Source organism: Aplidium turbinatum, chromosome 6, assembly GCF_918807975.1.
Source record: "Aplidium turbinatum chromosome 6, kaAplTurb1.1, whole genome shotgun sequence".
In the NCBI taxonomy this organism is placed as follows: domain Eukaryota; kingdom Metazoa; phylum Chordata; class Ascidiacea; order Aplousobranchia; family Polyclinidae; genus Aplidium; species Aplidium turbinatum.
The window spans coordinates 18256338-18371559 of record NC_137477.1 but is presented as its reverse complement, the minus strand read 5'-3'; the positions used below and the strand labels follow the sequence as shown (position 1 = coordinate 18371559).

The 115222-nt window shown below is 38.5% G+C and overlaps 6 protein-coding genes across 6 annotated transcripts; 3 read left to right on the top strand and 3 right to left on the bottom strand.

Moving 5' to 3' along the window:
* The first annotated feature begins 1934 nt into the window (after positions 1 to 1934).
* Positions 1935 to 14157, top strand: LOC145772467 (uncharacterized). The gene is made up of 11 exons (XM_082584345.1): positions 1935 to 2095; positions 2555 to 2741; positions 2903 to 3034; positions 6143 to 6291; positions 6443 to 6607; positions 7053 to 7518; positions 8402 to 8991; positions 9709 to 9844; positions 10250 to 10447; positions 11093 to 11182; positions 11465 to 14157. The coding sequence occupies exons 1-11, from the start codon at positions 1935 to 1937 to the stop codon at positions 11900 to 11902; spliced, it is 2712 nt and encodes a 903-aa protein (XP_082440471.1). The 3' UTR covers positions 11903 to 14157.
* Positions 14158 to 14988: 831 nt separating this feature from the next.
* Positions 14989 to 25462, bottom strand: LOC145772022 (ciliary microtubule associated protein 1A-like). Its single transcript, XM_082583832.1, has 4 exons — positions 25324 to 25462; positions 21083 to 21193; positions 19993 to 20106; positions 14989 to 16283 (listed from the first exon to the last, which is right to left on the bottom strand). Exons 1-4 carry the CDS (start codon positions 25370 to 25372, stop codon positions 15802 to 15804), a joined length of 756 nt encoding a protein of 251 aa, XP_082439958.1. The 5' UTR covers positions 25373 to 25462; the 3' UTR covers positions 14989 to 15801.
* Positions 25463 to 53196: 27734 nt separating this feature from the next.
* LOC145771568 (5'-deoxynucleotidase HDDC2-like) lies at positions 53197 to 57578 on the top strand. The gene has a single exon (XM_082583273.1). It carries the CDS (start codon positions 53218 to 53220, stop codon positions 53767 to 53769), a length of 552 nt encoding a protein of 183 aa, XP_082439399.1. The 5' UTR covers positions 53197 to 53217; the 3' UTR covers positions 53770 to 57578.
* On the top strand, positions 57516 to 59610 carry LOC145771567 (ribosome maturation protein SBDS-like). Its single transcript, XM_082583272.1, has one exon. The coding sequence runs from the start codon at positions 57631 to 57633 to the stop codon at positions 58381 to 58383; it is 753 nt and encodes a 250-aa protein (XP_082439398.1). The 5' UTR covers positions 57516 to 57630; the 3' UTR covers positions 58384 to 59610.
* A 7830-nt stretch (positions 59611 to 67440) lies between these two features.
* LOC145772005 (uncharacterized) lies at positions 67441 to 80315 on the bottom strand. The gene is made up of 5 exons (XM_082583808.1): positions 79808 to 80315; positions 70156 to 70679; positions 69482 to 69863; positions 69188 to 69360; positions 67441 to 69013 (listed from the first exon to the last, which is right to left on the bottom strand). The coding sequence occupies exons 1-5, from the start codon at positions 80168 to 80170 to the stop codon at positions 68656 to 68658; spliced, it is 1800 nt and encodes a 599-aa protein (XP_082439934.1). The 5' UTR covers positions 80171 to 80315; the 3' UTR covers positions 67441 to 68655.
* A 5856-nt stretch (positions 80316 to 86171) lies between these two features.
* On the bottom strand, positions 86172 to 88474 carry LOC145772717 (uncharacterized). Its single transcript, XM_082584591.1, has one exon. It carries the CDS (start codon positions 88378 to 88380, stop codon positions 86968 to 86970), a length of 1413 nt encoding a protein of 470 aa, XP_082440717.1. The 5' UTR covers positions 88381 to 88474; the 3' UTR covers positions 86172 to 86967.
* Positions 88475 to 115222: the final 26748 nt, after the last annotated feature.

Below are 115222 nucleotides of genomic sequence, written 5' to 3'. Positions count from 1 at the left end.
TTATCACAGCTTGTTTAACCTAGAGAAGGCTGAGACAGTTGAGCTAGTAAAAAACGGTGTTGCTTTCAAGCAGCTCAGGCTAGCCTCTTCAAACTACATCTTACCCACACGGGTTTAATAAACGACTAGGTTACGCCGCAAAGGCTGAATCTACTGTAGGCCTACTTCAGAAAGAATCAGTACTTAGAAAAGACTTTTTCTGCATAATATTGCATATTTAGACTACTATTAGATAACTAAGTACCGGTAGTCTTACACACATAAAATAACTTAAAAACTTAATTTTCAATCATTGCAGGTTACTAAGTGCAAAGCGATGAAGAAGTAGCCTACGGTCTTTAAAACGCAGAGCTTGGATTACGCGTAAACATGTTAGAGAGAAATAAAAGGCTGTTCAAACCATTGTTAGAGTAGGAAGAGAATGCATGCATCACCTTCAAAAGTTAACGTAGAAGACATTATAGTTTATACAGACTACTTTCGATTGAGAAATGATTAAATAATCCTTGAAATAGGATTTAAGATCAATGAACAGGGCATTCCTGTCCGAAATACGAATACGTCTTGTTTACATTGATCCAACGTCTGCAGACTTTGATAACTTTTGCTAGCTGCAGGTTCCCGTACGGCAAAATCTGTCATTTTTACATTGATTTAACGTCTGCAGAGGTTAAATTAATGTAAAAATAAAGGATTTTGCTGTTTTGAACGTTTCAGTTAAGCTATGTCAGTTTTTCGTTCCAGGCCAAGCTGGTTTTTACTCAACATTTTGAAGTGCTTGAAATCGAACTTTATGTTTAATGTTGAATGTTTTACGTCATTTCCACAGAAAGTAACCGCTCACACATCTTTTGGAAAACCTAATAATGTATGTTTCACTTTTTTTCTTTTACTTTTAATTGCACTGTTGTTGACTAGGGCCTAGGCTAGGCCTATATAACTGTGTAAGTAAGTTATTTATTTGCTTTAATTTTGTAGTGTGAAGCCCACGACCACAGATTAATAAAATCGCTAATCAATACAATTAGAGGCAGTGCTGTATTCGTAAAAAAAATCAGAGAGTATACTGTCAGATTTGCCAAAATGATAAGTAATACATAACTTTCAAAATAGATTCTATTTGAATAAGAACCTTCTGATGATCCGTGTAAGTGAAACAGGCTGTTAAGGATTCAGATAGTAATAACTATATTTGATTTAATTCGCTCTGCTTTGCTTGTTTTCTTAGCATTGAGTACTTTTTGAAGTATTAATAGTTTTCATTGTTTTAACTTTCAAAATACTAATCTTGATTTTACCATAACATGAATTATCAACATCAATATTGGACAAGAGTTAGAAAATTGTTTTTGTACCTCGGTACGGAATTAAGTTTATGGTACACCCGTGCACCATTGGTCCTCAAATGGTTAAGTAGGTAGTTAGTAATTGTCAAGAATCAGTAACGATAGCACAGGCACTCTCTTTGGAAAACCAGAGGGTATACTAAAGTTGCTCGAAAAAAGCAGAGAGTATACTGCGTATACCGCCGTATACTTTCGAATACAGCACTGATTAGAGGCAATTAAGCGATTATTTTTATTTCACTATTCTCTTTTTTCACATATAGTTTGTCTTGACTGATAAATAGTCATTAGAAGATCTCTACGTGAAGTAAATAAAATCAAATCTTTGAAAAAGCAAGCAGATATTCACACTATGAGCACCACCTTGGCATATTGGAAATGTTAATTCTTGCAACGACTTCATTACTTGCAGGCTTTTTCTCATAGGTTTACTCTATACTTTGATTTTTCTATTGAGAAAGAATGTGAAACGTATAGGTTATTAGACGGCATTGTGGTTAGACCGCAAGATACTGCAATGTGATGTTTATTTTGTCAAAAATGTAAAAAGCAATGAAATATTCCAAGCAACAGGTTGTTTTTGGCCCTATGGTTTCTACTCATCTGCCCCCAAGTAAAGACAGAGCACTGGCTAACACCCTCTTGAGGGTAAGCGAACGAGCGGAAACACAAGAAGACAAGAATGAAAACGTTCCCTCCGGTGGAGAAGAATCTTTTTATGGGTGGACTAACGCTATTCCTAATCGTAGGTAAGAAAGCAAAGATTGGAATTGAACGTTGTTGTATCACAGTCGTGAGGTGGCGATGGATTCAAATCTATAGTTATTGCTGTCGTTTAGTTTACGTTTGTTTACAAAACTGTGCCGCCTAAGCAAGTAAAATTTTCTCACAAATGAATGGATCAAATTTTTTGACATGCGACATTATTCATGAACTTGTTTTTCTTGTAAGTAAAAGCATTTTCATTATCTGACTTCTAATTTTGTGGTAAGTGACTCTTCTGTCGCAAGGGGAGATGTTTCCAACAATGTGGCCTATATTTCGTGTACTTAACAACTACTTCCATCCGTATGGTGAATAAAATAGCGTTTGATCACCATAAAAACTGAATTTGCGTCTCCAGCAAAGACGACGAGTTCGGCTCCAATATTCTGTATTTTTCCGGTGTTTTATTGTTAGTACCGTAGTAGAAACCATTTTTTTTTTAGTTACACCGAGAATACAAGGCCTAAACAAATGAAAGTAAAAAGAAACCATTTGTCGAAGAAGGTAAATAGCGACCTCGAAACAATCGAACACACTGACTTTGTGAGAAGGCTAAGCGGAGTGACATCAGAAGAGGCAGAGCATTATCGAACTTATTCTACTCTCAGCGACATGTATCACAACTACAAGGTAAGGAAAGTTTTCAACTTTATTATAACATAAAAAGATGAATTAAGTATTTGAACCACTTCTTTTTCCATAAGCTACGATCAATGTTAAGCTGCTGGAGTAAAATTTGTGTAGAGATATTCCTGTTTTTGAAAAGTCTTATTTTTGATGCATTTCCGAAGAAAAGTGTGAAGTCTCAAAATACAGACAAAAGACCGGAAATCATTGATCCGGATACTTTCAAATACGTTCCTTGGGACCAACGAAAAACGGAAGAAACAGATAACGAAACAGTTCACCTTCCAACACTTAAGGTAGCCTACCGGTAAAATTCTAATTTTAGGCTTGTAGTTTGTTTTAGCCGCCATGTTTCACATCTCAGCAACTAGGATCTGTGTGTTATCCAACTTATAACATTGAACAGTTTGTATTGATCATGAGCCAAACATAGGCAATGTGTTAATTGTAACTTTGGCATTGCAAGTTATAGAATGTTTTCTGACTTCCGCTTCCTGTAGCCATACACAGTAGCGCTGAGAGGGTTGCCAATTCTTAAGGACGTCACTTGATTATAGATAAATATGCTCAGTGGTGTCGGCTATGCAGAAAAGGAGCATTGGGCCATGGCCTCCCAACCTTTAAAAAAGGTTGATTTTTTTTAGCGTTGTTGTGATTAGGTAGTACAAACATGTTATTGTTCAAGGGTGGTCTTGAGTAGCAGGGGCGTATTAATCGCTCGCATAATCATACCCTCCGGGGGGGCATGGTTGTTTAGGGGCCCACTAATTTCAATTTGTTTAATTTTTTTGGCTATTTGAAATGAAAAAATGTTGTAAATATTAGCTCGATATTATAGCTTAAATTACGCAAGGCCTGATTTACCGCTTCCAAAATCCCAATTAGTGGCATCACATCTCTGTTTAGAGGCCCACCCTTTTTCATATTTAGTTGCTGCAGCATTTTTCGACATTTTAATATAAACAATGTTACTATATACTTGCTTTAAAAACTCGACATTGCATAGCTTAGTTTGTATCCATCGGTATTCTATTGTTGATCAATATTTGGAATTACTATTTTAAATCAGCGAAACCAGTAAATCCATGGTATTTTGTGAATTTTATAGAAAAAAAATACTAGCCTGCTACGCTCTCACTTTCTTGGAAAATGTGTTTCAACCATAGACTCCTTAAGAAGTCTATGGTTTCAACGGTTGATGGCATAAGACTTGTCTAAAATTAAAAGCTCATGAAACGACGAAGATATTCAATAATAGCATCCACAAGCGTTAACAGGGATGATTATTTTTTTAATTCAAAAACATTTAAAAAAAGGGGGCAGGGGTACATACGGAAGGAAACTTCATTCGCTAATTTTTTGTAAGTAGCCTACTTTGTTTAAGTAGGCTGTTCTGCATTCAACCCAGCGTCTTATCTTCTTTTAAGACAAACACTGTGTCATTTTTTCTCTGGTTTTTAGTTTTTTGTATTTTAAGAGTGATATGCAATTACATGTTTTAGAGACGGCCCTTTTCATTGTCAAATTATTCTCTAAAAAGGTAGTTGTTTTACACAACATGCAGGGTTCATATTATGTATACACAGTAGAGCACAGTTCCGCTAACCGCTAATTAACGAAGCTAACGCTTTGGTTAGCGGATTAGGATTATCGCTAATATTTAGAAATTTTAGCGGACTCGTCAGCGAAAGTAAATTTATTGGAAATCCGCTGGTTTCTTTGTTGAAAGCTAACTTTTACATTAGCTGCGCCCACCACTGTGTATAGCCTACATAGGTCTACTACTCTACGGGGATAGTGTGGACATGGCCTTTTTTCCATAATTACGCAAAGCGCTTCTTTTGAGCCTTGTTCTGCGCAAATTGTAGGTATTGGGTCATAGTCCAGGGATCTGACAATCTTGTTTTCGATGGTAATTGCAAGAGCAGAAAGCCTGTCATCTGTCATGGTTGAGCGCAGGATATTCTTGATCAGTTTCATTCTGCTGAAAGTCCTTTCAACACTGGCGACAGTAATTGGTGTGGTCCATCAGAAGAATTCTGGTGCAAATGCAAAGATTCGGATATATCTCCTGAACGCTGTCCTTGCACGGTAGCCTACGTTAAAAAAATGCTTGCCGTGACACTGACAAGTCCTCTCTCTTTCTCGATGACATAAATAAAACGATTCAATTCCATTATTAGTTCGTTGGCATCAATGCCTCCCATTTTTCTTTTAAATTTTTTGCAGTGATTGTCCAGTTCCATTGTCCGCCCTGTTAGCTCAGTGGTTAGGCTACGTGCCCGCTCAAGACCACGCGGCGCAAGTTTGACTCTCGGGGTGTGCGCTTGAGCAACGCATTTTAGGACTACTCTCCATTCAGCGGCACCTACTGAATGGAATAATTTCCTGGCAACAACACTTCAATAATCGGAAAACTTCACTCTGCTAATCTCGGTAACCGCCGTGCCTCAAGAGCCTCTGCAAGTATGCGTAACTACCAGGAATAACCAATCAAGGCTTGCCAGTCCTAGGATAAAGATTCAAAACCAACCAACTCAACCATTTTCTCTGAGACACTTTTTCAGGCTGGTAGCGTTGTATAGAAATGCGCGAAGAAACAGAAGACATGGCCTGATCAGTGAGAACAAGAAAAAATTGCGATTTGAATTTTTCTTCAGCAGAAAGACGACTCGAATCATCCGCACATTCGTAACCAAACATTCTCTTCCTACGTCGTAGCCTACCGTGTGTTTTTGAAAACACCTGTTCAATACCAATAAGCTCTGCTATTTCGAGTGCATGTGTGACCACGTGGTTATATCTTGTATTTCGATAGTCTTCCAAAAACTTCGGGCCCTGGATCCTTCCTTGCGGGGCCCCTTCCGATCGGAGGGTTCGGAGAGCGGTTGCTACGCCTCTGGTTATATCAAACGCTTTATTCCCCTAGAAACAAAAAATCCTGCCTACGCCAATGAACGTACTCTCAATACGCGTGGTTCATTGGGTTGAGTAAGCTACGTAAAAGATTATATGAGACGTCAAGAGTGTTATATCACATTAGTTTGTTTTTAATACAAAGTCTATCCAATTGACTAAACTAGTTGCTGCAAACTAAACAAATATCGTCAATGCCAGCAGAGTATGGTAGGCTAATCTTACAAAATATGAGTTGGGCTACTGGTTATTATTGGCAAATGGGTGTTTTTCAATTTGTTTTCGTTTCGAAAAAAGTTTCTAATGCCCCCCTCCCCCCTTGAGAAGGGTACGCCACTGAATACGCTAGTAAAAAATGTGAGATAATTTATAGGTCACAAAGAAAAGCAACCGTAAACAATAACAACTTTCAGTAATATTTAGGCTACTCGTCTAGCCAAGGGTTGGGATTACTCAACTCACCACTGAAATATTGCTTATACCTTCAGATGGCACGTACCACCAAGCCCAGCAAGCTGATGCAAATGTTGGAAAAGTATGTTACAGAGAACAAAGGTCCCGTCAAGTATCAAAACACTGATTGTGATGACCCAGTTGTGTCACTAATCGCAACAGACATGCTGGATTATTACGATAAGTAAGCGATTCTGCTGTGTTAACGACACAGCAATAATAATGAAAGATTAAACAAATTTTGACCGCAGAAAATCGTTAGTAAAAATGAAATAAGAGTGCGCTTTAATGTGATACTTCAAGCAACAATGATACTTCAAGCTCTTTATGTTTAGAAACTACAGGTGGAGTTTTGGGAAAGGCAATGAAAAACAAAATTCATCTTTACAAAGCAAGTTGTCAAATAAAAAACGAAACATTCACATTCATTTGCCTTCTTTGACATCACAAAGGGATACAAATGGTAACCTTGAACCCAGCATCAAAGAAAAATTAGTCAGGTTGGTTTAATGAAGCTATTTCAGAATAAGGGAGGCAATAACTTAGTTGACGAATTGAGTTTGAAGCGATTTGCTGTGATAGTGCCCATAACTAAATGGAGTCAATAACCAATACAATGGTTAAGACCAGCAACGCCTTTCTCTTTTCTTGCATAAGGATAACAATTAACATAGGTAAAACGCGCTGCTTGTACTCTACGTCTATATTGTTTTTCTACTTAACTAAATTTTCGAACAATCTATGGTTATGAAATGTTACCAATATGTTTTTGTATTGCGCTGTATTTACCACAGATGTGTGTTCTTTCAATTTTTCTCAAAGGAGAGAGTCTCAGCGCATTTAGATGGAGGCCCAGCCGAGTATATTGTTGCTTTTAGTTCATACGTTCCATATTAAGTGCTACATTGATTGTCCCCCCCGCTACATTCACTGCATTCTTTTTAGATATATGAACGGTGTTGTTCAAAACAAGAAAAAAAGCCAGGAATTGCTTGCTGGCGACATGCAAACTTTATACGGTAAAATACAAGAGAGCCAATCAACTGCAGAGCCTGGAACAATAAGACTTGAAAAAAAGCATGAAAAGCGTAACAAAAACGGAAATTCTGCCAGCCAATGGGTTGCTCGAGTCATCATCAGAGAACCAGAAAAAAACGTCAAGAACCGACTAAAACAACAAGACGAATCATTGTCAAACTCGTCAGTGATTATTGTCCCTGACACAAGATGGAAAAGAAATGTTGGAATCACGGATGCCGAACGAGAGAGAATTCAGAAAGAAACTGATAAGAATCATTACCAGGAACAACAACTATTGAAGTTGAATCAACTCCGAAAGAGATTGCTTCAAAACTCGTACGAGGTTGACGACAAAGCTTCGTACCGGATAAAGCGAAAACCTGTCACTAAAGTAAGCATTCCGATAGTAACATAGGAATTTATCGTTTTTGATAGAAAGCAGGGATAAGCTTACGCAAGAGTGGGGTTTTGAGGGTCAAAACCTTATCCATTGAGCTTGCTTTTCATGTATTTTTATTTTTCCGCAGATTGCCTATTTTTGGTCACCGCAATCTCTTTTTTATATCTTTAATTAATGCTAGGAAAATGCATTTTTTCAATGATTATTCCATAATATTGTGACCGGAACAAAAAAAGTGAAAAGTAAATCTAGCCTGGTTGGCATCAGAGTTTCCAAATTTAACAGGAGTGTGCTACAGTTAACAAAACCACCCTAAACTGTCTTAGTCTACTCTTGCCGCTGTTAAATCTTGCTTCGGGCCTTTAGACAACACAAAAGAGTCTACAACCGTATAGAGCTAATTATACGTGCGGTACTATCTATATTTATGATAGTCTCATTGCGTCCGATTGCTTTCTTTTATTTTTTTTCAATAAAACTACACAAATTGTATAAAACTTTGCTTTTTTAAAAACTTAGAAGACAATTAATTCGGTGGACTGAGGAAATGAAATGTTCATTGCTGGATGAAAAAATTGCTATCAATCTTAAAGCTTCCAAGCTACTGCAAAAGTCTCAAATTTGCAATTTTTTACAGATCCACTCTCCCAAGTTCACAATTAGACTTTTGATTTGTACTCGCGATTGAAGCTTATACTAGCATACCATTTTATCTGAAAAGCTCGCTGATTTGGCGGTTTAGGCCTATCATGCCGAGGCTACAACTCCTGTTGCTATGTTGGATGCTATATATCTTGCTTTGTAATAAATTGATTAAGCTTTTAATATCAAGTAGAACTTTTTTGGCTGATGTGTATGTTTCTTTCTAACGTAGGTGCAATCACATACAGAACACGGCAATCCTCCTGTGACTTCACCCATTGAAACAGCCAAGGTTTCGATGAAGTACAACGTAAATACTACAAAAAAGAAGGGAGTTGTGAGGGAAATAGGCAACGAAGAAATATCGATTTCATATCTTTCACGGCTGGGAATTCCCCTTTTGAAGCCGAACGTGGAAAAGAGAACGCTGGAAAACGATTCACAACAAAATATCGCAATCGGTGAAAATCATGTGACCAAAATTTTACACCATGAGAGCAAAGGTTTCTCTTCGAAAGCAAAAAGCAAAGAACCTGAACAAAATAAGAGTGGTCGATTGTTTTTACGCCGAGGAGCGGCCAAGAAAGAAGGAAAACACAAAGCTTCTCCAACTAATAACAAAATAAAACTTCCGGTTCTACCTAAACAAGCAAAACTGGAAAGACCAAAGCTGGGAAAATCAGATAAAAAGTCTCCAAGTGGCTTAAAAAAAGAAAACAGTCAAGATGACGCAAAAATTTCTTTCGATGACGTCAGCAGCCAAGAAGTGACGTCATTACCAGAAGTTCATGGTGCAAGTGCAACGTTCCATGGCCCGTTCAAGTGAGTAACGTAATTAGAGACATAGGGATGGCAACTCGAATTCATTAAAAAGAAGTCATATTTGTTATAACTTATTATGAATTGAGCTTCTGCATTTTTTACTACATTATTTTTATTCATAGTTGTTACAGACGGTTGTTCGCCTGGTCAAACGTCATGTAGAAACCGTTCGGGTCTACTGAATATTACGTCATGGAAATTCCTAAAACATGAGCCAAAATTGCACCATCGTCCGTAAGACTCGTGTCAGACCGGTTTAAACCTGTTTCAGTTTGAGACCTGTTTGGACATGAAATGCTGCGTCACGAACTGCTGGCGTGCCTTTGAGTTATCACAAATTTTTCTGATTCATTCTTGAAGTCGTGTGTTGGAAGTCGGTCGCACATTTAACTGGTTTATTTGGTGCTTGCTAGCTGGACAAACTCTCCGTCTTTTATCCAAGTAATCTGTATCGTAGTGACAGTTTTAGAGGTGTAGGCATTGCACCCCTCGATTTCGATAGCCGCGGGCTAATTTTACTGGAATACACCTTTGAATAGACGTTTCGAAAGTGTGTTTATTTTTCGGTCATTACGTACAGACGAACGGATCCGGGAATCTTATGTTACAATTTTCCCACGAAGAGATTATGGTTTACCGCTGTGACCAATAGTCTTGTTTTTGTTAAATTGGAATACGCATATACGACAAACAACCTGCTATTTTTTCCTTTTACAGTAACGAGATTTCAGATCGTACTCACACTCCCTCTTCATCCACTTTTAACACAGAAAGAATGATGCAACAAGTCATGGATACGGCTGAGTTTATTGGAAGAACTCCTCACAAAAATGCAGAGTTTATTCGTTATAAGGTAAAGCTGTCAACTTTCATTGTCCGCCCTGTTAGCTCAGTGGCTCACGATCACCCGGCAGGCTCAAGATCACGCGGCGCTGGTTTGGCTCTCCGGATGTGCGCTTGAGCAATGCATTTCAGAACTGCTCACCATTCAGCGGCACCTAATGATGGAATAATTCGCTGGAAACAACAATTCACTCTGCCAATCTCGTTAACCGGCCCTGAGTCAATAGCCTCTACAGTCTACAAGTATGCGAAACTACCAGGAAATAACCTATTAAGGCTTTCTCGGTCCGAGGATAAAGATTTAAAACCAACCAACCATTTATGTGGACTTCCGGAAACTGTGGAAGGCAAATTTTTAAACAACCTACATATGTAATATGTGACGTTACAAAATTAGACAATCCATCTTTTTTAGGTCATGCAGCATCCGGGAAACAAAAGAATTTCAGAAAATGAAACTTCCGACAGAAAACCATTTCACCCACCTCACACTCAAAATAGGGGTCAAGAAAAAATCCAGGATTTTGTAGGTCAAGAGAAAGGAATCATGACGTCAGTTATGAATAATCTCAGCAGCAATTGGATGACAGGAAATAAAAATTATCCTGTACCGGTAAAGTTAAACTTGTTGATTAAAATTCAGTAATATCAATGACAAAAAAGAGTTAGGCAAAACTGAACCTTGGGCTAATAAGTGAACATGTCCAATTAGGGAAGACCCCAAACTTCCAAAGAATACCTTCTTGTAGAATTACTGAATTAATTATATCTTATTGATATTATTTGTTTGTTACGCTTGAACACTTTTGATTGTTCACACAAAAACAGTCTACAAATAGTGTCCGTATACGCCCTTCTGCCCTATACCAGAAAAGACCTGAGAGTAAGAGAAAATGAAAGGCTAATTTTAAGTTTCTTCAAACTCTAAGTACTAAAACTGCATCAATACTCAACAAATCCGTTGCAACAAACTTAGGACAAAGTAGGCCTTTGCAAGTTCTTGCTAATTCGACTGGCTTAGAACTTGCAAATAAAAATAGAATACCTCATTGCTTTTTACATAATACAAGCTGCATTTGGAATAGGGCCGTATTCGCTAGTACTTCATAGATTTCCATGAGAAGCAGCGCATTAGATCCAACCATTACCTCCTCCAAAGGAGATTTATGTCATAGCCAGGCTTCAGTAAAACCTCGGACAAACTTGTTCGAGGCCTCTTTTAAATCAACCGTAAGCTATATTTGTAATGACATTGCAGGATGAATTAGGCCACCCGGACACGTTTAAAGCGGCGTTGTCAACAGCGATCGCTCATGCGAAGTCGTTCGAAGCACACAAACAGCCTCAAGTAAGTTGAATCAATAGGCCTAACGTGTGCGGCATAAATTTGGTCAAATTAATTATGATACGCGGTTTAGTTGTTTAATGACCACATTCTTGTTTCCAAAACATGTCAGAGTAAAAACTGGAGAAACTTAAGAGCCTAAGCCATCTCTTTACCTCATTCTTTGAGAAATGAGAACAGAAAGTATAAGCAGATTAAAACATCAAAATACTGAAAGCCAGCCAATAGTAAATGAAACAATGAAAATGAAGCCTTTCAAAAATTTATTGCCAAGTTGAATTTTAGATCCCAGCCAATCTGACAAATGGGAAGCGACAAAATCACGTAATCATGAAGCGTAGAGTAGTTCCTCCAATTCTGGCCACCTCGGTCCCATCTGCCCCACCAAACTCCAGCCAGACCGACGCCCAACTTACGTTGAACAATAACGATGACGTCACAGCCCAAGATAACGTCACTGATACGTCGAACAGAAAAGAATCAAAAGTGAAGCGGAAGCGAGTCATCGCAAGAAAACGAAATCAAGAACTGAATGCAACTAACAAAACACTCAATGACGCGGACAAGACCTTTGATGACGTGATACTGAGTGGTGATGTCATAGTGAAGCAACGGCCGACTCCGAAATTGCTAGAACATTCTTTTGCAGCTTCAATCACAGCTGTCAAGCCTTCTCGTCGCATCGTCAATATCATTCCGCCAAGGATCGTGCAAAAAGGCTGAAAGCTTCCTGTTAGTCTACTTAATCCAAACATGTCAAGAAGATAATTTTGGTAAAACTTATTTCAAACTTGCTGAAAGATTGCAATTACTTAATCTAAATTGGTTGCCGCCATGTTTTCTTTGAAAAACAAACATTATTTTAGATTGAAATCAATTTTGACATAACAAGATATTCTGAAGTTTCATTAGGTTTATCATGAAACTAAATTTTGTCGTTGACAAATCTGACTGCTGTTGATGAAAATGGATTACCCTTCGTTTTATTTAATATATTCATAGCCGTAGGAGATGGGGGCAGGGGGAGGGGGCAGTCACTCCCCGCTGAAAAAAAAAAACATTGCAAATTTGGGTACAAATTTCCAGTTATTTGGGAAAGTCAATCTTATTATGATGTTTCGAGATTTCACCAGTTTACAAACTTTAGCCTATACATAATTGTTATAATTTATGAGATACATTGATATTTTCCAATGAATATAAAATGTAGGCTATTATCATCGATTTTAGAAACTATGGCATGTGGTATTGCAATTTGGGTGGAATGATAGGTTTCGATTCAACATTTGCTAAAAGTAAATGTAAAAAAGCACATTTGGAAAGCTGGGGTAAGCTTATTCACTAGCATGTAGGCTACATTTCTTCACGGGTAGGATTCAAAATCCTACTAATGCAGTTATTAATAAAATTATTTGGGAAAAATGTCTAGTTGTTTAGACAAATCAATTTTTATCATGACTTTTCAACATTTTACCAGTTTAGCAACTTTGTAATAGTGTTGTATTTTGAAGCACCCTGCATTAACATTTTTCTTAGGATGTAAAACGTAACGTCATCAACTTTTCAAGCTTTTGTATTTGGTATTGCAATTTGGCTGAATGTTAAGCTTAGATTCAGTATATGCAGAAATTATATGTAAAAGTATGCAATAATATTGGTGTAAGTTCTTTTAGATAATTATTCATTAAAATACTAGCCTACATTTCTTCATCGGAACAATTTGAAAAGCCTGCTGGATACTGGTAACCTTATGAGGTTTCTGTTTTAGCATCGGAAACCTGTTTAGGTTTTTCATTTTTTATCCATATCCTACTAATGCAGTTATTTGTAAAAGTATTTCGGCAAAAATGTCCAGTTATTAACATAACGATGGTACAGAAAGAACATTGAGTATGATTTATCGTAATTGTACATCAAACACTAAAAATAGTTTTGTTCAAAGGTGCAAGTTTGATGCAAGAAAGATTCAATTTGATGATTTATTTGCAGTAATTGAGACACAGACAGGTTTATAAATGTAGGTTAAAGTTAAGTCAGCCTTGTTTATATAATTTGATTTTTTGTTGCCTGTGCTTTCGCATACTACCTGATAAAACTGTGAAATTATTAGACCAGGGGTCGAGAACCTATGGCTCGCGAGCCATATATGGCTCTTCATGACGGCACCTGGCTTACAGAAAGTTTTATTTTAACTTTTTATTACAATTTAAAGCTGAAATTACGCTCAGAATTAAATTAAATGCATTAAATTAAAAGCTGAAAATACGCTCTGCATTAAATTAAATGTGTTTTTTAATTTTCTGGAAGACCTCGTTGTTTTTTTCATCTTCAGTAAATACGTGGCCCCACTTTTACAACTCATTACCTGCCACTGCAATGTTAGGTGTATTAAGTATTAAGGCACTATATGGTTCTTACGGAAATACATTTCTAAAACTGTAGCTTCCATGGCTCTTTCACTTAAAAAGGTTCCCGAGTCCTGACCCCCACCTCAAAAATTGTGAGTAATGTTGCGTTTTTGAAAGTATATTTGCAAAGACCAAATTTGGACAAATTTTGTTTGCTTCCCAAAATGTTTTGCTTTCTTACGGCTATAAATATATCTATGCATCGGACATAATAACTGGCAGCCTATTACCACAGTTTTACATTGATGTAGACAAAGTAGAATATAAGTTTTTTGCATTCAAATTGCGTTGTTTTTCTAGTGTGCATGCACTTATTGTTCGGATTCTTTGTTTGGCCACACGCCTTTTGCTTTCCAGACGAGAGCTGGAGGCTTTGACGTTGCGCTTTTTCAGTTGTTTAGTGGCTGTTTCTAAATCATTTTTGTTTTGTCTGTTGCAAGACAATCGTGTCACTTTCGTTTTTGAGTTAGTTGCTGGTCGGTCGTATTTTCTTTGTTACCAGTTCTGGCCGTATCCTTCACTTTATTTAGAAATAAAATTTTCACCGTCGATGATTGGATGAACTCATTTTTAAGCGAATGAAGGTCTGTCCTGATCACTCTTGCCACTACAGCCCAAAGGTGTAGTCGTCTTACCGAACAGCTCTGATATAAGCGGATAGCTTAGTCTTTATAACATTACAATAAATTAAGTAACAAGTGATATGGGCATGCTTTGAGAAAGAATGAAGATGATGTTTTAAGAAAAGCGCTAGAGATGCGAGTAAAGGGTCGTAGAAAACAAGAAGACCCAAGAAAACGTGGAAAAAACAAGTTGAGGAGGAAAGCAACAAGGTGGGTTTGACAAGAGAGGACGCGTTAGACATCGATGTGGAGGCAGGGTGTGAAGCGATTGCAGCACTTGGAGGTGAATCTGGCCACTCTCGGTAACGGGGACATCACCAGATTGAAACTAGACTACAACTACTACCAGTAAATTGGATGAGGATACGTTGTTTTTTCTCATATATTAATTTGCTTTTTATTTGTTTGGTCATAACATCCATTTATGGGACGCACAAAAAAATGACAATAAAAGTAGTTCCCGAACTGAAAAAGGTTGAAAAGTACTGGACAAGAGCAAGCAACAAGCAGATATTGTGAGAGTTATTTTCGATTTACAGCAGGGTACTGAATGGTTTATAGATCCAAATACAACCGTCAAATTAACGGCTCAATAAAGCAATAAGGGAGATTATAGAGGGTAGAGCATCAAGCTACATCATTCTTCCTAGTACGCTTCGTCAAGCCTTGTTTTTGTTTAACCCAGAATCGTAGGCCGTTATCTCTTTTATTAAAAGTTAGACCTGCATGTGCATAGGCTACTGCAGAGAACATGAAAACCTGCCAATGTTGAGAGATGCCGACGTTAGACTGTTTATTGATTATCAGGTTCCTTGCATCTCTCAAGCACTTAAAATAATTCGACTAAACGCTGCTTCAATGCTTACACGCCAGTCCCAGACAGCAAATCTGCCTTTTTCCATTGATTCAGACGTTGAATCAATGGAAAAAACGACTGGTTTGCTGTCTGAGAAGTTTAGTGTATGCAGGTAGCCTACCAGGTACAGTATGATATTGGTTACAGCTGAAACAAAAAGCCATCTTTTGCACTTGTTAACGCATGTTGCATATGGCTTTATGAGTACCGGTATAAGTATGAAAAATAAATGATTATTTGAGAATCTTACTTTCACATAAAGTGCAATTATAGTGTCATGTAATTCGAATGATAATAATTCACGTTCAATATGGCTCTGTCAAAAGAAAGCAAATGCATTGTAAACGACATTTTTTTACAAATTAAAACTATTTTTAAAAGTCTTTAAGCTTGTACAATGTACATAAAAATTCCTTTGCCAAAAGCACAAACTACACTTTAAATAGAAATATGCTGTAAACTTAGTGGAGAGTTGCTAAACGGTTTTATGCATTAAAACTGTACAAACAAAACAAGGAAGCACAATTGATATTGTGTCTTATAATAATAAAAAATAAACAAAATGGAATAATTATGAGCTCTGTGTTACCAAGTCGTTAAATCGTGAAAACAGAAAAAATGAAAACAGATTCAAAACGAAAGAGGTTGTTGCATCGTTTAAAAATCTTGCGACGTTGAAGCGATGTTACAATGCATTCTGATTAGCTGAACAAAAACATGAAAAGAATATTTCATTTAATCGGTAACGTCAATAATAAGTGGTGTTATAAACTCAGAATGACGTATTCCCATTGATACAACTGGTTGCTTTGGTTTGTTGATATAAACTTTTTCAGGGGAGTGTGCTCCGGGACCAGGTTTTCTTGTGTTGTCGCCTGGCATCATGTTTCGGCCTAACATGGAATAGAGGGGCTGCTTGTTGCGATATAGATTGGGTGTGGTGACACTGTATTTAGCAGGGCCCGGGGTCTTAGCCAAGTCCTCATCAAAGCCGTTAATTTTTGATCTCCCCGTCATAGAATACGCCGCGTGTGCTTTTTTGTTAATAATTTTTGGGCCCACTAATTGAGGGAGGCTATAAGCGTTGGGTGCTGGGTTGGAGTCCCTCTTTCGAAACCTCGTTCTAGCCGCCATGGAGTACTTTGGGGAGTGCCTCTCTCCTTGAGGGTGAACTCTATGATTGTCATAGGTTCCTGGACCCGGGGGTCGAAATATATCTGGAGACGTTAATTAAAAGTAACAAAACATAAAACGTTCAGCCGCAAAATAATGTTCGTTACAAACAAAACATTATGAGATAGTTTACAATGTAATAAAATCAAAATTGTTGGTTTGGCCAAACGTAAGTATGATGAAGAATGCAGCAGAGAGGTCGGTTTCCAAGTTGTTATGATGATGAAAGCATGCAAAAAAATAAACAAAGTTTAGTGTACGTACTATATAAATTATTTCAAAAAATATGCTATACGTTATGTAATATAGATGCAATATTGAATATGTCCAGTGGCGTACGCAGGGGGGAGGGGGCATTGGGCTATTGCCCCCCTTTTAAAATTGTTGATTTTTTTGGCGTTGTGATTGTTTATTGCAAACATGTTATTATTCAAGAGTGGTCTTGGGTAGAAAGGGCGTATTAACCGCCCCTCGTACGCCCGAGCGGGGGGAGGGGGTAGTCACGGCTGTTTAGGGGCTTATTCATTTCAGCTTTTTAATGTTTTTTTTTTGGCTATTTAAAATGAAAAAAATGTTGTAAATATTGCTACAGAAACTCGATATTATAGCTTAAATTACGCAAGGCCCTATTTACGCTTCCAAAATTCCGGTCAGTGAGCTCACATCTCTGTTTAGAGGCCCACCCTTTTTCATATTTAGTTGGTGCAGCGTTTTTCGACATTTTAATATAAACAATGTTACTACATACTGCATTAAAACTCAATATTTTATAGGTTAGATTGCATCCATCGATATTGTATTGCTGATCATCATTTGGAATGACTATTTCAAATTAGCGAAACCAGTCAAAGATGGAGTTCCAACAAATTGTAGAGTCAGTCTGATGTTTTTGATTCGAATTCACCAGTTATGGTTTGAAAAATATATTAGGCACTTTTACTAAAAAGTAGAGGCCCATTAGTGAATTTTGGAGGGAGTGGGGACGAAATGGTGCTGTAACAACCCTGTAGGGTAGGCCTCTTTTTTTGGTATATATGTTCAGAGTGCGATAATTTTTGTAGTGCGGTACCATAATAAATTGTATTCAATATTTAAAATTTCACACAGATGTTCGATGTAGGCCTACAGTAGGCTATATGCTTTAATCTTAGGACATTGCCTAAATCGAACTATTACAATTTTTACTTTCCTGCGTACGCCACTAAATATTTTAAACAACTTTATATTTCAATGGAAATACATAGCCTAAGCTGTTTATTAAAGCTTATACATAAAAAACAAAAATTCCAAAATTTCGGCTACAAAATTGTTGATTTAAGGTTAAAAATACAGTTTTAAATCGAAGTGATTGGAAAAAGAGCAGTCAGTGAGAAAGTAAGTTATACTGTTCAACAAATAACCTCATCACAAGATTTGCTACTTAAGCCATCCTGCTCATAATTGCAATGGTACGTTTTTATTGCTATTGTTAAAAATACATTGAGGTTAGATAGCTTTAGAAGTCATAAGTGCATTGTGCTAAAAAATCACGTTTAATTTGATAAATTATAGGCTACGTTGCGTAGGCCTAGCCTATCTAGAGCTGCTATACTCTCAACCCTGTCATTTCCAAAGGAGGTTAAACAAAAAGTTAAAGCCAAAACTTTTCCAATGAAACAGTTTTTCGAAGGAAGGTAATCATTACGACCCAACCTCACTCCAACCAAACATCTTTTATTGACATGTGGGAGTTGTTTAGCTCAGGGGCGCCGGAAGCGGGGGGGCAGGGGGGGCGAATGCCCCCCTGCCCTCAAATGTTCTGCAGATGGAGGGGCAGGGGGGGCAATGGTGCCCTTTTAAAGTCAAGTCATGTAAGCTACTGCACATTTTGCAATATAACAATTTTTGCTATTCGCTTTTAGCCTAATTATAATCTTTCATTTTTGCCTCAAAATAATATTTACGGCACAAAATTTTGCAACACAGTACAGGCCTTAAAACTCGTTTTTTTTTCGACAGCCATCGTGGCCTAACGGGAGCTCCTTCTCGGCGACCAAATCTGCGTGCTTGGGGGCCAAAATACAAAATAAAAATAACGATAGCACAAGTAAATAGAATTAAACTTGCAACAATGCTAAAATGATCACTTAGCGTTGTTGAAGTCTGGGCCTGGGCGACGTCCTACAATAAAATCGCTGCACCACGCAATAACTGCTTTATCGGGATTGTAATCCAGTAGGCTACTATTCAAACGACACTCGCACGAGTGTCTCCAATGTGGCTGATTTTATAAAAGTTCGCTACTCCCCTAAAATTCTTTTTAGCAACGAAAAACAACGTTCGACATGTGTTGACGATGACGGCAAGGTAATAAAATAAGTATTTCAATGATTAAAACATTACTTGTAGGCTTTAACTGCCCTTTATCAGAACTGACGATGCACTAGCAAGTGCGAAATATTTTTTCTGTTACATCTACTGACATCTGATCCTGTTGCCTTAGCAATTGAGGTTTTAGCTATTTCAATGATGTACATTACTAAAAGACATTACTAAAAGAAGCATAATTTTTGCAAAATATGATCAAAAAATGTTTTCCCATTGATGTCAACTAACTTTGTTTTCCTTTTTAACAACGGTTCAATGTCCGACAACATCGAATCGACATAAAAACGACAATATTGCCAGCCGATGTAAATTAGCAATTCGGATTAAGACTTTGTTAAAATAAACGTCGGGAATTACAAACAAGACTTACAGCGCTGGCGATCGCAGATGGATATTCCATCAATAACAAATATTCCCCACACAATGCAACAGTGGCGATTATGACGCGCTGATCTAACTTTGCGTCACTCTTTGATACTGCATGTTTTCGACAATTAATCCACGATCATTGTATTGCGAAATTAAATAATTGGCTAGGAGAGACCGGCGGCCAAACTTGGCCGATTGAGGAGGTAGCACCGGCGGTTCATTCAAGCACTACTTAGCGGCCATGGCCGCAGGCTGCTTTAAGGCTTGACAGTAGGTTACATCATTATAAAATAACATGATGCCCTTCTTTGTATACCGGACACTTGTAGGCTATCATTACTCAATACATAGTGAGCTGATAGATTAGCATTATTGCTATGTCTTATCTTAAAACTTGAAAAAAAATTGGCCTTTTAGTAAACAAAAGTGCCCTTTTTTCGTAATCTTGGCCCCCCAGTCAAAAATCGTTCCGGCGCCCCTGGTTTAGCTGTTAGGACGTTCAGAAAATAGATTTATTGACGACAATGTGCAGTTTATCTGCAATACCCGTATATCACATTGTCGATTCCCGGACAGAAACCAGTCGTTTTTTACATTGATTCAACGTAGAAACTGACCAATTCGCTGTCGGGGTTTTAATTGTAGAGACTAGTAATGCAACTCTGTCGTGTATTGCATAGGCTATATAGGCCATACAGCTACACTGTGAGGCCAAGTTACGAGACTACCGTTTCAACAATCGAAAAGACGTTAGTCTGACACTCATCAAAACAACACGGTTGTGTCTTGTCAAGAGGTTTAATTGACATTGAAACCTTAGCCGCAAGTTTTTGCCCCCTTTTCTTTACACCCACCTCCTCAAACAAATAATATTCAATCACCAGATATAAGTCTACTAGATACGCACAGAAACAAAACTACGGTCGCTGTGGTTTATAGGCTACATTATTAAAACTTAGTATTGGCGAGTAGTCTACAAACAAGAGAATAAGCGGTGCTTTAGAAGACTAAACTTACTCGGTTCTGGTTGCCTTGCCAACATAGAGTACTTGGGCTCTCCCTCAGGTCCAACGCGGGTAAACCTCGACGAGATGGCGTACTTTGGCCCAGGACTGATATCTTTCGAAAACACTGAACGGCAAAAAAAACAATTTGATCTCAAAATGTGTTTTTGAGTGGACGTAAATGTTAGCGTAACCTACTCTTCAACAAGTGTAACAAGCGCGACATTCCAAAGTAAGTTTTTCAGAAAGTAGAAAAAATGTATAAACTGATGTTGAGACACAAAAATAATTGCGTCCAACAACACATGTTTTAACGAAAAATAATTGAAAAACAACTACAATTCCTCTGAATGCTCACACCGTCGTTGAAGAAGCACTTCCGCTGGAGTATTACAACAGACAAAATGTAAACATCCATTTTTGATTAAACGTTTGTTCCACATATTATTGCAATTTTTAATATATTGCTTCAGGGTAAAACATTGTTTTAACTTTTTTATCAAAAATCGTTTATCCTTATGAGAAATCGTTTCGGTGCCAACGATAGAAACATTGTTACTACCACACAACAATAAAAGTCAGCATAGTGATGCAAATATAATCATTTCATGTAAAATGGGAATAAATCGCTTAGCTTAATCATTTTTTTTTTTTTTTGGGAAATCTAACGTCGGAAATTTTGGTAAGTTAATTCAAAATTGGAAACTTGAGTTTAGTAGTAACTTTGGAAAAATAGTAGTAGCCTAACATCGTCAAGAGATGGTTTTTTAGAGAAAAGCTAGAGTTGTCCCGTAAATAAGCAAAATAGTTTGGATCCAATGTACCATTAAAAAAAATGCATAAGTTTCTTTAAGTTCAGTTCCTACTGTAAAATTTCTGAATCACTACAACCATCCTCGGTGCGAAACCAAAAGTACTACTTTGGCCTCCCGTCAACGCTATTACCCAAATCCCTTCCCACATTGCACGGGCAACAACAATAAAAATGTATCTACACTTATTATTATTATTATTTATTTGCATCAGACACAAAGTCCATAGAATTAAAATTTTTAACGATATAAAATAACATCATTTATCAACAGTTCAATAACGCTGCTTACTTGAATTGTCCAGCCTGTGCCCAAACGAATAAGCAGGCTTCATGTGTTTGGTGCAGTCATGAGTCTTGAATCCGACAGTAGTTGGCAGGCCATATCGACCGGCACCAGGGCCTAGGAACAAATATCTCATTAACAATTTTAATACCGTACTGAAAGTTTTATTGTTTGTTATGAAAAACTGCTATTTTGTTTCTAACCAGTTATAGCCTAAAACACTAAAATGTGTAGCTTTTTAACTAAAACTAAACCAAGATAAAGTATTGAAATGAATTTTGCAAAAGGCAACAGAACGCAAAATTCCTAAAAAAGCTAAACTTGTATTTATAAATAAGGTGACTTGCGTTCTTCTGGTGACAATGGGCTATTAGGTTATATACCTCCTGATCATAGGTGGGCAAAGTTACTTTCAAAAGTAACTGAGTTACAGTTACAGTTACTTGGCCAAAATAGTAACTGAGTTACCGTTACAGTTACCGATTTTAAAAAGTAACTAGTTACCGTTACTAGTTACAGTTACTAGTTACTTTCAGTTGCTCACAAATCTGAACATAAAATTCTGCACCTGGCCAGCTCTGCATGCAAGTGCAGGTTAACCGCAATATTTGATATATAGTGTTAGAGCCAACCATGCTAACATAACAGCACAAGTACAAAACCAACAAGGTTTTATTTAAAAAAAATACTCAGTGGCTGATATGTTTATTTCCTTTGAGAAATACGAGCATTTCAAAGTGCTCGTCACTCAGGCCTGCCCTTTTGGGCTTTAAAATGTCCCTGCCCATTCGTCGTCGTCGTGTGAGCCTCTGGGGCCGAGAGTCCATCCTTTTACCGCCCCAGATTCACGATGTTTCCGGACTATACTGGAAGGCTACTAGAGAGCAGCCAGTCTTTGGTTTCATCATTCATGACACACAGACCTTCCACTCCGTTAGGTGGCTTGAAGATGTTAGGCTACAGTCATTGATGATGTCCGCCCCGATAGTTCAATTGGTTAGCGCGTCACTTCTGGAACAAAGAAGCTTCAAGATCAAGCGGCACTGGTTCGACTCTCAGGGCATGCGCTTGAGCAACGCACGTTAAGGACTGCTCTTCATTTAGCGACATCTAATAGATGGAATAATTTCCCGGCAACAAGACTTCAACAATCAGAAACTTCACTCTGTCAATCTCGGTGACCGAGCCTGCGTCAGTGATTTAAAGCCTTTAGTTTACAAGTATGCGAAACTGCCAGGATTAAGTTCTGCAAGAAGCTTTCCCTGTCCGAGGATAAAGATTTATTCAATCAATCAATCAATGATGTGGTCTGCGGTCTGTTCCTCGGCACCACATTCATAGGAGGAGGAAGAGGCCATTTCCCATTGGTGCATGGTTGAACGGAAAAGCCCGACGCCCGTACGGAGACGGTTGAGGCGCACCCATGCCTGTATTGGTAGTGTCAGGTCGATGAAGCGTGTGTCGGCGTCGGGGATGAACGAATAAAGTCTGGTGATGAACAAGTGCTTGCAATGAAAACAATATTTTTACTGCAGCACTTGACGGAATGGGAGTGTTATGTTTTTAAAACAGTTTTTTCATTGGTCCGATTGTGAATCTGGATCCGCTTAACTTGTCCTCAGGGTCCGCTTCCAAATACTCCTGTAACAGATTCAACGCGCATTGCTTTCTTTTCTTGGTTTTTGCGTAAAGTGGTGCAAAAAGTCCTCCGTGGCTCTATCTACCACCATCCACTTCAGTGTCGCTGCTATACTCCCCTCTTCAGCAGAGCAGTTTGCTTCTTCAATTGCTTGAAGCATGTTCTGTTTTATTTTGGTCTTCAATTCAGCAGTGTCGCTTAATGATCAGGCATTAGAGTTTATTGATTTTAAAAGTTTTTCCTATTTTTAATCACCCGGAATAAAGTTTATATTTGAATAAAACCACAGGACTTCACTTAAGGATCGCAGCAGCACATGATTTTTTTTTTCTTTCATTAATATTACTGAACATCAGCCTATCTTGTTTCAACGTAATTTGCCGATGCTTGACATTTGTCACATTAAGAACTGGGAAGCAGCTGACTCGATGACTGATATAGTCTTTCGCTGCTTCCTGTCTGTTGTGGTATTTAGATAGCTATGGTACTATTTTATTCGTATTGTTTATAATTGTACCGTACTATTGTCGCAACAGACGAAATAAAAGGTTTCTCTCTCTCTCTCTCTCTCTCTCTCATTAAACTCAGATAAGTCTAAATTGTGGGTAGAATGCAGTCGTAAGCTGAAAGTCGCTGTCCTCAAACCAATGACCAAATCTTGTTTGCATTGCTTCCACAAGAACGTCCACCAACGACAAGCAATCAGCAATGCAGTTGCTGGTTTTAATGTCAGACAATCTTTTTAGAGGCATTGCAAGCGTTACACTAAATGCAATAAATTTCAACTTCTTGAAGGTAACTAAGTAACTGACTATAAGCATCAACAAATTGCTTTTAATCGCTGCGTGTTTCTTGATGATGATGAGGGCTTAAGTTAAACCGAAAACGTTTGACTGTTAAACTCATTTGTAAATATGTAAAATATATTATTATAATGCTCAACCCTGTTGTATTGTTGTGTCTTGCCTGTCTTTGGTACATATTGATTAATCGTCAAGAACAATTAATTTAGCCAAATCAGTTATCAAAAATCGCCAAAAAAGAGCCAAATCATAGCCTAAATATGAAGCTAAACGTCTTAAAAATCGCCAGATTTCTGGACTTTAGCGATAAATTCGCCAATATGGCAACCCTTCTCCACCAGACTACAAAACAAAAGTAGAACCGCGCATGCGCAGTGCTGCGCCGATACATCTGCGAGAAAAATGCATTATTGCGCAAAACGCAGCAAACACGCACTAAGCAAGACACAAACACATGTAGAGAAATAAACGGCAATTAAAAACTAAAATTTCAATACAAAAGTAACTTGTAACTGTAACTATTGAAAAAGTGCTAAAATAGGAACTAGTTACCGCGTTTCGTTACTTTTGGAAAATAGTAACGAAGTTACCGTTACAGTTACTCAAAAAGTAACTAGTTACAGTAACTAGTTACTTTTGTAACTAGTTACTGCCCACCTCTGCTCCTGATATTAAGGATGATACTTAGTTTTTATTGCCGACGTTTCGTCACTCAGCACAACTGACTTTATCTTTGTCGGTAGGCTGCCTATGTTTATGTGTTGTGCCATTTGCTACTGAACAGGTTGTGTTAACCTGTTTCAGCCCCCCTTAATAAAACAAAATCAAAATCACAAGAGCTTCGCGTTTGTCTTCTACAATTTCTGCCAAATATCAAGTTTGTGAACATCCAAACAGGCTCAAGCCCAGATATCGCACTGACAAAAACCAAAAGTGAATGAATTGTTGTTGTATTGTTTATTTTATTGCACCATTATAAAATTTCGTTTGGTGTTCCGCAAGATTATTTTAATGCATAAAGTGTTCCGTGACTCCAAAATGGTTGAAAAACCCTGATATATGCCAAACATAGAAGAAATCTAGAAAAATGGTAAAAAGAGAATTAGTAAGAACAATGTAATGGAGTATCAGAGAAACATTGCAAGCAAAAACGCAAAACAAAAGAAAAAACACACAATAGCAGCGAGTTGAACTTGGAGAGCAAAAATCTTGCAACGACTTTCAAAAAGCGCTGAAAAAACGAAATATACCAACGTTACTATTGCGAAATTGCGATAACAGCACAAACGTGAATAAGCAATGTGATTGTGATGTAGCCTACCAATACAACTTTCTCGCTGCATTAACATGGCATGACAGTAGCGTGTGAAGTTTGATATGCATTTTCAATTTTTTTTAGCAATTATAGAGAAAATTCTAGCTTTTGAAAATTCAATACATAAAACATGTGGCACTTACAGTTAGGCTACTGTAATTATTAATTATTTGAATTCATCGAGGGCCACACCAAAACGTTGTCACCGGCCGCGTGTTTGAGACCCTTGGTGTAGATTAGCATTTATTCTCAACAATTTCAGAGAACGTTAGAGAAAAATTAAACTATCTAACACAGCAACACGGAATTAAGGCTTTTTAGTTGGAAATCTGAGGGCTCAGATTTCCTGCAGTTAAATCATGGTAACGATAAAACTGATTAGTTTGAAACCTATTATGCCACTTCAATAGAAAGTAACACCCTATAACACAAAAAAAAATAAATAAACGATAAAAAACAATCACATAATTATGCAGCTTACGGTACGTACCTCGTTCCCTAGCGGCTATCATAACATTCTTTCTTTCTGTGTCTTCCATTATAACCAAGTTCGTTGAAAATATTAAACAATCAGTGTCGATAACTATTGAAAGCAATACAGCCTAATGTGCTTTGCTTCGATCTCTGCGTCTTTGACTGTGGAAAAGACTAGCCCTTCTTCGCGCGTTTGCGTTACTATGGACGCGGTTACTTAGCAGCGCGTCTTTTTACCCCCTCTAGTAGCAGTTGCTGTACTGAAATCAAGATTCTTGTGTTACATTGCTCTTTTGTCGTAAAACGAACTCCCAAAGAGAGAGCTGAGGTTTGGCAGACAATAGCCTCGCACAGAAAACAATGAAAGAACCAGACCGCGAGATGTAACTCGGAAAGCGTAAACAGTACAAAGAACAGCCAGGCTATGCGGTTCAGAAACTACAGCAATAGTTTGCAGACCGCACTTCTAACAAACACCTTGGGAAAACCGAAAGTTTTGCAAAGATGTTCTTAAAGTGATGCCACGTCCAAGAATTCGTAGAAGCATCGTAGGTTGGCACTGTAACAGAACGGTTGCTCCATGGGGTAAACGAATCATAAGTGTAGTGTAAGAACCATTAGTCAAGATGAACTGTTGGGAAACTCACAAAATAAACTGGTCAGAAACAAATTTAAAAAAAGAAACAAATTACCATCAACGTACGCCAGCAGAAAGTTGCTACACCATCATTACGTGATTACGTCAAAACAATAGGCTACAATGTAGGCTACTCAACCAAAATCAAAATCTGCTGCCAAATATGAATATAGCCTTATAGGAATAGCCTACTATGAATTTTTGTTTTCTTGATAGGAAGGTTTTGTGCCTATTTTTGCACTGTTTAAAAAGTAGACTCGTTACTTAATTTTGTCTCAAATATTTCGTTTCTCTCAGTTACTTTGGCCATTACTAGCCTACTAAAATGTTTTCCAACGTATAAAGTAACCGCTGTCGCATCAGTTGTTCACTATTTGAAATAATGTGTTTTTCACTTTTCTTCTTGGCTTTAACCACACTGCCGTAACTTATATAATTACGAAATATTTAATTATTTTGTACATCATTCCGTTTGAAACCAGCTCAGTTGCCGAATGGTTATCGCCTTCCGGTGTGTGCTGGCAGATCTTAGATAGATTCCAGGTCGGGTCAAACCGAAGACTTTAAAAACGGTAGCCTACTGATTGAATTCTTACATGTATAATTGGGTAGCCCTACCGGTTACTTTTTTAAATGTCGTTATGTAATTATTTATGTTTATAGTGAGGTAAGTCTGGTAATAATGCCTTGACATCCTGTCGCTAAAAGGCCAGCAATTGTAGAGCAACAACCAATATAATCCATAAGGTTATTATTATTCGCTCTGAACATGCGCATTGTCATGCAGTATGACATGCACTCATGCTGTGCTAAACGTCAATAAAGCAATAAAACAACTCGTATCACTTGTTTCTGCTTTTATTTTTTGCATTTATGAGATGAATGTTGCAACTATTACTAAAAAAGGTCAAAATTTCATGTTCAAACGGTAGAGTAGAACTGGGTTCAGAGGCCTACCAATATTTGGGTTTCGGCGCAAAAACTTTTTGTCTTGATCTTGTTTCGAGCTGGTTTTTAAGCTCGTTTTGTACACACTTGCAATTTCCAAGAAGACTTTGTGCGCTTGAACCTCGGCCATGTGAGTATCTCCACGGTACTGACGTCACGCTCCAAAAAGTTTGCGCGACGGCAAGAAGTAGACCAAACAACTGTTGCTTAAATCAAGGCTTTCCAAACTGGAGATTGCGACCCAGCAAGGGGTCGCAGAGAGCATACCAATTTTACACAAAGTAGCCTACCGCATATTGTACTGTTGTGCTTTTGAAACATTTAATTCGAAACGCAGTTGTTAAAACTGGTGCAATTGTGTAAAACATTATTTTTAACTGAGCTATAGATTCTACATAAATAAGCTTAGCCTCAGTGGCGGGACTTCGATCGTTGACTACTAACGGATAAACACGTGTCTTATCGTTCCCTGCATGTGGGGAGAGACCAGAGGCGTAGCAACCGCCCTCCGAACCCTCCGATCGGAGGGAGCCCGCAATGAATGAGGGCCCCTCCGCCGAAGTTTTTGGAAGACTATCGAAATACAGGATATAGACTAACCACGTGGTTACAAACGCACGCGAAATTGCAGAGCTTGTTGGTATGTATTGAGCAGGTGTTTTCAAAAACACACGGTACCGTACGACGGAGGAAGAGAATGTTTGGTTACGAATGTGTTGATGATTCGAGTCGTCTTTCTGCTGAAGAAAAATTCAAATCACAAGTTTTTCTTGTTCTCACTGATCAGGCCATGTCTTCTGTTTCTTTGCGCTTTGACCAACTCGTGGAGTGGTACAAGTTGTTTGAATTTCTGTACAACGCTAGCAGCCTGAAGAAGTGTCTCAGAGAAAATGGTTGCGTTGGTTGGTTTTGAATCTTTATCCTCGGACTGACAAAGCCTTGATTGGTTATTCCTGGTAGTTTCGCATACTTGTAGAGGCCAGGCCAGTAGCCAACCGGGGGCCAGGGGGGCCTCCCTCCTGAAAAAAATGTAGGCCCCCTGGCAAAATCCAAACATTCTCGAGCAACAGCTACAATTATAATGATTTAATTTTTTCGGGACCCCTAAAAAAAAGTTGGCCCCCCTTGCTCTGCGGTCTGGCTACGGCCCTGGTAGAGGCTCTTGACGCTGGGCCGGTTACCGAGATTGGCAGGGTAAAGTTTTGCGATTATTGAAGTGTTGTTGCCAGGAAATTATTCCATTCACTAGGTGTCGCTGAATGGAGAACAGTCCTGAAATGCAGTGTTCAAGCGCACACCTCGAGAGTCGAACTTGCGCCGCGTGGTCTTGAGCGGGAATGTAACCACTGAGCTAATGGGGCGGACAATGCAACTGGACAATCACTGCAAAAAAAAAAATGGGAGACATTAATGCCAACAAACTAATAATGGAATTGAATCGTTTCATTTATGTCATCGAGAAAAAGAGAGGACTTGTCACGGCAAGCATTTTTTTAACGTACAAGAACAGCCTTCAGGAGATATATCCGAATCTTTGCATTTGCACCAGAATTCTTCTGACCGACCACACCAGTTACTGTCGCCAGTGCTGAAAGGACCATTAGAAGAATGAAACTGATCAAGAATATCCTGCGCTTAACCGTGGCAGATGACAGGCTTTCTGCTCTTGCAATTACCTTCGAAGACAAGATTGCCAAATCCCTGGACTATGACCCATTACAATTTGCGCAGAACAAGGCTCGAAAGAAACGCTTTGTGTAATTATGGAATATATGTCCACACTGTCACTGTAGACCTATACACAGTGGTGGGCGCAGCTAATGTAAAAATTAGCTTTCAACAAAGAAATCAGCGGATTTCCAATAAATTTACTTTCGCTAACGAGTTCGCTAAAATTTCTAAATAATAGCGAAAATGCTAATTCGCTATAACCAAAGCGTTAGCTTCGCTAATTAGCGGAATTGTGCCCTCTTCTGTGTATACACAGAGATGGGCGTGAATCCGTGATCTTGATCTTGAAGATCACAAGTGATCTTGATCTTCAAGATCACTTTTTTTTGGTGATCTTAATCTTGATCTAAGATCACTTTTTTGTGTGATCTTGATCTTGAAGAACAATAAGATCAAGATCACTTTAAAATTGAATTTTACTTCCTAGATAGAGGCCTTTTTTTAGAACCCGTACTGTACAAAGTAGTTAGTGGCAACTAATAACATTAAGCCACTGTTAATATGATATGTGCCCAACAAAAGACGATTTAATGTCTCCATCTAATCTGGTCAGTGTTGCCATTTCAAAATTAAAAAAGTTTTCTGTGTTGGTCATGAAGTCAACTTCCGTGTACTTTATGTTGACGTATAATAAAAAATGATTTAACTTTGTTCACAATTTCCATGTGTGAATTTTAAAGAAATGTTTGCTTTCTTTGACCCAATTTTAGATGTTTCAAAAGTCTAGAATGACAGTGTTAAAAAATCTGGATTCTAGCCGACTTTGGTCATGTAAAGTGGTTTATTGCAACAAATCAACCAGACCAAGACTTGTTTAGGGTCTGAGTATGAAGCGGTTTGTCTGACCGCAAACCTCTGAACATTTTAGATAGCAGACAACAGCATCAAGGTTGCCAGATGGGTAAATGGTGCAATAAACATTGACATAATACAGTGAAAGTTAAAACTACTTAGTAACAAGAATAAAAACTCCCACATGAACCAGACAAAAATTTGGTAAAAAATGATGCAATTCAAAGTTTATTTTTATTTATTTATTATAAATCAAAAGTATAAAACTAATTGCAAATTTTGCGACTTTTTCACTACTACTGTAATTAACCTCGGCCTTGGGTGTGACGTTGCGATTCTACGCAAACTACGTCAACAATTGATAGGCCTAATAGCAACAGTCACTAACTTATTACAATTTTTAGGCGAGCGATCGAGTAGTTAAAAGTACAAGTTAGCAATAGGCTACCAACTATATACCTTTACCCAGATTGCTCATGGTAATTATTTTTTGCAACATCATTGATCAAAAACTTCATTTTTTTTCAAGTACACAAAAAGTGATCTTGAAAGTGATCTTGATCTTCAAGATCACATAGTTTGGTGATCTTGATCTTGATCTTCAAGATCACCTATTCTTGGTGATCTTGATCTTGATCTTCAAGATCACCAATACTGGTGATCTTGCCTATCTCTGCGTATACATAATATGAACCCTGCATGTTGTGTAAAATAAATACCACATTCCAGTTTCTGCGCTGGAAGGGGCCCCGGACTTATGTTCGGAGAGGGCCACGTTCTTTGTTGCTACGGCCCTGGGAGCGACAAGCCACTTGGTAGATGTGTAGGCAGTGATAAAGCCAGAAAAAAATTTTGGGGGTAGGGCAAATATTTCATGAATTGAAGAGAACGACAAAGTGTTTGATTTAAGACATCGTCACCTGATGTGCAGTGGCGTAACCTGGTGGGTTGAGCAAGGAAAGCAATAAAACTGGTGGGGGTTAGAGCGTGCCGAAGGCACGTGTATTCTAGGGGGTCCCGGGGCATGCTCCCTGGGACAATTTTTGCAAAATTACACTCAAATATTGGATTGTAGCGCTTTCTGGAAACACTTTTAGGGTAATATTTGTATGAAATTTGTTAGCAGATAAACAGCTATTAACTTATTAAAGGTAGCTGTTACACACAAACGGGCAAAACTGTGGCTAATATAAGAGAACACAAAAACTCAGCTACTCAAAAACCCAACAGAGTAAGCGATTCTGAAATTGCTTCCACAGATTAGTTAAAAGAAACGTGAATCGAGTAAACTTTGCGCGATTTACAATTTGCAAAATTTATTGGTGTCTTTCTGTGTGTCTAAAAGTAATCCTGGGAGGTGTTAATAACCAGATGTCTTAAAAACGACATAAATTACTACAAAATTTATTATATTTTTAACAAAGGGCTCAACTTCGGAATCCAAACTTTGAAAACTTGGGAGGCATGGCCCCTTTCGTCCAGTGGCGTAGGAGCATATGCTGCCGCCCCTGGCTTTCGTTGAAAATGCCGCCCTAAGTAGATTGCAGCAAATTTTAAAATTATTTAAACTAGTTTCATGTTCAATGGGTACAATGTCCCCCCCCCCCCCTCTCATAGGGCCAAACGTGAGAGATTTGCTAAAACTTGTTTTCGTGCTAGCGTCGAAAGCCAATAAGAGCCTTTGGCCGCCAAACAGGAAGATTCTTTCCCAACGACACACCGGTAGTCTACATCAAATCCTAAATAAACTCCTAGCTAATTATGATGCTGGCACAGAAAACCTATCCTGCCCTAACTAAACTGAATCTGTAGTGCCAGCCAACTCTCAACACAATGTCTGCCTTCCCCATCCAACTACGCTAAACCAATAAAATAGCCTACACCAGTATCTCAGCTTTACTGCACACGAGGTCTGACTACAGAAACTACTGCTGAGAATGACGTAATAAATGTTACTAAGAATTGAACAACAGACGGAGTACAGTACAGGCTACAGCTATCCAACATCACGCAAGAAGCAACTCGAGCTTTTTAGCTGTTGTTCTATCCTTAAATTTTTTAAGGTGTGCTAGCTGTCTGTTTGTATATAAATCATTTTCTTGTTTTACTTTTCATTTATCTTTGCATTACTTCATTTCTCGTGGTGTGTGCACTGTGCAGCCTCATTTTGCCGCCCCCTTGCAGCCTGCCGCCCCTGGCGCAGAGCCAGAATCGCCAAGTGGCTGCTACGCCACTGCTTTCGCCCCCTCCCCCCCCTTCCAGCTACGCCAATGTTGTAGGCTATGTTTTCACGCGTAAATTAAGCAACTGCTGAAATGATGGCCTGTGTTGCAAAGTAGGCTACACCAAAAGGCATTGCAAAACCGCTTTTTAGGGGAAAATATTGAGGAACGTAGAAGATATATGCATCAAAAAAATAAAATAGCTCGCAGTGGTTTTGACCTTCTCCTAACTGGTTTTTTGTAGCCAGCAGTTTAATTCGTGGCTTATTTGAAGACAATGCACATCGCATGAAAGGTTCACAGTTAAGTTTGTTCGAAGCTTGTGTATAGCCTATAAATGTTCGGAGCTTAGTGTCAATGTACGGCAACAGAAAAATACACAAAAAATACAATGTTTCCGCGCCTTAAAACAGGCTAGGGCGAGGCCTACACACCAAAAGGAAAAACATTTATTATAGATAAATTTTACACAAAATTACAAAAAATAAGCAGAGATTAGATTTCCATAACATACAGTTTAGGCCTACGATTCTCCATAGCTTTGTAAAATTAGGGCTTCTATCTCTTTTTTAAAACAATGAAATGATAAGTTTTTTAAGCTGCTTGGAAGCTCTGACCAGATCATTAGTCCCAGTACATGCATGGTTTTTTCCCAAATTCTGTATTTGATCTACTTATAAAATAGTTACAGCTGGTCTGATATCTGGATTCTAGAGAACTGTTGCTGATGTGAACTGCGGTCTGTTCCCTCAGCACCACATTCGCAGTAAGAAGAGAATATTCTCCATTGATGCATGGTTGAGCGGAAAAGTCAGACGCCCGAAGACGGTTGAGGCGTAGGCCTACCACTCCTGTTTTCGTAGTATCTAGTAGCCTATCATGCGTCGGGGGTGTACGAGAAATTCTAAGCTTAATCATTTGATTGTGGATGCTAACGTTGGGGAATTTTGCTAAACCAGAGATTCATTTATTCATTTTATTTTTCGTCACAACGCGTCCGGGACGACAAAGATAGCCTACTAGCCTACTCACTACAATAGTCGATATAGGCCTACCAGCACGTTAATGAACGGAAAAAGGTGGCAAAACCTTGAAAGGTTTAAAACGTGCCTGAATAGTAAATCATGTAGTAGCCTAAGCTATAGGCTATGTCTGTAGTTAGCACGGTCACAAAACCCAAAAAACGAACAGCGCAAAATAAAGCAAAACAAAGAAAAGCACACATGCAGTAATAAATGACAGCCGAATAAAAAGTGTTGTGGATTGCATTTGCCAGTTCTAATGTTGATGTGAATGTAAGCAGTCATTATAATAATAAAGCCTGTTTCGATGAGGACCAGTTCAGTTGTTTTTACTAGAAGAGCAAAGTGTTGAGCTCTTGATTCTTGAATTAAAAATCAAACAGCATAAAGTTTTTAAAGTTTGGTTGAGCACTGTACGTTGTACTATTCATTTTTATAAATATCTTTTCATAAAAATAATAGACCTTTTCCGCAGCTCTGTGCAATGAAGCGTGACGTTGAAAACAATCACGCTGGCTGCTTCATTGGCAAGCACCAGCGTGATCAAATTGCTTGTGAATAGTTGATAACTTGTTGAGTAGTTAGCAGTTAGTAGAATCTTCGTAAAAACATGGAATCAACGTTAAAAAACAAGGATCTGACTGTTAAATTTTACTCAAGTTATTTTTATATGAAAAACAAGCCAAGTGATGCAATGATAAGCCACTTATTTAATGGGCTCTAGTAGGCTAACTGCGCATAAGCTACGGCGCTTGAAGGAACTGCTGGTAATGTGTTAATGCAGTGGTTCCCAACCGGGGAGGAATTCCTCCCTAGGGAGGAATTTCATGAGTTCAGGGGAGGAATTTCAGTTATTGCCCGTTCGTGTGCAAGAGCTACCTTTAATAAGTTACTAGCTGTTTATTTGCTAATAAATTTCATACAAATATTACCCTAAAAGTGTTTCCAGAAAGCGCTATAATCCATTATTTTAGTGTAATTTTGCAAAAATTTTCCGGGGGAGCATGCCCCCGGTCCCCCCTAGAATACGCGTGCCTTTGGCACGCTCTAACCCCCCCACCACTTTTATTGCTTCCCTTGCTCAACCCACCAGGATACGCCACTGCACATGAGGTAGCGATGTCTTTAATCAAACACTTTGTCATTCTCTTCAATCCATCAAATATTTGGCCCCCCCCAAAAAAACATTTCTAGCTACGCCACTGGCCAACATGCCACTGGCCAACACCCCACTAAAAAACCTTCACATACCTTGGGTTCCGCTCGCGCAGAATGAGGATGATCGACACGATGGTTTTGAGAAGCCAAGCCAAAAACTGGCTTATCTGGTAATTTTTATAGATCGCCGGCTATGCGGTCCCTGATCCCGTTTTTACTTCCGATCGGAATGAGGAAAGAGTCTTAGAACCCTAACATAATGGTGTCTATTACACTCTGGGGAAATTGTAGAGAAACCATTTTAATTAAAATTCTAGGGTATCTAAAATTTAGGACTCCCTTTTTTGTTTTTAGTAATATGGGGAGGAATGAATAGTTCCAAAATAGGCAAAGGGAGGAACGCAACAAAAAAGGTTGGGAACCACTGTGTTAATGTCTAAGCCAGGGATCGGCAACCTACGGCCCGCGGGCCAGGTCCGGCCCGTCAGGCGCTTCGTTCCGGCCCGCGAGCAGTTCCAAGCAATAGCACGCAATTCGGCCCGCGACGATAAATAAGTTGTTTTTCGCATGCTAAAATCATAGTGCAACAAAACCACGGATACTACCTCGTGCTTCCCGGTTCCAGGACATGCAAAGGCACAAACACGAATTCACGCTACTGGCAACACCTTTTGATGTGGATCCAGCCGATGCGGACAATAGCGTGCAGATGGAACTGATTGAACTTCAGAATAATACAACGTTAAAGTCGAAGTTTCACGTTACTTCTCCGGAAGTGTTTCACAAAGAACATGTATCTGCAACCCTATTTCCGAAATTACGAGATAATGCGAAAAAAATTGCATCCGTGTTTGGGAACACTTATCTTTGTGAACAATTATTTTCCAAGATGAACTTTGCAAAAAATAAACTTCGATCACGTTTATCTGATGAACATTGAACATGTTCTTCTTCTTCTCTTCTCTCGTATTGTCGCTATATGTCAGGGCATCCGTTGGTTAGCCACTGCCTGGTGTCGTCATCGATTGAAATTAGGCCTTCCATACCATGGGGTGGTCTATATAGCCGGCAATCCTTGATAATGTGGGCTGCCGTCTGCATTTCGCCACACTCACAAGCAGCACTCTCTACCAAGCCCCAGCGCAACATGTCTGCACCATAGAGTCCAACACCAGTGAGCAAACGGTTACGCCTTGATGAGGCAAGTCTAGAGAGGCCATGTCCCAGCTGGTTTTCGGACGGGGATCTGAATACTTGGCGAAGTGGGGACGTGCTGCTTGACCATTGTTCACACCACGCCGCGTGGCACCACTATTTGCTAAGGCTTCCACCAGAGGCGGCCAGAAGGTCTTGTGCAGCGCGTACAAATGGCTTTCTTGATTTTAGCCGCTGCTTTGGTGGATATCTCAGCGTGGTTGTGTGTAGCGGATGGCCAGGGTTTAGGGCTTTACGGCTCAGGGAAAGAACAGCACGTTGGCGCCGTAGTGCAGCTGGCTGAATGTTTGCAAGGACAGGCAAACAGTCAGTTGGAGTTGGGCGGAGGCAACCTGTGACAGTTCGCAGGCAGTTGTTGATTGGTACATCGACAAGGTCAGTATGGGCACTTCTGCACCAAGTAGCAGCACAGTATTCAGCAGGGGCGTAGACTAAGGCTAAACCACTTGTTCTCAGCACTGAGGGGCTAGCACCCCACCTTGTACCAGCAAGACGTTTCATGAGAGCAGTACGAGCTGTCACTTTTCCGCGTAAGTGTTCTAGGTGTGTGCGGTATGTAAGGGACCGATCAAGTCGAACTCCAAGGTATGTGGGTGTGGCTTCGAAAGGAAGTGTTCGGCCGTTATTTTGGATGGTAATTTTCCTGTTTGAGTCTCTATTACATAGGTGGAAGACAGAAGTCACCGTCTTCGCTTCACTCAACTTGAGGCGCCATTGGTGCAGATAGGAAGATAGAATGTCCATATCCTTAGTCAAGGTGTTCTGCACTGTTTCCCATTTGCGGTGAGAATAAAGAATAGAGAATAGGCTATGGCTATTCTTTATTGAACATGTTAATAATGTTTTACGAATTTCTTGTTCCAATATCAAAAATGACTTTGGCAATTTTGCAAAAAAATGCAAACAACATCAACATTCACATTAAATTGTTACACACATTTGTTCTTTTAGTAATCGGTTTCAAAGTAATAAATTCCTTTTATCATATCAATGAACATATTATATAAGCATGAATAGAAGTGTAAAACGCCGTGGAATTTAAGGGTAAGATATTCGCGTTTCAGAAAAGCTGTCCCGGCAGTTACGGCCCGCCAGTATATTTTATTTTATTAAATTGGCCGCAGCTCAAAAAGGTTGCCGACCCCTGGCAAGGCCTATGAGAGCGGGTACGGAGGGTACGGCGTACCCTTGAGGGCCCATGCCTGTGTTTGTTGGGAGGCCCGAAATTGTGATTTTATAGTTTACGCACAAAAATGTTTGGTTAAAACCATCCTAAACGACTAAACTCAAGCATAAAAGTTGTTATTTTTTGTCCTGGGGGGCCCGTAATGTAGCAAAAGGGCCCAGAAAGGTAATTGAGAGCATTGCAAGCAAATTAGGAGCCCAAAATGGCGATTTAATGCTTTACGTGCAAAAATGTTCTGTTAAAAACAACTTAAATTAAATCATACAAGTTGGTTGTTCTCCTGTACAGAGGGCAGCATAGTGTAGCAAAAGCAGGTTTGAGAAAAACCCGGGTAAAAAGCCCGTGTGTTTTTTTTTGTGTTTTTAAAAACTATTTGAAAAAGGTAGTTTCACGCATATTTCACTTGAAAGTGAATATCGGAGTTGGAGCAGGAGCCGGAGCCAATACTTTCGGAGCAGGAGCGGAGTCAAAAAAAGTGACTCCGTTCATCTCTGCTAGGCATGTGGTGAATGCAAAAGTTAATGAAGAAAGGTTATTGATCAGATGATTAATTTAATTATGTTTTAACAAGATGTTATGTTTGAGCCTTGGTAGAGAGCTTGACTTGTACCGTACCAAATACATGTAACACTCAGTTAACGGATTTAACATTTCTTATTAAAACACAAGAAAAAACAAGAAAAAAAACTACGTCCTAAATCCAACGTTTTTCGACACCACATAGTGTCCTCATCTGGAATAATTATAGGCTACATTTAAGAGAAATAAATGAGTGAATTTGAAAATTTTACTCTAGGCTAAAGCTGAACAAACGACACCTCTCAACAGCACCATCAACAACTGACACACGAATTCAATGCAGGATACACAAATTGTCGAGGGACAGATCACATGATATGCACAACGCAAAACACTAAATAATAGTTCTATTGCTGCCTGATAGCCCACTATTATTTCGCACAGATGTCCGATTTTGCAGTAAAATTTTGTATGGTGTTATTGGTGTGCAATACGCCTAAGCAAACATCACGCGTTTTGCCCAAGACAAAGGGGGCCCGGAGTGAGAGGAGAGCCGGAATGACTCTTCGTACCCCTAGTGAAAATTTCTCTCAGAGGCCCTGACCCCTGGTCTAAGCAAAACGCTGTTGGTCTGCAATTCTGATAGACTTGAATATTCTTTCTGCTTTAGCTGCTATATCTCTATGATAATAAGTGAGAATTACTGCTTTATTTGCTACAATAAGTAGGCTAAGTGGATTTCAGTTTGTAGCCTTTTTTTGCTTCTTTGCTTGTAAAAGCAATGCAGCCTATCACTTATAGCCTACTTGCACTGAATATAAATCAACTGAAGTAGGCTAATAAGCTGAACTGCCATTCAATCAGGATTCAGGGCCGTAGCCTAACTTCGTCAGTTGGGGCTCCGATACAATTATGAGGCCTCTATTTGTTTCTGTGCTTATCATAGAACGTAGAAATGACAGAACGCTCGTTTCCCGACCGAGGGTCGCCGCGACAGAAACTCTGCTCAGTACGAGAAGAACCGCAGATTCGGACATTTGGTACATGCGCTTGGACGATCGGCCAGCGGCGCAAAGCTACTGTCCGCGAGCTTACGACTGAACGCCTCTAAATCGGAATCCTTCTGACAAGCGACGATTTGTTTGTGCCCGGTCCGGAGCTGGCAAAGATAGGGCAATCGTCTTTGTTTCGGCGAAGCCGCGGAGAGGCCGTTCGGGTTAGTTGCGGCCAAGGTGTCGAGACCGGGCGACCTAGATGAAGACCGGGGTGTCGTGATCGCTAGAATAGTATTTTGACTGCGATTCGTTGAGTCTGCCTTCTGGTCTGCGATTCGTCTTGTCATGAAATGACAAAGACGCCGCCACCGTTGCGCGGTCGAGGCGTGCGTGCGGTCGCTCGGGTTAGCTACAGTCTAAAATACAGCTACAACTAGGCCTACATGCCGACTTCGAATAAAACTTCTTTTCGGTTGCGGTGTGTTGCCACTCTCAATCTCGCACGCTTGTCAAATGTTTCGTCCCTGAGATCTTTCGGCGGTGTTTTTCCACTTAATCTCTCAATCTCGCACTTTCCACTAAAGAAGCCGATGCCTTGTAGGGCCGAAACGTTGGGACGAAAGATCTCAGGGACGAAACATCTGGCACCCGAAATGACATATGTAAAGCTCGCAGGAGCTATAAACCACGAAACACCGGTGTCTATTGCTTTCAATTCTTGCTACAATCAGCTGCGGACAAACATATATTGTTACTATAGTTTATTATACTTTGTTTTGGTCGCTCTTTGGCTCAATTGCCCAACGGGTCAACCTATCGATGAAGACGTATGGGCAGTGGGCACACACTTCGCATTTGCCCAAACTCATCTAATAAAAACTGGATTTCCGCAGAAGTTTGATGATTACTTTAGATATGAAGTCGAAGCTACGTTTTAATCTTTTTTTCCGACCACAGAAGAATTTCAATTATTTGTTTGTCCAGCCTACCCAGTTTTGTATAAGCCAGTAAAGTTTACATGAAGTCCAGTAATAGGCTAGCCTAATCACGTTTTTTTTTGCTCCCATTGCAACAACATGTAGAGTAAGTAACCTCAGGGCCTCCAAGAGAAATCAGCACTGGTCGGGAAACAATACGAAAATTGGGCCCCATAATATTTTTTAGCAAATGTATACAACTAATTTGTATCTTGTGTTGCATGTTCGTGTTGAGCTGAAATTAGCCTACTTTCTTCAGCATGAAAAGAACTTCGTTCAATGTAAAAATCATCAAACTGGATTACACTTGCAGCAAAAATGCCATTTAGGCAAACTATTTTGTCTAGGAAGCTTTGTAAACACGCAATAGGCCTATAGGCAACGAAAATAGTTCAACTGAGCATTTAGTTCAGGAGTGTCCAAACTTTTTCCCACGCGAGCCAGATTTCATAAGAGTTCGCGGGCCAACAGCCACAATAATTTTTCTGAAAACTGCAAATTGAATTCATATGATTTTTGTGTGTTTGCAGGCCAAAAATAACACGTACTACAACAGGCGCAGGCCATACAAAAACGTCTCGTGGGCCGGAGTTGGCCCGCGAGCCGGACTTTGGACATCCCTAATTTAATTCAACCCTTTCTGGACTTTTTGCAATGCAAAGTTACGAATCATAGCATTAAAGGATAAAATTTTGCGACGTCTGAATTGATGCACAACATGTATAGTTAGGCTTTTCAATCGGTTTTGCGTCATAGGCCTACTGGAGCGCAAACAATTCTTTACAAATTGCAGTAACCTAATTGGTAAACCACGTTCTCAAAGCGCAACCGTTGGAGGTAGCTACCGGAACACAAAAAAAAAGTCATAACAAAAGTATTTGGAAAAACCTTTCAAAAGTTGCAATCAATGATTCCTGTTGTGTAGAGATTATGGGGTGGTTCGTTCTGGTTTGCAGGTGAAGTTTGCTGTGTGGCTTTCTGTCAAAAGTACCAACTCATCCAAAATGTCTTGAAAAATGTCATTGTTGTAGCCTACAAATGGTTTAAATTTTTCCCAAATGCCCGCAACCGCACAACCGACATAGGCCTACGATGAAATTTTTATGGAACTTCAAACTCATCGACGATATGTTTGAGTTTGTTGATAGCCTACATTTGTCAACTCCAAAACTATCGAATCCTTTGCAATGTAGGCTACGGTAGAATACATTTCATTCGAATGATTCAGCTAGTTAAGTGGAGTTATAAAAGCGTTCTGTCCTCAGGAAAAAGAAAATCATTTTCTTTTAAATGTATACAGTAATTGCCACTGCAACTTTAGCTTGGGAGTAATAGCCTACTCTTCTCAGCTTTCTCTTACTTAGATTAGGCTACATCTTTCTTTAATTTCATTAAATTCATCAGTGAATCTTGTTTAGGACCATAATCCATATAATGCAAAGCAGCCACAAATTTAAAACTGCTAGTTGTAGGCTACTTTAGCATTGACTCAGCTTCCGATCAAGCTCTTGTTGTTTCCAACTTGATGCATTTAAGAAACGTCTTTAGAGCTTCAATTGCAAAAAGGTACGGTAATGTAAAGCATTGGGTTTGACTGCACCACGCCTTGATTACCCTCTCGAAGTCAATTTTCTTTGCAAGATGTTAGGACAGCTTACTTTACATTTTTCAGAATTTTTCCTCTGACTGGGCTATAACTTTAAAGATGCCACAAGCTTACAGACAATCAATTAGGGGAAGACGGGGCAAAGCGGACGCGGGGCAAAGCGGACATCGCGATTTCTCACGTTTTGTATTCTTTGGCTCCCTCTAACCGAAAGCACTAGTTAGGCAATTATAAACTGTATTTGCTGTAAAAAAATGGCGACTGACAGAGCACAACGCGTGTCGTGAGGAAGCAAAATGCGTTTTGGCATGGTTTGTTATAAGAAAGAGATGAAAAAGTAGCTACCACATTCGTTAGCATAAGCGAATTTGTCGGTAGCTTTGTTTTTATCTTAGACATTGAGACAGTATTTTGTTGGTAACAAAAGCAACTTTTACCTAAAACTTTACAGGTTTCAGCACAGATGTTATTTTCTAAAGGCTATAGTTTGGGGCAAAGTGGGACAGCTGTATTTGGGCAAAGTGAGACAGTGCATTAGGGCAATATGAGACTCTAGAAATCTAGATTGTATCTGTGGTTCTTCTGTTGATTGAATTTTTGTTTATAACTCTTTTAGCCTTCAAGACTGTAAAATATTTATCAGCATTCATGTATATTGTACCGGTAGGTCTACATCAATTTAATTCTGACAATGGTTCGTCGCTATAAGAGAAAAACTGCAATAGGTAAATGGACGGATAGGCTATCAATATTAAGAATGGAATAGAAGATGCAAAAAGTAAGAAGTTGTTTTTGAGAGAAGCGGCTAAACAGTACCAAATCATGCAAAAATGAAGTGTCCCGCTTTGCCCCACGGCTGGGGCAAAGCGGGACATTTAAAAAAAAAATCTTTTTTTAATTTGTAGCCTACTATAACAGTAGAAAGATTCCGCTTGATCTTCGAACCAAACATGCTGACCAATTAAGGCTTTCGATTAAAAAAGAAATTAACTAAATCCAACCATCACTGTTGCTAAAATTAGGCCTACGTTTTTACGAAAAGTGTCCCGCTTTGCCCCGTCTTCTCCTACTCCAAAAATGATAAGACATTTGAACAACGCTGTCTGTAAGCAACATTATGCATTCCAACTAGATTTAGCCTAAGCAACAACATCCATAAACAAAAAACTCAAATAAAGAAAAAACTCACTACCTTCCAAAATCACATCATGAGAAGCATGACCAACAAAAGGCTACTTGACCATACGAAAACAGAACATCTTTTAACTATGACAAAATTGCATCCAATAGCAGCAGTAATAGGCTAAATTCAAAAGTTTTAAAACTGTTCGGCCACACAAAAAGATCACAATTCGGAATCAGCAAAGTTTGCATAGAAGGAAAAAGATAACGTGGCAGACAACCAAAACGATGGCAAGACAACATCCAATCATGGACTGGACTCAACTTGGCGACACTGGGCGAGCTGGCTCAAAATCGCCACTCTTGGAAGCAAATAACTTTCAGTTCAGTTCAGTTCATTTATTTGTCACAAACACAAACATGAAAAGAATACAAAGTATACAATAATAATCGGTTGTGTGTCATATGACGAGGAGACTGCGAAAAGACAAAACGGTCATCTAGTCAGCAGCCACCTCAAGTTGATAAGTGTTGATAAGCAATCTGCTGCAGGCGGAGATGATGACTGATGATGATCCATAAACAAAAAATATACAGGATTTACTTTCTTTAATCGTGCTTGGACTGATACCTTTAACTTTCCCAGATAACTTATGTTGGATACAACATCCTATGCCTGGCCAACGCAGATTTTGAAGTTAAGGTTCAGTTGTCAAGCAAAAATAGTTCCCGCTTAGCTAAAACAGCACCAGTTTTTAAATTGAAACTATCAGTACAATCGAAACCGTACAGTGACACAGAAATCATTTCAGCTTCAGATTTTACGTCTTGAAGCTGTTCAACATCGCCTTCCTTAACACGAAAATGATTTGTTCTTGATGAGAAGCATTTAGAGTGACATTTACAATGATTGAGAAATACTTGGAAACACGCACTTCATTTAAGAATTTGTTGATTATTTAGTTGGTACATTTTTACTTTAGTACTAAAAATGGGCCCCCCTCAAAAGTGCAAAAACAAAAAACTACTCGTTTTACCTTTACAATGTTTTGTTAGGGGGGAAACTGGCCCGACTTCCCCCTCTCTCGGAGCCACTGCGTAACCTTCTCTGCGATCACAAAATGCAACACAATAAGAAGCAGCGAAGAGATAGGCCATATAGCCTAGTTGTCGAGTCAGCTGCTGTCCTTATTTTAGCATGCCATTAAGTGTATTTGCCGAGACACAGCCGCAAACTCTGGAGCGGTGTCGAACCGTCATCCTTTGCGAACGTCGCGCAAACGTTTTCACCACTCAATCATGCAGTTGGTACTTTAGGCTACTATAAATTGTTTGTGCTTAATTAGAGTTTTATAATGTTGAAAAGTTTACTAAAATTTTAGACAACAGTTAGTAGGCTAATAGTTTAATAAAATTGTATTAGTCGTATTGTCGCTTCTACCCTTTTCTCGACCTTTGCTATGTTGACGTGTATTGTTTTGATATGATGGTCAGAAATAAAAACAACTGAACTGAACTGAACTATTAGCCAAACCAAAAAGTAATAATTGCCAAAAATACATACGCCTATGCTGTCTTATTTTGTGTCAATATATTAGTTCCATAAGAATAAAAGAAGCTGAACCAAACACAAACATTAAGCGGCTAGAAACCTGGAGTGACCATAAACAAAAGATAAGCCAGGACAAAAACATCAAGTAATAAACGGAAATGCTGCACGAAAACAATCAGCGTAGATTCTAAATGAAATGATAACACGTTTAGGCTACCTAATTAAGTTGTTAACTCAAATATTTTTGAAATAAAATTTATCAATGCGAGATCCTTTCGTTCAGTGGTTCCGTGCAGTAGGCTATAGCGCTGTGCCGGCTGTAGTTAGGCCCATGGGCTAAGGCCCTGTAGTAAATTCTTTTTTTTTCTGAAAATAAATAACTTAATTGTAATGCTCAGTCAAAAACGTACGTTTAGTATAAAATGTACGACTAAAATGAGCGACTGTTCGATCAAAACTTACAAAAACTGTGTTTCACTGCTAAGATTTCAGTTCTTGAAGTGGTTTGTTTTCAACGTCACGCTTCATTGACTGGCTACGGGGAAAGGTCTACAACTCTTTGTTGGTGTTTTTTTTTATAGAAGTTGATAAAAAAATAAATGGAAACGCGTGTCACTTTCGGACAACATAAACATAACTCGTGGAGTCCTGGTCCTGACCTGGACTACGCATTATTCTCATTTCACTAAATTGAATTTGTCCCTAGATTGGGAATGGGAATTTCATGCCCACTTAGGGACAAGGTTAGGGAAATTTCTTGGCTTGGTTCACTTGCTGCACTGATTGAATATAGTGTAGTTTGTGCTGAAATCTGCTAAAATATATATATAGCCTACTACAGTAATTGTAATTTTGTAAAGGCAGTGGCTATTTGACCGGCTCCGGTCTTTTAATCTAAAACACTATTTGACCGGTCAGGACGTATTTTTTTGGCAGTGGCTATTTGACCGGCTCCGGTCTTTGAATCTGAAACACTATTTGACCGGTCATGACGTCACTGCATAAGCACTTTTTTCTTTTTCTCTTTCAAAGCAAAAGACGAGAAGCGCGGACATAAGTTCTAAATTCACCACGTATGTTCAACTCAGTCCGTGGCGCGTAGGGTTCGTCTCCGGCTGCCAATCTAGAGGGGATGAGTTCGATACTATCCGGAAGCATTATTTTTTTCATTTTTTTTTTATCTAAATTTTGACCCGAAGCGCATTTATGTGGTCAATTTTTAATTTGAGTAGCCTACAGTCCAAGTTAGTTAATAGTTCTCAAGTATAGTTCTCAAGTTAATTATATATATACAATACTTCTTTTAAAAGAAATGATAATGGTAAAACCATTTTTTAAAGAAGTATTGTATATAACTAACTTGAGAGAAAAATGTAGGGTCGTTCGGCAACACACGTTCACTTATGACGATCGGAAAATTACCAAGAGAAACTCTCAAATTCCAGCAAATTAAAAAAACTCTAACATTATTACTCACATTTGAAAAGACATAAAAAATAGGCTGTAGGCTACTCAAATTAAAAATTGACCACAAAAATGCGCTTCGGGTCAAAATTTAGATAAAAAAAAAATGAATAAAAAGAATGCTTCCGGATAGTATCGAACTCATCCCCTCTAGATTGGCAGCCGGAGACGTATCGCACGCGCCACAGACTGAGTTGAAGAATACGTGTTGAAGTTAGAACTTATATCGGCGCTTCTCGTCTGTTGCTTTGAAAGAGAAAAAGAAAATAGCGCTTATGTAGTGACATCATGACCGGTCAAATAGTGTTTCAGATTCAAAGACCGGAGCCGGTCAAATAGCCACTGCCTATTTTTTTCTTTCAAAGCAAAAGACGAGAGAAGAAAAAAGTGCCTTTATCACTTCTAAATTCAATAGTTTTATTCAACTGAATCAGCGGTGCGTACGGTACAATCTTTCTCGGGCTGGTATCTCCAAGGGTATGAGTTCAATACCACCCAGAAACGTTTTATTTCAAACTAAATTGCCTGCTAAAAAGCACTGCCTATAAAACCATTTTTTTAAAGAAGTATTGTACAGCCACCCAACTAACTTGTTGGGGTAACACTAAAAGGCGGAAATGCGGAAACGCGGAATAAGCCGAAATAACTTTAGAATTAAAACAGTCATAGTATTTAATGATCTCACAATTGCTTCTAAATAATATCTTTCAATGATATTTCAACATAAGAAAATGTTCGGTATTGAGTTGTGGCTAAAAATCGCATTTCCGCCTTTTTCCTATTTCAATAAATTCCATTAAATTTCGAAATTTACTCCAATAACTGTGGAATTAAAACAGTCAAAGTATTTAATGACCTCACAATTGCTTCTAAACAATATCTTTCAATGATATTTCAACATAAAAGTAGGTTCGGTGATGAGTTGTTGTTAAAAATCGCTCTTCCGCCTTTTTCCATGTTGCAACATTTCATTCTTTCATGATGAAGTTATCGCTATGTTAAACAATATGGACGCCAAGATCGTACTTCCGCGTTTTCTACATCGGCATTAAATCGCTACTTCTGCGGACAATACGCCATTTCATGCCCGGCTTATTTCCGCCTTCCGCATTTCCGCCTTTTAGTGTTGCCCAACTTGTTGAGAGCAAAAATGTAATGCGTCATTCGGCAAACACGGTCACATCCTATTATGACAAAAACTTACCCAAGGAAATTTTCAAATTCTAGCAAATTAAAAAAAACTTTAACTTTCTTACCAGTAGGCTACTCATATTTGAAAAGACACAAAAAATTGGGCTGTAGGCTATTCAAATTAAAAATTGACCACAAAAATGCAGCAGCCTAACAATTGAGTCTTTTCGGGTCAAAATTTAGTTTAAAAAAACGCTTTCAGGTAGTACCATGCTCATTGCCTTGGGAACACCAGCCCAACACCATTCCCTTGGTAACACCAGGAGCACGTCGGCTGCATAGCCGAGTGGTGAGAGCCTTGGAACGGCAATCGAAAGGTCGCCGGTTCAACACCGCTCAAGAGCATGCGGCTGTGTCCTTGGCAAGACACTTAAAGGCATGCCTGAAGGTGGACACAAAGATTGGCTTCCTTGCCTTTCTGTCCACTTAATCTAAATCTTCAACCACCGGGTGTAAGCCTGGATACAACAAAAAAAAAAAAACAGCCCAAGAGATACCGTATAGAATGCGCCATTGATTCAGTTTAAAAAAACTGTTGAATATGTAGTTATAATATGAAAATTAACGCTAAAAAGACCAAATCAATGGTAATCTCAAAATCACTTTGCCGTTCTGTACATGTTTGCGCTAGCAGCAAAAAATAAATTGAATTGAATTACTCCAAATTATAATTGACAATGAAAATAATTATACAAAAAGTAAAATCTTTTTCTTATCTTGGACATTTAATATCGTATATATATAACTAAAAATGGGAAATTGTGTAAACATGAAATTCTAAGACGAATAGAAATTGCAAGAACTATATTTGAAAAAATGAAAAATGTTTTAATCAATCAAAGTTTAAATTTGTCAAAAGATATCAAAATGCTATGTCTGGTCATCCCTTTTATACAACTCTGAAACTTGGACAGTGTCACAAAAATGGAAAAACGGATCGATGCCTTCTAGCTCTGGTCATACAGGCAAATGTTAAAAATTTCATGGAAACAAAAGATCAGTACGATGAAGTATTATCCAAATTCAATTCAAGCGAATTCTTTTACAAATAGTCAAAAGAAGAAAATTGAAGTATTTCGGACACACAATAAGGCAAAACTCGTTACAAAGATTATTGATAAAAGGTAAGATAAACGGTAAAACAAACAAAGCAGACCAAGAATGATTTGGACATCAAACATCACTAAATGGACAAAATTAAGTCATGAAAATGCATTACGAACAGCTCATGGTCGAGAACATTGGCACATTGTATCCAACCCTCAATACGAGGAAGGAGCATGATGATGATGAGGCACTTTTTTCATTTTTTCTCCTTGTCTTTTGCTTTGAAAGAAAAGGCGAAAGAAAAAATGCGTTACCTCATGCTGGTCAAATAGTGTTTCAGATTAAAGGAAAGGAGCCGGTCAAATAGCCACTGCCTTTTGTAAATCTTTTTGAACAGATCCATCCACCTCAACCTCCCACATCATGTTGTACCCAGAAATAGCGGAATGGCCCGTTTCGGTGAGTCCGATTCGGTTAGTCCGATTCGGTGAGTCCGATCCCTTAACGGGGGATTTTTTTAATTTTTTTTTTAAATTATCGGGTACCGTAGCCTAATTATCATTGCCGTTTTAGGGTTAGGGGTTAGGAGTTAAGGTTAGGGGTTAGAAGTTAGGAACTCACCGAATCAGACTCACCGAATTGGACTCACCGAATCGGACTCACCGAATAGTAGCAGACCCCAGAAATAGGGATGGGCAAAATAGAATAATTAGCTATTCTAGAATACTGAAACCGAATATAGAATACAGATATCTATTGTAGAATAATTGACCGTTTTTACCATCAACACATTTTAATGATTTTACAAAAACAATGAACATCACAAAATTGCTTATTCTAGTGTAACAAATTTAGGCTTTTTAAATGTTCACCAGTCAAACGGGATCTCATCTTGGTGGTGGCAGTTGGGCGATATATCGAATTAAAATTTTCGATACGATATCTTTTCAATATCGATATTTATTTCAATTTTGTTCGATGTTTTAACTATCACAGCCCCAACTCGTAACTGCAAACCTTTACAAAAACGTTGCCGAGGCCAAACGGCAAAAGTTGAAATTGCCTCAGCAATTGCTTTGAACGTTTATTACGAAAAAAATTGTACCAAAACATGTAAAACGAAAAGCGAAAAATATACTAGAATAGTCCATCACGACCGCACTGTTTGATTTGTTGTGATGTAATAATGCCAAAAATAGCGCTAAAGCGAGCAGCGCGATACACACGCTGTTACAGTAACTCACGTTAAATAACTCACGGGGAGGAAAAGGGTGTCCGACGTTTTCTTCGTAAACAGTTTTTCGTAAAACAATTGTTCGTAAGCAATTCTTCGTAAAAGCAATTCTTCGTAATACAATTCTTCGGGCATGCAATTGACCGTAATACTAATTGTTCGTAAACAAATGTTCATAAAAGTTAGGCTACAGCTTTTTTTTAAAAAAACAGTTACAATTGTTTACGAACAATCAATTAGGGTAGCCTATATGCTAGAGATGTGCTAATTGTGCTTAAACACATAATTGTGCCACTGAAAGAAATCTGCAGCTCCTTGCCCGTTCAAAGCACTGGTATGCTGAGGGCACCTTCAAGACAGTGCCTTCACTGTTTGAACAGCTTTACACAATACACGGACTGACGGAAAACACTTCAGTGCCTCTGGTGTATGCCCTGCTGGGGGACAAAAGGAGAGGGACATACATTCATGGAGTTGTTACTGTTGCTGTTCCAGAGACAATCATGACTGACTTTGAGGTGGCCATGGTCAATGCAGTAAGCAGAGAGTACCCACTTTCAACTCACCGTGGCTGGTTCTTCCATTTGTGCCAGTGCATTTGGAGAAAAACGATGGGAATGTATTACCAGATGTTGCTCAGCCAGTAATTGACTACTTTGAAGACACTTGGGTTGGGCGCCCAGATCGTCGTCAAGGGCGCCGTCCTCCAATGTTTGCAATTCAAATGTGGAACTGCTATGATGGCGTCCTCAGTGGCCTTCCCAAAACTAATAATAGCATTGAAGGATGGCACAGAGGGTTCATGTTCCAGGTATCTGCAAATCATCCAGATATTTGGAAGTTCATATCTGCAATCAAGCGAGAGCAAAACCTAAATGAGGTTCGCATTGAACAGTATGTCAGTGGCCAGGCAGGACCCCCTCCAAAGAAGAAGTACAAGGACAGTGTAGAAAGACTAACTAGAGTCGTCCGAATCTGGCATCAAGACTTTCAAGATGATGAAATTTGTGATTAGCCTACTTGCGTGGAATTGCACACAATACTTCATACTAAACTTGGCTTGTGGACAATTTGTACGAAGTTACTTAAAGTAGTATTGGTAGTGTAAGCAAAGAATTGCTAAACACAGACAATTGTTGTATTCCAATAAATAACAAAAAATGCGCTTTTTCGTTGTGCTTATTTGTTTATGTCTCGTAACTTGGTTATTCAGGAAAATTTGCATTATGCACCTTAATCGGAAATTGCAAGACAACCTTGCTGTTGCGAAAAATTGTTCACGAACAATTGACCTATCACCTGTTTACGAACAATTCACCTATACGAAGAATTGATGTATACGAAGAATTGCTTTACGAAGAATTGCTTTACGAAGAATTGCTTTCACGAACAATTGTTTACGAACAATTGTTTTACGAAAAACTGTTTCCGAACAATTCACCTATAACCGAGGAAAAGTAAGTTAATTCTGGGCTGATTCAACGTTCGAGTCGGCACAAATCGATTTAATTTTCCTGGCGGGTTATATTGCGTAACAACAATGCCCAAAAAGAGATTTACGTTTGTTTTACATTAATTCGACATCTAGCGACGTTGAATTATCATAAAATAACGTTAATTGCTCAACCAGGTACCAGTAACAAATTAATAGCTCTGGCGAGATTTACGTATGCACTAACATAGTTTCGGCACAATTGGGATACTGCGAGCAACACAAAGTCTATTTGATAAAGAACTAGCCAGAATCGGAATCATCAGATGCTGTATCGGAGGATGAGGTTGTCGCGTCATCACTGGAATCAGACACATCAAGAGGCTCATCGCTTGGCTGTAAATCTACACTGTCTTCGCAATGAAGCGTCTACGTTTTGCGGCTTTCGTGCTTTGATATCCATCCACACGCCTCTTTCGCAGAGCTCCATCAGAGTATAATTGACTTTAGGAACAAATCTATGGCTGTGGCATAACGACTGGCAGGAATGTCTAACCCTAACCTTACAAGCGCTCGTGTGGCCTCGGCATTTTTATTGTCGACGCTAATTTCAAAGACTGAGAAACTCTATTCTTAATTAGAACAAAAATATCAAAATATCAAGTATTTTTTCAAATATCGTATCGTTTTGTTTTTTTCAATATCGCCCAACACTAGTGGCGGTTAAACCTGCACTTGAAAAAACGTCTCTCTGAAGAAGCAGATGTGGCAGTTACACAAAAATATTGCGCTTGACAATAAAGATCTCTTTAATGCGAAAATTCTACTTTCGCTGCAGCGAATTCGTTGTCACCAGACGGCGCGGTACCAAGTCAATCGTTAAAGCGGTTTCAATTATCCGATTTCTTATACATTTTGAAACCGGTTAGGCTTCACAACCGGTTATTCTATATTCGGTATTCTATTTTGCCCATCCCTACCCAGAAATAGGTTCTTTTATGCAGTAACACTCTGGACTATAGTATATAGCATAGGCGCCTAACTATTTGTTTGGCCGTGGGGGCGAAAGCGTGTTTCATCAGCAGCAACGTAAATTCAGCAAATGTCACGCAGATGGATGACGTAATTATGCCGTCACACTAGGATTGCTTTTATTGCCACACTCGGAGTTATCGCTACGTTCGACCTACCGTTAATTATTATAAACAAAACTCGACCACTTCGGTTAAGCAAACACATGACATGTGTTTGCGTTGGCTAGCGGTTGATGGACTGCGACTCTTTAAGCTATGCACAACATAAAGTTTAGCAACGAACTAGATTTATTAACATGAAACAAGAGACGAAAAGGTTTACTAAAAGGTACACTGTAAATGGAATGACAATGTTTTGAAAATGGAATGCAAATACTAACTTGATCATACGCTTAAAAATATACCTGTGGAAAGTAAAATCATTCATGTTTACATCAATTCAGCAGCACGTCACCTTGAATAAATTTAAAAGTTGCTGACACCCGTAAGTAGCCCTTGAAAAATAGTTACGGAGAGACGTTTGATTAAGTTTTCGACTTGACATTGCTCCCTTTTCATTACAATATCGCAACTTATGACTGACCGCTGTAAAACGCCCGTTTTCGCGTTGCAGATGAAACAAAAGATGCGCATATTCCGCCTTTGATCGGGTTTCTATGGCAACGGTCGTGTGTGCGCCATTCAGTTTGCGTGAGTCCGTTACTTCGTTGATTATGCGGCGTGTGCGCAATGCGGTTTGTACCAGCCCTGGTTGCGTTGGTTAGTGGTTACCTCGGGCCGAGTCTTCAAGTTCATTTTCACAGCGAGCGATTCTCTGGGCACCGCGCAATTCACTGCAGTGCAGAGGTTTCGACTTTCGAAAGCGACATCAAGTCTGTTTGCAAGCTCATAAAGCTAAACGCACGCTCCGTCTACGTAGCAAATTATGTTTTTTTTTTGGGTGCATTCAACATCTGATGACATTGAATCGACACAAAATGGTAGATTTTTGCTATGTCCCAGGCAGCAAAATCAATCATATGTACATTGATTCAACGTCTGCAAACGTTAAATCAATGTAAAAATGACAGATTTTGTTGTCTGGTGTGGGATTGTAGCATCGCTACTCGTTCTAGTGATTATTTATTGCGAAGCTGTTGCGGTTTGCATTCAAAAAACGTTTTCCTGCTGCCGATCGCTAGTTCATCTATTGTTTTATGTATCAATACAGCATAAAAAGTTGCCCCCACGCAGAAATATGCGTGGGGGCCAGGCCCCCACGGCTTAGGCGCCTATGGTATATAGAGTAACAGTTGAGACTAGAACTGGAGCATTTGAGTTGTTTGAGGGAAGTGGCTGCATTTACGGCGCCGTAAATACATCCGTTCCATGTCTTTTTTTTAATCTTTACGTTGCTGTTGCTGGAAAAAAAGTACATAGCCTATATAAGTTCTAAATTCAACTGTTTTTGCCAAGTGAATCAGAGGCGCATGCGATCTTTGTCTGGCTCGTACTCGCAAGGATGTGAGTTCGATTCCACCGAAAGGTAATCTTGGGCTACGCATTTTTGTGGCTATTTAGTTTGTTTTTAGTTCTGACCATCACAACGAAAAAAGTAAAAACAGTAGGCTATATGACAAATATAGCAGACGTATAGAAAAAGGTAGAAGCGACAAAACGCGGACGCTATAGCGTGTATGATAGCAAAGCAGGACAATCAGTTTAAAATATGGCATGGTCGTAACACCTAAAAATTTTATATTCCATGCCTTTTTAAAACAAAGAGAAAAAAAGGCTAGTTATGAGTTTTTTTTCTTTAACAATTAAAATGAGTAAAAAAAAATCTAAACTTATAAAATTTTTAGGTGTTACGACCGTGCCATATTTTAAACTGATTGTCCTGCTTTGCTATCATACACGCTATAACGTCCACGTTTTGTCGCTTCTACCTTTTTCTATACCTCTGTTATGTTTGTTATATACTGTTTTTCGTTGTGATGGTCAGAACTAAAAACAAACTAAACTGGAACGGCCACAAAAATGCGTAGCCTAACGATTGAGTCACTTCGGGTTAGAATTAAGTTCAAAAAAAAAAATACCTTTTGGTGGAATCGAACTCATATCCTTGCGAGTATGAGCCAGACAAAGATCACACGCGCCTCTGATTCACTTGGCAAAAACAGTTGAATTTAGAAGTTATATACGCACTTTTTTTCCAGCAACAGCGCGCATGCGCAGTAAAAGCGACGTTAAGAGTTAAAAAAAGGCATGAAATGGCTGTATTTACGGCGCCGTAAATGCAGCCACTTCCTTGTTTGAGCATTTCTAGTAAATTAGTCTTTAGCAGAAGGCCTATTGCATTAAAAAAACTATTGAAAGTTTTGTTTTGTAATTTTGAAATGATTTGTTTTAATGCAAAATTGAGATAAGCAATTATCATGTTTTAACCAAAAAGAAGCCCAGTCATATCATCTATAACGGCGAAAGAGCCTTTTTAAGTGACATGTCTGCTCAGATTAGAGTGGTTGAAGTTGGTCTGTGCTGGGGAAATTTTCTGATGGTGGTTGGTAACACTCATAGAACCATGACATTCCAATTGAAGGACACTGTAATAGATTGCAGTTGTGGGAATCTTTATTCTTAGACTGAAAAAGCCTCTTCGGAAACCTAATCCTGTCAGTTTTGCATGCGTTTCATCTATTTTGGGCTTGTTTTCTATTTGCAGCAATTTTCTTAACATTTTTGATTATATCATGCAGAGTATATAGTTAAACTTGTTCACACATAATTTATTATCGTACATTTTATTGTATTTTAAGTGAAAACTTAGATCTTTTAAATAGTAAAATGGAAATGTTAACATTTTTGTCCATCGTTGGAAAGCTAAAAAAATTAAAAAGAACTGGATGGGTGAACAACAACATACAAAACCCTGAAACAGTGGCAGGTCACATGTATAGGATGTCGATCATGGCTATGGTTATAAAGCCATCTTGTGAACTAAAACGAGATCATTGTGTTAAAATGTGTTTGGTTCATGATATGGCCGAAAGCATTGTTGGGGACATTACACCTCAAGATGGAGTTTCCGATGAAGATAAACATAAGATGGAAGCTGATGCCATGTTACAACTTTGTGCTTTATTAGATTCTGAAGTAGCTAAGGAAATTAAAGACTTGTTTATGGAATATGAAAACCAAGAAACACCAGAAGCAAAGTTTGTAAAGGATCTTGATAAATTTGATATGATTTTGCAAGCTCATCATTATGAACAAGAAGAAAAGAAACCAGGAATGTTACAAGAGTTTTTTTCTTCCGTGGATGGAAAGTTTAAAGATGCTTCTATAAAAGACCTTGTAGAAAAGCTTAAAAATGAAAGAAATTCATCAGCTTATTAAAAGTGGTTTTTATGAATTTAAGAAGAGATTGATGTTTCACAAAGCTGAAAGCCTGAGTCTAGTTGAAATTATATTTTTAAGCAAGGCTGTGAGTCGAGGATTTTTTTTAGGCCTATGCAAAAGCACCATCCCAGATCCTAAAATGATACTTTTAATTGAAACTGCACATTTTGTGTCAGATTGTAAACTTTCAAAATTTGTTTTATATTTTTTATTGCTAAGAACACTTTCTCACATTAAGTTAATGTAGGCATCCCAATTTTTCCTAATTCTTATTTTTGTGTGTTACAACTCCTAGCTACTGCCTGATGTAACTGCAGCACTATAGTATAGACTCCAAGTATATAGTTTGTGCCAAGAATATACTACGCTTTTAGTGGTGCGTATTTTTAATAAAAATTTTCAGTGTGTGTGGTTAGTAATTAAAAATCACTTCCATAAACAAGCATATATATATATTGGATTTGTACATGTGCTATACAGGGTGAACAGAAAGTCCTTGGACCAGCTTATAAATGATTTATTAATAATAAACGAGTTATTAATTAATTATTAGAAAACAAATAAAATTCCATCAAAAAGGTATCACAATGAGAGCTTGCAATAGTAGGAATAAATTTCTTTATTTTCAATGTGGCCTCTCTTCACTTCAAGGATAACTCTCTCACTTCTTTGTCGGAAGTTTATAACTGAGGCAGTGAGGCACGTAGCTCATCCTGGGTTGTCTTAGCCCACTCCTGCATGAGTGATTGCTTCAGAGCATCAGCACTTGGGTGAGCAACGGATCATGTCTTTGCCTCCACTAACAACCACACACAAAAGTCCATGGGATTCAAATCAGGCGATGAGGGAGGCCACATTTCCTTGCTCCAGTCTGGGTTTTTTTTTTTCGCTGAGACTTTTCGGTCATTTGTCCGAAATAACTTGAAAAAATTCGGTCATTTTTTATTTATTTTGGTCATTTTTAGTCATTTTTGGTCATATATAGTCAATTGACTATACATTTTTTCGGACATTTTGACCGAATTGACTATATTTTTTTCGGACATTTTGCTAAAAAATCGGTCAATGACCGAAAAATGACCCAAAAAAAAAAACCCAGGCTCCAGTATCTTGAAAGTTAATGTGAGCACCAGTTTTGTGTCTTTCTTGAGGTCTGGGATGGTGCACCATCTTGTTAGAATGTAAAGGGCTGATCTTTGTAGTATTTTTTCATGTCTTCAAGGGCTGGAACCAAAATATCGTTGATGAAGCGACCTGAATTGAGTTTAACCCCTTGTTACACGAAAATCAGAGGATCTTTCAAGTTTTGGAGATGGTGGCCCACACCATGACAGATGGTTTTTGTTGGTTGTAAACTGTTCTCACATAATCTTTAATATCTGCTGAAGACTTTGCATAAGTTCTATCATTTTGATTATTGAACTGAGCTTCAATTGTGAAAAGTTTTTTGTCTAAAAAAATGATCTCCTGCCATGGTGCCATGCTTGCCTTCAGTTCTTTGAAAAGAATCTATGCTCTTTCAAGTCTCTTTTGCTATTGGAGAGGTGTAAGGAACTGCCGTTATCTCATCTTGTAAGACATCTTGTAATGCCTTCAATTAGACTTAAATTTTAGAGAGTTTAGCAAGATACTTTGCATATAAAAAGTATATGATATACTGTATATATAAGTTACATTCGATATGTTTAATCATAACATGAAAAAGTCCAAGGACTTTCTGTTCACCCTGTATAGTGTACTGTATATGGTTTATCAACAAAAGAAATTATTTTGTGTATCATTTGGAAAACCAAGTATCTGCACTAATAAATTTTAATCAGCTGGTTAGTATAAAATGGAGTTAAGCTTTGTATCTGTGCTGATGAACTAACGTAAAACTTAAAGGCAGCACTCAGCTTATCATGCATGAGTGATCATAGGATTTTCTTTGTTTTACAACTGTGCTAATAATCACATGAGAGTGTACAAGTTTGCATAGATGTTATGCAATACACTCAAATATAGATTTTATGTTGGTGTCGCCTAGACCAGTGATGAGCAACCTTTTTGTGACTGTGGACCATAAATTTTTTTTAGAAATATCTATGGACCATAGCCTTTTTTTTATATCAGATTTATAATTGTGGCTTAAGTTTAGAAAAACAACATATTTATAAGTAATAAATTTAACCAAACAATTATAAGTAACAATTGACCAAATATCATAAAATTTTACGTCAGTGACTGCCTTGTTCTTGATGTTTGTCACACATTAAGTCATGATTACAAGTAAAAGTTTGATTTAATCTTAATCTTACTGTACCACGCTTATTAATATCCAGTCGGTTTCTTTTTTTACAAAAAATGTCATTAATCACAGAAAATCCAGCCTCAACTAGCCATGTTGTCGGAAAGGATATGATGAAAGATTGTACAATTTCGTAAATCTATGGATTGGAGTTCATTATTTCAGTATAACCAAAGACACCTATTTTTATTTTTGTAATAAGCTGAACATTTTCTTTCATGTCTAACAACTCCTCACATATTTTTGGATCAATATTTTCATTTGGTTCAAAGTTTGAAAGATCAAGAACCCATTCTGGGATATCTTTTTCCAGAATGTCTTTAAACCGTTTCTGACAGTCTTCATGGAGACTTTCTAAATGGTGGTAACAAGCGTTTATACAAATTTCTGAAGGATTACTGATTTCTAAATTCTTGAATAAAGATGTGTTTTTCTTTTGAAACAGATTTTTCCAATACATCAACTTATTCATGAAGCCCTTTATTTTCTGGATGGTTTTCACTAAGTCCGATTTTCTTCCTTGTATTGTCAGATTAAGTTGATTGATAGCTTCGAAAATATCACTAAGATAGATTTTTTTTTTATAACAATATGGAAATAACTTTACCGAAAGCGTGTGTGTCTTGATTTATTTTATCTGTGGACCACCGAAAATTCTCTGTGGTCCACCTGGACCACGTTGCTCTTCACTGGCCTAGACTATTACTATTTTTATTGGATTTGTTGCTTGTCTTTCTGTTCAAGTAGTGGAGGTGTAAGTTTAAATCTGGAAATTTTCTGGGTAGCCTACTACTGTAGTTTGAATTCGGCCACATTTTGTTACTTGTTAGTTATTCTATAAAAGTTTTTCTCATGTTTGCTTGCAACTACAAAAAATCGCCAAATTATATTCTAACATGATGTTTGAAAAAATAAGCATTTTTACAATGAGTGCAATAGTTGTTTTGGTTAGGCATAACTAATAACGTCAAGTGTATTGTTAGACAGCCTTAGTTGGAGCTGGGTTTCTCAAACTTTTTCTTCGCGCCATCAACATCTTATTCATCTTAACTTTTCGGTATGTGCATTAGACAGTGTCCACCACATAAATCGTATCCAAACCTGCGTTGTTTATATGGGTAAAGTGCTTAATAAACTTTGGTATATTTTGCATATTTGCTATATACAAATGACATTGTGCAACTTATATTTTCATTCTGCTAAAGAATTTGATTTATGAAGAAAATTGTTGCTACCAAGACAACACTGAACAGATTTGTAGGTTAAGATTTAAAGTGTCTATGTTACTCGGCCAAAATAACAAACAACATTTCTAGTAAACTGGTAAATGAGCATCGGTATAGGCAATCACATTGCAGAAGTTCCTGATTAAAGTTGCATAACTACAACCATAGCCATTGTCGATTGCATAACGCCTGTTATGTGTTGTTTATCTGCAAATAAATGTTCCATTATTTTGAATTTAAGTGCATTGACAAAAAATCTGTTAAATTGGAAATTAATATCCTTGTTTTGAACAGGGTATCATACACTATAACGCTTTTTATAGTGAAATAGGACAACCTGCAACAATGTCAATTTTTACTCCAACTAATCAAGTACGCTTAACAAATGTGGCCATTGTTCGAATGAAGAAAGGTGGAAAAAGATTCGAGATAGCCTGCTATAAAAACAAGGTGATGTCATGGAGAAACAAAACTGAAAAAGACATTGATGAAGTCTTACAAACCCACACAGTCTTTACGAATGTGTCGAAGGGCCTTATGGCCAAAAAACAAGATCTTCAAAATGCATTTGGCACTGAAGATCAAACAGAAGTATGCTTAAAAATTCTTGCCAAAGGTGAACTTCAAGTGTCTGAAAAAGAGCGGCAAGTGCACCTGGAAGCTAAATTTCGAGATATTGCTACTATTGTTACAGACATGTGTGTTAATCCAGATACAAAAAGACCATACACGGTCACTGTAATTGAGCGTGCCATGAAGGAAGATATCCATTATTCTGTAAATCCCAATCGCAACACAAAACAGCAAGCTCTTCAAGTCATAAGATTATTGAAAGAAAAAATAGCAATTAATCGAGCCGAAATGCGGTTGAGGTTTTTCTTGCCTGGAAAAGATTCTAAAAAGGTGAAGGAGAAGCTGAAGCCACATATCAAAACTGTAGAAAATGAAGAGTTTTCATCAGGACTTGAAATGGTTTGTCTTGTCGATCCTGGCTGTTACAGACAACTTGATGAAATCATAAGCAAAGAGACCAAAGGAAAAGGGAAACTGGAAGTGTTAAACCTTAAAGAAGTGGAGGAAAGTGAAGAGGTTCTTTAAAATGTTTCAATGTTCTTGTCAGTTAACTTTGTACTGCCTGTATTGTAATTATCTGCTGAGTAAAAGAAATGAATGAACACTTTTATTTATGTACATGTACAATTAAACACTACGTTGGTTGACATTTAAGTTGGAGCTGCAGTATGAGATTGGGAAAAGTGCTTAAAAAGACTGATACCGTACTGTAATAGTCGCTACACGCGTCTTTTGGTGTTAACAATAAGTGTAAACAACCGATACTGCACCTAATGTTTGCTACATGAAAGGTATAACCGTTTGACTGATTCTTCATGTTCAGAAAGCATACCAGGTAATACACACTTTCGCTTAAATTAGCATTACTTTCCGCTCCATATAATGCATGTTACAGTTGTCGCTTGTAGTTGCTGAAGCGTGGTCTAGTCATCTTTGGAGTTGAATAAAAGTTTTTGCTGCTATAACTCATCCTTAAGGCAACTGTTTGTTGCAGTAATAAAGTGAGACAATTGCGTTTGGTTTTAACGACATTTGGAGTGAAAAGCTACAGTTATGCACGAGCATTTCAAACTCTAACGCTTTATTCATTTGACTTAATCACATTCAATGCCAGTTATTCCTAAACATTATCCGTCCAAAAACGATGTTCAGTCACTAGTTACACTCGTAGCATGATGAAACTTCGCTACACTACACGAAGTTGCTTGATAATATAATGACCGCACATCGTTAGTATGTTAGGCTGGTACATTTTCACATCGGCTATAAGTCATTTTTAGTTTAATCTAACGATCAAAATTCAAGCTTATTCCAACAGGATCACTTCCAAAATGGGTTCTTTGCTTCTTTCCATATCACTTCTTTCGGCACGATACTTGAAAATGGAAAAAGTTGCAGATAAATTTGCATTTGAGACAATTATAAAATTCCTGGAAACAAGTCAAAGCATCTTTTAATTTTTTTTGTAAGCTGTAAAAAAGTTGTCTAACTCACCACCATAGTCTGCCATCATTCTGTTTGCAAGCCATCTTGAAAGTTCTAAAAATATTAATGGCACTTATGAGGATTATCTTAATGTGCAGCTTTCAAACAGAATGGTTCAGTGTGTTATTTACATTTTGCATGTTTGTATTGGAACATAATCTTTCAAATAAAAAAGTAAATGCATCATTGAATTTCGTCACTCTCAGACGCCATTTGTAAGCGGCTGTTTGAAGAAATAAATTTTAGCATCCAATGCTTATCAGTCAATCAATGGTTTATTTGCCAGAAACAGTACATGGTAGAAATATGCAAGTTGTATGTATAGCCTATGTGCAAAAGTGGCACAAGTTTCCATACTGACAGAGAGACAACGAAACGGTCTACTCATGGACTTCTAAATAGTAGAATCTGGACTGGAAACCGACTTTACGCAGTGTACAACAGTTGGCCAGACAGTGGGCCCAGGGGCGCCGGAAGCGGGGGGGCAGGGGGGCGGATGCCCCCTCTGCCCTCAATTTTTCTGCAGATGGAGGGGCAGGGGGGCAATGGTGCCCTTTTAAAGTCATGTAAGCTACTGCACATTTTACAATATAACAATTTCTGCTATTCCCTTTTAGCCTCATTATAATCTTTCATTTTTGCCTCAAAATAATATTTACGGCACAAAATTTTGCAACACAGTACAGGCCTTAAAACTCTTTTTTTTTTCGGCAGCCGTCGTGGCCTACCGGGAGCTTCTTCTCGGCGGCCAAATCTGCGTGCTTGGAGGCCAAAATAACGATAGCACAAGTAAATAGAATTAAACTTGCAACAATGCTAAAATGATCACTTTAGCGTTGTTGAAGCCTGGGCGACGTCCTACAATAGAATCGTTGCACCACGTAATAACTGCTTTATCGGGATTGTAATCCAGTACTGCGGGACCATCTAACGACACTCGCACGAGTGTCTCCAATGTGGCTGATTTTAAAGAAGTTCGCCACTCCCCTAGAATTCTTTTTAGCAACGAAATACAACGTTCAAAATGTGTTGACGATGAAGGCAAGGTAATAAAATAAGTATTTCAATGATGTGAAGGACATTACTAAAAGAAGCATGATATGATCAAAAAATGTTTTCCCCTTGGATGTCAACTAACCTAGTTCTCCTTTTTAACAACGATTCAATGTCCGACAACATCGAATCGACATAAAAACGACAATATTGCCAGCCGATGTAAATTAGCACTTCGGATTAAGACTTTGTTAAAATATACGTCGGGAATTACAAACAAGACTTACAGCGCGGGTGATCGCAGAAGGATATATTTCATCAATGACAAATATTCCCACACAATGCAACAGCGGCGATTATGACGCGCTGACCTAATTTTGCGTCACTCTTTGATACTACTGTACATATTTTCGACAGTTAATCCACGATCATTCTATTGCGAAATTAAAGCTAGAAGAGACCGGCGGCCAAATTTGGCCAATCGAAGAGGTAGCACCGGCGATCATTCAAGCACTACTTAGCGGCCATGGCCGCAGGCTGCTTTAAGGCTTGACAGTAGGTTACATCATTATAACATAACATGATGCTCTTCTTTGTATACCGGACATTTGTATGCTATCATTACGCAATACATAGTGAGCTGATATATTAGCATTATCGCTATATTTTATCTTAAAACTTGAAAAAAAAATTGGCCTTTTACTAAACAAAAGTGCCCTTTTTTCGTAATCTTGCCCCCCCAGTCAAAAATTGTTCCGGCGCCCCTGAGTGGGCCAACAGCCAAGTTTAGGGTTAGTTACTAAGGTATACAAAAACCTCCCTTAGCCAATAACCCTAACTCGTACAGTGCTGGTACTGTACGAGAAGGGGTGGGGCAGTAACTGAAAAAGCACTAAAATAAGAACTGGTAACTTTTTGGCCAACTGTTGTACACTTCGTAAAGTCGGTTTCCAGTCCAGATTCTACTATTTAGAAGTCCATGGTCTAACTACTACTAGTTAATTGCCACCCTACAGAAATGATAATTTTGTCACTTCAGGCACACAAAAAACGCTGTAAAAGACACAATGTGTTTCTCGGCAGTCGAGTGTAGCATAGACACGTGCTTCGCCCATGATTTTTTTTTCCTTTCGCGCAACGCTCAGAGTTCAAGATGGATACCACTACATCTTGCAGGTTTACAATTTTCCATATGAAATGGATTTGTTCCCTGTCTCATCATTAGTGCGTCCGCTCCGGGAGCCGTCCAAACACTCAGCAGGCACATCATACTTACATGGAACATACCTACCAGGGAGGCAAGGGACTCACTACAACCGAAGGGACCCCCCGCGGTAGATGGTTATCTGTGGATGTAAAAGTTTGGTTATTGGTTGCCTCAAGCTGATCTGCCTGTCTCGCCCATGAGGCTAGGCACCACTAATTCATGCAACACAGAACTTTTTCAATCGCTGCTTTCGTCAGTCAATTGAATCCTTACCTTTGTGGAAAGAAAAGAACTACAGTAATTAAATGCACAGTTGAAAAGGAGCGATCTTCCTGGCGTCAGCACTACCCGAATACTCACTACAGAACAGCCAGGGGCGTCGGAACGGTTTTTGACTGGGGGGGGCAGGATTATGAAAAAAGGGCACTTTTGTTGCTGAAAGGTTAATTTTTTTAAAGTTTTAAGTTACGATATAGCAATAATGCTCAACCATCAGCTCATCATCGAGTAGGCTAATGATACAAGTGTCCGGTATACAAAGAACAATGGCGGCACGGGAGGGCCACCGCATCATGCTATGTTATGATGATGTAGGCCAGGGATGTCCAACCTGCGGCCCGCCAATCATTTTCACTTTAAGTAGTAGCCTACTTTGAATCTTAGCCTAATTAATTACTTTGAATTTTAGCCAGGGCCTCTGAGAGAAATTTTCACTGGGGGTACGAAGAATCGTTCCGGGCCTCCTTTTGTCTTAGGCAAAACGCGTGATGTTTGCTTAGGCGTAGGCCTATTGCACACCATACAACATTTTACTGCAGAATTGGACATCTGTAAGCAATAATAGTATCAGGCTGCAATTTGTTGTGCACATCATGTGATCTGTCCCTCGCCAAGTTGTGTATCCTGCGTTGAATCCGTGCGTCAGTTGTTGATGGTGCTGTTGAGAGAATGAGAGGTGTCGCTATGGTAGACCTACAGCTTTAATGTAAAATTTTCAAATTCATTTATTTATTTCTCTTAGATGTAGTCTATAATTATTCCTGATGATGAGGACACTATGTGGTGTCGAAAACGTCAGATTTAGTAGTTTTTTTCTTGTTTTTTTGTGTGTTTAATAAAAAATGTTAAATCCGTTAACGTTACTGCTGGAGTGTAAGCTACTGATAGCTCACAACAAGTTAAGTGCTTTTAACAGAACACTTTAGCACGTAAAGCATTGAATCACCACTTTGGGCCCCTAATTTGCGCGCAATGCACTCAATTACATTTCCAGTCCCTTTTGCTACATTACGGGCCCCCCAGGCCTAAAGAATAACAACTTTTATGCTTGAATTTAGTCGTTTAGAATGGTTTAAACCAAATATTTTTGCTCGTAAACTATGAAATCATAATTTCGGGCCCCCCAACAATTACAGGCCTGGGCCCTCAAGGGTACGCCGTACCCTCCGTACCCCCCTCTCGTAGGCCTTGATCTTAGCCATTTTAAAATGTTCCAGTCAGTTTTTAGGAGCGTGGTAATAGCATGGTAGCCTATAAGGGAGCAAACGGATTATATTTAAATCCGAATATATCTAAAGTCCGATGGCTCTGCAGAGCAGCCACCTTAAAAAGATTTCAATTATTGTTACCCGAAATAAAACAGTTCATGGAGAAAAAGTAACAAAATGTGAACTTGATAGAAAATGAAGAATGGTTGAATGATTTGTCTTTCTTAGTTGACATCACAAAAATGCTAGCTGAGCTGACAAGGGAAAGGTCAGTTGTGTAGTTCAATGTTCGAGTGTAGGCTATACTGTAAGTATAGCTTTACCAGGAAATTAAAAATTTTCATAGCACAACTGAAAGCTGGCGCAATTGCATATTTTCGTAGTCTATCTGAAAGAGCTCAAAACTGTTCTGTAAACTATGAAAAGTATGCTAAGTTATGTGAGTTACTGGTTTGCTTGCAGAATTGAAGATTTGCTTGAAGAATTTACAGTCAGATTTTCTGACTTCAAAAAGATTGAAATTGAATTAAAATTATTCAGTGACCCAGTTTCATTTCAGTGTGATAAAGCGCCACCCGAATTTCAACTTGAACTGGTCTGATTGAACTGCAAAGTCGAGAAAGTTTGAAAACTTTCCACAGAAAACACACTCTTCCTTTATTTTACAAAGAATTACATTCATGCAATGAATTTAATAAATTAGTTTGTCCAAAAACTTATTGTGCATGTGGGCAGCACATATTGTTGCGAGCAGTTATTTTCATCCATGAAAAACATAAAAAAAAAACTGCAGAAAGAAACAGACTGACCGACAAACACGTAGCAAACATCCTAAGAATCAAGACAACGCCATTTAATGCAAATGTTGATAACATCTTAGCTGGAAAACAATGTCAAAAATATTGTAGAAATAAATTTTTGTTTCTTTTTAGATGTGTGTTATTTGTTCCTATTTTCAAAGATGAGATTAATGGTTTTTAATTGTTAATTTATGTAGGCCTACTCATTTTTCTTGAAATTTAATAGGTTCTGTGGCCCATTGAATTATTTCAAGTGACAAATGCGTCGCACTATAATAAAAGGTTGGACATTCCTGATGTAGGCTAATTACCTACTGTGATATAGAATTTTGTGTCGTGTATATTATTTTGAGACAGAAATGAAAGATTTAAGCTAAATGCTAATAGCTGAAATTGTTAGGCCTATATCGTATTGCAAAATGTGCAGTCGCTTACATGACTGACCTTAAAAGGGCACCATTGCTCCCCTGCCTCTTATCCACAGAAAAAATCGGGGCAGGAGGGCTTCAGCCCCCCTGAGAACAGCGAGCATTATGTTTCGTTAACCATACCGATGTAGCCTTTACACTAGCCATCAAGACTTTTTTCCAAAAACATGTGTTTTTCGGCAGTCGAGTGCTGCATGAATAGGCTACAGCGATAGACACGTGTTTCGCCCGTGAGGCTGGGCTCTTTTTTTTCTTTTAGTGCAACGCTCAGAGTTCAAGATGGATACCACTACATCTTGCAGGTTTACAATTTTCCATGTAAAATCGATTTGTTACCTGACTCATCGTTAATACGTCTGCTCCGGGAGCCGTCCACACACCCAAACACTCAGCAGGCACACCACAGGCCTACTCATGTGGAAAATATCTACCAGGGAGGCGAAGGACTTACTCTGACCGAAGGGACCCACCGCGATATGTAGTAATCTGTGGGTGTAAAAAAAGATGGTTATTGGCTGCCTCAAGCTTATCTACCTGTCTCAACTTTTCTCTTGCTGATGTCGGAGCAGACCAGAAGATGGCGATTCAAGATCGAGAACTAGCGCGCTTTGGTAAAGAATTGATTTCAATTTAATTTGAGTTTGTTCGTGAGTGTGTTTTTTCTTCTTGATGCCCGCTTGAAAAAGGGCACCGGCTTGTAGAAAAGGGCCACTACAGTCTGACATCTCATTTGGCGGAGATGCCAGAGAGAGGCGGCCAGAGGAAGGGTAGTTTTCGCTGACCCCAAATTCTTCTTTGGATAGGCCTTTGCAATCCTGTCGACCCAGGGCGAGTGGTACGACGGAGAGGGACGGTTAAAGATTTCCCGCTGCAATCAGTCTTCCGGCATCAGGCCGTTTCAGATGAGTGAGAGACTGAGAGGGATAGGTTAAAGATGGGTTGTTACGCCCTTGGCTGTCTAGACTTTTTCGAAGATGTTCTGCGACCGTACTGAGCTAGTGAGACACCGCTGCAATCAGTCGTGCCTACAATCAAGGACGGCTGAGAGGGGCAGTTGAAGAAAGAGTATCGATTGGTTCTTCTTTGTTCTGACCGCAGGAGGAGATTTGGAAGGAAGAGAAATGTCAGATGACAAAGGAATGTTTTTCTTTTGTGTTATGTCCTTTGTATTCGTATTCGTCATGATCACCCACAGGGCTTGGGTGATGGATCGTTTTCTGCTCCATCTGTAGGCTATGGTGTTGCCAATATCCAGAGATATCTTCTTTTAGATGATGGTATGCTTGGCGACATTCATCATGATTAAAATCATTCAGTTCTTCCTTTGTCCGCCGGGAAATTGATTGTAATATGGCGCTCCCATATTCCCAGCGCAAAGGAGCACTCGGTGAGGACATGGGCCACATTGTCATCAAGTTTTCTACAGAATTTGCAATTTTGTTATTCTACAGGATTGTCATGATCTTTCAAATTCTTCCCATTTGTATGCTCCATGAGCTATCCGATAGGACGTGGAGGATAGAAAAGGTGGCAGGAGGAATTTGATTTCCTTGTTTCTCAGAAGAATTTCGTTCTAAGGAATCTTTTTTCTAATGTTGGTTAATCTTGTAGATCTTTTCATTTTGCGTTTTCAGATGAAGATAAATGTTTCTATAGGAAGTGTTTTCCCAATAGTGTTTCAAGCCTTTGAGCTTGCAAAAGGACTTGAATATGCCCGCATACATTTCGTTTGGTTTGGGGGCGTGCGGGACGCTGTTGGAAAGCAAAAGAGGATTGATGTGCCTCATTTCATAACTCAAATTAAACATGGCCCTTTCGTGCCAGATTTCAGTGGCGTCTTCTGTACGAAAGAGATGGCAAATTCTGTCAATGCGGCTTGTTTGAAATTTTGATTGGATATCCACCATGTTGATGCCTCCATCTTTGGCAGGAGGAAGTGTTTTGCTTCTCTGGAGTTGTTCAAATGGTGAAGGATGCCAGAGGAAGTTTAAAAGGATTTTGTTGAGGTCTTTGAGGTGTTGGCATCAGCACTCTACTCAAATGGAAAGTGACAAGGACCATGACCAAAGTTTATGATAAAGATCTTTCCATAGAGAGAGTCTTCGTGGTTTGTGGATGTTGGCGATCGTCTGAGTTTTTCTGATTGCGGTCTGCCAGTTCATTTTATTCAGGTCTGGTTTGTTAGATCCTAGCGAAATGCTCATTGCTCAGGATCTTGATCGCAGCTTCAGGAAAGAGCTGTTGAGCTTGGTTGGTCAGGTCATGTTTGGACGCCAGTATCTGGGTTTTTCCCCGGTGCACTTTCTGGCCGGACATTGTCTGGTATTGAGCCTTGCTTTACTATAATGCTTATTGCTCAGTCTCTGTAAATCAACTAACTTTGCTCGAAATGAGATTGTTTACCAGGCATCATCAAATTAGGTATTGTTCCTACCAATGGGATGGACGATTCTTTCTTTGCAGCGCTTGTCTTTTATTACTTTTCTCCGTCTCACCCTCCTTCAGTTTGGACTGTCTGTCTTTTTGAACGTCTCCGTTTTCATTTCCTATCTACTTTCAAAGCCAATCCCATACCTATACCAACAAAATTGTCTTAAAAATAAAATGTTGTCTTAATTGTGAATAGGCTACAACTCTATTTTTGAAGTTATTGTTCAATTTCCAAATAAATATTTAATCTCAAAACATGTTTTATGGAGTTGCACATTAGGCTTTCTCAAAAAGTTTATGTTGCCTACCATGAAACTGCCAATGACCGACCATTCTAAAAAGCGTAAAAGACGTTGCGTTTGCCCTCAATGTTAGACCGCAAGACAGCAGGCTGCTGGAGCAACTGCGGTGAACCTTGTTGCACCGAGCAGATTTGTCACTGTTACTTGTCAGACACTTTGTAACGTTGCTATTTTGAACTATTGTTTGCAAAGTTTTATTAACCATTTCGTTGATTAAAATTTGCATGTTACTACCCCCCTTTTCCTTCTTTGTTTACATGATCAATATACACTAGGAAAAGTTTTAGCGTAAAAACCCACCCAGGGTCTCTAGCGACCATGTTAGGTCATTGTGATTGATGAACCACTTAGGCGTTTAAGGTTAAAATGTCTGTTTGACACTTCATCTGCATATATGATGGTGACGTAGGCTGGTACCAGTAGGCTACACAAGACATGCCTGTGATTTTGCAGCTAATTTATTTCGCTTTCAAAATCATGCTTTTAATGTTGCAATTTATTTATTTCAATTCTTAAAACCTAACCAACAGGTGTCTAACTAAATATAAAGCACACTATGTACAAATCAAAACTTGGAAACTGCGTGGATAACACTCCGATTTAGTTCTACATTGTTCATTTTGACACATTTGCAGTTTTCCATCGCTCCTCTGTCAAACTACCACTTTTGCATTGAAACTCACTCCAATGTGTATGGTAGTGCTCAAAATATCTACAATTTTAAACTATTTGACACCAATAAACGCGAGTCGCCGACAAAGTTGCCGTAAAAGTGAAGACTACACCAATATATTCCGTTGAAGAATGTCGCAATATTTAACAGAAGTGTAACAATCAAAATTGAACCAAGCTATACAAGCTTCTCATGACAAATTGAAGTTCACAAATTTGATTGGCAGACTGTTTCAAACTAATCTTGCCACCCCCAGGAGCCGAGTGGATGGCATTTGTCTACAATTCAAAGACTCTAAATTATATAACCAGGAACTTTTACGGTCTGAATGAATATACTGTACATCATATATATTCAACAAACGGTCTTTTAATTAATTTACTGAAAATATTGTGCCCTGAGAGTTTAATTATACAGTCGGCTGCATAGCCGAGTGGTGACAGTCCAAAGGAACGCCGGTTTGACACCGCTGAACAGCACGTGGCTGTGCCTTTGGCAGGACACTTAAAGGCGCACTTGAAAGTAGACACGAAGATTGGTTTTCTTGCCCTCGTCCACTTTTAAATAAATCTTCAATGATCGCGCATAAGCCTGGATATGACAAAACAAGTAATACAGTAAATGAGGTAAGATGCGAAGTATAGCGATCGGGATGAGACGTGACCAAACTAGCCACCTTCGCCTTATAATGCACAGTTGGTTTTTCATATTTTGTCTGAAAGAGAAATTTAAATGTATGTCAACATTTCGTTGAACGGGTACACCAACGCCAAGATATCGTTCTTAACGCTCCAAGTCTCTTGTAGTGGTAGTCAGAAAGTTTCTACTTTGAAAAGTTGTCAGATGGATACCAACGTTTCCTACCTCGTGACGAGACGCAATTTTACTTCCTGGGGAGGAAATAATTAACTTTCAGACATGTCTGATCGCCGAACACTTATCTAAATTTTCACAAATTGAAGTCAAACAATTCGCTTGAACTGAAAACTTCTTCAACCGTCATAGTGTTCTAATATAGATTCTTCTATAGTGACCTCATACTCGGTTGACGGGTCGATCGTTGCAACGTTTTCGGCAATGTCGATCACCGTTACTTCTTGATGCTCGGAAACCTGATTTTCCTCCGTTTCTTCCTCTTCCAACTCCATGTGATGCTCTTGCTGATGCTTTATCAGCATCTCCTGGTTCGCAAATTGCTGTTCACAGTGCGTGCATTTGATCAACTTGTGTTTATTGTGACGGACAATGTGCTCCTGAAGGTTCTGCTTCAAGACGAATGCCTTGCCACAAATGTGGCACTGGTGAGGCCTGTCTCCGGTGTGGAACTTCATATGGCGGTACAAGGACTGCCTATAAATGAAATTTATTTATACATACTTACTACTTAGGGTATTTATACCAACTTATACCACTTGTACACGGACAGAATTTCTTTAGAAACAGATTCTCGACGTACATACAATTGAAAGGCATTAACTGGTTGGCACTTAGATTATTTATTACTGAAAAATATTTGGGACATACCTGAATGTAAAGTCTTTGCCACATACTGTACACAAGAAGGGCCTCTCTCCAGTGTGTCTTCTTGTGTGATCTTCCATCGTCTTTCGCTCCGAAAAACCACGTCCACATACAGAACAATGATACGGTCGTTCTCCTGTGTGAATTCTGGTATGCAATGTCAAAGCTGTTTTACCCTGCAAAAACACAACTTAAATTTAGGGGAAAAGTAAAATATAATTTGCATGGACCAAATACTTGGATTTTAAAGTCACACAAGTGCTTTATGTTTTGAAGAACATAACTTCAATAACTTACATCCAATTCTTTTCCGCAGTGTTCACACACATATCTCTTGATTGAACCATGAACTGAGCGGATGTGATCAAGCTGAAATCTCTTCTTTTCAAATACAATATCAGGGCAGAGAGGACACAACCACATCTTTGTCACTTTCACTCTTTTTTTCATTGGAGCATCTGTACTGTTTCTAGACTTTGGAGGCCTTCCTCTTCTTTTAACATAAGGACGTACAAATTCTCCAGTGCAAACGTTAAGACCTTTGGTGGACTTGTTGTTTGAAAAAGTTGATGCTTCAATTTGACTTAGTTCAAGCACAAGTCTGTCTGAAAATTCCTCTCGATTAAACACAGGATCTTGGACTTCTTCTTTAATAGGCACCCTTGACTGGCACTGTCGCCTGCCAAACAAACAAGATACATGCGGTATGCACTGTATATGTATATAAGATACAAGAAATTTTTCAATAAATAGGAAATATTTATTTTAGTTTTAGGCAATGACTCCAAATTAGACACTAGACAGCAAGTTGCATCAATTTATCTGTGATCATAAACCGGGCTACAATCCATTACAATCCTGATTCTTAAGGATGCCAAAGGTTTGTTGCAATTGCTCTATACTGGGCATAGACAAAACATATATAAATCCTGTATTTACAAGAATTTCCATAAAAAAGCATCATCACATACCTGATGTGTGTATTTAGTGACTTGAGAGTTGGAAGCTTTTTTTCACAATACTCACAAGTATAATCCTTTTTAAACATTGGTATACAGGCAGATTTTTTTGCAGCTTTGTCATTGATATCATTGTCTTCATAGTGGTCATCATCACTCTCTCTCCAATTGGGGATTAATGATTTATATTTTTGTCTGACATTCAGCGATGCTTTTCGACGACTTGTGCCACGTCGAGAACTGATAATCTCAAGTTCAGCTTGCTCATCTTGATGAGTTTTCATGTGTTCAATTAATGCTTCACCACCTGCAGAGTCAAATTGCTCTCCACAAAATACACAAAACAACTCTTGTTGCTGGTCTGGAGGAGTTGTCGGATAGCAGTCCACTGCATCACTCGCATCCATAGATTCAAGGTTTTGATTTTCTTCTGAATCCTCAAATGTATCAACCATAATAATTGTTGAATTATCTGGAGAACCATTTTCCTCTTCTCGATCCAATGTCCGATTCATTGACATGTAATCTTCAGCAAGCTGAAATGAAATAACTATGGTAGATAAAAGTCATCTATTCAGTAAACACTATTGATACTTCAAATGAGTTTTCAATGCTTACATACAGAGCTGCAATTTTTGTCTTTTTCGGCAGCAACGTCATTCGACACGCGCCGTCACTATTCGACAAACGCTGTGCAATAGGGAAAAAATATTTAAAAAAAACTGAGAGAAGACGTCAAGCCAGGCCAAGGAACAAACGGGGGGGGGGTTGTGGGAGCATCACGTGATGCAATCATAAGAGTGCCGACTTAGGTAAACTTTCTTCTGCCAGGTAATTCAAGGCAAGGCCTAAAACAAAAGCGACGCTTCAAGCGAGAAATTCCCAAGGCGTCAGCGCCATCCGCGCCGTCATTTTGAACACTGCGGAAAATGCTTAGATTGAAGTTCTAACGCCTGGCATCAAACATTTCGCCACACATGTTTCGTGCTATTCGACACAACGGGTTTCTTTTATAGATGAAATAACCTAGGCTACTTTTAGTTGTACTTTTAGTAACGTCTATGCTAGTTTGTATTTCGCCGTATCAGCCAATTAACAATATTGCATTGTTACGTAAGTTTTTCACATCTGCAAAACAGCCTAGTTTCCGACCAGATGTTCAGAAATACAGATGAAAAAAGTCGCTTTTGGATATTTTTGCCCACGTCTTTTCCATCATAGACTGGGCCTCCAAAGCCAAATTCGACTTGAAGACGAAACTAATGCTCGGACACGAGCTAGAGCCGACGACGATAGCCTAAGGGCTTTTTTTCTTTTGCGATCCTCAGTTTCGCGTTTAGAATAGTTCTCTTCCTGGAGCAACACAAACATTACACACGTCTGGTAGGTACACAACTTAGCGCTTGATAGCCTACCCCACTCCTTAGCAATCACTCAACCAGCGTGCGATTAAAAACTTAACACTTTAGCTGTCAGCGTTTTGAAAAAGTGAGAGGAGTTCTCCTCTTTCTCTGGTTGCCATGGTAATGAAAAAATGGGTTGCCAAACTATTGAAACGCACTTTGAAATTTTGGAGCAAATCGGTGTTGCAATTGATCGTCGAAATGACCATTGCATTTACAAGCGCGCCAGTCAGCAAAACAGTTTTTTTTGCATTGAATCAACCTGTTCAGACGTGAAATCAATGTAAAGAAAAACGATAGGCCGAGTGATTCAACGTATTCAAACATTGAATCAATGTAAATACGAACTGTTAGGCTAATTCGGTTCTTTGAACAAATCGAATGGCTTTTGTAAATATTTCTCAGTTGCAACTTATACCTGGTCAGCAAAAGTTCCTTTTTTACACGATTTCAACGTCTGGCGACGATGAAACGATGTAAAAATGACAATTTTTGCTGGCCAGCAGCTAGGCTACTCTGCCGTCCCAAGGTAAAGCGACGTAACTACAGATTTTTGATTTTCCCACTTTTTATTGTTAAACGCTTCGCAAAGACTATATTTTTCTTCAGGCAAAGACTCAACAGAGTAACTGCAGTAGTTTGCGAGCTATTTGTTGGTCAAAACGACGTAACTACATATAAAGATCATATATGCAAAGCCAAAACGACGTAACTGCCAGTTACGTCGTTTTATCATAGAATCCAGAGCAAATAATCCCAGTTACGGCGATTTACAATAGAATCATAGAGTTAATCTCACATTCTCAATGGGGTGTCAGTCTCTGCCAAACAACGCCAGCTGTTTCGCTCGTGTTGCAAAGACAATTACGTAGCAAAAGAATAACCTTATTTTGTAGATAAAATTCTTATTTGCTTCTGAAGTGAAAACATTAGTACAGAAGCTCCAGAGTCAACACGCAACAAAATATTAACCTCATTTTGTAGATAAAATTCTTATTAGCTTCTGAAGTGAAAACATTTTATCTACAAAATGAAGTTAATATTTTGTTTCGTGTTGACTCTGCAGCTTTTGTACCCAAACACTCTTCATAAAGCGTCTTGTAGCATCCTTTTAGTGAACAGAATCAGCAGTTAGCTTTAACGCAGTTACAAGTTAAACGCAAATAATGGCAAAAAAATCGACTTGCATGAAGTTGTGAAAACGCCTATGAATGATTCTGTGGAACATAACGCTAACGACAGAGACTACACGGTGACATACTAAACAAGCTATGCCCGCTTATGCCGGCAAATCGACCACAATTTTAGGAATAGCTACCCGCCAACGACAAATCACTTGACTTAATTGATGTTGACTAAAGATACTGCATTGTATTTGAACCATCTTACATATTTTGTGTGTGAATTCAATACATTGCGTCAGATACGCCGGTTTGCCTTTGCAGCACAGTCAGAAACACAATCAGGTTTGCAAAGGTAAAGCGACGTAAGTACACTAATTATCTTAATTAGCGAAAATTAGGACTGCAATCAATGTTTTTGTTCCCATTGAAACAAAAAGTAGGTAAGATCTTTTAGTTGGAGGCATCAAATGTTGAATTGCGATTAAAATGTCGTTATGGTTTACAATTAACTTTAAAGCGCTTTTTCTCGGTTTTAACTTTTCTGTAGTTACGTCGCTTTACCTTTGGACGGCAGTACTGTACGGTACCAAAGATTAACTTAACCAACTAGGCGATTGCAAACATATTTCCTTTCGATGAAACCTATAGGCTACCACATTTGGTTTGCCTTTACATTACATTCAAAAGTTTTGTTGACATCATAGCTGGTCACAGCGGTAAACCATAATCTCTTCGTGGGAAAATTGTAACATAAAGTTCCCGGATCCGTTTGTCTGCATATAGTGACCGAAAAAGAAACACTCCTCGAAACGTCTATTCAAAAAGTGTATTCCTGTAAAATTAGCCCGCGGCTATCGAAATCGAGATGCAACGCCGTACACCTCTAAAAAACTGTCACTACAGAACAGATTACTTGGATAAAAGACGGAGAATTTGTCCAGCTAGCAAGCACCAAATAAACCAGTTAAATGTGCGACCGACTTCCAACAAACAACTTTTCGAATGAATCAGAAAAATTTGTGATAACTCAAAGGCACGTCAGCAGTAGTGTGACGCAATATTTCATGCTTAAACAGGTTTCAAACTGAAACAGGCCCAAACAGGTTTGACACAAGTCTTACGAACGATGGTGCAATTTTGGCTCATGTTTTAGGAATTTCCATGACGTAAGATTCAGTAGACTTGAACGGTTTTTATATGACGATTGATTAGGTGAAGAATTGTCTGGAACAATAGCATAGTCATAGCCTATATTTGTAAGAAAATGCTTGCTTGGATTTTTTTAGCGACTAGGGTTAGATAGCCTACAGGACTTCTAGCTAGTACCAGTAAGCAGTCTAGTCTAGTGACTCTAAATGAATAGGTAAATTAGTCTAAACCTTAAAAAATAATAGAATATTTCAATTACCTTGCTGCATAAAACGTAAGCTCTTTTACATGATCTATGTGCATTGATCAATATACTAGTAGCCTGGCATCATGATCCCAGTCTAAGAATTTCTAGACCTCGAAGTCATTGCTGAATTTCAAGCTTTGTTCACACTGATTGGTGTTTTGACTTTTATTTAATTTTAAGAATTTGGCAGGGAAATGGGTTAAAAATCGTTTTTTTTTTGGTTTAAAATTGAAGCAACCTGTCAGGCCCCCAGACTGGCAACACATTAGGATTTTGGGGCATTGTGACGTCATGTGACGTTAAATTACATCACAATTGCACGAGCTAACTCGTTTCCAGCAGCAGAACTGTTAAGTAAGTGACTCTGACGTACATCCACACAAGTGACACAACTTGTGCGGTATTTCGCGGCCAAAAGCTTATCTGACTCCTTTGACATCATATTACTATTCGACAAACGCAGAAAAATCGCAGCCCTGCTAACACACACATCATGAATTAAAGCAAACATATATGTGCAGGGTTGGAAGTAACGACTAGTTGTCACTATTCAATAGCGTTATTCGTTGCTTTCTGAATATCGAATGCATTCCTTTTAAAAATAAACGTCAAATCAGGCCTCAAAATTCACGGTAAGTACCATCTAGATTGGTCATATTTGTCCGCCGAGAAATAAAACAGTCACTACCAATACAAAGCATCATTGCACACTGCACAGCACGAACAGTCGAACAATTATGCAAGAATATTATTTCCCGCGCAATCGCGCATTCTAGCGCGTATCTAGAAAAATATGAATACTGTATGCCTTAGCCTCCATTCAAGCAGGAAACTTTCGATTTTTATGTTGCTTTAACGATTGATGGCATTGAATCAGCGTAACAAAGTTGAATTCTTCGCCAAGAATCGATGGGAGTACCGGTACTTCTAAACAATCTAAAGTCTACACCAGGGTCACTCAACTAATGTTTACAAAGACCTAGTTTGACAAGATGAATATTTTTAGTGGTCCAGTAAATATGTTATTTCACATGCAATCACGAAAGTTAAACTATCAATACAGTACCAGTACCGAACAATTTTTTTAAGTACTGTAAAATGTAACTCGACTTGGATTTTTGACAAAGCGTTGGGGTCTGGGAAGAAAAGCGCCCAGCTATTAAGATAATCACAGAGACAATTGCTTCCTCCAAGTAGAAATCTGTTAAAGAGGGCCAGAAACGTGGCAATGACATTATTCTTTGAGAAGCCCGAGGTCCATCATCAACACCCAGAAGGTCTGCATTTGGACCGCGGCCTGCTAGTTGAGTAGCCCTGGTCTACACTAATCACGCACAACTTAGTTCAAGTCTTATGTCATAATGTCTGGCTTTGATCTCCGAGTAATATTGATAAGGCAAGATTGGTTACAAAATTTGTTAAGTTTTGGTATTACAGAAGAAAAGGCCCAGGGAAAATTCACTTTCGCTCACATGACACACAAAAATAAACCTAAAGAAAGAAGCCTAGTGAAACTTTGCACAGCAGAAAATAGTAGCGTTAGTGTAGAAGTTTTTCGACTCGTGCCCAGAGTTTTGTGAAGCAAGAAGCCACACGCCTTGTTCGGTGGAAGTTAATCAGTTATGCGGAGTATTAAGCACTTAAGCAGCTACACGGCGCTTTGACTCTTCAAACGCATGTCATTGGACTGATGAAAGCCTTTCAGAGTGACTTAGCTGAAATTTTAAAAAGCCTTCTAAACCCTAGCTATAGTTCTCAAATGGTGAAGAATTATCAAGATAAAGTGATTAACCACTTAGCTACGAATTTTCGCTTACGTCATGGTGCCATCCCAACGGGTTTTTTTTTTGCAAAACTTTTTGCCGGCGTTTCGGCTGTAACATGGGCTTGTTAACTCATTTTTACTACTCCAAATGGCATATCTTCTTCTTCAAACCGTAAATCAGCTTCTTTTACATAGATTCAACGTATTCAGGCCTTCAATAAATGTAAAATGACTTGTTCAAAAACCCTTGTGATGAAACAAATCTTGGCCTGCTTTTGAAACTCCTTAAAGGCAAATGAACTCATGCGAAACCTATTCAGCTTGGGCAATTCATTGGGCGTGGAGTAATCAGCAGTCTTTACATGAATTCAACGTGTCCATGCCTTGAATCAACGTGAAAAGACTCATTGAATAGCCAGTTTGAACTAAATTTCTCAAACCTGCTAGTAAACAGACCAGTTTTTTCCTTACGAACGATGATTTATTGAAGCCAAACTATTTCTGATAGATAACAGAAGCTTTAGGGTATTCACCGAAACGATACAAGTTGTATACGACCGTTTGTTGTTCCAAAGTTAAGCAAAAAGAATTACAGACGCTTGCCAAGCGTAAGTGGTTAAGCATGACGATCGACGGTAAAACTGGTGTCCGCCAAGAATCGAGGTAGCTGCTCAGACCGGACACATTTGTTCGCCGTCAACAAAAACGAATTTCGAGACCTGTCGAATGTGCGTTATTTACTGCTTTCTTATGAAAGCAATGAAATCATTATTCGTTTCTCACTAATCGATATTTAAGAGTCGTCAAAACAAATTATACGAGATTTAGTTTTCGGATTACTATCCGACCTAGTCCCTTTTCGGTTTTCAAACTTTAAAGGATTAAGGAACTTCCAACTTAAAAATCACAATCAACCACATTTTTTTACAAAATAACAAAAATCTACGTAATTCAATCGTTTCAATGCATACACCAGTGATAAAAAATCGGAAAGTGTGTTAAATTTTTTAACCATTTAACATAAGTGAAATCCAATTAATTAACACATATATAATACCGTATATATTCAATTGCATAAACAGGCCTCAAAGACCATGGTCACTGAGATGTTGTTGGATGGCCTCCAAAACTACCGTACATTTTGGCCGTACAAAACTACCGTACCGTACAAAACTACCGCGCTGGTAGGCCATGTTAGGTTACCGGCTTCCACAAGCCAACATTTCTCCACTCAGTTGATATTCGCATTTTTTCTGCCACTTGCATTTATACGTGAAACTTTTTCTCTTCACTCACATTAGCAACCTTATTCACGAACAAATTGAAGTCTCTCACACACTGACAAGAAATATTGCTAATAAAAGTTTTGCAATAAGAGTGTCGATCTATAAAAACTCAATGACCAGCTGTACACTACTTGGGAAGCAGTATGATATTATATATATATTTCAGGCCTCGAAACTGAAGGTGGCCATCGCGGCCATGGCCGCAATTAACCTACAAAAACCAACATTTTGTCCGCCGGGTCTCGCCCTTCCGTCGGCCGCATTTGTCCGCCATGAAGTTCCTAAAAGATTTTACACAAACGGCCTTGTGAATAAAGTACTTTGCCACTTATAATCACAAAGGATTAGAAAGCAACCAAAGCACCCGATAAATCACAATACACACTGTCTATGCTTGAATTGTTATTATTGATTGACCCAGCAGGATGGTGATGTCTGACATAAGCAGGATGCAACTGACATCACAATATACTTTATTGATGCGATATATTCAGTCTTCGAAATTAGCATCGGCAATGCGTGAATGGATCATTCAACGTTGTTAGATGTCAAATTAATGTAAAACAAACGTAAAGTTCTTATTGGGCATTGTTGTTATGCAATATAACACGCCGAAAAATTAAATCGATTTGTGCCGACTCGAACGTTAAATCAACCTAAAATTAACTTACTTTTCTCCCCGTGATTTATTTAACGTGAATTACTGTAACAGCGCGCAACGTGCGTATCTTGTTGCTCGCTTTATCGCTACTTTTGGTATTATTACATCACAACAAATCAAACAGTGCGGTTGTGATAGACTACTCTAGTGTATTTTTCGCTTCTTGTTTTACATGTTTTAGTACAATTGTTTCGTAATAAACGTTCACAGCAATTGCCGAGGCAATTTCAACTTTTGTTGTTTGGCCTCGGCAACATTTCTGCCGAAGTAAAAATGTGCTAATTTTGAAGACTGTACGTTGCTGCGTGCCGAAGTTCCGATGGCCGCCATGTGCTTGTGATTGGCCGCCGAACAGCTTGCTTCAGTCGGACACGTTTGGCCGCCGGAAAAAAAAGTTGTTTCGAGGCCTGTATTTTGCAACAGCAAAAATGTTTCAGGGCCTTGTCTACATAGTTAATCCCTAAGTATAGTTTAACGGATTTCTTATTTTGGCTACAGCTGCCGGGAGTCAGAATTTGGCCATCAGGAAGAAGATCTGGTAGGCCATGCTTGGTCACCAGTGAAAAGGTGTAAGACTTGTTACTCAATGCAACAAACAGTGTGCCAGCCTTCTTTTTTAATCATAGATCGATTTTGCTATCACAGCATCCTTAGTAGATCATGTCAAAAGCCTTGATCAAGAGCTATGATTACGTCAAGGATATGATCACAGGCCTCGAAATTCACGGCGGTCATGTCCGCCGTCACAGCATGTGATGTCCGCGGGAAGTACCATCTAGATTGGTCATATTTGTCCGCCGAGAAATAGCACATGAACTAGCGATACAAATCGTCATTGCATAGCACGAACAATTGTTGCAAGGATATAATTTCCAGCGCGGCGTGCATCTAGAAAATATGGATACTGTATGCCTTAGCCTCCATTCAAGCAGGAAAACTTTCAATTTTTACGTTGTTTCAACGATTGATGACATTGAATTAGCGTAACAAAAATAGGCTAAATTCTTCGCTAAGAATCGGTGGGAGTACCAGTACTTCTACACTAATCAGCGGAACTTAGTTCAAGTTCTACGTCACAATGTCTGGCTTTGATCTCCGAGTAATATTGATAAGGCAAGGTTGGTTAAAAAATTAGATTATACGAGTAATCTATTACAGCAAGATGCAGCAAATTTGTTAAGTTTTGGTATTACAGCAAGAAAGAAATGGCCCAGGGAAAATTCACTTTCGCTCACATAACATGCAAAAATAAACTTAGCAGAAAATAGTAGCGTTAGTGTAGAAGTTTTTCGACTAGTGCCAAGAGCATTGTGACACAAGAATCCACACGACCTCGCAGGTGGACGTTAATCAGTTATGCGGCGTATTGAGCAGCTACACGGCGCTTTGACTGTTCAAGCGCACGTCGTTGCTCTGATGAAAGCTTTTCAGAGTGACTTCACTGAAATTTTAAAAAGCCTTCTTAACCGTAGCTATAGTGTAGTTCTCAAATGGTGAAGAATTATGAAGATAAAATGATTAAGCACGACGATCGACGCTAAACTGGTGTGTCCGCCGTGAGACTTAATTTGTCCGCCGAGATAGCTGCTTAGACCGGACACGTTTGTCCGCCGTCAACAAAAACGAATTTCAAGGCCTGTAATCATTATGATCAGACATGATCAATTGATCATCAAACGCAACAAGAAGGTTTTGAATTGAGTGAGTATTTTAATTACCCATCCCTATCTACAAGTAAAATTATATATATGAAATGCAAGATTTATCTTGCAAAGGAAGCTTTCTCAAGTTGAAACTAAAGTTTACAATCAATCACATAAACACAATTGTTTGCATGAAATGGCTATAGGTAAGTAGGCTATGTCATTAAAACCATATATATATATAATTAAAATTATGTTTACAACCTTATATTACTAAATGCAGCAGTTTCATGAATACCAGAAACTTTACATAAAACTGACTATCCCTATGGTGTTCTAATTCTAATTATTTCCTAAGCAAAGATCAAACAGTACAAAAAAGTTACCTGATGAAATTCACACCATTCAGCAGCTTTAAGAACATTATTAACAAGTTGAGAAGTTACTTTGTCCCAGTCAAGAGCACCCAAGTAAATATATGAAAGCATAAACTCAAAGATGTCACTTGTTAAAAGTTCTTCTTCAAGATCAACCTCATATCCCGGATGATGTTTTTCTTCAACAGCAACTTTGTTTTCTTCAATGATTTTGTGCAACTTTGGACATGCTGCAGCCACAATACAGGAATGGATAAAAAACTCTTCATTTTGAATCTTTATCACTATGTCACAATATGCTTTGTCTAAATGTTGCTGATATAAAGCAATTTGCTTAGCCAAAGTAAACCCAGATTGAGCTATTTGAGCCATTGATGGATTTGCTTATGCGAATTCTTGCAATTTCTTCAAAATATCAGATGTTACATTTGATTAGGTCTTCACATTTCATAACAATTATTCAATTTAAAAGGTCCTGAAAACAATTTTAATAGCAAATGTTCTAAAGCTGTTTTCACAAAACTGCAAGTACAGTATGGAGAGTAAACCTTATATATCCATTCGGCCCTAAAGCTTCATACGAAAACCTATAATTAGCTTTTGTGTTTGAATTAAGATGAAATACAAATTTAATCAAAAACACAAGCGTAGAAGATAATATAATTTTCCAAAAGATTCAGATTTCCATAAAAGACCAACTTTCGCTGGGTTTGGGATTTTTAACTTCTCCCTCGAAGGGTCAGTGTTGCCAACAAACTACAGACAAAATGACGGACTGCCACGCTTAAAATTTTAAAAATGCAGCATTATGAAAGCAGAAGTAAAAACTAACACTAAATTCCTGAAATAAAGACAATTATTTTGCATAATATTGTTCAAAATTACTTATTGAAGAGTTATTTTATTGAAAACAAAAGTAAAACACAATATTGACTTCAAATCTTTGCGAAAGGCGGGATGATAAACGGCGGCCATTTTAATTAGTTTACTTGGCGCGTACGACATCTCGCGGAAATTATATAATTAATTACAAAGGGACCAAAGCCTTGATTTTTGAAAGTCGTCTTTGTTAGAAAGGAAGAACGGGATTTTAGCATACAAAATACTGTAAACCCAGCCTGAAATTTATTAAACAGTTCCTAAAAGTTTACCGTAGTATCAATCATTTTATTTTTCGTCATTAACGCGTCTGAGAAGAAAAGGATAGTCTACTAACTACAAAAATCGATATAGACCTACCAGCACGTTAATGAACGGGAAAAGATGGCAAAACCAGTATTCTTCCACTTTTTCGTTTATTGTTTCGACACTTACCTTTTTTCAAATTAAGTGAGTGATAGAATATTTAGGAAAAGAAATCTTTTTGAAAAAGTTTGAGTTCATTTTGAAAACTGAAACTTTTTGAAAAAATCCGAAACAAGGTGAAATTATTGCTTTGTAGCACCAATTTCAAACTTTGTAACTGATGCATCCGGCCAAGTCGCTAAAAAACATGGGATCTTCCATTTACTTATCATTTTCTTGTTGAGGGTGAGGTTTGTCTATTCACAAAAAAGGGTTAGGCTACAAATTGACTCCAACAAATCTACTCGAAACGTTACTTGTGGAAAAATACCTTAGGCTATATTGCAGTAAAATTGAGGCATCGTAAGGTTTATCTTCGACATCCAAATCTTCCAAGTAATTTTAAATTGTCGCTGAGGGTTGACATTTTTGCGTATAAAATTTGTAATTTCAAGAATACGGTAGCCTAGTTGTCATAATGTCTTCATTTTTTTAATATGATATAGGCTAATTCATTAATGTTAATTCATTAAAGAGTTGCAGTTCAGCCGCTCTTGGACAAGAATGTCAAATTGATTGATAAAGACAGGAGTTGCCCAACTTGTAATGTTTTAGATAGCCTACATTAAAATTGCAATTTGGAATTGTTTTTGGTTTGATCAAGCTATCTGGTAAAAACGGCTAGAAAAGAAAAGTTTGTTTTATGCAGAATCGGCTCGTGCAGGCCCGCAACCAGCAAATATTTTTGGGGGAGGCATTTAATTTTTATCAAAGAACAAACATTAAAATGATGCATTGTGACATTTTTATGTTAATGTCCACGCCCATTGATAGAGTGTGTGGCACTACCATGTTACGGTTCAGTGGTCATAACTTATGTCAATCACGCTTTTGTTTAGTACAGCATTAAAGGAAACTAGCCTTTGTAACCTTTTCTCATTTAGCTATGAATACCCAAGGAAGAAAATTACGATAATACAGTAATGTGTTCAGTCGATTACAAATAAAATACAACATCTGTAGGCCACGAACTGCGTTGGCACGACTGGAGTCATAAATTAATCAATAACATATATTTACATCAACATAAACAAACAGATACATATGAATAAACTCAACACGGTAATTACAAATTACAATCCTGAAACATTTTGTTGGCTCAACAAGTTTTTATGTTTGTAGGCCCAAAGAAGTTGACTTTCCAAATGCAAAATGACATTTTAATTTAGAGCATAATGTCTATAACTTTCTACTTGATTTGGCAAATTTGTTTAACACCAATTCCGCGCTTGGAATTTGAGTACGATGGATTTGCATGAGAGCTAGTCCAGAAAGCTTGTCCTGCCCCATAGTGCTTCTAAGGCAACTTTTCAAGCGTCGTAGACAGCTAAATGTTCTTTCTGCAGAAGCAGTTGTGACTGGAAGTGTAGCCAAAATTATCAAGAGTTTGTAAATGTTTGGATAAAACTCTTTTTGGGATTCTATTGCTGACACCGCATCAATCGCACTTGCTGGCCTTTCACTTTCAAGAATTCGTTCCCACTTAAGTTTCCGCCTGGCAAGTTCATCTATCATGGCTTCGCAGTCAATGTCTCCTTTGTAAAATTGTACTGTATTGTTAATGTCACTATACCTCGTTGAACGTGTAGTACGACATTTCATACTGCATAAAACGCTTTAAATTTTTTCAAAAAATTTGGGGGGGGGGGGGCAAATGCCAGCGGCGGCCGGTCTGGCCGACCTACCTCAGAAAACACAACTGAACGCCTCCGAAAATACCTCAGAAAATACAACTGAACGCCTCTGAGTAGGAATCCTTCAGACAAGCGACGATTTGTTCGTGCCCTGTCCGGATCTGGCGAAGATAGGGCAATCGTCTTTGTTTCGGCGAAGCCGTTTGGTCAGTCGCGGCCAAGGTGTCGAGACCGGGCGAACTAGATGAAGACCGGGGTATCGTGATCGCTAAAACAGTATTTTGACTGCGATTCGTTAAGTCTGCCTTTTGGTCTGCGATTCGTCTTGTCATGAAATGACAAAGGCGCCGCCACCGTCGCGCGTGCGGTCACTTGGGTTAGCTACAGTCTAAAATACAGCTACAACTAGGCCTACACGCCGACTTCGAATAAAACTTCTTTTCGGTCGCGGCGTTTTGCCACTCTCAATCTCGCACGCTTGTCAGATGTTTCGTTCCTGAGATCTTTCGGCGGTGTTTTTCCACTCTCAATCTCGCACTTTCCACCAAAGTAGCCGATGTCTTGTAGGGCCGAAACGTCGGGACGAAAGATCTCAGGGACAAAACATCTGGCACCCGAAATGACATATGTAAAGCTCGCAGGAGATATAGACCACGAAACACCGGTGTCTATTGCTTTCAATTCTTGCTACAATCAGCTGCTGACAAACATATATTGTTACTATAGTTTATTATACCTTGTTTTGGGGCACACACTTCGCATTTGCCCAAACTCATTTAATAAAAACTGGATTTCCGCAGAAGTTTGATGATTAGGCTACTTTGGATATGAAATCGAAGCTACGGTACGTTTTAATCTTTTTTTTCGACCACAGAAGGATTTCAATTATTTGTTTGTCCATCAGCCTACCCAGTTTCATATAAGCCAGTAAAGTTGACATGAAGTCCAGTAATAGGCTAGCCTAATCACGTTTATTTTTGCTCCCATTGCAACAACATGTACGTAGCCTTCACTGCGATCAAAAATGCAACACAATAAGAAGCAACGAAGAGAGCCTAGTTGTCGAGTCAGCTGCTATACTTATTTTAACATGCCATTAAGTGTCTTTTCCGAGACACAGCCGCAAACTCTGGAGCGGTGTCGAACCGACGTCCTTTGCGAACATCGTGCAAACGTTTTCACCACTCAACCATGCAGTCGCTATACGTTACTACAAATTGTTTGTACGTAGTTAAGTAGAGTTTTATAATGTTATAAAGTTCACTAACATTTTAGACAACAGTTAGTAGGCTAATAATTTAATTAAATTGTATTTTCCTAAGTAAAAAGTAGCCTACTATGGTATTGGGGATTCCACTTGCGCTGTAGCCCAATTTAAAATGAATGCGTGTGTGTTGCAAACTTGTGATGTGATTATTCCTATTTCGACAGAAAGTAATAATTGCCAAAAATGCATAGGCCTATGCTGTCTCATTCTGTATCAATATATTAGCGCCATAAGAATAAAAAAAGCCGAACCAGTGGCTAGAAACCTGGAGTGACCAAAAGCATTGGGTAAGCTAGGACAAAAACATCAAGTAGGCCTAATAAAGGAAAATGCTGCACGAAATGAATATTAGTGGAGATTCTAAATGAAATGATAACATGTTTAGGCTACCTACTTTAGTTGTTAACTCAAATATTTTTGAAATACAATTTATCAATGCGAGGTTGTTTCGTGCAGTGGTCCCGAGCAGTAGGCTATAGTGCTGTGCCGGCGGTAGTTAGAACCATGGGCTAAGGCCCTGTAGTAAATTCAATTTTTTTCTGAAAATAAATAACTGAATTGTAATACTCAGTCAAAAAAGTACTTTTAGTAGAAAATATGCGTCTAAAATGAGTGATTGTTCGATCAAAACGTTCAAAAACTGTGTTTCACTACTACGATTCCAGTTCTTGAAATGGTTTGTTTTTAACGTCACGCTGCATTGGTTGGCTGCGGGAAAGGTCTATTGCTTTAGATCTGATTATATTAAGATCTTGATAATGTTTGAAGTTGCGGAAAATTTTTTAAATCCGGGCCACTTAAATATTCCGGGCCCGGGTCCAAAAGTACCACCTAGACCCCCCTGTCAACGCCCCTGTTAAAGCCTACATTAAACATATAATATCAACCACAACCAGGCTCCTGGAAATGTGCTTAACTGCTGGAGTTAAATGTGGTAATTAGGCTACTTGTCATTATTGTTGTACTACTCGGTCCAAGCCTGAGTCACAACTGAATTGTACCCATGCAACCACACATAGGATAATAAACGACGCATTTAAATTAGCAATTAGAATTATGATCACCGGCAACAACTAGTGGAGAGTGGGGCACAATTGGACAAAAAATAGTCAAATAGAAATCCAGTCATTATTAAAAGTCTAACAAAATCCAACCTTTGCACAATAACAAAGTATCACACTGTTAAACAAAATGATACAGCGAAACAACACTTAGGTAATGCATATTAAATACTACAGTCAATTGAAAAAAATATTGTTTGTATAAACTTGTGTCTTGGTAATGGGGCACAACTGAATATTTGCAAATTTTATCCATGGTTTAGAAACAACAGTTTAAATCAATATAAAGTCATCAAGAAAAATACAATGACTAATAAATAGGTTTTACTTGTGTATTACGAGAAAATCAGAGACGTTGCCACAGGGAAGGGAGGATTTGGAAAAGCAATTACCGTATACCCTCCCCCCAAATTTTATCTTGCCTCCCCAAAAATGGATTTTTTAATGTTATTATAATGTTTAAATGACATTGTATTACATGAGACCATGCAATATTAAAAGAACTATTCTTACAGTATGATCTACCATGTGTGTTTCTGTCCAATTGTAGGCCTACCCTAAAATTTGAGTCCAATTGTGTCCCACACACCAACGACATCGATTTAAAGTTGGACAGGGACAACCTGTTCTGAAAGCCATGTCAAAGCAAAGGTATATAATGAAAAGATACTTTACGCACTTGAGAAACACACGGTAAGGAACACACTGCTCTCCGTTCAGCGGCAACTAATGCATGGAATAATTCCCGGCAACAACTCGTCAACAATCGGAAACTTCATTCTGTCAATCTCGGTGACCGGCCTACGTCAGTGATTCAAAGCCTCTACAACAGGGGTGGGCGAACTACGGCCCGCAAGACCATTTTATGCGGCCCGCGAGACCATTTTATGCTGCCCGCCGGCACTTGCAGAAATTACTACTCATCACTTATTGTTTTAATTAAACAGGTTACATGACAAAATATTATTCCCTTTACGAGTGTGTTTTCTCTTCACTTTCAGTGAAGAGAAAACACACTCACACACACACGTAAGTCGCGCATGTATTGCAACATACTCTCACGCATTGTTTGATTCAATCGTTTGATCATAAAATACAAATGCGGTAGCGGCTACCGTAGGCCTACCAGGACTTCTACTTTTCTCCAAATAGCTTTTCATTGTTATTTGAGACGCACAGTTTAATGTTTAAAGAAGCGAAAGATTGAAGACGAAAGTCGTGTTTTCGATAAGGAATGGACTGTTAAATACTATTTTATCGAAATTGGGAATAAAGCAGTTTGCTTGTTGTGCCGTGAGTTCGTGGCTGTTTTCAAGAAGTACAATTTAAAAAGACAAAACCAAACCAGAAGATTGTGAAAAACTGTGAACAGTTGCACAAGTCTCATTAACTTTTGTGATGATGATTGCATAGCTTTAAATGTAACTGAGTGTGAAATACAAAATTGTGTTTAATATGAATATGCGTTTATTTACACACCGGGTAAATTTTCCTACTTTGTAATGAGAGTGTACGGCCCGGCCCCCCGGCTGCAACATTTTTTCAAATGTGGCCCTCAGTACAAAAAGTTTGCCCACCCATGCTCTACAAGAATGCGAAACTGCCAGGATTAAGCTCTGCAAGAAGCTTTCCCAATCCGAGGATAAAAGTTCAATCAATCGATATGGCTTCAACAGAACAAGAAACTAAAAATCTTTACTTTATATGAAAAAAACAAAACAATTAAAACAAAATCCACAAAAAATAGTATATCATGCAGTTGCAAAACGACTTCCCATTTTTTCTATAAAATGCGATGTTTAATTGTGCCCCACTCTCTCCTACGGTTGAAATAACAAGTAGTAGCCTGTAAGTGTGATGCCCTCAAAACTTCAACTGTTTAACTTTAGAAAAGGCACGTTTGCATGCAGATTTTAAGGTGGATCCATTAAGAGTAATTGCAATTTCTATTAAACTTGCGTTTTCGTCAGATAAACTTGAAGCATAAATATTGATGAAAAACAATAGTAACTTTGCAAAAGAAAAATAACTGGATGCCTTTTCAGCATACAACTTAAAGAACTGGCAAAGCGTGAACATTTGGTCATCTCCGAGTTTTAACTTAACGTTTAAAAATGACCGAAAAAGACAAATTGTTGTTTCAAAAGTATTTTCAGGCAAACGTATATTTTTTAATGCAGCATCAAATAAACGCAATTGGTGATGGCTGCTAAGATCTTTTAATAGACAAGATAGAAGAGTCACTTGAGATAGACTGATTCTACTTAGTTGCTCTACCAGTGGAAGTAAAAACCATTCCAGACAAGTACATGGATCTTTTTTGGCAAGCTGAGACAGTGTCTGCATAAAATGGCGGGAAGCACCTTTCTGTAAGAGTTTTACATGAGCTACACAAAGGTGTAATAAATATAAAAACAACGGTTGCTTATTTTCCATATTTTCAAACAATCTAGCACAAATTTCAGATAAAACAGTTTCATTTGTAATGCAGTTGGTCGATAGTAAACTCCTGCAGGCATCAGATAAATCGTTTGCTTTATGGGATGAAAAACACCAAACTACCTTATCAACATCTTCATTTTTAAATGCTTGCCGCAACACATCAGACACAATGTTTGTTTCATCATTACTTTCAGGAGTGGCTCCTCTTGAAGGTGAAGAAAAATTAACTATTGTCAACTCCGAAACTCGTGGCTTCTTGGACAAAACTTGGCTCTGCATAACATCACCAGCTCTTTTATTCGATCTTTGTGCTACTTTTGTATTGAGAGTTTCACAACTATTGAGCGGTTGAGCAACTTTTGTATTACAAAAAGATAAATGTTTATCTGGTAAAGCAATACCAGCAGAATATTGATGAGCTTGGCTTTTACTGCAATGGAAGTTTTCTTTGCTGAGGGATTTAGCAATATCCAACAGTGCTGTGTCACCAATATTTTCATTGTGTACTTCCACCGAAGATTGGAGTAGTGCACAAGTTTTTGAAGACAATTCATTTGAGTTTTTTAGTAAAAACTCCAAAATAAGTCTTTGCAAACAAGGAAAATATCCACTGAATCGTGGCCTAAATTTCATTTCATTTGAATCTTGCTTGATGTAAGGAGTAAGTTTGAGCAGAAAAGAAGAAAATTCTTTAAAGTTTGGACGATGCTTAAAGAGGCATGAATATTTGGCTTCATGCAACCAGTAGATGGAAGACATAGATGGATTTTTGGACAAATCAAATATTTCAAACAATTCATTCCAGGGTGGAGGAGGGAAATCTTTCATTGACATGTTTCATCAACTTGTTGACAAAAAAGCACATTCAAAGTAATGAACTCAGCAATTACAATTGTACAGACAACATATTAAAGGTAGCCAATGCACAAAAAACTTTAAGAAAAAAATATTAATAATCAACAATAAAAATTTTGATTGCAAGTTCAGCTGAGTTTTTTTCTGAGCTGGCAAATAAACAAAAATATACAAAACACAAATCATTCACACAATCAGGATGGTAGAGAAAGATCACAAGGTCACCAAAGTCAGCTGCCACATGCATTCCTGCAATGTCTCACACATTTGGCTATTGTAAACTTAAAGCTACACTGCAACACATCAAAACTGCTATGAAAACATATTCTTAAAAAAATGAGTTCTTTCAAAAGTTAAAAATGTATATTTTTAAGAAAGTTGTCAAATGCAACCATGAATGCACTAGTTTATGCAAAAAGAATATTGTAAAAAATAATGACAGTTTTAAAACTTAATAAGTTTTGTATTCCTGGTTGACAAACCCTGGTATTAGAGCAGGAGCCAGGCGATTTATTTGACTGTCTGGGTCAGTAAGGTTTGACAAGTGTTTCTAGACTGAAATTTTGTGTAGATTTCAAAAATAAACCTCTTACTTGCACTAGCCGGACCGTTTTTGTTATATTAAGCATTTTCCGAGATGATACCTGTCAATATCGCTATATCCGACTAATGGTGCACCATTTGCCCCCGACCTTTAGCAAAAAGCCTGAAATTATTTTTGCTTATGAGGTTATCTTAGAAAACAACTTTTGCAAAGTTTCATTTTGATTGGACAAAGTTTAACCCCCCACCCGGCCATTTTCTAAGAGACTAACGACATTTTCTTCACATTATTGTCACTAGATGGAGCTGCTTACAAGATGCAACTGCATATTTACTTTGGAAACATACCCCTCTTCATTCTGCATAATTTAAAAAAAAATTTATCTGAATTGGCCAATGGGAAGCAGAAATATGGGCAGTTTTGTGCTCTCCCGTAGCGCAATACTGCCTCTAGTGGCCAAAACATAACAATTATCTCTTTAAATGTTCATCCAATTGAAGCAAAACTGGTGTCTAACTCCCCATTTTCAAGGGTGGTGAGTTCATTTTTGATGCTAGTTTTAAAGATTCTAGCCACTAGGTGGCAGAAAACCTGCTTTTCATAAGTTTAAGCTAACGTAACCGCTTGGACTTGACTTCAAATATGCAAAATTTCAACAAATGCAACTCATTGAGATGTATGGGCTATCATTGAAAACAAACAAAGAAAGAACAGTGCAACATCTATTGTAATTGTGATAGATATTGCACAACAATAACCTTACACGAATTTCACATCATAAAGGTCACACAGGTAATGAAACAGTAAACTCGCAATTAGATTGTCAAATACCATGACGCTGAATCTATTTTCATATTTCTTTGGTTTGGTAATTTTTTTCGAGCATTCTCTACTACTTGTAAAATGTTTTGGTATCGTTCTTCCTTGAGAGCAGTCCCATGAAAGTCCTGGACCAGTTAGACCCCTCGCTCTCCTGTGTCATTAACCACACTGATGTTATTCACAATTGTTTTTGCAATTTTGTAAGTCTCATTGTCATCCCAGCTTTCGATAGGTTCACTTAAAAATGCTGAGTCAATTTTCAAGATTTCAAAAAATTGGCCAAGAGTCTTCTCCAATATAGTCCTGGAGATCCCTGGATGTGTCTGCTGGGAGTTCAGGGAAACGAGGTTTGCCAAATCCAGAGCCAAACCTTTTTGTGCACACACCGTCATTTTTAACTAAGATCATTTTTTGTGCCATCAGTTCTTTGGTTGAAGTTTTCACACTCTGACTGAAAAAAGCTAACGGTACAAGCTCTTCTGTTAGATACCACATATGTTTTCCAAAATTTTTCAGAGCTACACCCGCAAGGGCACCATCAGTTGCTTGATAATTTAGGAAGGGGTGAATGAACAGTTGGTCATTTTCTGGAGCAGTTGATGGTTCAGGAGCAGTTAGCCACCACGGGATATAACAAAATACAACAAATTTCACAAAGCGGCAAAGTTTCAACAATTTTTTTCTGCTGCTTCTGCTGTGTTGCATGCAGTCATCAATACAGCAGATGGTGATAAGTCAAAAGTAAACTTAAGTTACACTACCACTGAGAGATATCGGGTTGAAGCAGTTCAAACAATCTGAAATGGTTGAAGGAAATTGAAAGGATTGAAGGAAATTGGAAATCTCCATCAGTTACCAACATCCATTGGGATGGTAAGCTTCTGGATACATATTGGTGAGATTGTGTTGAACCATGTTTGGGACACTTTACAAATTGAACCATCAAAGAGTCCTGAAGTTACTATTTTCCAAAGGTTTAAGAAATGTTTCTCTGCCATTCCAGTAGCAGACGAAAACGTTTACTTTTTTGATAGCTCACATGAGTTAGCTGAAAAAAGAGAAGAAATTGTTGAAATATGTAACAGACTTCTTGAACACCCATTCAGCAGAGGAGACGACAAGGTGTTGGTTCTATAAATTCTTCTTTACCTTGCTGATGATAACACAAAAAAAGATTTTCATATCATTCAACAGACCTGGTGCTTTGCACAAAGCGCGATGGATGTCTAAGCTCTTATACGCTATAAAGCTGGACTTATTGGGATCCAAAATATGTGATAATATAAAAGGTAAGTGACCTTCAACATTAAGAAATTGTGCATTTTTGCTTCTAGGTCATCTTCACCAAGCTGAAGAGACCCGAAAGGTCGAAACAGCACTGTCCAGTGTCCATGGTTAATTAAGAAATTGTTTAATTAGATAAACAACACCAAACAAACATTACATCAGCACAGACAAGAAAGTGTAACAACATTACCCTTTATGCAAATTGATCTGTGTAATTGATAACATTGGATACCGTACTGCAAGCATGTTCTTATGAATAAGTGATGTTATTGTTCAGGAAAAATCTTTGGAAGAGGTCATTGTTGAAACTTTGCCGCTTTGTGAAATTTGTTGTATCCTTTCGTGGCTAACTGCTCCTGAGCCATGAACTGCTCCAGAAAATGACCAACTGTTCAATCACCCTTTCCTTAATTGTCAAGCAATTGATGGTGCCATTGCGGGTGTAGCTCTGAAAAATTTTGGAAAACATATGTGGTATCTAACAGAAGAGCTTGTACCGTTGGCTTTTTTCAGTCAGAGTGTGAAAACTTCAACCAAAGAACTGATGGTACAAAAAATGATCTTAGTTAAAAATGACGGTGTGTGCACAAAAGGTTTGGCTCTGGATTTGGAAAACCTCGTTTCCCTGAACTCCCAGCAGACACATCCAGGGATCTCCAGGACTATATTGGAGAAGACTCTTGGCCAATTTTTTGAAATCTTGAAAATTGACTCAGCATTTTTAAGTGAACCTATCGAAAGCTGGGATGACAATGAGACTTACAAAATTGCAAAAACAATTGTGAATAACATCAGTGTGGTTAATGACACAGAAGAGCGAGGAGTCTAACTGGTCCAGGACTTTCATGGGACTGCTCTCAAGGAAGAACGATACCAAAACATTTTACAAGTAGTAGAGAATTCCCGAAAAAAATTACCAAACCAAAGAAATATGAAAATAGATTCAGCGTCATGGTATTTGACAATCTAATTGCGAGTTTACTGTTTCATTACCTGTGTGACCTTTATGATGTGAAATTCGTGTAAGGTTATTGTTGTGCAATATCTATCACAATTACAATAGATGTTGCACTGTTCTTTCTTTGTTTGTTTTCAATGATAGCCTATACATCTCAATGAGTGGCATTTGTTGAAATTTTGCATATTTGAAGTCAAGTCCAAGCGGTTACGTTAGCTTAAACTTATGAAAAGCAGGTTTTCTGCCACCTAGTGGCTAGAATCTTTAAAACTAGCATCAAAAATGAACTCACCACCCTTGAAAATGGGGAGTTAGACACCAGTTTTGCTTCAATTGGATGAACATTTAAAGAGATAATTGTTGTTATGTTTTGGCCACTAGAGGCAGTATTGCGCTACGGGAGAGCACAAAACTGCCCATATTTCTGCTTCCTATTGGCCAATTCAGATAATTTTTTTTTTAAATTATGCAGAACGAAGAGGGGTATGTTTCCAAAGTAAATATGCAGTTGCATCTTGTAAGTAGCTACATCTAGTGGCGATAATGTGAAGAAAATGCCGTTAGTCCCTTAGAAAATGGCCGGGTGGGGGGGTTAAACTTTGTCCAATCAAAATGAAACTTTGCAAAAGTTGTTTTCTAAGATAACCTCATAAGCAAAAAAATTTCAGGCTTTTTGCTGAAGGTCGGGGGCAAATGGTGCACCATTAGTCGGATATAGCGATATTGACAGGTATCATCTCGGAAAATGCTTAATATAACAAAAACGGTCCGGCTAGTGCAAGTAAGAGGTTTATTTTTGAAATCTACACAAAATTTCAGTCTAGAAACACTTGTCAAACCTTACTGACCCAGACAGTCAAATAAATCGACCTGGCTCTCGGTCTATATCCCTAAGTGACAAACTAGATCAGCGTTAGAAGCCTCCGTCACCAGAGCTGTCTTCGTAAATCTACCTGCAGCAAATGACACCGTCCACCTCCACCTCCTCATATAAAAAATTCTCACTATCACTGAAAACTTGATGATGGTTTGCGAAAATGAGAGAATTGAAAGTAGTTACTTTTAGCGTCAAAAAACTCTCTTTCGCAAACTATCATTTTTTCCCGATTAGTTTTCTTTTTTCAATGTTCTCTTTCACCTTAGTTGTGTGATGTTCTAGTCGTTACCCCCTGCACTTATGTCCAATTCCCAAAATGGCGAGAATAGAAATCAAGTGACGGAAAGGCAAGAATGGGAAAGAGAGTGAGAGGGGGTTCTTGATGATTTGGCAACGAAAACCAGCTGATCATCCTTATTTCAGTCATTTTTAGAAATTTTGAAAGGAAATATTAATAAAATTTTCCTTAAAATTGCTAAAAATAACAATTCCCTTTTTAAAACAAAATTTCCTTGTAAAACTGTTAAAAATCCTTAAAAAATCCTTTCGATCTTCATTTCCTTTTTTTATCCTTCAAAGCGTTGAAAAATCCCGATTTCGGGATAAAATCCTTCAAAGTGGAAGCACTGTTTGGTTTGGTTTAGCAACATTACATTTTAGTTGAATCAAATAACTTAAGTCCCGTATAGAAATCAAATCAATATATATAGTTTTTTTTGTGAGTTTAAACCTTAAAAACTTTGCTGGGCTATCACTCGCAGTTTCACACCAATACTTAAAAAAATGAAATTATTTAGAGTTATTACTTCCAAGTTCCGTATAGTTCTGCTTATAGAAAAAAAAATGTTCCAACAATTTCAACCAAACGGTAGCCTAATTAATGCATACAAGTGCCATTAAAAACATTTACGTGCTACAAAAGTTGATAAAATTTTTCCACCCCAGTTTTCATCCCCAATTAGCAGCTAGTAGTATAGGCTTAAGTCTACATATAGCCTACAAGTTGATAGATTGCTGATTGGTGACAACTATGCACGCCTCATTATATTTAAGCATAAGTCCGCATCTCAGCATTTCATAAAACTAAAAAGAAAATATTGATGCCCCAGATGTGTGTGAGATGTACCGTAAACCGGGGTGGCTTTGGCCCTTGAGGGTGACTTTGGCCCAAAATTTATAAAATTATTTGAAATGGTGTAATTTTCTGACATGTTCATTTTTATACTCAGTTTTGGTGTCAAATGAAAGATTAGATAACAATCTGTATTTTCAATTTCAGAAATCAGTACTATGAATACTAGGGTGTACTAGGGTTGCCAGAGGTTAATATAAAAAAGAGCCCAACCTTATGCAAAAAGTAGCCCAAAAGTAGCCCAATTTTTTTGGGAGTTCTAAAATGGAGCCCAAATTGGAGCCCAAAGCAAAGAGATAGGCGATTACAGTATACAAATTTCTTCCGGAGCGCTTGATCATCAGTCCCAAATTATAAGTGTTTTTCCAGTTTTTCACATCTTTCAGACAGATTGGCAACCATGCATTCACTCAACAGTTTGTTAAATTACCGTAACTACAAACAAGTACTGGTACCACACCAAGTAACACAAAAAATGGTTTAAATGCTTTTCGTGATGAGCTAACGCATCAAGAGTGTTCCCCTCAAGACCACCAACACTTTTAATAACCTTCCAAGGTCGATCAACGTAGAAACTATCTCTTCTGTCTGTTTTTTTACTCATATAACTTGTTTAAAAAAATTCACTAGCCTTTTTTTCTCATCTTTCTACATTTGTAAAAACTTTATTAAGGTGTTGCGACCATATGCCATAACTAATTGTCCTGCTTTGGCATCATGCACGTTATAGCGTCCATGTTTTGTCACTTCTACCTTTTTCTAGACCCCTGCTATGTTTGACATAATTATATTGTTTTTCGTTGTAATGGTCAGAAATAAAAACAAACTGAACTGACTGATGTCCACTGCATTTTCATGAAAACTTGGATCACTTAAGTTGCCAGATATTAAAGCCTAAACATGCATATTTTTGAAAATTGGCCTCCAAAAACGCTGCTCCTCAATGAAATAACTACAAATTAGGTAAAAATCTCAAACATGACACAATTTTTACATAAAAAGTCATAATATATTTTTAAAAAAAGTAGCCCAATTGGGCGCCAGCCAAAAAAACGCGCCCAACGCGAATTTTTGGCGCCTGGAGAAATCAAAAGTAGCCCAATTGGGCGTAAAAGCGCCCAATCTGGCAACCCTAGGGTGTACCATTTTGCAAAAAGTTTTTAGAAATTAGTGCGGCTCAGGGTTGCCAGATTGATAAAACAAAAAAGGCCAAATGCATCCCCAAAAAAGGCCAAATTATAGAAAAAAAGGCCAAACCTGAGGTTCTGTTCTCTTTGTTGAAATCAGTGGTGTTTTTGCACTTACTTTCAACAACAAATTAGATAATATTTACCCAGTTTCTATTGTTCTACATGTTATCTGTTAAAGAAGAATTGCTTAGTAAAATTCCTGAAAATATGCAATCCATAAAATGATAAAATACATACAGATAAGTATAGAAACAATTACAATACAACTGAAATATGTATATAACATTAGGCTAAGCATCATCCTGTAGACTAAAAAGCCATTAACGTCCACCAGTGAGACCCTGGTGACTAGTGAGCAGAGGAAAAAGGAGTTAATATTGGCATATCACTTAATGCAATATGAAATAGTATATATATATACAATATTTATACCCAATACAATTACTTGTAGGCTACATTAAACACCCAACACTTAGGGATGGGCAATTCAGAATACCGAATCCAGAAGGATTCGGATCCTAAACTATCCGCATCCAAAACGGCAATAAAACCGGGTAATAAGATTCGGTTTTAAAGATATGCATAAGTCTTGTGCAAGCTGTCAGCTGGAGACAGTGAAGTGAAAAAAAGTGTGGTTTACTCCCTTTTTCTTTGCACTGACACCATCCGCAGTTCCGCACTTTCAAAAACATTGTGCGCGCACGGCTCATGCAACTCTACGTCACTCGCTCGCATGAGCAATCAAAGAAACTAAGCGCGCAATTTTCTTCACGCTTTGTACACATGCACAATCGTGCAATGCTTTTTTTCAATCCACGTGCGTATGCGACTCTGCGATAGTTTGACTGGTGGGCGTAACAACATTGAGCAGATGCCCTTGCTAAAAGAGTTGGCTCTGAAACACCTCGGCATACCTGCCACATCAGCATCTTCCGAGCGATTCTTTTCGACTGCGGCTTGACGACAACTAAGCTGCGCTCCCGTTTAGCATTGCCAGATGGGGAAATAGAATATCAAATTAAAAAATTCTGGTGAAATTTAGAGGTCTGTATTGCCAAGCTTTTTGACCTTGGAACCACGTAACTTTTTGGTGAAATCTGGTGAAATTTTCCCTATTCAATTTTTTTCAAGAAATTTTTTTCAATTTTTAAACTTTTTAGCAAATAATCCCTGCTCGTATAGAAAACGTTTTGCAAGAGGTTTGCATATGGATGATGGCAGTGTCTTATGTCTTAAAAACTATTTGTATTTAAGCGAAATTTCTTTATTTAGGGTCAGGGCCGTAGCCAAACCGCAGAGCAAAGGGGGCCGAAAAAAATTTTTGGGCAAAATCATTATAATTGTAGCTGTTGCTCGAGAATGTTGGGATTTTGCCAGGGGGGCTAGGCCCCCCTGACCCCCGGTTGGCTACGGGCCTGTTTCAAATATCTGGTGAAATTTTAGTTACTTTTTGTTGCCAAGCGGCTTCCATCATCTGGCAACACTGTTCCCGTTTGGCTGGAAGTCATTTAGAATGGTAGGCACTTTTACGTATTGCACTGCCCGAAGAGGTAACCGCAACCATGCGTATCGTATATGACATTACTGGTGTTTTAGTCACAACTTTTCTCATAAACTCCATTGTTTGCAGTCACTACGATTCTTCTTGCACTCAGTTCAGTTGAAGAAAAAATAGTATTAGCAGAGGTTGGGATCGAACCCACGCAATCGAGATTAATACTTCTCTGCCCTAACCATTAAGCAACGTTGGTTGTGGCGATGCATTCTGTTAAATTTCTTTGTATTAAAATCTTTCGATAAAGACGACCAGTTAATCACGTGTTGAGTCATGTCACGCATGATAGCGCTACCAACGTCAGCGATGTCGTAGGTCACACATGGTTGCGGTTACCTTTTCGGGCAGTGCAATACGTAAAAGTGCCTACCATTTAGAATGCCTTAATGTGTTGCATTGCAACAAACATTTACTTTGATTGTGTAGCTTTTGTGTCTGAAATTTTTTACTTTTTGTGTTGCTGGAACCTGGAAGTTAATAGGATTCGGTATTCTGGATTCGATTCTGGATTCAGTTTAGTATTCCGGAATAATTCTGGAATAGTGTATTATTCTGAATTGCCCATCCCTATTGCAAAATCAGAGAAATCAATTGCATTTATGTCCAACATTCTTCCACAATGAACACTCCTTATTCTAGGAATGCTGGCGCCTCTGCCATTTCGTTACTGCTGGTTTCATCATAAACAATATCAAATGTGAAACGCCTTATCATTATGGCACTGGCATCAAAGTTTGTGCAACATTATCCATTCAGCAGCATGTCCGTTCGTATTCGCAAAATCGCTTCCAAAGGCTCAGTCTGCATTTTGTTTCGTGGTTTTGTTTTCACTGCAGTAAGTAATGAAAAAATCCTCTCTACTACTGCATTACTGACAGGGATGCAGAGACATGTTAAAGCATAGCTAGTAAGGTCTTTGAAATGGGCATGATGTAAAACGCTACACCAAAAATTTTCAGTGTTGCTAGGGATAACCGAAAAAAAGGCCAAACAAATGCCAATCGGGAAACTAAAAAAGGCCAAAAAAAGGCCAAGCGGCCAAACAAAAATTGTCCGGCCAAACACTTTTCAAAAAAGCCAAATTTCTGAAATTTGGCCGTAAAAAGGCCAATCTGGCAACCCTGGTGCGGCTGTGTATTACGGGTTTCCACTTCTGTTGAAAAGTATTTTGGTGGAGTTTCAGAATTTTCCCGCCAAAACTGTGGTTCTGCCGCCATTTTGAAAACATGGCGGCCATATAAGATATCATGAAAGTCTACAGCCTCAAACTGGCGTAATGTGATCATATAATATGTCGATTACGGGGTTTTTGAGGTGACAGAACACGAATTTGGAGTCAAAAATGCTCTACGACAACAATTTTGGAAAGTGAAATTTTACCACTTGAAATTTATGGTGAAATTTTACAGACATGGACAATTGGACACAACCTGACCAAGAATACCTCACCCCAGAATGAATATTCCTGAAATATTGTCAAACTTTTGAAATAACAACACGATTCATTTACAAACAAATTGAGTTAATCACTCTCAAACATGATCCATCCCTGTTTCTTCTGCTTGCTATTCCTTATGCTTCAGCCCTGATTGATTTCACTTCCCAGTATTTCATCAACATATTACATAATAGCCTACCAGAGTTATGCAAACACTCAATTCACTGAATTCTTGATGCATTTCTTTAACAATTGAGTTTGGCTAAGGTGGCTTTTTGTAATTTGAGAACTGTTTTCTGTGCCTTTGCACGACAAGCAAGAGAGCTTGCCGGTGGCTCTCGTCAGAAAACTTGTCAATAAAATCACTGATTAGCTTAATCCCGCGTTCTGCAATACCGTTGACCACCCTTACGTTCAAAACAAATTTGTTTAGTTTCTTATAGCCTAATCACTGAAATTTTTCCATTCTGACTGGCATTTGTTGCCACTCATGACCAGTAAGTTCCAAATTGCTTTTCCAGTTGTTGCCTCGAGCAATGTACAAGCACCTTGCCACTTCTCTGAATTGGCTGCAGTCGTATCAAGCACCTACCACCAATGGCACCTTTCACTCTCCAGTCTTCCACCAGTTTTATTACGGCCTGTTCCTGAGATGACCCTGCGTCGTCTGGTAGCTCAGGCACCCCCAGCAGCTGCTGCATTTCTGCATTACCTTCATCATCAAAACTAACGCCAGACACATTATACACAGCACTGTTCTGATGAAACATTTCCTCTCATTTTCAGAATCTTAAAGTCCCAGTAAATTATTGCTAAATCAGGGGCCTGGAACTCATCTCTGATATTTTAAGAGTGAGAAGACCTAGTCTTATTAGCCAGCCTATGAGCTGTTATGACTGAGATATTAGTATCTTCAACTTGTATGCCGGACGCTTGAGCCACAGTAAAAATTGTTCTTTGCATAGCTCAATCCAAGTCGATCAGATGTTAAAGCTGTAGGCGACATAATACCCATTTTCTTTGTCTTCCTTTCAGGAGTTTTCCAGTTGTCACTAGGGGTGTTCAATTTCGATTATTTGAATATTCGAAATTCAATTTATTTTCGATTTCCGAAGTTCGATTTCGAATATCACAACTATTCACCACACTGCAAAATGTGATTTTATTGAAAGAAACGACATGAAAATTCGCTAAAAAAACGCGAAAAAAACGATGAAAATTTGCGAAAAAAGAACACAAAATAACGTCTACAGCTCCAGGCCCATGTTGGTGTTTAAGAACACAAGCGACATGGTCACCCAGGGGCGTTGACAGGGGGGTCTAGGTGGTACTTTTGGACCCGGGCCCGGAATATTTGAGGGGCCCGGATTTTAAAAATTCCCCGCGACTTCAAACATAATCAAGATCTTAATATAATCAGATCTGAAGGAATTGCCATCAGAGGTTAAAACTGCTATTTTAGCCGTCAGATGGTAAAGTACCGGGCCCCTTCTGGGTACTGGGCCCACCATCTCAGGGGGCCTACTAGTAATAGACTTTTGCGTGTCAGTGACAACATGTTTTTTAGCTGCTAAAGTTTACTGTGTGTACTTCCATTGAGAAGATAATTTAGGTCCGGTACCAATGAGATGCTGGGCCTGGGCCCTTATATCAAAATATCTCTAAAATCACCACATTATCTTGGTCGTTATTTTGTGATAGAATTTCAGGGGGCCCACAGGTAATTGACTTTTGCGTTTCAGTAACAATCTGTTTTTTAGTTGTTAAAGTTTACTGCGTGTAGCCTACTTGTTCATTGACAAGATAATTTAGGCCCGGTACCGGTACCAATGAGATGCTGGGCCCTTATACCAAAACATCTCTAAAAACCACATTATCTTAAGTTAAAATGTGACAACATTAGTAAAATTACCTGCATTTGAAATAAAACAGGTTGGTTGCAATTGAATACTTGAAATCAAGACAGGCCCAATTCCTACAAAGGTTTGTTTAAGATAAATGTGTTTTAATTATTTTGGTTGTTTATTTTTTCGTATTTTGTGGTAAAACTTTGGAATTGGCAACTGTTGAACTGAAACCGCTTTATACACTGGTAGTGGTAGGGTCACCATACTTTGTGTACTACTGTTATAGGTTAAACCACGAAGTAGACAGCTCATTTTAAAATGATTGTCATAAATGGGCAAATTATATAAGACATTTGCATAACTTAATTGCAATGCCTTGTCTAAATTTTGCAAAAGCATAGATTGAAACCTTTCTTTAGCATAAGGTGAAAGCGTTCATGTTTTGTAGGTTAGCTTCTCGTTAGCACAAACTTTAAGAGTCAGGTACGATTGATTTTGAAGTCTGCCAATAAGTAAACAAGACACATGAAATACTTTTTGTATTACTGGACTAGCTTAAAGTATGGTTGGTCTATTGATATCCCATTTAACAATAAAATATTTTTTCTACATCTACCGGTATAACTTGCAAGGTAAAAGTATTTTTTGAAGTGTCAGAAGCTGCATTAAGGCTGTTGCACTTTTAGCTTAACTAACGTTTTGGTTTTACAGGGTGTTTTGTTTTCTTAAGCTTTACTTCAAAGTGAATGTTACTGGTTTACAACCGGTAATCTAGTTCTAGAATGGTGTAACCTTGCTATGTACCAAGATTTCATTCAGCATTTCATAAAGAAGATGTCTTGTTTGAACTACCGACATTCTTGCTTTGAACATTTCAGATAAACAAAACTCTCAAAGAGGAATTCTTTGAAATGGCTGAACCAGGGTTGCCAGATACTCAAGCTATAGTAAGGCCAAATCCATTATAAAATAAGGCCAAAAAAAGGCCAAATTTTTTATTTACTTCCAAGGCTAAATAAACGCTAACAACTTAGTTGAAATAAATTTTTGAATATGCCATTTTACGATCAAATATGACAGATAATAATTTAGCACTGTCAGAGTATAATGACCGGTTTGTTTGCATAATTTGATTAATGAAAAATTACTGTAGTAGCAGATAAACTAGAAACCATTATTACTTCAATTCATGAACAGTGCTATTCGGAACATCTAACTAAGCAATCAGCATGAATTTGTCTTATTGAGTATATTTACCAGGGATGTCTACAACTACAGGATTGGAAACTCTTTTCAGTGCTATACATGACTACAGAAGAATTATTAAAATAAAACACTGTTTGTATCAACTAAAGAATGTATAAAATTCAATTTCGCAATAACAATATAAAATATAGCCTACACTCACATCAAAACTTATTTGATGTATAGAAGTTTAAAACCACGAATCTAAAAAATCAAAAATAAACAAATGCAAAGATTCCCTGTCGTTCTGTAGCATTTTGCGTATTGCAAACCGGATCAGAAGTAAACGTGGAGTGTTCAACAATCAGTGAAATGTGTTGTCGTTATAATAAACTTATTCACAGACCAACCCAGTACGAAATCATTACGTTTAAGATGTCATAAGAACTAAAACTAATACTCGGTTTTGAAATTATTTAGCAGCAAAAGATTGCACAAATGGAATGCAAACACATCACATTAACAAACAAGGCAAGTGTATACTTTTACGGTTTACGGCAGGTGCAACTTAATAGAACCGCCCTGTCCACCGCTAACACATTCTCTACTCTCTACCTATGTCTCTACTCACTAATGAAACTGGATGAAAATGAACAAACTCTCCATTAACTACAACAAAACTGAGTACATGATACTAACTAAACAAAAGCTCGATGTAAGGATGCACGTTACGATAAACGGAATTACATTGCAAAAAAAAAAGTGTATTAAATATCTTGGTGTATTAATTGATGACTCTCTCAACTGGAAATGTCACATTCAAAATGTTTGTAAAAAACTTGCTAGAGGCTCCTGGGCCATTCTTCAACTTAGAAATTATGTGGATACTAACACACTGAAGACTGTGTATTACAGTCTTATATATTCTCATCTTCAATACTGCATATCCAGCTGGGGTGGAGCTTGTGACAATGCGCTGGATCATTTATTTAAGCTGCATAAAAGAGTTGTTAGAGCCATGACATTCAGCAACTATACAGCTCACACATTGCAACTCTTTCAAAAACTACAGCTGTTAAATATACAAGAAATTTATAAACTAGAGATAGCAAAATACATGCACAGAGTCCATTTAAATCTATTACCAGAAACGGAATGTAATATCTTCCACAGACTATCTGAATGCCACTCACACAATACGCGCCAATCATCCAGCAGTAACTATTTTGTTTCAAGGGTGCGTACTGAATTAGGTAAAAGGCAGATGTTAATAAGGGGTCCTAAAGTGTGGCATGAGGTCCCAGGTGATCTCAAAGGTCTTTCTCCAACTTCTTTTAAAAGAAACTTTAAACACTACCTTCTTGATTTAAACGCCACTGTTGAATAATAACTGTTTTGTCTATATAATTACATTATTCTATTTGCTCATCTCTTTGGTATACGTTGCTTTTTATCTTTTTTACTGATTAAAATTGTCGATTGATATCTCTTAAACTCCACTGACAATTAATTCATTCAGTAGCACGGTAAACCTGCTTAGTTTGTTTGCTTTTTTTTTTTCTCTTTTGCATAATGAAAACATGTGTATCTGTATCACCAAATGCTTGATTTTCTTTTTTTTGTATGTGTGTTTGTGTATTTACTGTATATATCTTATTTAGGCCTACATCACCAAGCTTGAGGTGGCTGCTGACTAGATGACCGTTTGGTCTTTTCGCAGTCTCCTCGTCATATGACACACAACCGATTATTATTGTATACTTTGTATTCTTTTCATGTTTGTGTTTGTGACAAATAAATAAAAAAAAAATGAACTGAACTAATCAAAATTAAAACGAATATAGGTCAGGCTCCAAGTGATGATAAGTGATACTTTTATATTACAATTGAAATTGAATTTCCTTAAAATAATACTTTCTAAACCGGTCAAAATTTGCAGCCATAAAAAGGGCCAAATAAGGCCAGATTTTCTGGCCTTATTTGCATCAATTTTTTTAGGCCAACTGCAATTTAAAAAGGCCAGTTTTTTGGAATTTGGCCTAAAAAAAGGCCATCTGGCAACCCTGGGCTGAACAATGAACATGGAGGTTTGTCAGAACCTAGCAAACTTTGCTTTGCCGTTATTGCAATTGGAATACATTCGTTTACTATGATTAGCAATGGTGCAGACGTGCTGTAAAAGTTTTGCAGATGTTCCAAACAAGGGAATGTTTTTCTCCAAGGTCTTTGCATAGTTTTTTTTTTTTTAAAGTTATGTTGAGCCAAATGTTAAACCTTGAATGTACCAGAAAGCATGAAGCATTTAATGCCATCTTTACCCATGTCTTTAATTGCTGTGGTAAGAACCAGATAAAGTGATCAGCAGGCCACAAGCTTAAGAACGACCACCAAAAGTAAGACAAACAATTCAAAAACTGACCTCAAAGTCAAAGGTCAGCAAGTAATAAGCGAACATTGAGTAGTGTAATAGGTATATAATCAATTAACCTGCCTTTAACTGTAGGCCATAAAAATGTTTGTCTTATTTGTAGCCTATTCCATTTGTGCAGTCATATTTTGTTTATTGCTAAAAAATTGTGAACAGTAAACAAAATAGCATTTCTCATAGATTAATTAGCATTTCATTTTTAGCATTTACAATCCCGCAATTATAAATATCCCTGACTTTACAGAGGTAGCTATCAGCAAGTGTAACCAGCATATTACATTTAGATACCAGTATAATAAGTATTTTATGACAGTTGCCAGTATTTTGTTTGTGATTTCAAATCGTTGCTGCTTTATGTTTCATTTCTTTCATTCCAAGCAAAGATGAAGCTATAACTTGATAGACCTGTGTTTACTATTAGTTATATTTCTGCTGTGTTCTGTACACTGCTGGGTTGATGATTGTTTATGAAGTTATAAAAGTTTAACTAGGTAGTAGTTAGCCGGTATTGTGCAGTAAGCATTATAACATTTCATTAAGCACCAGTAACCTATGAAGGCTTTCTGAGTACTGCAAAGTTGTCAGTGAGTGATGAAGCTGTTAGACCTTACCTAGAAACCTATTAACTAGTGTTACACTGTAAATATTGCTCCGTTTTGTTAAAGATCATAGTAATTTTCTTATGTATGCTGTGATTCCTGTGAAGTAGTTGCAACATGTGATGAAGTTATTAAACTTCATCTACATAAGTCAGCACTTATGCACCATTTCAATAACAACTGTTTTTAGCATGACCAATGGTGTTTGCATATGAAAAAATAATTACATGTAGAAAAGTTAATTCAACAGTTAGATTACAGCAACTGCTGCTCATAATAATTGTGCTTCTTAAATTCAACAACCACAATGTTCCAAAAATAAAGCAATTAATAAAAAAAATGTTTTAGTGAAATATAGCATGATTAACAACAGGTTTCTAATAATAGTGTATCTTGTGTGAGTAGGCCTAGTTAATAAACCATGTACGCCATTCTGTGCTGTTATGGATTAACACTGTTCTGTTGTGAATTGAAAGTATATCACTAGATTGGTAAACTATTGTTTTTATCGTACTTAAGTTCCTGATTATGCACATTTGAGTACACTTGAGTTTTCGTGTTAGCATTTTGATTGGGTACTTGTTAGCTTTTTGAAAGTATTGTATAGGTGAGTGGTTTAATCAATCAATCACTGGTTTATTTTTTTTCACAAAATATCACATCAAATGCACTGGTACATTACATAAAAGTGAGATAGGAAAGAAGCGAAAGACCTTATGAGGTCACCAAGTCAGCCTCCACCTATAAGGCAAAACATAATTACCACTTGGTGAAAGTGTTAAAATGTTGTTTGTTAAAGCATTTGTGAATTCACTTTTTTTTGCACTTCTAAACTGTTTTGCTATGTTATGGCTATACATTTAAAAATAATAGGTTAGTGAAATTTCAAATGCCAATTGTAATTTTTGGAAAAAATTGCTTCTAAATGTAGGTAACCAATTTAAAATTCTCATAATTTTGTCAAGTCTTGTCCGATGTAAAAAATTGTATGAACTCAATGTGATAAGCATGTCAAATTTTTATACCAGCTTCTACTGTGTGATATAAAATCTGGGTTGAATGACCCATACGCTTCATGACCGTTGCCAGTATGTTTAGAAATCGTTAACACTTTTGGTTTTCATTGCAAGCAAAGGTGTAGCTATGACTTGATAGACCTGTGTTTGCTCTTATGTACATTTGTATTGTTTTCTCAACTGGTGAGAAAGTCTAGTGAAGTGAACCACCTTTCCATATCAGTGCAGTTAACATACACACTACATTATCATAAGTCTGCTTGCCAATAAGGGGCTCAAAATTATTTTGGCCCCGGGGGCCCACAAAGGGCTTAACACAGCACTTTACTTCAGCTTTCTGGTGGTCAAATAGCCACTTCAGCCACCAAACAGTAAAGTAAGAATTTAGTTTAGTCTAGTATAGTGATTTCCCTAACCATGAATATTACCCGAAATACGAATTTCAACATAAACAGGTTAATATTTGTTTAAACTCAAACTGAAATGGCACAGGTAAGAAGATTGCTATCCCTGTTTCTGCACTAAAAATTGCATTGCACTGCACTAAAAACTGCACAAAACCGCTTTTCAGATTGCAGCAATCAGCAAATGTTTGATCGAGGCCCAAACACCTTTCCCAAATCAAATTGAAAACTTTCTGACTGTCTGCACTACCTTTGCTGTAAATTCTCTTCTGGTGAGCCTAGAATGCTCTAGTGCCATGTGACAAATAAAAGTTCAAAAAAGCAGCCGCTAGATAGAGATAGTAAGTTTTGCGGTTCAAGAAATTTTAAGATTGCGCAAGATTTGTTAAATGACCATGCTTAAACGACATCAATAAAAGTTTGTAAACAACCTTTATTTTCATAACATAGTCGATGAAGGCCGAAGGGGGCCCGAAAATAAATTGGTACCGGGCCCGAGAAATCCTGTCAACGGCCCTGTGGTCACCCATCAGTCGGGATCTCAGCTTCGTGACGGTCAGGCCAGCTTTTGAAAACGATCGCTCCGCTAAAGCCGAGGTCGCTGGGATCCCAAACACTTCAATTTCATTTTCACAGCGAGCGATTCACTGCCGCGACATTTCACTGCAGAGGTTTCGACTCGAAAGCGACATCGAGTATGTTTTCAAGCGCATAAAGCTAAACGCACACTCCGTCTACGTAGCAAATTATGTTGTTTTTGAGTGTATTCAACATCTGATGACATTGAATCGACACGAAATGGTAGATTTTTGCTATGTCCCAGGCAGCAAAATCAGTCATTTTTACATTGATTCAACGTCTGCAGACATTAAATCAATGTAAAAATGACAGATTTTGTTGTCTGTTGTTGGATTGTAGCATCGCAACTCGTTCTAGTGATTATTTATCGCGAAGCTGTTGCGGTTTGCATTCAAAAAGTGTTTTCCTGCTGCCGATCGCTAGTTCATCTATTGTTTTATGTATCAATACAGCATAAAAAGTTGCCCCCACACAGAAATATGCGTGGGGGCCTGGCCCCCACGCAGGCCCGTAGCCAGCCGGGGGCCAGGGGGGCCTCGCCCCCCCCTGAAAAAAAATTCGCCCCTTCTTGGCAAAATCTCAACATTGTCGAGCAACAGCTACAATTATAATGATTTTGCCCATTTAAATTTTTTCTCCCCCCCCTAAAAAAAGTTGCCCCCCCCCCTTGCTCTGCGGTCTGGCTACGGCCCTGCCCCCACGGCTTAGGCGCGTACGAATTCGGTAAAAAATGGATAAAAATGCGACAAAGCTCAGCCTACACTTTCTGCTATTGCACAACCTAGCTATCTTCATTCTTGAGAGAAATTTGTGAAATTTGGCATTAAAAATGCCAACCTGGCATCCCTGGTGCAGGACCGGCCGTTGGACCCGCGAGAGCGTGTGATAGTGACGTGATCGACGATGCGCATGCGTCGAAGTCTTTTTTCGCTTGCAAAATGCGACAAGACAGATTTCGCGCCACTCGCGTTACTTTCAACCGCATTCAGCCGAAAGGGCGGCTATAATTTCGAATATGTCCGATACGAAAAACGAATTTCAAATATCACCTCAATCGAATCGAAAATCGAAATTGAACACCCCTACATCTTTCCCTTTTGTTGGTGTCAAATTCGTATGTTTACTTTGCCGTTTTGTACATATTTGCGCCAACAGCAAAAAATAAATTGAATTGAATTCAAACATTAGCAAATATAATATGAATGCCTTATGCGACATAAGGAATTACACTCCAAGTCCTGAGCTATTTTGTGACAACTATAGCCAATGCCTAAAGGCTATTAAATTAGGTTATGGAGTGAAATCAACATTTGTGTTTTACACAAATCAACCATTGTATTTTATAGGGATAGTATTTTAAAGTAAAAATTAAAAATCGTATTTTTTTCCGAAAGGCTAAACTTTCGCTTCCGTCGCCCACTTTGGCCGTCGCCCACTTGGCTCGTCGCCCACTTGGTCCGTCGCCCACTTGGCTCGTCGCTCACTTGACTCGTCGCCCACTTGGTCCGTCGCCCATTTGTCTCATCGCACACCTGGTCTCGCCCAAGTGGGTATCGCTCACTTTGTCTCGCCCAGTTGTCGTGTACCGCAATTTACAGACAACACTTCGTTCCCGACATTTATTCACCAAATCAAACGTCATATAAAAACCGATATGGTCTGTTGAATCTTAGCGTATTACGTCATGGAATTTTTCCTAAAAAATGAGCCAAAATTGCACCATCGTTCGTAAGACTTGTGTCAAACCTGTTTAAACATGAAATATTGCATCAGCCTCTTTGAACACCTGTTTGAATGACTTCATAATTGTCTTTCATTATTGCGTCACAGAAACTGCTGACGTGCTTTTGAAATATTGCAAATCATTCTGGTCATTTGTAAAATTGTTTGTTGGAAGTCGGTCGCATGTTTGGCTGTTTGCTTGGTGCTTGCTAGCTGGAGAAATTTTCCGTCTTTTATCCAAGTAATCTGTTCTGTAGTGACAAGTTTTAGTGGTGTACGGCGTTGCATCCCATTTTCGACAGCCAGGTGGCTAATTTTACAGAAATACAATTTTGAATAGACGTTTCAAAGGAGTGTTTCTTTTTCGGTCATTAGGCTACATGCAGACGAACGGATTCGGGAATCTTATGTTACAATTTTCCCACGATGAGATTATGGTTTACCGCTGTGACCACACTTCGACAATTGGAAACTTCATTCTGTTAATCTTGGTAACCTACCTCGCATCAATGGCTTAAAGCCTCCACAAGTGTACGAACCTGCCAAGAATAACACATCAGAGGTAATCATAGGCTTTCTCAGTTCGAGGATAAACATTCGGAAATTGCTATGTCTACGGCGCCGCAGATACAGCCGTTCCATGCTCTTTTTATTTCTACGGCACTTTTAATGTGCAGTGTGCACCGATACTGTGCTTGCCAGAAACCATGGTGAAACTGTCAGGTTACACACCGCAGTGAAGGGTGGCACCAGGGCTCCAATTCCTGGGTTTTTGGCTACCCGTCTGGGTTTTTAAGTTGTTTTTTTATAAAACGTTGATATCTGGGGTTTTTTTCTGCATTTTTAACTTTTCTTAAATATCTATTGATTTTGCATAAAATTGTTGGAATCGCGAGCTGAATTAACCATTTTAAATAATTATTTTGCTACAAAATATAGCCTATCTGAAATAAATTCTTTCTGATTTAAAAGCTATAAGCTAGTTCCCCCTCCTGATCACAAATAAAGCATTCAGTTCCAATCAATCAAAAAAGATTCAATCAATCAGTTTGAGTGCTGGTAATGATTTTCAGTCAAGTTCAAATGCAGTTTTACCAGGCTGATCTGCTGAGTATCACTAGTTTTGGTTCAATTGCTAGTTTTGTGAAAGATTTGTTGATAGCAAAACAGGCCATAAAAAGAGCGAGGCAAAACTGTCATACCTGGGAACCTAAAAGAAAATTGGTGAACGAAGTAATGGAGGGCCTTTGCCATCAATGTTATGAAAAACTCCAAAGACAAAAAAACTTGCAGAAATATAGAATGAAATGTATTTGAATAGTCAATGGGTGGTACAAAATTTAAAGATAACAAAAAGTGTAGTAGACATCTCGAAGCTTTTCTATTACCTATTATGAACATCTGGGTTTTTTAGCCAATCTGGGTTTTTTCTAGATAAAATCTAGGTTTTTTTCAAATTTTTGGATGGGACCACCGGGTGGCACTACAGTTAAATTGACACTCTAGTCTTGTCAAAAGAGGCACACTAAGTTGATGGCATATAGTGAAGTCAGAGTTTGTTTAATTAGTTGACTGTCATTTCAATCATTTAATCAATCATTTTATTTTTCCTCATTATCGCGTCCGGGAGGAAAAAGATACTAGGCTACTAACTACAATAGTGAATATACACCTATAGGCTACCGGTACCAGTACGTTCAGGAACGGGAAAAGGTGGCAAAACCTTGAAAGGTTTAAAACGTGCCTGAATAGAAAATCATGTAGTAGGCTACATGTCTGCAGTTAGCTTGGATATTTTTTTGGACATATTTTTTGACTTGTTAATTTCATTGTGGAACAATAAGTCCGTCGAGCAAACCAAACGGGCACGAGATAAAAGACATAAGATTAATCTCGTGCCCGTTTGGTATGCTACATTTATATCATCACCATCATCATAATTCATCGTCGGTTTGTTCCCCACTAGTGGGGGTGGCCGATTGTTTCCGCGCAGCAATTGTTTTAATCCCTTTTCTCCATTTCACCTTGTCTCTTGCATCTTCTTCCTTCAGTCCGACGTTTTTAAATTCATCCTTCACTTGTTGTTTCCACGTTCTTCTTGGACGACCGCGTTTCCTCTTCCCATCCACCTTTAGATCTAGTGCCTTTCTAAGAAAACTTCCTTCCTCCCTCCTTATCACATGTCCATACCATCTTACTCCATTTGCCTTGCCAGTTGGTCTATGGTCTCTCTCATCTCTAGCATATCCAACAATTCTTCAGTCCTTTTTTCCCTTCTCGTTTTCACCCGACACATTGCTCTCACCATTGACCTTTCCGTTCTTCTCGGGATTGCCAGTTCACTCTCTCTCAATACCCATGTCTCGCTACCATATAGCATTGCAGGCCGCACACAGCTCCGATATACTTTTCCTTTCATCTTCAGGATAATATGCTTGTTCCCGACAATTATTCACCAAATCAAACGTCATATAAAAACCGATATGGTCTATTGAATCTTAGCGTATTACGTCATGGAATTTTTCCTAAAAAATGAGCCAAAATTGCACCATCGTTCGTAAGACTTGTGTCAAACCTGTTTAAACATGAAATATTGCATCAGCCTCTTTGAACACCTGTTTGAATGACTTCATAATTGTCTTTCATTATTGCGTCACAGAAACTGCTGACGTGCTTTTGAAATATTGCAAATCATTCTGGTCATTCGTAAAATTGTTTGTTGGAAGTTGGCCGCATATTGAACTGTTGTGCTTATTGCTTGCTAGCTGGACAAAAATTCTGTCTTTATCTAAGTAGTTTGTATTGTAATGACAGTTTTTAGAGGCGTACGGTGTTGCGTTCCATTTTCGATAGCCGCGGGCTAATTTTACAGGAATACACTTTTTGAAAAGACGTTTCAAAAGAGTGTTTGTTTTTCGGTCATTACGTACAGACGAACGGATCCGGGAACTTTATGTTACAATTTTCCCACGAAGAGATTATGGTTTACCGCTGTGACCATAAAGAATAAAGACGTGACTTGTTGGCTGGTAGGCCAAGAAGCACTAGAAGCACATAAAAAATAAAAGACGGGTTCTTGTCAGTTGGTAGGTCAAGAAGAAATTAAAGCAAAATAATAAAAGAAGATCTTGTTGGTTGGTAGTCTACAGAAGCAAAAGAAAATTAAAGACTTTTCTTCTCAGTTGGTACTGAAGAACTTTAAGTTAAAAATTAAAGGCGTTTCTTTGTCGGTTCTGAAGAAAAAACTACATTGACATTCATTGGCAAGATAAAAGATTAAAGACAATCGATCTGTGCTTGAAGATTCAAGTCGAAGAATCCAAGAAAGTTTTGTGAAACTTTAGGACTTCATATACCCGTACAACTACGATATTGTGCATTTAAATTCTTTTTGTATTTTTACGGTCTTTGCAGTTAAGCTTTTATAACTTAATATTTTGCGTGTTTGTATAACGTAGTTTTTTTAATTGTTAAAATTAGCCTCAACATTTAATATGTCTACACTCGGTGGCGACAGGGACTCGGCCGCCGTCGACTCGACTGAGTTTAAGCCTGATGATGTTCTTTGCGGTCGGGCAGGCCATTCTGGGGAGGGACCCAGTAACGATGAGGCTAAGTCAGTTCGAGAGGCCCGGCATCTTAGACGGGATATTTTGACTCAAATTGGGGAACTTTCTGTAGCCCTAGGTTCTTTGAGTGATAAGCAGGAACTGTTAATTTTTAGATCTAAGTTCTCTACTTTGGAAGAGGATTTACGGCATTTCCATGCTCTTTTGACTAAAATTTTTAACTCTGCAATCTTGGCAGAACTTTGTGATAGGGTAGATCCTGAATTTAACTCGTTAAAAAATAACTTCGAACAAAAAGAAAGTGAGTTCTCAGATAGGTTGGATGCTGACATACATCCTGAGGATAGCGCCTCAAATGTTAGCACTAAGATGTCTGAGAGCTCGTCACGGATAGTTGCACAAATTAACCTGCAGCTAAGACGAGAGGAGCTCCAGATACAAGCCGAGGCCGAAGCAAGAGCTGCTGAAGCCATACGAGCTGAGGCCGTACGAGCAGAGGCCGACGCGAGAGTTGAGGCCATTCGAGCTGAGGCTGCCGCGAGAGCTGAGGCCGAAGCGAGAGCTGCTGAGGCTGCCGCGAGAGCTGAGGCCGAAGCGAGAGCAGCTGAGGCCGCCGTGAGAGCCGAAGCGAGAGCTGCTGAGTTTGCACTCAAAGACGCTCAGTTGAGGGCTGAACAACCTAAAGAGGTAGTTTTAGCTGAATATCGATCAGAGGTGGGCTCTCGGCGTAGCTCTAAGAAGGGCTCTTCTAGGCATTCCAGAAATGAACATCAATCGCAGTTTAATTTACATAACCTTTTCCAAACGCCCGTTCAACCTGTGGGTGGACCAGGGAAATACACACGTTTTCAAACTGTTTCAGGAGGTCTCGGGGCCGCGGCTAAGGGTCTTCCGAATGCTGTAGAGCCAAGGCCTGCGAATTACAACCGAACTCCTCCCCCAGAGCGTACAGGTCATTAGTAGTAATGCTTTGCCCCCTTCACAGTTTTCTGCGCCGCTAGTTTTTGATCGCCCAGCAGCTACACGTAATTTGGGTGGTTGTGAGAGGTGTATCGCGTCTGCTGATTTTAACGTGTGTGAGGATCGTGATCGGGCTGTGCATGTGACTGAGCCCACTCAGCCCCTTAAGGGATATAGCTTGTCTTCTCCCGCTAAATCGAGTTCTCAACAGCAGGATTGCTTTTTTGAATACCAAAATAGTAGGACGTTTTTCGATAAGGCGGCCTTGATTGGTTACGATGGTAATAATATGCCATTTATCTTCTTTAAAAATCGTGTTACGGCCTTAATGGCAGCTTCGCCCTTTAAGGGAACTCGTTTGACTTTGTTACAAGCAGCTTGTGTTAGAACAGCTGCGCAAACGATTGCTAATTTGGTTTCCGACACTCCTGGCTTGTCAGAAGAAGACAGGATAGAAATGTCGTTAGCTCGCTTGTCCCAGCGTTTTGGGGTTCGTGGAGGTCTTTTCGCAGAACCAGAAATTAGAAAGTATCGCTATGGTAGCAAATTGACTTCGACCTCTTCCAGTGATCTGAAAGAGTTTAAAGATGAATTGTCGCGGTGTCTGCTTTACGCGCAAGCTTATGGTCAGCGTGACAAATTGAAAGGACGTTTTGTTTTGGATTTCGCTAAGCGACTCCCGTTTGACGCTAAGCAGCGTTATCTTGACTTTTTAGGTGATCAGTATGGTGGTACTGATGAGCCTACTTTTTAGAGTTTGATTGAATTTGTTGTACGGGAGGAAACGCGCAAGTCGACTGATTTTAGCATTATGCTAATGGGCGATTCTGGTGAGTCGCAGCATTTTAAAAAGTTTGGTAAAGGAAAATTGCCTTCATGTCCGGTTAGGCAGACGTCGGTAAAACCCCATGATAATGTGATTTCAGGGAGTCCGCAGTAGGCCTACTCGACTGCTGTTGGCGCACCGCGCGGTGGTGTGGCCAGACGTAGAGACATACCGGCATGTTTTTATTGTTCGTCACGTGGTCAAGTTGAATATCATTTTTTGTCTAATTGTAAAGAATTTTTGAGCTTGACACCTAAAGATCGGAGAGATGTCATTGTGAAAGCTGGCAAATGCTTGAATTGTTTGCGCCAGCATATGGTTAGGGATTGCGTTCATGCAAATAACTGTCATAAGTGTGGGCCTAACAACAATAGGAAACACTATTTTCTTCTGGATGATTTTTATGTGACATCACGTGATTCTCTGGATTCGATTGGCAAAGATGATGCTGGTGCCAGAGTTCCTGTGCGTAATGTTAAGATTGGAAATGTTAAAGCAGCCTTTAACCGCATTACTGCTTCTCGTGTTTTGAATCCAATGACTGGCAAATCGAAGTTGGTGTATTGTCAGCATGATCCTGGTTCGCAGTTGACTTTTGTTTCGAGTGATTTGGTCTGCAAACTTGACGTTAAACCGTATGACAAAGCGTCGTTTAAAATGGATACTCTGGCTGGTCAGAAACCTACTTGTGCTAACCTTGTTAAACTCAACATTCAGTCGTTAGAGACGAATAAACTGTTTTGTGATATAACTTCGGTGGTTAACCCAGCTTGGGCTGACGATGTTAAAACTTTACCACATAAGCAGGATTTAAGTAGTTTCCGTCATTTTCATGACGTGAATATGTTTCATTTGAATGATTGTAGTACTGTAGATGTACTGATTGGAAACGACAACGCTTATTTGATGTGTGCTAAAGAAGAGCGTGTTGGTGAAAATCGTAGTGAACCACATGCTTTGCTCACTCCTCTCGGTTGGTTGGCTTGTGGTGGTAAGTCACCCTTAAATGAAAGCGTTGCTAACGTGTGCAGAGTTCAAACGTCTTCAGAGTCGGATGTCATCTCTAGCTTTCAGCGTAAAATTGAGTCTCGTGATATGGAAATAGCAGACCTGAATAAAGTCATTCAGGATTTGACCTTGCAAAATGAAACCTGTGAATTGTCTCGCAATGATATTTTGGCTAGAGAACTTGTTGAACCGAATATTGAGTTGAAAAATGGTCGATTTGAGATACCTGTACCGTTAAAGGAAGATATTGATTTACCTAATAATTTTGTGCTGGCGTCAGATAGAGCTGCTGCTTTAAGGAAGAAGGCTTTAAAACAACCTGAACTTCGTGATTTCCTTACTGACACCATGAAAGATCTTAAATCTAATGGCTATATTGAGCGTGCTGGCGAAGCAGAAAATGTAAAAGGATTTCAGTGGTATTTACCATACTTTGTGACGTCACAATTAAAAAAGCGTATTGTTTACGATGGCAAGTCTGAATTTCGAGGAACTTGTGTTAATGATGTAATGTTTTCGTGTCCTGATTTGTTAAACCCTCTGGCAGATGTCTTGGCTAGATTTTGGCTTAGTAAATTTGGTTTCTCGGCCGATATGACCAAGTACTTTTTTCACATTTTGGACTCTTCAATTCGTAAGCCCAATTTTATTGAACTGCTTACGTACACAGGCAGTGCCGTTCGGATCGTGAACGAACGCCCTTTGGTACCTTTGAGTGACGACCCTAGGGATTTTACTGTCATCACCCCTGCCTCACTTTTGACCCATACTTAGACCCATAATGTGCTGTTGGGCAACCACATGATCGTGACCAATTAAGAAGGGATTATTGGTTCAATTTGTCACTTTCTCATCAGTTTTGGAGTAAATGGATC

Coding starts and splice junctions, on each gene's coding strand:
- LOC145772717 (XM_082584591.1), bottom strand. CDS start 88,380: ATGTCAATGAAAGATTTCCCTCCTCCACCCTGGAATGAATTGTTTGAA.
- LOC145771567 (XM_082583272.1), top strand. CDS start 57,631: ATGTCAATTTTTACTCCAACTAATCAAGTACGCTTAACAAATGTGGCC.
- LOC145772022 (XM_082583832.1), bottom strand. CDS start 25,372: ATGGAAGACACAGAAAGAAAGAATGTTATGATAGCCGCTAGGGAACGA. Junction 21,194..25,323: donor GATAGCCGCTAGGGAACGAG/GTACGTACCGTA, acceptor ATTTGTTCCTAG/GCCCTGGTGCCGGTCGATAT. Junction 16,284..19,992: donor GGCAAGGCAACCAGAACCGA/GTAAGTTTAGTC, acceptor TAACGTCTCCAG/ATATATTTCGACCCCCGGGT.
- LOC145772467 (XM_082584345.1), top strand. CDS start 1,935: ATGGTTTCTACTCATCTGCCCCCAAGTAAAGACAGAGCACTGGCTAAC. Junction 10,448..11,092: donor ATAAAAATTATCCTGTACCG/GTAAAGTTAAAC, acceptor ATGACATTGCAG/GATGAATTAGGCCACCCGGA. Junction 11,183..11,464: donor AAGCACACAAACAGCCTCAA/GTAAGTTGAATC, acceptor GTTGAATTTTAG/ATCCCAGCCAATCTGACAAA.
- LOC145772005 (XM_082583808.1), bottom strand. CDS start 80,170: ATGGCTCAAATAGCTCAATCTGGGTTTACTTTGGCTAAGCAAATTGCT. Junction 69,361..69,481: donor ACTGCGGAAAAGAATTGGAT/GTAAGTTATTGA, acceptor GTGTTTTTGCAG/GGTAAAACAGCTTTGACATT. Junction 69,014..69,187: donor GGCAAAGACTTTACATTCAG/GTATGTCCCAAA, acceptor TTTCATTTATAG/GCAGTCCTTGTACCGCCATA.
- LOC145771568 (XM_082583273.1), top strand. CDS start 53,218: ATGGAAATGTTAACATTTTTGTCCATCGTTGGAAAGCTAAAAAAATTA.